The sequence below is a fragment of the Rhodnius prolixus genome, unplaced genomic scaffold, assembly GCF_049639745.1.
Source record: "Rhodnius prolixus isolate KJV_2025 unplaced genomic scaffold, Rpr scaffold_19, whole genome shotgun sequence".
Lineage (NCBI taxonomy): Eukaryota > Metazoa > Arthropoda > Insecta > Hemiptera > Reduviidae > Rhodnius > Rhodnius prolixus.
Genome location: NW_027411584.1, coordinates 1,627,192 through 1,771,370, shown reverse-complemented (window position 1 = coordinate 1,771,370; position 144,179 = coordinate 1,627,192). Strand labels below are relative to the sequence as shown.

The following is a 144,179-nucleotide window of genomic DNA, read 5'->3' as shown; positions in this document are numbered from 1 at the left end:
CCTGGCACCCACTCCAGTCGTACTTTATTGTGCCGAGCCAGTTGATCTAGAGGCCTTTATACCTTCCCAGACAAGGGAAAAGGTAGTTCTGAAAAAAGAGAGGGCTTTCAGTGCCGCTTGTCTGTCCGAAAATTGATCTGTAAGTACATATTTCTGTCTGTAAAGTGTTTGTTCAACGTACCAAAAAAAAAACAAACCCTTAGACATACATCCATACAGTACAAATCGCAGAATATTCGTATTTAGTATTTAGATTGGACCCCATAATAAGCTGTTGAAGGAAATCTGTCGATAGGAACCATCATTTACTGTTCTTTTATCGATTTTTATCTTACGATTTTATTTGAGCTTCATTTGAGCATGCATGTTAATTGAGTGAATGATTGTAGTGCGAGAGGGAAACATACCCGGAAGCCGAAATCTCTACACCAAACTGATAGATCTACCTCTGACGATGGAAAGGAAGTCCAAAACCGGATGCAATAAACATGCGAGCTATGACGGATAATATCCCCCACCACTGTCGACTTTAAGAGCACATTTTTCAATGATTTTTGCGAAGAATTATTGTACTACCATGACCGGAAACAGCGAAAAAAACTACGCGCATTTCATTTCAAATTCAGCTACTAGAAATAACATAACAGTTACATCCGCTTACGATTTTCCCTTCACATACCACTAGCATAAAACTGAAAATGTTTTCCAAAAGAAAATTTTGATCAGAGGTATTTCTGGGATAAAAGGGGGTGGAGTAGATTCCCAATAAAGTACCATGCTAGTATAATTTACGGTGCTACCTTTTTGAGGAATTTAAAAAGAGTTCTGAAAACTAAATTCGACGGAAATTACTCAACCTGAGAGCTAGAATTATTTTTAGGATTCAATTTAAATTTGCTCTGAAATTTATGTGGTGGAAAGGGAGTTTTCAAACCCAGAACTAATTTGCATATTGTAAGCAATTATTAATTTGTCGCCTCTGATCTGTAAACTTGTTATAGCTTTACACACACACACACACACACACACTCATTCACATTAATCGCGTATTGCTACGCGCATGTGTCTATGTGTACCAGTAAAAGAGAATGGATTTTAGTTTAATTATGGAATCACCCATGAAGTTTTCAACTGAACCCGTGCAGATGTGTGATGCAGAAGGGGTATGACGACTGAGTCTGTAGATTGACTAGCTTTAAAGTTCAGCCTCCAGTTAACTAGGAGGATGATGATCTCTACCTGCTGCTCCTGTATAGTTTAGCTGAACGGCAGCAGTCAGCGTACTATAGATAAGCTAGCAGCAATAGCAACTTCAACTTTGAATTTTCAATTCAAGGTCGCTATTAAAATTTCTACCTTGAAATTTACACATAGATCCTGTACTTTGAGGAGAGCTCATGTTGAGGAACTTTTACCGTAGAAGAAGTCCCCCATCTTCTTTACCTAATATTACCACACCCTTCACCCAGAATATAAACTATAATTCTAGCATGTTCTAAAAAGAACTACTCAAATAAGAGATGCACCCTAAATTCTATAAATAACGAATATGAGTATTTAAGATTTGATGTCAACCACTTTTTTACTTCCTGTTTCTAAGTACAGAGCTCGTGTCCAGCAGACCTAGAATTTCCACCATTTTAGAGATGACCCTCTGACTCTGAGTGAAAAAAGAGGTTTCTTCAAATTGGTCTATGGAATATTAGAAAATACTATCAGATCTGTCGCATTCCCTTCTCGTCGGCTAGACCGAAGATGTAAGAGGGGAGCGCGGTCTACATCCGATAGCCTAGGCTCCACCTTGCCTTGCTATGTAGGCAGCCCCCGCCGATAGGACAATAGGTACCATCTCAGCTCTAGTGGCCTTTGTATGAGAAAAGAGAAAATGTGTGGTAGGCGCTAATGGCCACAGACGTCGATGCACCGAGAAAAATAAAATAAAACATTACTATCATATCTGGGTTGTTGAAAAAAAATTTACAGATATAACTACAAAAGGATTTTCCCTATATTTTAAAGAAAATTTGGGAATTTTATCTTTTATAGAAAAAGAGGAAAAAATTGTCAAAGTTGGGTGTTTTTCAACATTACGGTTTTTCGTTTTTGACGATCAACCCCTATAGCAACTGCCCTACCGGACAGTTTTAATATACGTTACGTACTAAGTACCAATTTCATTGATTTTATCTGCCTTATCAGGTTAATTAAGTCAACGAGTGTAGTGCGAGACGGAAACATACCCAGAAGCCCGAAATCTCTACACCAAACTGATACGAGGTGTGGTTATTAAATAACGAGACTGATGCTGCTCTGTAGAGAAGGCTTTACGCTTCTTACAGAAGAACTGTGCATGCGCCAAATCTTAACGACCCACAGCTGTGCAGCGTAAAGCCTTCTCTTTCGATTGTGCAGCGTCTCACGTGTTTGTAGAGAAATCTGTCTGACCGGAACCGTCGTTTGTGTAAGAGGTGTTAATTTCCGTTTTACCGAAAACATGATACTACACATGTAGTAGAGCAACGAATTGTCGTGAAATTTCACATCAAAACTTGATAAAACCGAGCTACTGAAACTTATCTTTTATTAAAAGAAGTTTATGGCGATGAATGTTTATCACGTGCGCGAGTATTTGAGTGGTTCAAGCGTTTCCAAGATGGCCGGAGAAGACGTCGGAGATGATGACCGTCCGGGTCGCCCTTCCACGTCCAAAACGGATGAAAATATCGGATTGTAATTAATCAACATTACTACCGTGAGGTGCTTGCTCAACTCCATGAAAGTGTAAGGAAAAAAAACGCCCCCAGATTTGTGGAAGAACAAGTCACGGGGTTCTCTCCATCAAGACAACGCGCCGCCAGCTCATACTGCATTGTCTGTCAAGACGACGTTTCTAGCCAAGTACAACATCCCAGTTTTAGGCCAACCGCCTTATTCGCCTGACCTGGCCCCATGTGACTTTTATCTGTTCCCCAAAGTCAAATCTGCATTAAAAGGAACACGATTTCAGTCCGTTGAAGCTGTGAAAGAAAAAGCGGCACGCGTCATTCTCAGAAAAAGACTTCCAGCACTGTTTCGAATAATGGTAAATTCGCATGGAGCGTTGTAGGGTTAGGGGAGGGGTGTATATTGAAGGTGATAATAACTAAATATGTATAAATTTAAAATAAAATGTTTTTACAGCAATAGTCTCGTTATTTAATAGCCACGCCTCGTATATAGTACCTCTGACGATGGAAGAAAGTCCGAAACCGGATGCAACAAACATGCGAGCTATGACGAATGATATCACCGTTATTATCCCCCCCCCACTGTCGACTTTAAGCACATAATGATTTTACGAAGCACTGTTGCACTATTAGTAACGGAAACCGCAAAAAAAAAATCTGTACGCGCATTGTATTTCAAATTCAGCTACTAGAAATATGTTAACATAACAGTTACATCCGCTGACGATTTTCCCTTCACATACCACACCTTCAAATAGCCCCATTTCCTTTTTTGGAGGGGTTATTTCCGATAAATACTAAATTTGGAAAAATTTCCCTCCATCGTAATACGATAGTTCGCAAATAAACAGGAAATTCCAAAAAAAAATTTACTCGAGTATAACTCGTCAATTAGTCGTTTTAGTTTTAATTCTAATATTTAACATCAATTAACAGATGAGTTTCTTGTTACCATGACAATTAGTAGCTCATTAAAGTAATTAGTGACTGAAGTAAATTGTATTCTAAACGAACGGGCTTAAAAGCACAGTGTACAGTGTATAGCCGACTTTTTTTATCGCACATGTTGTATAATGTGAACTTTTTTATATATTTTTTTTAAACTCACCTTTTACATTTTGTAAACTTCCTTTTTAAGATAGAATATTATTTTTAGATTTTATATACATACGTACGTATGTATGTATATTTTGTTTTTTTAATTAAACATGTGTTTATTAGGCAGTACATGTAATTAAAATAAAAGGAAGTTACTGTGTAAAAAAAGAAAAGAGAAGAAAAATCTTTTTCAATTTTCCACCTAATGAGGATCGTAACTAGGGAAATTTGTTAAAAGCTACACAGCAATATATTGAAAATGAACTAGAGCCATTATATTCATATATTTTCTTCTTGGCGATTTTAAACTTGTGTTTATGTAAAGTTAATCTACCTTGATGAAAAGAAGCACAACAGGACGTATGTTTCGAACCTCTCTGTTAGAAGAGAGAGGCAGGATCAGCGGAAGAGGAAGCTAAAAAGATGGACAAAAAAAAAAAACTTCATTAACAAATATGTGTATTCATGTATGTCCAGAGCTAAACCCAAGAATTTTGGGGGGTTGTGAGGGGTAAATACCCCCTCCTTTCTTCTTCCTCTTCTTTATACCGGATTCATGTCCGGTTTTGGACTTCCATGCATCAGCAGAGGGATCAGTTTTAACAAGTTTTTGTGTGGAGATTTTGACTTCATTTTTGCTTTCATCTTTGTACTATATACTTGCTGATTTAAAGGGTCCAAAGTGTACTTAGGTCGTAATATGGCTTAATATGTCTAAAGGCAAACTCGAAGCCCAATACAAAATCTAACATTTCAATGTTAAGACCTGCAAAGCTAATATGCATTGTGATAGCCTAGCGGTTAGAGGCGAGACCTGCAAAGCTAAGATGTATTGTTGGTTAGTGGGTTCGATTCCCCCGGTCTTAGGCCTTGGATTTTATTTAATGGTTAATAAAAGAAATTTACAGTAAAGTATGTTTGCTAGTCGCCTCCGTCCACGGCACCTAATTGGTGGTTGGACGTTAAGCCCTGCCTGAAAAAAGTAGGCGATTACTTTACTTTACTTTTACTTGCTGATTTATTCCGGGACCCAATTGCTGGAGTCAGCTGGTGTAGCGGCGAGACGGTAACGGAAGTGGAAGTCGGAAATCTCTACACCGAACTTGTTTAAACTATCCCTCTGCTGATGCATGAAAGTCTGAATAAACTATATTCAGGTTAAAGCAATAAACAATGCAAATGCTACGACCGGATAAAAATGAAAACTATATTATAATTTAGTTTTCCCAGAAAAATAAAACTTTTAGGCTTTTCAGTTCCTGTATAAAGTAAGTGAAGGGGAATTGCAACTGGGTAGACTTCCTGTTTTGAGTTTTCAACTGGAAATATTCGTTTTGACGTCCTCTAAGTCCGGAAAAGAAAGGAAGCAACAAAAAAGGTGCATTTCCACATCTTTAAATAGATTTTCGTAGTAAAAGTTGATCACAAGGATCCCTAAGGATGGTTTCCAGAGAGCTTGACCGAAATCTCATGGAAATTTTATGGAAATACATAAAATGATAGAATTTTATTTATTTTTATTGAATTGATACATTTATAAATTCCATTTATAAAATTTATTTGCACGCAGAGACAACTCAAAAAGTAGACACAACTCAAGATCATATTTTCCCATTGGCTATTAAAACAATTACAAAGAAAAAATAAATATTTAAAATGAAAATGAGCTGTGGAGAGGGGGTAGAAATGAAAATATACAGAATTTTAAATTCATTATGAAATGTGATGCATATTATGAGACATAATATACCGAAGCCCATGAATAATGCATAGGGGTTTAATGGAGGGGGTCCTATTTCACGAACTTCAAGAAAAACAAGGAAAATCAATTAATAAAATAAATAAATTTTCTCTTTTTTTTGTGAAAATTTATGTTGATGTTGGTTTTTCGACAATTTTTGACATAGCAAAGCATTTACGAAAAACACAGATGGGCCCCCCCCCAAGCGCTTACTGTAATGTTTCTATTAAATTATTTATTCGTAAATTTATATTTGTAGGATTTCCGTTTAAGGATATCAGGGTGTACACGGAGGAGAGGTCGCGTAACTTCGGGAGGTGTTTCAGCAGCTCGAATGCAACAAAAAATATTCTCTTCACTATGGCCCGATTCTCAATAGTGTCCAAGATATTGCATTTTTAACTTTTCCGTCGATATTCTCGTTTTCCACCATAAAAATGGCCGTAACTTTTCTATCCTTTATCCTACAACAGATCTGTTTATTCCAAACGAAAGAGCATTAAATTCAATATAAATCTGCTCATTACAGAGCCTCAAAACGTTTCTTATAAACAATGAATTTTTACTTTAATTTCTAAAAAAATTCGTTCTCCATGATTTTTGTTCCAATTTTCCACTGCGTTTTTTTCACTGATTAATGAATCAAGGAGTCACATAATTACAGGAAAAAGTTGCGCCATTTATTGAGCTTCAAGACCATATGGATGATTTTGTTTCTAATAAAACCCTCCCCGAACAGAGGGGTGTAAATGCAGAAAACTGGGATTTTGCGTAACCGATTTTTCGATACTAATTTACTCAAATGTCAATTTTTGGAGAAGAAACAAAAAAAAAAAAGAAAAGTAACTATTTTAGGTTTTAACAATTATTATTTAATAAAACGGAAGTAAAAAAATTAAAGTAGTAATAAAACGCAGAAGTTTAGACCTCTCCTACGTGTACACCCTGTAGTGTATTATGTAATAAATAAGGAACGGATTTTTATGTATTTAAAAATGCCAAATATTTAATTAAAATATGCATTTATTTTCGTCAATTATGTGGAAAATATGTGATTTTCTTAAAATATTTTCTGGAATATTTAAGTAAAATGGACATTTTTTTTTATGAAAATGGAATTTTTTTTGGGGGGGGGACAAGTTATAATTATTTATACAAGAAAAGAACATTTTTACAATTTATAATAATTTATTAGGAACAAAATAATTTGTTTTTACAAGTTATAATGATTTATACAACAAAGAACATTTTTACTATTTATAAAAAGATGTGTTAAATTTTCAATTTTGAAAACTTCACTCTTCGAAATTGTTTGCAACCACATGAAATTTCAATTGTTGGAACGTAAAGTGACGACGATCTGGGCGTAAGATGGACTTGTAACGACTAAAAGATCGTTCAACATCTACAGATGTTATAGGTGCCTTGCTGAAAGAAGTTATCTCGTTGGTTGTAAAGGGTACACGATGTTCTGAGGTGACTTCTGTTCCACTGATAATATCAGAAATCTGGCAGATGGTCTCCCACCCTTTGTTCTTGCTCAGTACTTCTACCAGTTTTGATCTGATCAGATCTCCCTTACTCCCAGGTATTCCTTCCACCTTTTCGATTACTTTTTTAACGTTGGGCACGTTTTCTGTCAGTCGAACATTTTGGGACTCAAGTTGGGTAATGGCTTGTGCAAGAAATACGCAATTGTCAGAAATGAATGCAAGGTCGTTCCTTAAATTAGGTTTCTCGAACAAAGACTTGGCTGTATTTATCGCTACTGCTTTGTCTTCGAGATGTGAAAGGACATTCTTGATTTTATTGTAGTTTTCATAGTAAAACTGAGCTGCTTCCAGCCAAGTACCCCATCTTGTCAATATTGGTTCTGGAGGAAGGCACAAGTCTGGATAGAGATCTTTTAGCATTTTAATGCGACTTGGTGCTTTTAAGAACACTTTTTTAACCGAGGAGATTAAGGAATCTACGTCACTGAACAAAGATCGGACAGTTTCTGCTACTCGATGCAAGGCATGAGCAATACACGTCACATGAATTATCTTAGGATAAAATACCTAAATTGCCCAGCCTTGACCATGTTGGGGGCAGCATCAGAGAGAAACAAAAGAACTTTTTCGTTCTTCAAAGAACTAAGAAGTGCCCGTCACTGTTTAGCAGCATTCTGTGTAAATTACAATAACCATTGTACCCACTGTGATTCACAGCCCTACAGTCTGTGGTTCACAGTTCCTGTCAACCACCTCCCAATTATGAAAATATGTCCAAAATGAAAAATATGAAAAAATATGTACATATTTTGATTAAATATGTAGAAATATTTATTTATTTTAATCAAATATGTATAAATATGCGATAACATCCAAATATGTGGAAATATGTGAAATAAAAGTAGACTCAAACGGCTTAAAAAGTGTCAGTATGAATACTTCTAGTTGAAAAACGTCTGTAAATTGCCTAGAAAAAAATATGTAAATACATACGAATCCGTTCCCTAGTAATAAATCACAGATTGGTTGTATCTACCTCGTAACTTCCTCTAACTAGGTAAAGAAAGCATTGAAGGTGGGGGATCGTGTGAAGTTTTCCACCGGAAATGATTCCGTATTGAGGTCCCATGAACCGGAAATAGTGTGGATAAAAAGAAAAAAAAAACACCGGAAGCTGCAACCTCTCGATCGAAATTCCTCCAACCGGAAATGCCACTCTACATTTTTCAAACTTCCAACAACTCGAAAATCGTAGTGAAAGATTAAGATAATATGGGTGTTCACATTAGATGCTTTTTATCTTATAATAGTCATCACGATTAATTGAGGTTTTGCTCATATTTAGGTCGTGCGAATATTAAATAGAGGCCAGGGGGCCCCCCCCAGTACTTGCTACAAGAACCGGACCCCCCCCCGCAAGGATCTAGAAGTTCTACGCAGTTAATATTAATAACGTAGGCATGAAATTAAAAATTAATGAATAATTTAATAATCGCATTCACTACAAAAAAAGTTGTAATATAAGGAAGTTGTAATAAAATTAGCGTCTTATCGTTAATGTTCAACCTGTGATTTATTTCCTCTAAACACGCGTAATTGTAATAAAAATGGCGGCCACGAAACGAAACCTGCTTTAAATATACTTATATATATTTTTTGAGGAGGGTTTTTGGTTAATTTGATTTTAATTACAACTTTAGGGGGGACTTTTTTGGCACTTCTCATCCAGGAAGTAATGACCGTCCATTTCCTCTGCAGTTTAGGCCTATTATTTCCTCTTATTTGACCTGAATCAATGGAAAAGGCGGCTAATAGTGTGCGATTTAAGAAGAGCCTTTAAAAACGGGAAGTTAACACAAATTTGGTGCACTAATTCGGAACTATAGCTTCACTAAAACGATTTACCCGTATTTCCATATGTTTTTTAATAGACTTTGTTCACTACTCACTCCAGTATCGGGCGCCACGGTAACCAAGCGGTTGTAGGCTAAAATTGATTATCCATTGGAATTATATGCTTTAGAGGTCTTCAGAATATAAGGGAATCGAATGAATAATCGATCAATTACTTTATTTGCACAAAAGAATTATGGCAAGGAGTTGAGGTCACTATACAAGAAAATAAAACAGAAATAAATATCACATAAGATAAGAACACAAAAAATAAAAACCAAAATATAAAAAAGTGTTTGAAATTAAAATAACGACATAAATAAATAAATATGTAAAAAGCCACGGTAGCCGAGCGGTTATGATACTAGACCCGCAATTCTAGGATGTATTGTTGGTTTAGTGGGTTCCATTCCTGGTGTCTAGGCCTTAGATTTTATTTAATGGTTAATATAAGAAGTTTACAGTAAAGTATGTTTGCTAGTCGCCTCCGTCCACTACACCTAATTGGTAGTTGGACGTTAAGCCCGGCCTGAAAAAATAGGCGATTACTTTACTACTTTACTTTACTCTCAGTATTTTTTTTTTTTTTAAGGACTTCTCAGGGACCCACAACTTTGAAAAGTTCGCTAAATTGTCACTTCGGAACAGTATACAGTTCTGCCAACTACAGATTATCAAGCAGATTTAAAAGCATTGATGGAATTTCAAGTTTAAAGAGAATTCCTGTACCGGAAGTACTTGCTAATTCAATGGATAGTTCACTTCCACGAAAAAGGGCTCCTAGATTATTCTGTTAATATTTTGGTTGTTACATTCCAGTATAATGGACGGGTTTTACAAACTAATTCCCCCTTCTGAACGTAAAACATCTCATAGGATCAGTGACGTCACTGATTTCCTGCAGTAATGTTTCATTACAGCAAACATTGTTATAACGTTAAAATCAAGTATCATAATTCTAGAAAAAAAAGAAGAAGTTTTTGCTCAGAGTTGCTAAGAAATAAATAGTGGGCCAAATATTTCGAGTTTTCAAAAAATATTGAGTTCGAACTCTGAGTAAATTGAGTCAGAGAGGAAGTCGTGCGAGTCTACACATCCAAATTACTACAATTTTTAGTAATTAGGAAGAAGAGGTTTAGGTATAAGTCAATTTATTCACTTCCTTAAGGATGGGGATGGTACACTTTCCAAAGCAATGAAACCGGATATTGAAGTAACTCTGCAGGGACCTGGTGTTTCCCTATTGCTTCTCCCCTATCTTTTACCAACCACCATTTTCCATTCTAGAACTCCCTGCTCCTTTCTCCTGGCTCAGCACAGATACTTTTCCTCTCTAAATACTCACGCGCACGTCTACATTAACTCCGGGAATCAAGACGGAACTAGAGAGAACAGTGTTGTTAGTTTTAAAGCATCACTTACTCTTACTCCTCTTACTGGCAATAATCGATTGTGTGTTTCTTTTCTTTTTTTGCGCCTTCACCGAGAGCTAATTAATGATGGTTTAAAGCTTCTTGAGAGCTACATCCCTGATAACTGACCCCTCCAACCAGCCTAGAGTAGTTTTTCTTTATATAAAAAGCTCACAGTGTCTGTGAAAGCTTTCAATTAAAGTGCCCTAGTTCTTAATTTCGGTTTTTTACCCTTCTTTTTTTTAACTCTTCTACAGAAAAGCTGCCGTCTTTCTTGGTCATTTATTAGCCCTTGCCCTACACCCCAATTTGTGTTCTTATCAATTTATCTTTATTGACTAAAGCTCTAGAAGGCCACTGTAGTTTTCCCAGGTGAAATGGTAAATCCGGGTATGTATGTGAATTTATGTGGATTTTGTTGAAGGATGGTCCGTCCGTTCAAAGAAGTAAAAAACCTAAAGCTTTATGCACAATACAAGGTAAATAGGTCAAAGTGCAATTTAAATATGTAACAAAAAAAACTGTGGCTGCGTCATGGACGCGGCCGTGTGTTGCACGTGAATACGTTTACGTAACGGGTTATATTTTTTATATAAAATATTTTTATTTATGTATTTAGGATGAAATCAAAGAAATAAATAATTACTGTGTTACAATATAACTTTATTAGTTATAGGTTTGTGAGGCGAAAAGTACGTCACAAATGGCATACAAGATACAACGAGATTTCTGGTAAACGTTAAATCAATGTAGGTATTATCTAACGTTGTTGGAGAAGTTTCAATATAAGACAAATTGAACTCGCTGAGCATGAAGTCGGGGAATGAGCGGTTTTGTGAGACATCAACAATAAAATCTCTAACAACTATCATGATTGAGTACGAATTTGAAGATGTTATTGGCCTTTACGTTTAGTAGAAAGACATCACCAGCTTTTGCGTCTTGCATTTCCAAATAAATTTCCGAAATGTCAATGTTAATTCTATTACAATCAGTGAAGCTATTGATGTTACGATATATGGCGACTCTACCGGCTTTGCGACTTTTACCATTCGATTGTTCTTGAGAAGCCCTTTCCAACCGTATACGATCTCTGTATTTGGTTTTGGCTTTTCGACGCGTATAGGCCGACATTATATATTTTTTTATTCTAACACCATATTATATTAACTGTCACTGTTTTGCACTAATTTTTTATATACAATCGATAGATTGTGACGACAGGTGACGATTAAAACTTAAACGAACATCGTATCTTCTCCGAGTCAAAAGTTATACTAATTGCAAATCTCGATACGCAGCAAAATGATCTCAAAATGGCGGCGCTTCCCCCTCCACCGCGCGCGATGCGTCACAGTCCTCGCTTATCGTAATGAATTCTTTGATCCTTTAGCTATCCAGTGGTCTAATTTAATTTTGGATGTTGTAGACGATAGATTCGAAACTATAATGCCAAACTGTATCCCCCCGATTTTGTTATCATTAGATTTTTTGGATTGCCACCATATGATTCAAATTTAAAGACGTATTCACGTCAAAAAAAAAAAAAAAAAAAAATCAATGCAATAATTAAAATCTTTGTGCAATTCAATTGGACAGCCTAGGCCCTGAAGATGACCTAGTCCCTTAGCCTAAAGTAAAGGCAAAAACAAAAAAAAAAGAAAACTGAAATTGGAAACCATTTCTGTTCCCTTTCGGAATGAATCCTATCATTAACAAAAAAAAAATGCATTATCCAAAAAAAGATGCAGTAACCAAAACATGCAGTAACCAAAAATATGTAGTAACCAAAAAAGTTGCAGTAACCAAAAAAAATGCAGTAACCAAAAAAGATGACGTTGTCTATAGCTCTTGAATTGAATTCTTTTTTTTTAATTAGGAAAATACTATACCAACTGTGGACAAAGTACTCTATCTTGGACTGTACCTAGACAAACGGTTGACATGGAATCCCCATACTAGACTGAAAAGACAAGAAACTAACCAACGCTACAAACTTCTCGGCCAGACTACTTGACAAACGTTCTAAACTTAACCTACATAACAAAAGATTCTTATACGACTACTGCGACCTATTTGATCATACGGCCCTAGTGCTGCACGAGAAACGAGACAAATCTCGGTCTCGGTCTCGGTCTCGAGCAACCGAGACCGAGACCGAGATCGAGACATGATATATATCTCGTCGAGAAATCTCGGTCTCGTCTCGGTTTTTCAAATATTAATTTTTAGCTACAAAATTATAAAATTGTGTTCTTTATTAATAAATAATCATTACGGGTATTGAATTAATTATTAAAAGATACGATTTTATTATATATGCTCAATATTACTACATCTATTTGACTTCAAATTACATAAATAAAGTAAGCAAAGTAAAATAATCGCCTATTTTTTCAGGCGGGGCTTTACGTCCAACTACCAATTAGGTGTCGCGGACGGAGGCGACTAGCAAACATACTTTACTGTAAATTTCTCATATTAACCATTAAATAAAATCCAACGCCTAAGACCGGGAATCGAACCCAGTACCACAATACACATTAGCTTCGCAGGTCTCGCACCGCTCGGCTACCGTGGCGGCCCCCTTCGAATTACCTAATTTTTACATAAATTCACTTAATTTCACTATTCATATCATTCATTTATTCAATTTCATAAATTTCACTATTAATAATCTAATACTTTGAACTTTGATATTATTTGAATTATATTTTAGAATTTTAGAATTAGTGAATTTGAAAAAAAAGACTATCTATGCACCTAAAAAATATTGCCACAAATTTTCGTTTTTAAGATACACTTTGCCCAAGCATTGATACATAAAAGAGCTTTTACTGAGTCAGAAGTTAGAGAAGATCTTCTATTGGTCATTATCATCGCAGCTTGCGAAAATAATCTTTCCGATGGCACTGAAGTTGCACAGATACTAAAAATATCTTTTGCCATTCTAGACAAATTTTTGAAGGAATTCTCAAGTGTTTTCCACCATTCTAAAATGTCAACGTCTACTGGTGCTTGGTCTAATTTGGTGTAATTAATTATTTCTGTCTTCCATGCTTTGGTGATATTTGCTGATTCTTGAGCAAATGGTGCAAAAATATTGATGCAGTCGTCGTCGTCGTCAAAAGGTGAATCATCAGATTCTTTATCTTAACCAACAGCCTTAACTAATGGAGCGGGAAGTTTGTTGGGAGGTGTATTTTTTATTTCACGTAAACAAAAATTCAAAAAAACCGAGACCGAGACCGAGATATCTCGACGAGACCGAGACCGAGACCGAGACCGAGATCGAGACTGCATAAAGTCTCGCCTCGTCTCGGTCTCGTGCAGCACTATACGGCCCATCGAAGTAAGGGGGATCGACTAAGCGTTCCAACTCACTACGCCTCCAGGCATTACAGTCCAAAAAATACTTCGAAAACTTCTTAACGTTCTATGTATCTAACCTCACCATCCATAATGACCTCAAAATCCCTTGCATTACCAAGATCTTGCTAAAACTCGTTTTCTCAAATTTCATTCCTCTACCAGCAGCTCATCCTAACCCTCTCATAGAACACCTATCTTCCTCCACATTACCAGGTAATCCTCTAAGGAGATTGAAGAGAAGATGGCCTCGTGATCTTCTCTTATCTTAAGCACGTTACTGGAGTGGCACCACTGGGTGCCTTCTCAACTCATGATTTCCTTTTATTTCTTTTTTCTTTTACCATATTTGCTTGTTGCAACAACTGTTGCAGTGGTAAATTACAATAAAAGATTAAAAAAAAAAAGGAAAATACAATTAAGTTCAGCTATTTAAAATCGTTAAACTTCACTCTCACCAAACGGGAGTTCGGAATCAACGGTCCCTATTCTTGAGAATGCTAAATCATCCAGGTATCCTAAAACGGGAGTTCCACTTTACATATGAAAGGATATTTCAATTTTCCATATATTTTCTTTACAAGAAAAAAATGGCTCCCAAAATTTTCTTTAAATTGTGAGTTGTGGCAACATCAACGTCAGTATAGTGCTTTTACTGTGTTTATGACACAGCTGACTGTAATGGCAGCCAATTGCCACTGCCATCTTTATTGTGTTTAACAATATAACAGTTTTGTGGGCAACCACTAACCCTCAAAGGTAAATTACAAGCTTTTTGTCTGTATCTATTCCCATCTGTAAGTCTCCATTTTCCCTGATCAGTTTTCATCCTTCATAGGTTGTAGTGGGGAGTAGAGTTTTACATAGCTGAGATTTATGATTGGCTCTACTTTTTGAGGCGGCACCGATAGGCTTTCCCCCCCCCTTCTTTGGAACTGTGAGACAATCAAGTTTAAACTGAACTCTAGAATATTAATCATGAATAAGCACGCTACACTCTAAACCCAGTTCCCAATGAGCGACCACATTGTTTGTGAAACTTTGAATGAATAAAAAGTTTTCAAAATGAAACTTGCTTTTTATCTGTTAGCTCTTGCCAATTTACGAACTGTGCTATTCCATTTTACCTAGCTAGTAACATATGAATGTTACTTTTGTATATAAAAGTGTTTTCAAGGCGCCCACATAAATGGGTATATTGTATATATCGTTAGTGAGATATTGTTAACTATAGAGCACGTGTTACACACGTGTGTAGGTGTTACAAGTTTTGTGTGTGCGATGTTTTAAGGTTAAAACGGGCCAGGTTAGTGTAAAAGCTGGACTAAAAACCTTAGCCACCCCCGCAGCACATAGAGGCAGCACATATCTGCTTCAGCAAGTCATTATCTGTTAGTAGCACATGTTTGCTAACAACCTAACTATTGTTCAGACTAACTTTATAACTTACTGGGTTATAATAACTAGACCCATGTACCAGAAAGTCGTCCTATTTTTCCCCCCTTCTGCAAACATAACTTCTTCCCTCTATCCTTAACTGGAATAGTTAATGTTATCTGCAGAAAAATATGTGCACATTGATGGCTTATTATCGCGAAAAATCAATCGTCACTATACTTACGACTCATATTAACCATTAAATAAAATCCAAAGCCTAAAGACCGAGAATTAAACCCACTAAACCAACAATAGATCTTAGCATTGCGGGTCTAGCATATAACCGTCTAACATGCTTTACTATAAATTTCTCATAATAACCATTAAATAAAATCCAAGGACTGGAGACCAGGAATCGAACCTACTAACCAACAATACATCTTAGCTTTGCGGGTCTAGCCTGTAACCATCTAACAATAAATTCCTCATATTAACCATTAAATAAAGTACAACGCCTAGAGTCAAGGGAATCGAACCCACTAAACCAACAATTCATCTTAGCTTTGCGGGTCTCGTATCTTAACCGCTCACATTTAGAATTATGTCACTTGATTTTTAACATCGGAAATGTTCGATGTAATGAAATATTACTGCAGGAAATATAACGTCACTGATCCCCTGAGATGTTTCCAGTTCAGTTGAATCCCTATAACAATAATGGTAATTTTATTTTTCGCAGTTATATCGTAGTTTTTTGAGGTTAGGATATAGAATTTTCAGGAAAATTCAGGAGAGAAAAGCACATAAAACCTCAGTTTATGTTTCAGAGATTTCAAGATCAAGGAATGAATGAATGTTATTAATAGATAAATAATCAGTTAGATATACAGGGTGTCCCAAGCTATATGGATAACGACTTTTTCTCGGAAACTAAGATAGCTAGAAAAAAACTAAAAAATACGTGTTCCTTTAGTTTTTTGTAAGAAATCCAAATTTAATTTGTAAATTTTTTTCGGTGCTTCCAGAAGCGAGATACAGGCACCAACTTCATTTTTTCAAATGGGGAGCTGTGGTTTTTATTTCAGAAATAGATTCCTCTATTTTTTTAAGAAAAATTTACTCGAACGGTTTTTTTTCCGTGAGCGATATTTTACAAGTTATGAATGAAAACATGATTCTTATAAGAAATGTCAAAATGATAATATTATAACGGTTTTTTGATTGAATAAGAAGAAAAGTACTATTTTATTATAAATTTTACTCCTCATTAATATTAGAGATCATGCTCGAACTGGCCTCCACCATTAGAGATGCATAGACATGCTCTTTCCTGGCAATTGCCCTTACTGCCAAAGAAATAGATTCGGCTTTAACCGACTTACACGTATCTATTATTCTCTGCTTTAGTTCATCTACAGATGCCATCCCGGCTTGATTCTGATACACCTAGATTCAGAAATGCTTTTAGGTAAGCAGAAATAAGGAAAGAAAGAAAAAAGTTATGAATAACCACCTTGTTTTTCAGATATCCCCAAAGGAAATAGTCCATAGGTGTCAAGCCCGGTGAGAGAGGTGGCCACTGAATCGCCCCCCGTGTCGATATTACACCATCAGGCATGTAAAGAGATATCTCGATAGGCAATTTGATGGGCGTATTATATCGACGGGGGACGATTCAGTGGCCACCTCTCTCACCGGATTTGACACCTATGGACTATTTCCTTTGGGGATACTCGAAAAACAAAGAGATCATTCATAACTTTTTTCTTTCTTTCCTTATTTCTGCTTATCTAAAAGCATTACTAAATTTAGGTGCATCAGAATCAAGTCAGGATTGCATCTGTAGATGAACTAAAGCAAAGATGCCTGTAACTCGGTTAAAGCCGAATCTATTTCTTTGGCAGTAAGGGGCAATTGGCAGGAAAGAGCATGTCTATGCATCTCTAATGGTGGAGGCCATTTCGAGCATGATCTGTAATATTAATGAGGAGTAAAATTTATAATAAAATAGTACTTTTCTTCTTATTCTATCAAAAAACCGTTATAATATTATCTTTTTGGCATTTTTTATAAAAATCATGTTTTCATTCATAACTTGTAAAATATCGCTCACAGAAAAAAACCGTTCAAGTAAATTTTTCTTTAAAAAAATAGAGGAATCTATTTCTGAAATAAAAACCAAACCTTCCTATTTGAAAAAATGAAGTTGGTGCCTGTATCTCGCTTCTGGAAGCACCGAGTAAAAAATTTACAAAGTAAATTTGGATTCCTAACAAAAAACTAAGGGAACACGTATTTTTTAGTTTTTTTTCTAGCTATCTTAGTTTCCGAGAAAAAGTCGTTATCCATATAGCTTGGGACACCCTGTATATATATATATATATATATATATATATATATATCATGTAGCAGATAGACTTTGCAAGCACAAAGTAAGCACTCTATGGACTTTGGATCTAATCAAGTCTTTTTTTTTAAAAAAAAAAAATGCAGTAATCAAAAAGAAGATGAGGATGTCTATAACTCTTGAATTGAATTCTTTTTTATCGTGAAAATAGAATTAAGTTCAGCTGCTTAATAGTTTTAAAAAAGCTCCACAACTTAACCTTGAACTTGATATCCCCCCTTTGTACATCTACCATACACATACGCGCAATTATTTTTTCAAAACTTTTTTTTTTTGGAGAGGAGAGAGAGAGGAAAAGGAAGAGCTGGTTAACTTGATCGAGTATTTCCGGTTGGTCGAAATAAATCGAATTCTTGAACAAAATAAACTTCATTCCAACTCGAAAAAGGAAATAATGAAAAGAAATTGATAATTGTTCGGGTGTAATAAAGAAAATGAAAAGGAAAAGTATTTCGGAAAACATATTATTAACCAGCGTGATGAATCTTAAATGAATCGTGAGGCTAATCGTGATGAAAGTTTATGAGGCAAAAAAGAAAAACGGAAAAAGAAAAAAGAAAAAATGCGGGAGAAAAAAGGAGGGAAAGAAAAGTTTGGAAGTGAATTATTAGAAGATGACTCTTGAATTCGGACCCATGGTGAGTAGTGGGGATATACAGTGAGGGGTAATGGAGGGGCAGATCATTAAAAAAGTATTTAAAGTGTGTTTTTTCTTTTTCTTTTTCTTTTTTTTTTTATTGGAGCTCATTTAGATGTAGGGGCGTGGTTTGGTTTGGTAATTTGTGATGTAAGTGGTCACACTTTCCCTAACACTAAGATATCCAGGGGTGCGCTTTTCCAATCCTGTGAGCGCGCTCACCTTTACCGAGCATTGTTTTCTAAATATCTACTCACGCAAAGTGACTTCCTGTTTCCGGTATTTACGTAATTAAATCCCTTTTCTTTTTTTTTTTTTGAAAGTTAGATAGTTGGTCCTAATCTAATAGTTTAGATGCAGAAGAAGGAAGGTTGGTAATGCTGGTTCTTAGAAACCCCAGAGGCTATAAGATCTTGCCGGAACAAGATCCGTCTCCCGTGCTCTAATCTAAATCTATTTTTTTTTTTTATTTTTTTTTTGGCATTGGCTTCCGGTATACAGCCAGCATCGTCTAGGTGCTTATCACTAGAATATCACTCACGCTCCATTCTTACTTTTAAATACATTCGCTTCACACATTCATCCCTCTACTATATACAACTATTTACATACAAACTTACAACTAATGGATGGATCAGTACTCTATATTCCTGCCATCCTTATAGCTTAACCAAAATTAAAATCACCGTAATCCTTCTCTAATCATTTTCTTGCATTCATCCTAATCGGCTATAACTTTTAAATACATTCATATTTCATTGCTAGCTCTGCTATAGATTTAAGCACATAGATGTTGGTGGAGAATATTATGTCTTCGTAGCGAAATGGTGCATCTAAATACCTGTATATGACGTCAAACATTCGTTTCCTTTCTACTACATAACGTGGACATATCATTATTATATGTTTGAAATCCTCCTCTTCATTGCGATCTATGCAAAGAGGAGAGAGGACCTTTTTGTTGATCCTGTGAAGATACGATCCATACAACGCGTGGTTCGCTCTTAGCCTGCTTATTGTCGAATCTAAATCTAAGGCGGAATAATAGATCAATTTAAAAAAAAACACTATTGCGGGTACAGGTAATCTCCAAAGGTGTACTTCCGATGATAACTCCGGATATTTCCGCTCATCTCCAGAAAGAAGAGAAATGAGCGATCGCCGCGAAAATCAAAGAGAGAGACAAAGGTGGAAGGAATAAAAAGGAGATACTGAAGTTAGTAACTTGTAGAGACCTGTAACTAATAATGGGAAACAACTCGCCGGCAAATGTGTAAGACAAAGTTGGGAGAAAAAGGACTTTTGAAGGTATACATAGCTTTCAGGCTTGAGCTTTAGTAAGTAAAGAAGAGCACGAGCCGCCTCCAAGTCCAAGTTCTTTTTTGGAAAGGGTGAAGCCAGTAACTAACAGCATAAGACGGCATTCATATTTGAGTTGGTACAAGCTTTTGGTAAACATGATACACGGAGCTTTATTGGGATGGGAAGGGGCGAAGGCAAAGGGAGCCTTCTATTGAGCTATAAGGAGCCCCCCAAACAAAAACCTTCCTCCAGCATCTTTAATCATTTAGAGCTTGTTACTCGCTGGGAAAACTTTTGCAAACATTCGCCCCCTTATCTCTCCTTCCGCGCACTGCGCTTACTTTTGATCCAATATTTTACCCACTATACAAAGACTCATCAACATCATCAGCATCCTTTTCATCATCATCATCATCTAGTCAGCTCAGCAGACATAAATAAACTGTCTATCATGACCAATCCTGTCTACATATTCTTGGGGGGACAATCTGGGAAACCAATCTGTTGGGCCACAGTTTGCTCTGAAAAGAGGCTGTACATAGTCTGGATTGGAAGCCACAAGTCAACTACCATCCTTAAGAAAGTGAGTTGGGAGACAGTCAAGGCAGAAGCCTCATACGTTCTTCATCGAGTAACATCACCAATAGCTCTTCGCTTCACTGCTAAAACCACTATTATCACTTGCATTTGTTATCAATTATAAGTCCCTAACCTAGATAGCTCAGTAATTATCAACTCAGTATCAGAACGAAGCCTGGTTAGGAGGTTTTACAAATTATCCTTCATTATCCTTTTCAAATACATCATATCACCTCGTTCAATCCCACTCACTACAGCTTCATAAATGCGGTAACTCTATGAAATTAGAGGAGGGCCATGTTATATTTTTCGTGTACCAGCATCGCCAAATTCTATCTACTAAGAATAAATTACTATTAAAAAAAGTTGTTAAAAGGCTATAAAAATATGACTTGATTTATCTAAATAAAAAATAAAAATAGAATTCTATGAGGTCCTTAACAAAGTGTAATTGATCAGAACCGAAGAGTTTATCAAAGCACGAAAAATTTAGATTAGGTATAATGAAAGATAAAGAGTTTTGTTGCAATTAATTTAATTTAATATTGATATCGGTTTAAACCATTGGACTGGACTTAGGCACCACTTGTGTTCACTTTATAAACACAATTAAATGTATTAAATGACCTTATGACCTATTAATACAAACTTAATCAACACTATTTTCACTATTCCGCAGAAATAGACAAGAGACTGTTTTTAATATTCAGTAGTGGAAACTAAATTAATTTAAAATGGATATTTGAGAGGGCATTTGAATTTTTAAAAATTTAGGTCCGTTCTGAGACCGCTCCACCTGGACTACCTAGTTATCTTATATAGAAAATTCATGAAATCCATTGTTACCATAAGTGGCTCCCATAGCTTAGGTGATGACCGATAATATTGGAAACGAGATAACCCCATGAAACTAGGGGGATGGTGGATTTCCTAAGTTCTAAAAGCGGTTTCTAAATTAAAACGTTTACGCCGTTTATGTGACAGGCTAGTATCTGAACTCTGGTCACCTTCAAAAAGCTTAGAAGATTAGAAGATTATAAGAAGGTAGGGAAACGGATAGAATTGAGAGAAGCTTACAGTACAGGGAAGGGAAAATTGCAGGACCACTCAGGTTGGCACCACTCAAAGTTTCAAATCTGTAAACAAAGATTCCCCTAAACAGTGTGGGCCAAGTTTGAGGAAAATCACAAGAACCATTTTGGGGGAAATCTCCTAAAACTGGCACTTCCGGTTCAGAACTGACGATCTTGAAGTTTCAGTTAAAAAAAAAAAAAAAACAATTTGAGCAACTTCTTGAGATTTATTGGTCGTCAGATATGTTTCATAAGCACATTTAATTCAGGCTATTTCCGGTAAAAAGTACGTTCACCATTCAAACTAAAAATTTTATGGTGAGAGAGAATGAACGATTTTTCCTTATTTTATTGGTGTTTTACCTGGAGGAGATGGGGAAGTAAATGGAAAGAAAATCGTCACCACTTATATCTGAGGATCAGAGAGATGAAGGCACAAGAAATATGATAAAACTTTACCAAGAGAGAGAGAGAGGTGGCAGCAGGGAAAGTAGAAGAAAATCCGCATCTAAAATCCTGAGGGAACTCGCTCCCACTAAGCAACCTTTAAGAGGAGTTATTGCTAAAGAGTTAAAGAGAAATAGAAATACACGTAGCGTCATCATTGAAAACTACTTTTCCTGTCTATTTGTATGTGTTAGTGGTGTATAAATGAAGTGTTTGTGTGCGTATTATTTTTGAAGTATGCGTGATTTAATGAGAGCCAGCTCCATTACTATTGTATTATCCACTGTGCATAGTTTGTCTGTGCGCATGTGTATATGGAATGCTTACTTAACCGGAAACTGCTCTTTACACAAAAAAACCCACACGAAGAAACAAAACACAACTTTTCTCTCCTCAAGTAAGTCAGGTGGACTTACACAAAGTAAGTCAGTAAGTATATACGTACTATATAACTGTGCTGAATGCTGTAAATACACGAAGAAATATACACACACATAGCTAAATACCATTAAACCACAGTCTTTTAAGTGTGTACAAGAATACAGTAAAGAAGATTTGGAATGTGTGTGTGTGTGTGTGTATAGGTGAGTGACGTAAAGCAGAGGGAGAGAGAGAAAAGTCGAGATAGGAATAAATTATCACAAACAAAGTCCTAGGGGGATGTGTGCCAGTCTGTGTACGGTCTCCTCCTTAAGAACCCAACAGAACCCACGGTTTTGCCCGGAACATACAGAGTCTCACTTCCTGGCCCACAATATAATAGTTACTTCAACACACCCACTTCTACGTGAAGGCCAACTGTGGCGCATACCAAATCCAAGAAGTGCCTTCACTTTCAACAACAACCTCTCCACCCACACACCGTCACCCACTTTAACTCATTTATCTGAAACTTTATGTAAAGTAATTAACACAAAATTTTACTTACTTATATAAAAATTACCAATTTATTCCGACCTAAACCTCCCCTCCATACCTCTAATATAAACGTCTATATTCAATCAACCGTGTGTACTTTAAAAGAATAAAAACAATAAACCTGGACGGTATAAAAACAATCTTGATTTACAACACGGCCATACTTTTAGTTCCTGGAGGGTTGCTTGCAAAAATATATCATCGATCGACTGCAGATGTTATCAGTTTTTTAGAAAATTTCCGAGGTTTCGTTAAATTTAATAATATATAATAATAATAATAATAAATAATAATAATAATAATAATTTTTTTTTTTCGAGGGGTGAAATGCGTTTACGCACGCAGAGACCCTGCTGTGCCGGACTCCCAAAATAGACTACCGGCTAAAACACCCCCCCGCTTCTAGGCCTAGCCTGGATTCACTGGCGACCAGCATTACTTCAGAGCTAGGCCTCTGTCTTTACTCATTGGAGTATTTCCCTCAATGTTACCCTACTTGGCAGTCGTCCAGGTCCTGCTTCTTCTGCTGAAGAAGGTCCCTGGCGTACCTAGCTGCAGTCTGCCAGTTGGCCTCACTGGCCAGCATAGCTTCAACTATAGTGTCTGGAGTCTGTTGCCCAATCACTGCCTCGAAGTGACCTCTGAGCCGCTCCCACCGACCGCAGGAGAAAAACGTGTGGGAAGCATCGTCTTTACTGCCGGGGCAGTAAAGGCATTCCTCATCCTCTACCTTTCCCACCTTTTTCAGGTATGCCCTGAAATAGCCATGCCCACTCAGGAGTTGTGTGAGGTAATAGTCCACTTCCCCATGTGGTCTCTTCGCCCATGGCTTTACCTCCTTTATTAACCTAGCGGTCCATCGACCCCGCAGATCATCTTCCCAGGAAGCCTGCCACCTCCGGAAAGTCCCATTCCTCTCCTCCCTGGAGAGAGCCTCCTTACTCCCCTCTGCCCTCCTTTCATGGAGGATCTTGCGTTCCCTGGCAAGGAGTGCAATCGGGATCACTCCGGCAATCACGAGAACCGCTGGCTCAGACACAGTGCGATATGCAGAGGCAATCCTCAGCGCACCAAGCCGCTGCACACGAGCCATTCTCTTCCTGTAGGCCTCCTTGTTAAGAGCATCTGCCCACACCTCAGCTCCGTAAAGGAGTATCGAGTGTGTCACATTCATCAACACTCGGCGTGTGCTGCCCCGGGGGCCACCAACGTTCGCCATCAGCCTACTGAGGGACGCGACACTCTTTGCGGCCTTATCCGCTGCGCTCTGAATTTGCTTACCGAAGCTCAGCTTGCCATCAATCATCAAACCCAGATACTTGGCAGTACTTTTCGAGGTCACAACTTCTTCTCCTACACGCCATGATATGCTCGTGGGGATCCTCTTTTTGGTCAGGAGCACAATCTCTGTTTTGGACAGTGCTAACGATAGTCCATGCTCCGTCATCCATCGATTGACGATACGCATCACCCTACTCAATTTTAGTTGGGCTTTCTCGACATCACGTGCGGCAACAAGTGCTGCCGTATCCAACCAAAACTGTCTCTTCTGGCATTTCCTGTCTGAGCAGGCTATCATACGCCACATTCCAGAGATCCGGGCCCAGGATCGATCCCTGCGCTGCACCTGCCGTAACTGCGGATGCTCTTGGCCCTCTCGAGGTCTGGTAAATAACTGTTCGGTTCCGCAGGTAATCACTTATTACTCGCAGAAGGTACCTCGGGACTCGAAACGTTTCCTCCAGCGCTCTCAGCACAATTATAATAATAATAATAATAATAATAATAATAATATAAAGGGAAGGGATTAGCTATGTGGTTAGCATACTGGACTCCCACGCGGAGGTCCCGGGTTCGAATCCAGCAGCTGACCCTTAGATTTTCTCTTCCTAGGAGCTTCTTACAGCTCACTGTCCGGTGATGGACAGTGTTGTCTGTAACGAGAGAACACTGTCCGGAGGCCGGCAGTGCACTGGAAAAAGCTCCGGGCGCTAATGACCTCAGCTGTTGATGCGCAAAAAAAAATAATAATAATAATAATAATAAATAACAGAACTGTGTACCTCCTTAGCTATTTAAATATAATTTATTATTTATTCTTATTAACTGTTTAAATTTAAGCCAATAAAATTATTTGAATTTCTTGTTTCATCAGGATGACAGAATGGTTGGACAATGGGCAAAAATTCCTAGCCTACCTTTTTTTTTTATTGTTCGGAAGAATGCACAAAAGGTCCTATCCTTTTATGATCGATGAAATATAGGAGAGATGTTTGGTAGTTGTTACAATATAAACTCTCATTTATAGTTTACAATTCTAGGGTCTGAAACATTAAAAATATTTTTTGACCACAGCCTACAGTTAGTATTGTTGATTAATTCTAATATGTTACCTGTATTATTATGCGACACGCAGGTATTTCAAATTTTGGAAATTATGATTACTGTTTAATTTTATCTGTTAAATGACAACAAACTCTATCTAACACTTTGATTAGCACTTCGACTCTAGAAGCCAGAGAAAAAAATTAGATATCCGGTGTAAAATCTTTACATGACAATTTACGTAATAAAATTGCATTTCTGGCCAACAGCTTTTCTTTACCATATGCACTTATGCTTACATATTTTGTTTTTATAAATTATAAGATGATTTCAACCATATAATAATGGATATGTCCACGTTATGTGGTAGAAAGGAAACGAATGTTTGACGACATATACGAGGGTCGTTTGAAAAGTCCGTGCAAAGTCAGAGAGATAGCACTACTGGCGCGTATCGAGGTTATGTTTAGTTAGTAGCATCTCTTGGAAGAACACACACCAAGTTTCAGCCAGATCGGTCTATTTCTTTGTGTTTGGCATTCGTTTGAATCGAGGAAGTCGAGTGATTTTCAAAAAAATAGACGAAAAAGAATTTCGTGTGTTGATTAAACACTACTTTATGAAAGGCAAAACGCCTGAGGAGACTAAAGAGAAGCTTGATAAACATTATGGTGACTCTGCACCTTCGATTAGAACAGTTTATAAGTGGTTTCAAAATTTTCGGAGTGGCCATATGGGCTGAACGTTGAGGTTACTACTCCTGAAATCATTGATAAAATCCATAATATGGTGATGGATGACAGAAGAGTGAAGGTGCGTGAGATTGCTAGGTGCTGTGGGCATCTCGAATGAACGGGTACATAATATTTTGCATCAACATTTGGACATGACAAAGCTATCCGCAAGATGGGTGCCGCGATTGCTCACGCTTGGCCAAAAACGAAATCGTGTGAAGTGTTGCAAGGACGGTTTGCAGCTGTTCCAGAAGAATCCGCAGGACTTTAAGCGTCGTTTCGTCACTGTGGATGAAACATGGATACATCACTACATTCCTGAGACCAAAGAACAATCTAAACAATGGGTTACCAAGGGGGAATCTGCGCCAAAAAAAGGCGAACACCGTTCCTTCGGCCGGAAAGATTATGGCGACTGTCTTTTGGGATTCGCAAGGAATAATCCTCATCGACTATCTGGAAAAGGGTAAAACTATTACAGGTGCATATTATTCATCGTTATTGGACCGTCTGAAAACCGAGCTGCCAGAAAAACGCCCACGATTGGCCCACCAAAAAAGTCCTTTTCCATCACGACAACGCACCAGCTCACACCTCAGCAGTTGTGGTCGCAAAATTAATGGAAATAGGGTTCCAACTCGTTTCACATCCCCCCTATTCTCCAGACTTGGCTCCCTCGGACTACTATTTGTTCCCCAATATGAAGAAATGGCTGGCGGGAAAAAGATTTTATTCAAACGAGGAGGTGATTGCAGAAACGAATGGCTATTTTTCAGAGCTTGGACAAATCCTATTATTTGGAAGGGATCAACAAACTAGAGCAGCGTTGGACGAAGTGTATAAGCCTAAAAGGAGACTATGTTGAAAAATAAAAAAGGTTTACCCCAAAAAATTAAGTAGTTTTTATTTTTGCACGGACTTTTCAAACGACCCTCGTACAGGTATTTAGATGCACCATTTCGCAACGAAGACATGATATTCTCCAGCAACATATATGTGCTTAAATCTATAGCAGAGCTAGCAATGAAATATGAATGTATTTAAAAGTTATAGCCGATTAGGATGAATGCAAGAAAATGATTAGAGAGTGATTTTAATTTAGGTTAAGCTATAAGGATGGCAGGAATATAGAGTACTGATCCATCAATTAGTTGTTAGTTTGTATGTAAATAGTTGTATATAGTAGAGGGGTGAATGTGTGAAGCGAATGTATTTATAAGTAAGAATGGAGAGTGAGTGATATTCTAGTGATAAGCACCTAGACGATGCTGCCTGTATGGCGATACAGCTGTTGCACAAGAGTCAGTCGATCCTAAGCCCTAGGAGAATTTGCTACTACCACCAAGATCTGCACCAGCGACGGCTCCAGGCGGGCTCTCGCCCAGACCCTTCTGCGCTCATCGCCGCGGCCCTCTTACTCATCAAGACATAATGATGATATAGTAATAAACCTTGTAATCAACAATACTGCCAATGCCAAAAAAAGAAATTATAAGTCCTCTCATTACACGTAAATAGTACTTCAGAGGGAACCTTGCCCACCTGGAAGTAATATTCCTGAAAACTATTCCTGGTAAATGTAACAGATCTACGTGAAAACCATGTACGAACAAAATTTTTAATGAAATCATAAAAGCCATTAAAATAAAACAAGAAAAATCTAGTAATTAATGCTGTTGGTTCGATTTTGTCCAGAAATTTGTCGTTTTTGTGACATCTAGTCTGAAAACTTTGCTGCGAAATCGATATTTCTACTTGTGGCTGGCGTAATAATCTAGAAAAACATACTCTTACAATTTTCCAGAAGATTAAAAAAGAAAAATGTATATTTTTTCGGAAAAATAAAAGAAAATTGAGGCATTGGCACTTTCACTTACTTTGGAAAGTGTGAAAGTTAGCAAATTGGGAATAAAAATAAATAAATAAATAAAATAGTGAATAAAACAAAACTTGGGTGAAATAAATTTCCTTCCAGGCTACCAGGGAGCCCGGGGTTTAATAGTCTATTGGGATGACGGTGTTCTTGGTTCGGGAGGAAGAGGTTTTAGTAGGAGGGATTGGGGCTGCTCGTGTTTTTAGTGAGGTATCCCAGGGTCTATGAGTAAGTGGATGGGATTTCTAGGTCCAGGAGTAAATATTACAGTAGGGTGCATACTAGAGTGGTGGTGGTGATGGTGCAAAGAAGAAGAACGGCCCCGGAGTGATAAGCCTTCTCATGATTTATCAGGATAAACAAGGGATCGTGACGTCAGGACCGGTCGCCTCTTGGACCAACCCCCTCCATTTTACTTGGCATTTATTATGAACACTGGAGAAGCTTCTGGCCATGGTTATGGATCTATATGGCACTTGGAGTAGAGTTCGTTCTCTCTCACTTGCACGCAATCCTTCTTCCATCATGCTGTCTCTTTCTAGCCGCTCGCTGTCCTTCCTTTGTTCCCTGTCTCTCTCCCTCACCCAGTCGCTATCCATACATAATCTAGCCCAGATATCATATCTTCTACTCATTTCCTAGCGCTGGTACAATTCTATTCAACGAGCATTTACATGACTACTTATTTATGTAAAGAGTGATTTATGTAGTAGATGTAGTAGATTGATTTCAATCCTCCCAGATGAATCTAGCCAGAGGATTCTTCCAGCATCCAATAGTCTTTTTTAATCATTCACCTAGAGTTTGTTCTTGTTTTGCAAGAAAACAAAAACGTTCCCTCACGATTCTGGCATGCCACACTAAGTAATTACTTCCTCTTGCTAGCTAAGGAAAGCATTCCGATCAAGCCAAATTAACGGAAATAAAGTTGCCACCGGAAATGTTCGCTGTAAGATCCCCTGAGTCTTAGTTTAGTTTTTCACCTTTCTTTAAACTACCAATAATTATTAAATCGTAAGCAGGTGTACAAACTTTATTATTTATTGTAAATTAATTTCCCATTTAAATTCTATTAGTTAGTCGGTGATAGGCTAACCTCTAATGTGCTATTTTAGTAAAATTTGCGGTTCTAACTCTCACTCTATTAAAGGAGATAAAATGAACTGTTAATTTTCCGAGTTTCGAAGAAAATCTCTCAACTACAGGAAACCGGAAATACCATTTCACTATTTTCAGTTATTAATACTGTTTTCAGTGGGTAATAAATTTTTTACTTACATATCCAAGAACGAAATTATAAATCTTTTATACGAATGTAGAATTATATGATATAAATATTAGAAATAATATTAATATTAACCTGTTATATGAATAATATTTCTGAAAAGATTTGTTTTAGGGGGTTCTGGGGTGGAGGTGGGGAATGGAGGAAGAAGTTTTTTCTCTAACGTGTTACTTCACTGCAATGTACGATTTTACCTAGGGAATAATTTAAGAGTTAGATGCCACGGTAGCCGAGCGGTTATAGGCTAGACCCGCAAAGCTAATATGTATTGTTGGTTTAGTGGGTTCGATTCCCCTGGTGTATGCCTTGGATTTTATTTACTGGTTAATAAAAGAAAATATTAAAATATGTTAGACGGTTATAGGCTAGACCCGCAATGCTAAGATGTATTGTTGGTTTAGTAGGTTCGATTCCCGTTCTCTAGGCCTTGGATTTTATTTACTGGTTAATAAAAGAAAATATTAAAATATGTTAGACGGTTATAGGCTAGACCCGCAATGCTAAGATGTATTGTTGGTTTAGTAGGTTCGATTCCCGGTCTCTAGGCCTTGGATTTTATTTACTGGTTAATAAAAGAAAATATTAAAATATGTTAGGCGGTTATAGGCTAGACCCGCAATGCTAAGATGTATTGTTGGTTTAGTGGGTTCGATTCCCCCGGTCTAGGCCTTGGATTTTATTTAATGGTTTATATGAGGAATTTTCAGTAAAGTATGTTAGGCGGTTAAGATACTAGACCCGCAATGCTAAGATGTATTGTTGGTTTAGTGGGTTCGATTACCGGTCAATAGGCCTTGGATTTTATTTAATGGTTAATATGAGAAATAGTAAAGTATGTTTGCTAGTCGCCTTCGTCCACGACACCTAATTGGTAGTTGGACGTTAAGCCCCGCCTGAAAAATAGGCGATTACTTTTCTTTTTTTAAAAAATGCAATTTGTAACCTTTGACTTCCTTATTTTAAAAAATTGACTAATGGTCTATTTAAAAAGAGTTTTAAATGAATTAAACAACTTGATAAACTAACACTGTTGAGTACTCGTGAACACGTTTTCTTGTAAAACAAACGTAATTTCTCATACGAAGATAAAAGGAATCCTGGAAAATGATATACCGCGTTTGAAATCCCCATTAAACAAGGAATCTTTTATAAAAAGTGCCAGCACCTAGGTCTGATGATCACATAAGGGCCTAATGAGTTTTCTTAAAAATTTCAATTACTTTTATTTTACCAGCATCCAGGAGGAAGATTGAGGCTGTTTGGAGAATAACTTATGCCTCAAAATGGTATCAATTTTTAGAAAATTTATCTGTCTTTCTAACCATGTTATCAGAATCGAACTCGGACTAAAACTTTCTGAGTAATAACATTTTTATTGGAAAAAAGTAATGGTTTTTAGAAAAGCGACGTCACACAAGAACAGTGGAAAATATGAAGTTGGCCAATACTTCATTGAACTCCACTTTAGATGTACTACACACAGTAGACCTATGGACAATACTTGCTGGTTCACCCTGTATATCTTAATCCATCATTTCTTTTTCATTTTTTATGTAAAAGTTACTTCCGAAATAAGTTTTAAATTGGTGGTGTCAATTGTAAATAACAAATTCATATTAACGGCCCCTGAAAACGAGTATTTTCCTTCAAACTCTAAAGAGGAAATCTACCATTTTCACGCTCGCAATACCTTCCCTCACAACAACAACAACAACAACAAAAAAAAAAAAGGAAAAACTAGTCAAGGAAAATCCGACGATGTTGACTATAAATCCCCTTTACCTGATCTAACATGACGACAGGAGATTAGATGCTAACAGGAAGTTGGTAGCCGGAAAAGAGAGGTTAGTAAGCTGGCGGAAGAAACAGGGTGTTGTGAAAGGCTAAGCTATAGGCTTAGATAGCCTATTGTGGAAAGAAGATTCTGTTCTGGATAGTTACTCGAGTACTGAACGGGGTATTTTTTATGGAAAGAAAATCAGAATTTTGTAGCACAGTATGTTATCCAGAGTATTGTCTGCTATTCAGGTGATCGGATCTTGCGCAGAAGTTCGCACCAATACAGAAACAGATTTCATTCAAAGTGGTACGTACGATGTATTACACACTCTTACATAACTATAGGTAATACCGTGGCCACCCACCGTGTACTAATCGAACTGAATGTTCGTTCGGTCATTCATACTCTTATCTATAGTATCCCAATACTACTACATCCCATTGTCAGCACTTTAAAAATCTTTGGATTTATCCCAGACAATTGGTTCACAATACGCACGAATGCCTACATCCACATACTAACGCACAACCACTCAGCTCTCCGCCGCTTTCAATATTACCTATTGTTGATCTAACAACCAATCGCAATATTAGACATTTCGTTTCCTCTTTCGTCATACTTCTTCCACTCTTATCCATTAAATAAAAGAAGCCATCTTGTGATGATTTCTGTGTATGAAAAGGAAATTTTTAAAACTTTGTCGCTGTGTGTGTGTGTGTATGTGAGGTACATATGTACGTACTACTTCCGCTTACTATACCTTGCGCGGATCAATTTCCTTAGAACTATTTTGTGCGAACAATAGAACCAAATCTTCTAAGCTCCTGAGGAGAAGGTTCTGGAATAGGGTTTAGAGTATTATTTCTGCCCAGGTCATCGAGTAAGACCTAGACTGAACTTTGAGCCGATAATACACAAGTTGGGCGCTTTGATGGCGCAGTCTGGATATCAGAGAGAATTCCGTTCCCAATAGTACCTTTTAAGTTTAAAATAAAATAGAGTGCTTCGTCTTTATGCTTCAATATTAATTTTATATATTCCAAACCTAATTCCCAAAATCTATCTCACAAGAAGTGGACATAACACTTCCTCTCTCTCTCTCCCACCCAAACCATTTTCACCTTCTGAGGTTCAGTACGTCATAAATCATCTTTCACGTAAGAAAGCGCCTGGATTTGATCTCGTTACTCCAACCATTCTCTGCAATCTCCCCAAAAAAGCTGTGTGACTTTCATATCTTCAACCCAATTCTTGTGGAAGTACTCCAAAAATCCATCCTATCCCAAAACCTAAAAAACCTCATCAACATCCTTTGTCTTACCGTCCAATTAGTTTATTACCTGTACTAGGTAATAGGTAGCAAAAATAAATGCCACTATGGGTGCGTACCACTAAGCGTTCATGACGATCACGCTCACGACCGCGGTTTTGCCCGTTCCACTTGCTTGCGAGCGTTACAATCGAAAACTCGAAGTGGAATGGGACTATGGGGCGTTTTAACCGTTCATGTAAACATTACAAATGGCGACCTTGAAAATAAGTCAGAAGCTTGAAGAGGTTGTTTTTTAATTTTAACCCCGTTTATAAGCAGTTAAAATAAACTTTATTAATTATTGGAAAAGTTGACTTATATTAAATATATATATATAATTCAATTTTTTATATTACATTTTAGAGGAGTATTTACAAAAATTTACGATTAAATAAAATTAAAATGTCTTTTGTGGCAACAGTAAGATATTTATTAATGCAACGTAATAATGCTTTAGAAAGTTCTTCATCTAGTTCCGATAAAGAGTGGAATGCAATTTTACAAAAATCGCAATGGTGAAAATGGCGGAAACTTAGGCCACGTATTATTAACTATCAAAGTGTAATTGATCGTTATTCAGTGATTTAGTAATTAAAGGGATAAGGAATTTTTCATTTTATTATTTTTTTTAGACTTTCGAGAAACAGATTCAATTATTTACATGAGATAATATACTTTCATTTTACATGAGATAATTTTTTCGGTCGCCATCTTTACTTTTAAAAATTGCGCCAAAATTTCTGAACGCCCACTTCGACCCACGCTCTTTTAGGTGGGGGCCGTTGTGAGCTTCGCGTGAGCGAAAATAATGACGTCATTAGTGACGTTTTCGCCGCGACCACTATGACCGCGGTCGTCATGTGGAACGGCTGAAGGTATGTATATTTTGCTCGTTGTGAGCGCTTAGTGGAACGCCATCCTATATGATCATTAATCTGAGGAAAGTTTGCCAGGATCATTATTCCCAATAAATACCATATTTTCTTCACTGTATTACACAAATCTGATATATTATTTAAAATTGTATAATCATTTTTGCGTGTGATGCGTGTCACCTCTGACATTGTGTTTTGGGATATTCCTTTATTGTACCATTTCAGTGAAATTTATGGGACTAATAGCCTAATAAATGGCAGTAAGGATGAAATATAACCCAAAATTCTCAATTTGAGAAAAATTAAAACCTGATCGGAAGTGCGTTTCACTGAATAATCATTTTTTAATAGATTTTAGCTACATTTAATAGAAGTGCCACATTTTTGCTGTTAGACGAATAGATTTTAGTTTTTTAGTAAAAAAAACGCGTAAATTATATTTTGGAAAAAATTCATGACGTAAGCGGAAATGAATGGCGGTTAAGATACGAAATTGTTCATTTAACGCATCAATGTTACTTTATTATTATTATTTTTTGTTTTTTGTTTTGCAGCATAAAAACCGAAAAATCCGAACTTGTACGAACATAAGCGAAGTTTTATGAAGGCCCATTGGCGAACCTTTAGGGCAGTCCTAGCAGTACACCTTCACCCACTACCTCCACCCACCACAAAGAGAGAGAGAGAGAGAGAGAGAAGTGTTTCTAGTTGCTATAATCTCGCCCCTCTCCTTTTTCTCTGATACACTGACTGTAACCCAGCAAGGCACACTAGTGTTGCTGGCTAAGTTTATACCACTTCAGTACGGCACTGAACTATGTACAGAGTACATCGAGCGCTTATATTTTTCCGTTAACGAGTTAACTAGCTACACAATATAATAAGAAAATCTCGTTTTTTTTCAAAAATTCAGGAAAAATTCAAGTTATCCTTAATTAGTTCAAGTTTTTCTTGTGGTTTTTCATTTCATTCATTTTTATGCTGTTTTAAATTTTTTTTTTTATTGCTTGATTTTGGTTTTTGATAAAATTAAATATTTTATTTTTAATTATTCTTTATTAATTATGATTTAATTGTTGTTTTTCATCGAAATAAACGCCCGTCTATGTCACCTGCAAATGCACTGCAATTCTGCATCCTCGTATCATATCCTACTCTACACGTTGTGCCTGTTTTCTGCCATCATGTCAAATGGTAAGTTTTTACGTCTTATTTTCTTGTATATTTTATTTTATTTTCTCAAAGTCGCACGTTCAGACGTTCAAACGATTCTCCAGATTTTTTAAACCTATTTTCCTATTATGCGGAAAATTGCGGACAGTTTAAATCTGATAAAAATAGGAATTGGTCCACCCAGGGTTATGCCACTAATAAGATCTCTGAATAATCTCCTTAACAAAAACTTACAGTTTAAAAAGTTAAGTATAAGGGTTGATTAAACGCCAAAAGGTACACAAATCAGCAAGTACCCAACATTTCATTAATACTTCATTGATATTATTTAAGTAATTTTACCGCATTAATTTTCATTAATATTTTTTAAGAATTTATTAGATGTCACATACCCTTATGCTGGCCATTTTCATCTACAAAATATTTGTTCAAGTAGCACACCATTTAACTTAGATTGACTGTAATATCTATTTATCTATAATAATCAAACTATTAATTACAGGTGAAAAAGAAAACGTTATAAAAATAAAAAAATATGAGGCTTAAAAATTCAAAAAAAATTTTAAAAAATGCTTACACCAACATACATCAGTGATTTTGTTTATTTATTTTTATTTTTAAATAAAAATCGTCGGTTTAAGTTCATTCTTCGATTAAAGTAATTGTTATTTTATGTAGTAGTCAATCTGGCTTTATCGTAAATAATATAGTTGTCTTCAATTACATTCTCCATCTAGGTGTTCTTCCCACAATGTTGTGTATATGTAATATAAAGTAAATAAGATATGCATATTTTTAGGACAGCTAATTATTCCAGTATTTTACTATAAGTAAAATTAGGGGAACTAAATTAAATTACAATTGAGAAATGAATATATAATTTTGAATAATCTACTTGTTATTAACTGTGTGTCATTGTGCTCACGAATATTTCGGTAAGACGAATTCAAGACTGAAATATTGTTTTAAATCCTCCGTGATTCAAATTTAAACAGTAGCCGACTCTAAATTTGTCTTTTTCTAATTTAACATGCATGTATATGTGACAACTTCAGAATAAAGGGCACATTAAAGAGAAATCAGAAGAATAATTTGGAATAGAGTTAAAATAAAGTACCTATTTATACGAAGATATAATATACATTTTATCACAATTATAACTATTATGAATGAACTGGCCAGCATAAGGGTATGTGACATCTAATAAATTCTTAAAAAATATTAATGAAAATTAATGCGGTAAAATTACTTAAATAATATCAATGAAGTATTAATGAAATGTTGGGTACTTGCTGATTTGTGTACCTTTTGGCGTTTAATCAACCCTTATACTTAACTTTTTAAACTGTAAGTTTTTGTTAAGGAGATTTTTGTACCTTTTGGATAGATTTTCCTTTTTGTCTATTAGCAAAGTTACGCCTGCTTTACAGATTTTTTTAAAATTTGGAATAAGCTATTCTATCATTATAACCTGATAAGGTGTTAAATCGGAACCGTAATTACCACTAGAGAGATCTTTTTAAAGAATGGTTATAGTTGCGGTCCCCAAACCATCCTCAATAACCATTTTTTGGAGAAAGCGTTTTGAATAAAATAGGAAGGTATTTGTACGTAAATAGCAAAATTAAACTGCGATTTCAGTACTTCCTTTTAAGAGGAGCAAGAAAAATAAACTGCGATTACAGTACTTCTCCCTAAAAGGCAAAGATTTTGAATCGAACGACAATTCATTGATGTAAATCGGTTCACTCATTGATAATTTTAACGATTGCAGTACTTCCTCTTAGTAGGTGTAAGAGCATGATGGCACTTCACAGCCACGTAGAGGAGCTTTAATCACTTCTTCGTGCTAAATTTTATCAAAATCGGACTAAGCTTTGTAGAAATATTGGTAATAATAGTTTTAGAAAGGGACTTATTTGGGTGGGGCGAACTCCCCTCCTTATGAGGCATAGCGTCGAGACTTTTAAAGTACAAATCTGTACAAAATTTCGATTCGAATGACACTTCATTCATGAAAATCGGTTCACGTGTCGATAATTTGAAACGATTGCTATACTTCCCCTTAACAAGTGTAAGAGCAGATCGTCGCTTTATTGTTAGGTAGGGGAGCCCTAACCCTATCATCCTACCAAATTTTATCAAAATCGGGCCACGATTTACAGAGTAATTAGTAATAATAATTTTGGAGGGGGCCTTACATAAAGGGGGCTAACTCCTCTCCCATTCGATGCACAGGGCCGAGACCCCCAAAAGGCACATCTACATAAAATTCCCAATCGAATGACACCTCATTCATGAAAATCGGTTCACGCGTTTAGGCGCTACGTTGTTTACAAAAAAGGTAACAACAAGAACAACAAGAACAACAAGAACAACAAGAAGAAGAAGAACAAGAACAAGAACATTTTTTGAAAAAGCGGTTTTTGCTCATTTTCGGCAACTTTTTTCTCGAAACCTATTAGATCTGGGTGGTTGCAAAAAAATTACAGTTATGAAGGAGGGTTTGGAGTAAGATTTAAAGAAAATTTGGGAATTTTATCTTTTATAGAAAAAGAGAAAAAAATTGTCAAAGTTGGGTGTTTTTCAACGTTACGCTTTTTCGTGCAGTTTTTGATGGTCAACCCTTATACAACTGTCCTACCGGACAGTTTTAATAAGATTTACTGCAAATATCTCAAGATTTTCTTTAAATTTTATCATTTTTGAATGAATTTTTCCAAGAAAAGTTTAAAACAGTTCTTTGATCAGGGTTTTGGTTTAAAGTTATCCCCTCTAAAACTGCTATTTCAGTGTAAAGTGCTAAATGAAGTGAAAATTGATTTTTTAAAAAAAGGAATCGTCAGGAATTGTTTCAGAAAATTTAAAAAAAAAAACTGCCTAATTTACTCAACAAATTCGGTGCTTCCGGTTGGCGAAACAACAGAATTGACCCCCTCCTCAAAAAAAAAACCCTACCAAAATAAAAATTCTGCCCCCCCCAAATTTTTTTTTTTCTAAAAACATAGATAAAAAAATAATCGAATTTATTTTCCGGAGAAAATGTGGAAAAATCTACCCAGATTCGACACTTCCGGGCTTCAATTAACTGTATAATTTGAAATTATTTCTTAGAAACTTTGAAAGAAGTGTGCTTAAACTTCAGTTAAAAAGTCAGTATAAAGTATGATCTTATTATGTGTTTAATATTTTGCTAAAAAGTCCTTGTTTAAGGAGGTTAACGAAACCGGAAGTGGCGGATTTTTCTCAAGAAATTATTCTTTACTGAGGTTTTCCCCAATTTTCTCGCCTACATTTTCCCAGTTTAACTAAAAATTCGTGGAAAGCTAAAAAAAAAAAAATTTTGGACAAAAACTTTTTACCAGGAAATTTATTTTGAGTGGTTTTTCCAGCGTGGGGGAGGAAGGAGGGCCGGATTTTCCTTTAAAGTACCACTTCATGTGAACTTGATGGAAATCCATTGATCCAGTACGTCAAAACTTGATTGACAAGCTTTAAATTTTCTCCATTTAGTGGGAAAAAGCTTGGTGAATTCTTTTTTTCTTTTTCGTGAAAAGTGATTTTCGTGGCTTTGTGGCGAGTTCTAAGAAATTTGGACGACTTCTGAGATTTCACCTTTGACCGTGATCTTGCAGTGAATTTAGTGGAACTATCAAAGTTGAAAGGGCAATAATAAAGATAAAGTTTGCAAGTTGGAAGAGAAAGAATAAATGGGAAAGTAAGAGAAACTCTAGAGAGGGAGACACACAACCTAATTTTCTTTTCATTTCTCTTACCTTTGTAAGTAAAACTGCGGTGGCGTAGATTTTCTATTAAAAGCTAACCGAGAAAATGCACATTTTTTTGACCAGTTGTTTGAAGTTTATTTGTTTAAATTGATTTTTTTTTTTGGTGCTTCGTGTTTTGGAAAATCAGTACACCTGTGACGTGGACATTCAACCGGAAGTGACGCAATACAAAAAAAAAGGAATTTCCCAATATTTTCCTTACACTTTGTCTGCTCACTAATACATACTTCGGGCTTATTCTTTCTCGGGTAAAATTAAGGCAGTTCTTCAATGGGTGGAGGGGTGGAAGGGTGAGCTTAAGTAAAGCTTCCCTCTGAAAATGTCTCTAAGGAAAATAATTACTTTATTTCTGTGTAAATTTCAATAGAAATAACTTCTAAATTTGAAAACAAAAAAGTTCCTGTTAATTAATAAATAAGTACGAGTAAAGTAATCGCCCTATTTTTCAGGCGGGGCTTAACGTCCAATTAGGTGTAGAGAACGAGGGCGGAAGCTCATACTTTACTATAAACTAATTTTTTTTCTAACAAATAATAAGTAGCCATACGCGGGATTCGAACTGCGGAATCACCTCCACTTACAAAGCCCACGCTCTTGACCATTACGCTGAATATAGCTTGTCTAATCACCGTTAATAGACTGGATATCAGCCCCATCGAGGTAGTGGCGTCTGTCCAGAACGGCTTTATTCCATAACAACAAACGTTTCCACAACTTTTGAGTCAGTCTAGTACAAAGAGTTTCATTTGATCTTAATCGCATATCTCAGTGATGGCGAACCTTTTGAGCTGAGCGTGTCAAAATTTTGGAAAACCCTACCTAACCTCTGGTGCCAATAGAAATATTCATAATTTTTTGATATTTGCAATCACTGTAATAATAATAATAAAAAAAGATTTATTAAATGACCCACTTTATACCCAATTGATCTGAGGAAAGTTTGCCAAGATACTTATTCTCAATTATTACCGTAATTTCTTCAAAGTACTCGCCAAATTATTTAAAATTATCTAAAAATTTTTTTGTCCCTGTCAATGCGTGTCACCCAAAATGAGTTCCCGTGTCACCTTTGACACGTTCGTCATAGGTTTGCCATCACTGGCATATCTCCTTAACAAAAACTTACAGTTTAAAATGTTAAGTATAAGGGTTGATTAAACGCCAAAAAGGTACACAAATCAGCAAGTACCCATCATTTCATTTATACTTCATTGATATCATTTAAGTAATTTTACTGCATTCAATTTTCATTAATATTTTTTAAGAATTTATCAGTTGTAACAGACCCTTATGTTGGCCACTTCATTTATAATATTTTTTTGTTATAATAATTATAAAATGTACATATATTACATCTTCATAATTAAATAGGTACTTTATATTATGTAGATCACTTTATCGAAAAGTTTTCTCGAAAAATGTTGATTTCAATTGGACTTTAGGACAGCCGAGATGTAACACTTTCCTTTTAAACTCATAGTGAACGTGCACGATACTTATTTTCAGTAAAAATGCTAAGTTTAAAAATAATTAATTTAAAAGAACCAAAAAAAAAAAATGCGGTTAACTATTCTCACCATATTTTTTCAAATCTTTTATTAGAATTTAAAGTGAAAATGGTATAACGAGTCTTGTTCCTTCCTCTAAATTGCAGTTAGGCATTAAATTCAATATTCAAAACCTTCCCCAAATGGGCTCGTGGTGGTTTTTGGTTGCTGGAAAATTGAAACATACTGGAGAAATTAATTTGGATACAAATAAAAAAGAAACAACTTGTTTAATTAAGGCTGGGTCCAATGTTGAGGGAAATTTTTGTTTCACTTATTTCCTATGGTCACTGAGAATTGTAATTCAAATAATCAATTTAAGTGCGGGATGCCAATTAAATTTTTGTCATTAAATTTAATCGAATAAAAAACAGATTAAACTCATTATTTTTTTAAATTACGCATTAAGCAATTTTTATATCTTTCATTTTTAACGTAACAATCGTTAGCGATTATGCCCAATTTAGTAATATTTGGTCTCGATTTTTTGGATGTGTGACCCGCATAACTTAAGTAGTTAGGAGGGGGAAGGGAATAAATGGCAGGAAGTTGAAATTGGGAACTCAGTTTTCCCACTATAGGACCAAACAACTTTTTGAGAAAATTCTTCCAACTTTTTTTTTTCTTTTGGTTTCCCTTAAGAAAGGTTTTTCACCGGTTTTCTCTGCCCTTATTGCGCAATCAATCCTCAGCTCAACCCCGCTGCTTTGCAGAATTTATGGGCTCTTGTGGCCTCTAATGGGCTCCTTTAAGCGGCGGTAACTCAATGATGATGTTCTTATTTACTATGTAGTTTTGTGAAGAATATGAGTAAAGTAACCGTACTGTTAGGCGCCACGGTAGCCGATGCGGTTAAGAAACTAGACCCGCAAAGCTAAGATGTATTGTTGGTTTAGTGCAGAGGTCGGCAACCCGGGGCTCGCGAGCCGCATGCGGCTCATTTATCCAGATTTTGTGGCTCTTCAGCCTTCCCAAAATATATTATATATTTTAATTTTATTGAAACAAATGAAAATACCATTTCTTAAAGGTATTTTTTCAAAAATAATTTTAAATGTGATAGGTTAGAAATTGAATAGAATTATATTAAAATAAAGTATGTAATTATATAGGACTGCCGCCATTTTCATTCAAACTCAGGTTTAGTTATTATTTATTTGTTTATTTACTTTGCAATATGTGAAAATAAATATATAAAACATTTAAATGTTATTGAATATCATAAAATAATAATTTGTGAATACAAATGATCTACAGAGTTTGTTTACACCATCATCCTTGCGGCTCTTGGTAAGATATATTAAAATTATTTAAGAAGAAATGGCTCTCTACTTAAAATAGGTTGCCGACCCCTGGTTTAGTGGGTTCGATTCCCCCGGTCTAGGCCTTGGATTTTATTTAATGGTTAATATGAGAAATTTACAGTAAAATATGTTTGCTAGTCGCCTCCGTCCACTACACCTAATTTGGTAGTTGGAAGTAAAGCCCGTCTGGAAAAATAGGCGATTACTTTACTTTACTTCTTTACTAACCGTACTGTTTTGGTGATTGCGTATGATGACGTAATGTGGTGTGGTAACCCGTGGAGGTCAATACTACCCAAGTAATTGCATGCAACAGTTACCCACCTTACCTGTGAAGCCTCAACTGAAAACATAAGTCACTTACAGATCTTAAATGCATCATATATGCAACACGCGCAACATCTGCAGACCTTAAAAAAAAAAAAAAAAATGCCTAAAATGTAAATTGAAACGTTCGCATTTAACGATTTAATGCATTGCCGAAACGTTTAATGGACATCAAAACATTATCGATCATGAAATCTCTAACTAAAATTTCATTGTGTAACAATATCTGCCCACCGGAAGTAACGATAACACGGATATATCAAAGTTATCCAGTATATTTGTCTTAGACTGTTGCAAAAAAAGGTTTCATTTTACTTAAAGATATAGCAAATATTAGATCTACTCTCTGGTTTAATCCTCTTCAGAGAAAACAATGATCTTCAGTGGAGATCTAGAGGAAGTTACAAGGGGAACGTCCCAAGTTCTGAAGAGGCACTTTACAGGAAAAGAGAGCTTATGAAATTCTTTCCTCTAAAAAAAGTTAGGAGGAAAAGTTCCCAATAAATTCGAAGGACCTTTATTTCCTTTATTAAAAAAAAAACCCCCTAAAGGAAGTAAGTTTATTGAAAATACGTAGTCTCAACACGTATCACTTCCGGTGTGTACATTCTTGATTAAATAGAAGCGCTATTAAAATATAAACATTTAAATTACCCCCTCCAAAAAAAAAAAATGGCAAAAATGTTTGAATCGAGAAGCTAGTGGGCCAAAAAAGTCCGTTTGTCTGTCACTTGCTGCTTGAAATCTTTATTATGTGTTTCTGTGTTGAACTACGTTTAAATAAAATCGACGAAAACTAAGAAAAAAGAGAAAAATCGTGAAAACAAATTTTGTATAAAAACCAAAGTGGAAAACAAACAACTGGAAAAGATGAAACCGGATACAGCGATGCACAGTTTATTAATTCGTCTTAACCAAACTTTTAAATAAAATAAAATCTCATAAATTATATAATTAAATTTATTACGTCTTAATTAAATTTAAAATAATGTTAATAAAATTAATACATACTACAAAAAGGTTTACAATATTAATAAGCCAATACAGTACGTAGTAAAATAACTACCTCCAACAAACATAAGAAAATCTAATTAAATTTACTGAAAATTCACGAGCATGCGCAGTTAAAATAATGTAATCTCAAGCCAGTTTGTGCATGCTTGTACACTGAACACTGTTATTTCAATGAAGAAAAGTTGAGTTTAATTTAGAAAAAGCTTTTGTAGCTAGAGGCTTAGTTAAACAAAACAAACCAGCTAAAACCATTGTGCTTGTAGATTATTTGAACACAGTAAAAATTAAAACGTATCTAGAAATTTGTTATTATTCCTTTCCCCTTCTTTGACTTGTTTTGTTCTTTTTGCATTATTGAGAAGAAAAGAAGTACTGCTTTAATCAAAGTTATTCCCAATTACTTTGTTTTAAATGCAAAGTAGTGCAAAAACTACCCACCAAAACAAAGTTCCTCCTACCACGACAAGAACAACGACAAAACAAAACAACACTTGAAAAAAATTGTACTTCTTGTGAACTAATTGTTTTCCGAAACTTTTATTAAAACATTTGACCTCACAAAAATTATACTTTAATACACGCGCCGCGATAAGCGGTTATCGACTAGACCCGCAAAACTAAGATGTATTGTTGGTTTAGTGGGTTCGATTCCCCGGTCTCTAGGCCTTGGATTTTATTTAATGGTTAATATGAGAAATTTACAGTAAAGTGCGTTAGGCGGTTAATATACTTGACCCGCATTGCTAACATGTACTGTTGGTTTAGTGGGTTCGATTCCCCGGTCTCTAGGCCTTGGATTTTATTTAATGGTTAATATGAGAAATTTACAGTAAAGTGCGTTAGGCGGTTAAGATACTTGACCCGCATTGCTAAGATGCATTGTTGGTTTAGTGGGTTCGATTCCGCGGTCTCTAGGCCTTGGATTTTATTTAATGGTTAATATGAGAAATTTACAGTAAAGTATGTTTGCTAGTAGCCTCCGTCCACGACCCCTAATTGATAGTTGTACGTAAAGCCCTCCTGAAAAAAATACTACTACTACTTTAATACAAATATTTTTCATCTATGTAAACATATTTTTTTCTTTTTACTACAAAAAACAAAAAGATTCTTTATCGCAGAAAATTTAAATAGCAATTGCAAAAATAATATTAACTAATTTAAGTTAATTATTGAAATCAGCAAAATTTAATTTAAAATATTTTAAATTATAATTAGAAATAAAAAAACAGTCTGTAATTAGCCGCCTCCAAGTGGTACCAATAAAGGCACTTAAAACGTATTATTCTGCCCATTCAGATAACTAATTATTTCAGTTTTTGTTAGCGTTTTCTTATTAAACCACCGGATTCTAAATTCTTTAAGAATTGGGACATTCAGTTGCATAATGAAATAAATCTTCAACTACATTGAGATTGCACATTGAACAGAGGTGACTCTCGATTGTACGACTCCACTCTATAGTTTAAACTATTTATTATTATTTTTTATTTTTTATTTATCTGTTTATTTATTTTATTTTTTATATTCAATAATAGTCAACTTCCGGCAGTCGGTTTATTACCAATGCTGTATGTAGTTTATGTAATACGGTTATCAATGTAAGGTCTTTTTTTTCTGTAGATAAACTATTCTATTCTATTCCAGCTCTAGATTTTGAAAAGAGCTTTGAAATTAGTTAATTCTAAATATAATCCACTCTTCCGTTGATTTGTGACCTGGTAATTATATACGCGTTTGCAATAGTATAACAATGTAAGTAAAATGTATTCGGCTGGTGATCGCCTAATCTAAGGCAATATTATGAGAAATGTAACAATAGATAGATTACAATGGTTTCGAAATTGCTGGAATTGGTTTCATCCAATTGCATGTGTAAATAGGATTAATTAAATATACTTTGTAATTACAAACTTGAATTTAATACCGTCCTTGTAGGGTAGGATAAGATCTAAGGATTAAGATCAAGTCAATGTTTGGGATTAATAAGCTCTTTAGGAGGTGAGGATTTTAGACGCTCAGTGTGTGAGTGTAATAGATGTGATAACTGATTATGATAAGTCCTGATGTAACTTCTGTAATTTGTATTAGTGTGTCTGTGTGCTACTTGTACAGGGGACCCTTGGGCAGTCCGAAGAGGCTTTCTAAGACCGAACGCATTCAACTAAGTAAAAGGGCCTGACCACTTTAGACAGATTGGTACGGCCTAAAGTGGGCTACACGGACTAGAGTTGGAAGCTGTGTCTATACATAGCCTTACTCCTTTACTTGGAGTTACTTGGTCCAGCCCAATGAGATTGGCTCACCCCCTCCTTCCACCAAAGTCCCTGTCTTGGTGCTACCACTTTAGGTACGGGAATTTCGCTTGAAATAGTGTGTCCGGCCGGGTTGGTAGAGTAAAGTTTGGGCGCGACGAGGAAGGTAAGACAAGTTGGCCAATTGATTGCTTTATTGGCTGGGATAGGGGTGTGGGGTGTGGCAATTTTCTGATAGAAGGATTTTGCAAGGAACCAAGGACGGCTAAACTGTTAGGACATCTAAACGCTCCTAACTTGGAAATTGTAGACTGTTAGTGTGTTAGGGTCCCTTTGGAACCGGAATTCCGCTCGATCTTCCGTAAAAAAAAAGTAGGAGAGTTTCAACTTGTTACACTGATGAATTGCCATCTAAAATAGACTGAAGAGCAGGAACAAACTACGTAAGGGTTTCTATTTCTAAGTACGTAATATGGACTAATACCAATAACTCATCAACAACTCGTTGCTAACAATGTTGTCAAGATCACTCATTTCTTTGTTAACAAAGAAATTAGAAAAAAAAATAATCTACAGTGATCTTGACATAATTACACTTTTATGAAACTTATAATTTTTACTAAACAATCGCTAGAAACCAAAAAAACTTTTTGCAGTAAAAGATGGTGAAGTGAGCACTTCCTTTTCTGCCTACTTTCACTTTCACGTTATCAGCTCTACGTTGGCTTCTTGTTAATATTACACTGGTGGTGTAAGATAGTACAATGTACATAAATGGCACATTAAAAGAAACCGCGCAGTAGAAGCCTAAGTAGAATAGTTTTAGAAAAAAAAAAAAATCTCAACTAAAACTGTACAATCGACCCACCAAAATGGCTTTACTTTGTTCCGGCATAACAAAACCACGGGCCTCACGGTGTCAAAATAAACCAAATATTCAAATTTTAGAAATTTCTTCCTGCCATTTATATGGAGCCTTGGATTTTATTTAATGGTTAATATGAGAAATTTACAGTAAAGTATGTTAGGCGGTTAAGAGACTAGACCCGCAATGCTGAGATGTATTGTTGGTTTAGTGGGTTCGATTCCTCGGGTTTAGGCCTTGGATTTTATTTAATGGTTAATATGAGAAATTTACAGTAAAGTATGTTAGGCGGTTATAGGCTAGTCCCGCATTGATAAGATGTATTGTTGGTTTAGTGGGTTCGATTCCCCGGGTCTAGGCCTTGGATTTTATTTAATGGTTAATATGAGAAATTTACAGTAAAGTATGTTAGGCGGTTATAGGCTAGTCCCGCATTGCTAAGATATATTGTTGGTTTAGTGGGTTCTACTCCCGGTCTTTAGGCTTTGGATTTTATTTAATGGTTAATATGAGAAATTTATTGTGAAGTATGTTAGGCGATTATAGGCTAGTCCCGCATTGCTAAGATGTATTGTTGGTTTAGTGGGTTCGATTCCCGGTCTTTAGGCTTTGGATTTCATTTAATGGTTAATATGAGAAATTTATTGTGAAGTATGTTAGGCGGTTATAGGCTAGTCCCGCATTGCTAAGATGTATTGTTGGTTTAGTGGGTTCTACTCCCGGTCTTTAGGCTTTGGATTTTATTTAATTTGTAGGAAAGTATATTTTGTTAGTCGCCAATGGTGATTCCACTTCTTTTTTTTTTAGATGGAAATAACTTTTAATTATCATATTTTCATGTTTTATATAGTTCCTAATTTAAAATCTATTTTCTCAATCGATCCATTGAATCATTTTGAGCGCTTGTTTATCGTCGATAAATAATATTTCTTTAGAAGATTTTCATTGATTAAAAAGCGATTATTAAACTATTGTAAAGGTTAGCAACAAGTATTAACTTAGTAAACTTTACCAATTCCAATCATTCCAGTTTATGTTGACAAAAAGAAAACATTTTAATGGCTTTTTTTCTAAATTTAATTGGTTTTCCCCACATTAATCCCCGTGTGTGTTTTCCTTCTGGCTACCATTCGCCCGTTATCAGCAGCACTCAATTATATTACCAATGTGTGCGTTTTCAACGTAATCAAGTGAAAAACGGATTTCAGTGGAAGGAGGGAGAAAAAAGAAAGAAAGAAAAGAAGTGAAACAAAGTGAAAATGGGTTGAAAATAAAAACGAGTAAAAACCACCAACTGAAAGTGTAATCAAACAAAAAGGACCTATACCTTCCTAAAGTGAAAAACTTCTAGAAATCTAGGATTCTCCAGCCTGCAGGCTTAACTACGGCTAGGCTTTACTTTTAAATGGTTATCCTACAGGAGATAACTAAGTGCTGGAGAAATGGGGAGTATATGTTGTGGCTCGTTTAACTCCCTAAGATAAGGGTGATCAACAATAGAACCAGAAAAAGGTTTAACAGTAAATCGTTTTGGAAACAATTCGTTCTAAATTCTTCAAGGGGGGAAAAAAAGAAACTCCTTCCGCATTTCCACTATGACGTCACTAATTATCTCCCCTCCAACTCTCCACGCAAACCTCTAGCTGAGAGGTGTTTAAACGTCATACTGCTACAACTACTGCGTAGCTCTACAGCCCGGCGTGGGCCTTGGCTTCCTTAATAATGCGACTCCAGACATCTCTATTGGCTGTTTTTGTCCTCCATCCTGACACTGCAAGGACTTTCAAGTCTTACTCAACATCATCAAGCCAACGTCTTTTCTTCTTCATGCCTATGACGGGTACCACTTCGGCATCCTGTCTTCCGGGCTTCTTGCAATGTGGTGGCCTAATCATTCCAATTAAAACGTCATATTATCGTCAATTTAAATACTATCAAAATATTCATTACCGTAACGGAACACCACTTTGTTGAATAGATTTCAATCTGCTTTCCGGTAAGCTTTGTAGGCAGCCTTCTAGTATCACTGGCATCTCTTACAGCCAAAGAACAACAAAGGAACAAGCAGAGATGGTTCATCCATGAACCATCTCATAGATTTATCATTTTGAACTTCTGCCATGATCAATTAACGTAATGTGGACGGAGAAATCATGACGATCTTGTAGAATTTAATTCTGTGGCTTGGTGCAAGAAGTGCCAATGTCAAAAAAGGGGATTACGAGTGTACGTCCTCATTGGTTTACCAAATATTTATGCTAAATTTTGACATTGGCACTAGTAAGTTTTTGTGACTCAGTTACTACTTTGAAATTGACTTCGGCACACCTTGCAAGAAAAATTCTGATGGTTAATATATCAAAACAGATTTTTTACTCATTTTTACCAAAATCTGACATTCCAGGACGCTACCCAAGTCATCCTGAGCAATTAAACTCCTGGATGTTAATAAAATTATCATTTATCCTAGAAACCAGAAGACCCATTTTTCCTATGCTTTCCCATAAATTCCTAAATTCCTAAATTCCTTTCCCATATATTCCAGGAACATCTTGCAGAACGTGAGTGTCAAGAGCGTTCCGGTTTTTTTTTTTTTTTTTTTTTAGAGCTTTAAAGGTTTTGAAAAATTCTAGAAAGACGGCAACCCTTCCAAAAAGAAAAAAAGAAAGCTACAACTTTTTAGCAGGCAGAAAGCTTTAGATGTTCTCATTCACACTAAACAACAACTGTCCGATATATATCGTACTCTCTCTAGGTTACAGATTATAGATCACGTATCACTGTTTACTCAGTAATTAATATACATATGTACTTTACCAAGGGGAAAATTAACGCTTGATGTAGTTATTATATAAAACTTACTGTACATAGATTTTGCCAAGTAAATATGGTACAAGCTATATATACAATATATAAGCTGAATATATAGATTAATAATACTTTGATGAACGATTCTCCCAAAATTAAGCTCCAGGCTAGGAGCTCAACTTTGCCAATATTACCAATATGTAGCATAGAATTAATTATTGGCGACATTAGTTGTACGTGAATTTATAGGAGACGATAAGAGGGGTTGATATTAGCCTACCCTCTCTCTCCACATTAACAGCATCTCGATAATCGACTTTAACCATCCAACCAATCCTCGCGTCAAACAAGCTCATATCAGCTCCCCTCCACACTACCTGGTGTCCCCCCTCCAAGGCCTTAGTAATACAGTTCTAATGCCTTCACTTGCTCTGGATCTAGAGACACCCTCCCATCTAGGTCTAGTAAACTTTGACATGATTGTGTTGCTGACATGATTAAATACTCGTGTGTGTGTGTGTGTGTTAGTGACAAAATGTAAACACAGTTGAAAGAGTGGGGTTTGTGGTGAGAAGGACGCAACGAGAAGGTGGAAGAAGGGTAGTGGAAAATCACATCAGCAGAAATTGTTTAGTTTATATTTAACGCTGTGGTAAACGCTGGCATTTACAATCGAAATAACGCCTTCTTAAAAATGAAGAATAGAAACAATGGGACCATAACCTGCACAGCGGAATTCCCAATATCCTTAACTCTGGAAAATAAGCAAGGAGATACTCTTGAAAACCATCATGGTCGTCATTAAGTAGATCTGTCGTAAACTTTAGCGTGAATCCACGAATGAATAACTCATCTCTTTGACCAGATGGAAATTACGCTATCCGGTCACAGATGAGCAGCAAAAATCCAAGAATTGATTTCGTCAAAGCTCTATAAAGGCTATAGAAGGATTCCAGGCTCTTGGGAGCCACTTTGCAACCTTCCCGTAGGCTGGGTCGTCCTGACAACCAGGACAAAGTGAGAGAATTGAGAGCATTCGTATTTCTTGGCGAGGGATTAAATATTATCCTGTAAGCTCCAAGGTAAGAAAAGGGTGAAAGAAAGGGAATCATCCTGCAAAAAAAAAAAAAAACACTTATTAGAAGGATCCATTCCTCAAGGATTTAAGATCAAGTTGCAACAGACCTCTGAACTCTGCTCCTTCACATCAATAAGGGTTGCAGTTCCCCCAAATTCAGCACTCAGGCCGATTATATTCTACAAATAAATCTACAATATTCCATTCTTGTGGAAGAGAGAGTAGATTATCTTGGGGACTCTCCGGGTAAACTCCAGCAGTCTAGCAACACCAACCTTTTAATCCCAAAGCCAGATGATAGGGCAGAGATGAAAACGGACCAGACTTTTGTGTATAAGTGAAAGTCGTAATTTCTCTACAAAAACCTGATGATGCATGAAAATAAGAAATCGTTCGTTCCAATCATTCGTACACGTCACACAATATAGGGCCTACAGAAATGGATTGATCATATGGGTAACTATTTGGGCTTTGAGCCTATAAATTAGATTGCTTTAGACGGGCGGTTCCACCAGAAAGGGGAAGGAACTCAGGAATCCAAAATGCCCATCGTTCCCCGCCCACCCCTCATCTCATGAGAGATACTGGGGCTTTAGAACAATAAATCCAGCTAAAGGTTGCCAGATGGCAATACAATAAACTAATAAAGTAGTAACAGGGAGCATGGCAACTCAATCGCTAGAGTGCACTGGAATAAACCTAGAGAGTTCTGGTAAAGATTACCAGATGCTACAATTTCCGGTAGGGAAACATATGACCTTCCGAAGACGAGGAATCTAGTTTTAGAATATACTGGACACTCCTCTACAAAGTGCCCCACAGTCTCATTGGACTCATCACAGCCAGTACAATCCAATTTGAGCCTATATCTAGAGCATCCCCAATCCAAGGTGGACATATGACCCGTGCCGAAGATGGTATAGTGGTGGATTATTAAGCAAACGGAAGTATCATAGCAAAAATTTCAGCCCATAGAACAAAACAAAATAAAAACTTAATAAACACTAATTGAGCTTAACTTCCGTTGTACGTGAACGTTCAATCATCATTCATCAAAATCGAAACTTTCCGATTCAGTTGTCCTAGATTATATATTTTAACTGGATTCCGTTGGCCCAAAGTGTGTGGTGGGGTTTTATTTGATCATGTGACAGGTAATAGGGAATGGCCATCTTTCATATATCGGCCAATCCCTATAGAACTTTCACTCCGTTAATACAGCATCCCCTCACCTCGAGGCACACATAGCTAAGCTTCTCCCCCACCACATAACTCACTTCTCCCAATCCTAGGTTTCTCTTTCCTTCCTTCCCAATATTTATACGTTTCCAAAAGAGCCAGGTAGTTTGGAACGCGGCAAGCACACACACTAATACACACTACTTCCGGTCAGCAAGAGAAATCAAAACAAAACTTATGATTGATGATAATCTGTAGATCACAATCTATAATTGTATTTTATTTGCATCGAATAGATTTTTGTTTCTTTTTTGTTTTAACCAAAAAAAGTGAAATCTAACTCAATAAATATTTTGTTTTCAGATATATGTGCCTAGTGCGAAACGTTATTTCTTTAATCAACTTTTATTTCGATTTGTTGCAATCATCGATAGGTTAATAATCGATTTTGTTGTGAATTCTCTCAATGGAAATCACATATTCGTCAATTACCTCTTTTTCTTCAAATTTCAAATTAAAGAAACATATTTCTAATTCTTAATGAGACTAATTCTATATCTAATTAGAAAATAATCATAGAAATCAGTTTGAGGGAACCTCCCATCATCCTAAGGAGATGTTTCCAGTAAATCTATCAACATTTCCAAAAGGACGTTTGGAAAATCAGTGGCTTACACATCTCCTTGCTCAGGAGGATCAGGAGGTTACTATCTCAAAGAAGGGACTCAAAAGGACCTATTTTAGACGAAGATTTTGAGCTGGAGTTATAAGGGAGGAAGGGCTAGAATTTTAAGTACCTGAAGCTGCCCTGGGCAATAGCAATAATGATTGCTTAAAAAAATTGAAATTTAAATAAATTTTATCGCTAAAAACAAAGTCGTAATCTTTTGAATATTAATGAAAGAATAGAAAAACTAAAACAAAAAAATATCATTTCACGTGATAATAATTTTAAACAATGGGCGACACAATCAAGAAAAGGACTGTCACATTAAAGGCACATGAACAAAGCGTTATAGCCTGTTAAAGTAGTCTGCCAGCCAATAAAAAACAATTGCACTCTAGTAATAAAAGGAGAACATTATGGCTAAAGTAATAAAAACGGTAAAAAAAAAAGAAATACACTCAGCCAAATTACCTTTTATTCGATTTGAATCAAATCCGGAAATGTTTTTATTTTTATTTCGCCAGTGTTCCTTTTGTTTCATTTAAGGTTAAGGTATAAAAAAATGTTGACGATAAATAAAGAAAAAATAAATGAATGGCATTTATTAACCTGAACCATAAAAAGCTCAGCATTGTGTGCATGAGAGTGCTTTTTTGTCTAATAAAGTTAAATAATAACATCAGTCTGTTCTTTACTGTTCTATGTTATTGGGGGTTATTTATGCGCAGTCTTTGTCTTTCATTTCTTTGGTGGGGAGGGGGAATCTAGGCGTAGGTGAAGGAGAAGAAGAATGACTTTCCTCCATTCTTTTACTCTTGGAAAGGAAAGAGCTTTTAGCGTCTACGCAAAGTTTTCCCAAAAAAAAGAGTTGCTGTCGTGAAGCATGTTTCCCTAAATTGAATTTCCACCGTGAAGTACTGAAATTCAAATCGATAAAATCAGCTGTTAATACTAAACATGACTTTTCTCTCTTTGCTTACAACTTTTTTTGTAAAAAAATTTCGAACAGTCTTAGTTATACGGCGCAATTGTTTAAAAATTTAGTTAACTTTTAAATTTTCAATGAAATAACAAAAGAAACGCGGGAATGGTTAAAAAAAGAGTGGGGAGGGTAGTAGAGTAGTGGGGAGAGCAGTAGAGTAGTGGGGAGAGCTTTAGAGTAGTGGGGAGATCTGTAGAGTAGTGGGGAGAGCTGTAGAGTAGTGGGGAGAGCTGTAGTGCAGACAAGTGGGTGAATAAATCGTGCTAATGTGTTAATATAAGAACATCCCTTGGAAATAAGGGATAATTGGTTTCATCGCCTGTGGAATGAGTGTTCCAGATAAGTGTAAAACTCGATAGATTTATTTTAGCCCTCGCGCAGTATATCCCGTTAATAAGAGTCAAAAAGAATAAACTCTACTGCTCTCCCCACTATTCTACTGCTCTCCCCACTACTCTAATTCCCCCCACTACTCTACTGCTCTCCCCACTATTCTTTTGCTCTCCCTACTACTTTACTGCTCTCCCCACTCCTCTACTGCTCTCCCCACTATTCTACTTCTCTCCCCACTACTCTAATTCCCCCCACTCCTCTACTGCTCTCCCCACTATTCTACTTCTCTCCCCACTACTCTAATTCCCCCCACTACTCTACTGCTCTCCCCACTACTCTTTTGCTCTCCCTACTACTCTACTGCTCTCCCCACCCCTCTACTGCTCTCCCCACTATTCTACTGCTCTCCCCACTACTCTAATTCCCCCCACCCACTACTCTACTGCTCTCCCCACTACTCTTTTGCTCTCCCCACTGCTCTACTGCTCTCCCCACTATTCTACTGCTCTCCCCGAAAAAAACAGAGGGAATTCCAAAGCCCGGATACAATATATCTGCTCCAAATAACTAACAATAACAGCAATAATCTAAAATAAAGCACCCAAATTTTAGAGAAAAACACTTTTTCTGCAATAATAAGAAAACTTTGTGGCATGACAGACGGAATGAAGAATGGAAATTGATGTGCCACGGATTGGTGAAAAACGTAGAAGATGGATTGAGGGAAATGGGGGGGGGGATTCTAAGTCCAGACTAAGCAGGAGATAATAAAAGGAAAATTTGTCTAATGGAAAATGGGAAATACAGTAAAAGAAAAAAAAACTATGTTGATTTTGGGGCCCCCCACCATTAGTACATAATTTTAATTAAAAGCACACATCAAATGAAAGGGTTCCTTCCAGGGATAGACAGGTGCACAAAAAGGGGAGAAATTAAATTTTAATTAATTAAATCCCCCCTTGTGTGGATATTCCCTTCCACCCTCCCCTTACCACCAGAGTTATATTTAGCCACAATGAACTGGACATTTAAACGTCTGTTTAACCAATCAATTTGACTGTAACTACCAGGAATTGTAGAATATATAATGGCCCTTTTCAGAAAAAAAAAAAGGTTACATCAAACTGGTCCTTTTAAAAAGGGATACTTTGGTGACTCATTGATTTGGTTGTTGACTGACCTTAAATTGATTTTCAAGTAATATTAATGATGTCATCAAATACTGATTCATCAATCTAGACAGCTGATGTTGTTTAATTTGGATCCCAGTGAATTCTGTAGACTGGACAAATAAAGTTAATGTACATAACACAAATGGTATGTATACTCCATGGTTTATTTTGCTCAATATTGTACGGATATGGAGCTGAGCTGGAGTGTATGTAAGTTCTAACTTGCATCTAAAAGTGTCCAGTTGTTAGCTTCGAGCGGTTGCTGGAAAGAACTGTTCGTAAAGGATGGCAAGATCCTAGCAGAAATAGCTTATCACAGAGCTCTAGGTTCCAGACAGATAATCCACCCAATACATCTCTTATATTGAAACGCTAAGGCTCCAGCAGGTTCTGTTGAGAGATGGCGTAAACTGTAACACCACCTAACTAACTGCAATGCCATTATTCAAGGAAGAATGAGATTCTAAGAAGTTATTAGATATTGTGGAGGGGGACATATACATGCTCTCTTATTAGAACCCATCCAGAACTAGGCTCAGGAAGATACTGTCGGGACTTCATCTGATCCCAATAAGGAGGTGCTGAGAACACAAATAGAGTTTGAAGCCCCAAAACTAAAGCACGTAAACAAAGTCGCTCGCAATCCTTCTTATCTAGGAATATAAATGCTTCAAAATTGAAATTAGTTTTTAGGAATATTATAAGCGATACTTAAAACCAAGTTTTTAGACAAAACAGTGATGGATGACTAGTGACGTCAGAGATAGACCCCCACTCCTTGACTTTCTTCTACAACTTTATCTATGCTAATTATTCTTATTAATAGATTGTTCACTTAACTTTGATAAGCAAGAAATCTGTTTTTAACCATCTTTTCCTTTAAAGAGAACTTCTTCACTACAGATTTTCTGTATCGTAATAAACTAAAAACTTCAAATTTTAAGAAAGAACTCGTTTGTATTAAGTATAAATTAAATTTATACTTAGTGTGATATAAATCAATAAAATGAGAGAAAAGCGTGTGATATAGAGTATGTGGTTTTGAAACATCTGCCGTACTAATCGACAAGGCTTACATGACCTTGAGCAATAAGATTTGGCGGCAAACAACTCAGTGGCGGGAACAAGTTGATGTAACCTTAACTACTATAAATTAAGTTCTAAGCAAACTACATTCATCGTTCTGATCGAGTATTATTACACTGTTGGATATTGCATTACATCAGGGGGTCGCCAAAGTGGTCTTTGTAGACCCCCAGGGGGTCTATTTAACAAGAGTAGAGGGGTCGATCTGAGGCCAGGGGGTCGTAGGAAAAACAATTTCGAACCCAATATAGGCGAACCTTGCAAAGAAACACCAGGCGCACTCCTTCTCATTAATTAAGAAGCCAATACTGCAGTTATTTTACTTATTATTTAATAAATGCTAAGGTATTTAAATTTCAACATTAAGATATTTTTCACAAAAACTATTTGTTACACAATGTAAAAATGACTTTAATAAATGTTTAAAATCATAAAATAAATGTACAAACACAGTCAACCTAATAGATAGTTTATTTTAATTAACTGAAAATTACTTTTATGTGGGGGTCGATGGAGATTTCGAAAAATTATATAGGGGGGTCCATGATCAAAAATAGTTTGGCGACCCCTGCATTAGATAATCTGATCAACTTTACTAGAATACTTTCTGTAGAGTAGATAAATATATTCGCCCTGTAATTGTTAGAAAATGTATTTATTTATTTATTTATTATTTTAAAGTTTCAACTTTATTTGACCATTTTCAATCATTATTTTTATTTTTACATTAATAAAAAAAAATTATAATATTTAAAATAAAAAGCTTTAATATTTGAACTTTTATTAATAATTTATTATTATATTTTATTAATGGAATAAAAAGAGATTTTGAAGAACTGGCGTTTAATTTATTTCCAAAATAAATCGCCTCGGGATTAAAAAGTAGGATTGTTATTTTTTAATAAAGCTTTATATATTTTAATTTTGTGAATTAATACTTGCGACAAAAGCTTCTTGTTTGTTGTGGTGGGGGAGTGCTTCATGGCTTTGTTGTAGAGTTTTATAAATATTTATTTATTATACACTGCAAAGAGAGAGCGTAATAAAAGAATAAAGAACGCAATATTATGTAAAAATATAAATAACGATAAATAAAATAAATGAGTTTGAGTTACTAGAAGAGAAGAGAGGAACCTAGCTGAAGAAAAGTAAGATATGACAGTTAATGTCTTAACAGGAGTGATGGTGAACCTAGCCGCCTCCGACCAAGTGGGAGCGGAGAGAGTTTGCCACATCTAAACAGCAGCACAATGTATGGAGGCGGAATAAAAAAAAAAAAAACATGTATCATTAATAAAAATATTTTCATAACAACAGTATGCGGTGAGAAGACATCTGAAAGATGGGGGCGGGGCAAAAGAGACGGAAAAGCCCTACAGGAAACATATACCAATACTAATACCCGCCAAGAAGAGGCCGGCACGCCGAACAGCTGATATTTGTCATGTGATGGGTAGGTTTCTACAAGGTTAGCACTTCTTTAATGGACGGTGTCTGTGTGTGTGTGTGTGTATGTATTCTCTCACCTGGATACAGCATCCATTTTTTTGGACCATCTTGTCATCCCCTTCCTCTGTCTCTCACATTTTTTCCTTCATATATTGCGTCTCATTCTTCAGCAGTATGTATTACGCTTTTAAATGTGCGCAGCTTTTTAGTGGTTTTTTTTTTTTTGTGAATTACGACACCATTATGTACATATGAGAAGTGTTTAATCATCAAGACATGGACCTGAAGAGTAATCTTCCCCAGAACAATCTACTATGGGTGGCCCCTCCCCAAGAAATCTTCAAGTAGAGATACTGCACTGAGAGAGAAGGAGAAAGAAAAGCCTAACTGAAATAAGACTCACGTCATTTTTTGATTTTATTAATTTCAATTTAAGGCCTGCCAACATCTGACGTCATTGAAGCTTATTCCAGCACACTTCCGGCCGCCAAACAGTGTTCACAAAGTTACAGAGAACACTGTTCATCATCGGACAGAGTGAGCTTTAAAAATATGCTTCTAGAAAGAGAAAGAGATCTAAGAGCCAGCAGCTGGATTCGAACCCGGGATCCAGTATGCTAAGCATTGAGCTTTGAATAGAAATCTAATCTAATTATCATGATTTTTCTCAGACCCGCAAAGCTAAGATGTATTGTGATACTGGGTTCGATTCCCGGTCTCTAGGCCTTGGATTTTATTTAATGGTTAATAAAAGAAATTTTACGGTAAAGTTTGTTAGGCGGCTAGAAGCTAGACCCGCAAAGCTAAGATGTATTGTTGGTTTAGTCGGTTCGATTCCCCTGGTCTCTAGGTATTGGATTTTATTTAAAGTTTAATAAAAGAAATTACTGCAAAGTATGTTAGGCGGTTAAGATGCTAGACCCGCAAAGCTAAGATGTATTGTTGGTTTAGTCGGTTCGATTCCCCTGGTCTCTAGGTATTGGATTTTATTTAAAGTTTAATAAAAGAAATTTACTGCAAAGTATGTTAGGCGGTTAAGATGCTAGACCCGCAAAGCTAAGATGTATTGTTGGTTTAGTGGGTTCGATTCCCGGTCTCTAGGCCTTGGATTTTATTTAATGGTTAATATGAGAAATTTATAGTAAAGTATGTTAGACGGTTAGAGGCTAGACCCGCAAAGCTAATATGTATTGTGATACTGGGTTCGATTCCCGGTCTCTAGGCCTTGGATTTTATTTAATGGTTAATATGAGAAATTTATAGTAAAGTATGTTAGGCGGTTAGAGGCTGGACCCGCAAAGCTAATATGTATTGTGATACTGGGTTCGATTTCCGGTCTCTAGGCCTTGGATTTTATTTAATGGTTAATAAAAGAAATTTTACGGTAAAGTTTGTTAGACCCGCAAAGCTAAGATGTATTGTTGGTTTAGTCGGTTCGATTCCCTGTCTAGAGGCTTTGGATTTTATTTAATGGTTAATAAAAGAAATTTACTGCAAAGTTTGTTAGGCGGCTAGAGGCTAGACCCGCAAAGCTAAGATGTATCGTTGGTTTAGTAGGTTCGATTCCCTGTCTAGAGGCTTTGGATTTTATTTAATGGTTAATAAAAGAAATTTATAGTAAAGTATATTAGGCGGTTAAGATGCTGGACCCGCAATGCTAAGATGTATTGTTGGTAGTGGGTTCGATTCCCGGTCTAGAGGCCTTGGATTTTATTTAATGGTTAATATGAGGAATTTACAGTAAAGTGTGTTTACTAGTCGCCTCCGTCCGCGACACCTAATTGGTGGTTGGACGTAAAGCCCCGCCTGAAAAAATAGCTAAGTACTTTACTTTATTTACATTACTCATGATTTTTCTTTGTTTGCTACTTTTTGAATATATTAATGTACAATTTAAAAATTAGAATTAATTCGAAAACAAACTCTGGAACGGGAAGCAGATTAGCCGCTCTGGGGGAAGTGACGCCCCACACACCCCCCAGTCAGCACGTGTGCACATTGCACCTTTACCTAGAGATTATCGAGTAATTCTCCCACGTATATGCCTAGCGAGGGAAACCATATCGGCCGAAAGGAGGACCTTGGAAACTGAGACGAACGGTAAAATCTGGAGACTCCGGAAGTAAGCTACATAAATATGACTAAATCCTCGCCGAAAGAGGGAGAGAGAAAGAAAAAAAAATAGAACAAAGAAATCAGCAAAGTAAATGGTTACATATTAGTTAGTGAATTATCCTGACATCCTGAAGGAATAGAAGAAGGCAGACAGGAGGGGAGTTCAAGGAATAAGTGCAACAGTAATGTACGATGAGAAAAGTGGGGGGGGGGGGGTTGGGGGGAAAAGTAATTTAACTCGGAACAGAGGAAGAGGTCAGAGAGGAAGTGAGAGTTGTATTTCCCCCTCCACTTCCGGAAGTGCCGATATAACCCTCATCAAAAAGTAGTAAACGGAGCATTTAACGTGCCATTGGCTGGGTGGAAAACTTTGTTTCGAATCGCTTCCTAATGACACACTGTAGCCTCTCCTCTCCACCGCTCTCACCATACTCCACTTACAGTTCGCTCCTCCATGTCTTCATGGATGTCCCGCCCCCCAACAGAGAGAGAGATCACTGTTCTGCTTCATCCCACATTTCACACCCAACTAGTTGTTCATACTATGCGAAATAGTTCTTGCTACAAGAGAGAGAGAGAGAGAGAGAGAGAGAGAACAAGTTAGCTCGACTGTTTTTCTACTTAGTTTTGCCGCATCCAATGTCTCTACACTTCCTTCCTAACAGACTACTACAGCTGAACTTCCTCTCTTAGCTACCTCAACAACATTTCCCACTACTAACTCTTCATTTCTCCAGTTACTCCTGGGCAAAATAGAAACTTTACTTTTCCCACAGTTCTCTCTCTACATGTTTAGCAAATATCATTAAGCATTTTCCTGGACTCGTCTAGATTAACTTATTCACAATATTTCTAAAACTGTTCTCAAACTAACATCCCGAGATATTACTGGGAGAATATATACTTAAAGACCTGCGAAGCTACGAGGTGTGACTATTAAATAACAAGATTATTGCTGTAAAACATTTTATTTTAAATTTATACATATTTAGTTGTTATCACCTTCAATATACACCCCTACCCAATCCCTACAATGCTCCATGCGAATTTACCATTGTTCAGAAACAGTGCTGGAAGTCTTTTTCTGTGAGCTCCTGCATGACGCATGCCGCTTTTTCTTTCACAGCTTCAACGGACTGAAATCGTGTTCTTTTAATGTAGATTTAACTTTGGATAAAACAGATAAAAGTCACATGGGGCAGCTCAGGCGAATAAGGCTAGGATGGCCTAAAACTGGGATGTTGTACTTGACGGACAATGCAGTGTGAGCCGGCGCGTTGTCTTGATGGAGAGAACCCATGACTTGTTCTTCCACAAATCGGGTCGTTTTTTTCTCCTTACACTTTCACGGAGTTGAGCAAGCACATCACAGTAGTAATGGTTGATTAATTATAATCGATATTTTCATCCGTTTTGGACGTGGAAAGGCGACCCGGGCGGTCATCATCTCCGACGTCTTCTTGGCCATCTTGGAAACGCTTGAACCACTGAAAAACTTGCTCACATGATACAACATTCATCGCCATAAACTTCTTTTAATAAAAGATAAGTTTCAGTAGCGGTTTTAGTATCAAGTTTTGATCTGAAATTTCATGACAATTCGTTGCTCTACTACATGTGTAGTATCCATGTTTTCGGCAAAACGTAAACTAACACCTCTTACACAAACGACGGTTCTGGTCAGGCAGTTTACTCTACAAACACGTGAGACGCTGCAATCGAAAGAGAAGGCTAGACGCTGCACAGCTTAGTCGGTCGTTAAGATTTGGCACACGCTTAGTTTTTCTGTAGCAGCATCAGTCTCCGATATTTAATAGCCACACCTTGTAATATGTATTGTGGTACTGGGTTCGATTCCCGGTCTTAGGCCTCGGATTATATTTAATGGTTAATAAAAAGAAATTAGTTCATTTGCTAGTCGCCTCCGTCCACGACACCTAATTGGTAGTTTGTTCGTTAAACCCCGCCTGAAAAAAACTGGCGATTACTTTACTATAGTTTACATACCTTTCTTAATCCCCCAAGATTTAACGTGATTTTTTTTTTAAAAGATATTCTGGATATTCTCTGAAGGCGAGATGGCTTAGCCACTTCTTCAGGGTGCCTAGGCATAACCCAGCTTCAAACCCTATACTGACACAAAACCTCCTCCAAACACACATATTTCTTCAGTTTCGTTTTTTTTTTTTTTTTTTTTTTTTTTTTTTTTTTTTTTTTTTTTTTTTTTTTTTTTTTTTTTTTTTTTTTTTTTTTTAGTGCGAACCTCCATGCGGACTCTTAGTCGAAGTCCTCTAAGGAATCTTACCGAAAGATTATATGTCGCAGAGGTATCAACACAGCTTCCGGATTCGAGTCCCCATCATCTGGATTCAAAAACCGAGATCACCACTGAGCTTATCCTCACCCTAAATTATTATTATTATTTCTAATCTCCTTAACAAACACAGTTTAATAAGTCAAATATAATGGTTGATTAAACGCCAAAAGGTAAACAAATCAGCAAGTACCCAACATTTCAATTATACTTCTAGTATCATAATTTTTAGAATATATTAGATGTCACAGACCCTTGTGCTGGCCTTTTATCACCCATAAATATTTTTCTGTTAGAATAATAAAAGATGTATCTCATCATCATAGTTAGTATTAAAAAGGCACTTCGTTTTAACTCTATTCCAAATTAATCTTGTAATTTATCTTTATTCTGGAATAATCATCGCATTCACTCGCACATTAAGGAAGAAAAAAGGGAAAGTTAGTGTTGGTCAGTTACTGCTGTAATTTGAATTACGGAGTTAAAAAGAAATTTCAGTCTTGAATTCGTCTAACGTGAGCACAAATTACATAGTTAATAACAAATAAATAATACTTGTAATTATAATTCATTCATTTTCAAACTTTAATTAATTGTAGCCCTTTAATTGAGTATTTGTAAAGAAGTTTTATAACCAACTAAAAATATGCATATCTATTTTATATTATACATATATTACAATGTGGGGAGAACACCTAGATTAACAATGTAATTAACATTTACATTAACATTTAATATTGACAAATTAGGTTAATTATTAATTACATATTATTATTAATACTTAAATTACTGCATAAAGTAAAGCACCAATCAGTTTAATTGAACAATGAACTTAAAATGACGATTTTTACTTCCTTCTGCTGCGCTTAACTTCCAGTTAAGTCAGATGTCAAAAACAAAACACAAAAAATCGGGGTACGTTGGTGAATGCATTTTTAATATTTATTCCATCCCCAAATTATTATTGTAATTATTACTAATATTACAGATTAACTACAAATAGCTCTAATGTAATAATTAAATTGAGACATGTAATAAAATGAAAAATTATTTTTTGTTCCTCACTTCTAATTTTCTTTCTCGTTTAACCTGTTACAGCTCTGACAGAAGGCCCCAAATTCGCTGAGCCTATACCTAACGTGACAGTAGCGTTGGGTAGAGATGCCTCACTGCCTTGTGTTGTCGACAATCTGGGCAATTATAAGGTATGTTAACAACAATAGCTCTACCAATGGGGAAAGCTTTTCACATTCCGGTATTTTGATTGGCAGGAGAACTGGGTTAGGTCAAACGTCATCACTGAGTCCCACGACGGAATGAAATTCACGTATCCTAATCTAGATAAAAGCGTCAAGCGATCGATGCCGAAGGATGGAACTGAGAGTCGAGAACTGAGTCCTCTTTTACTAAGCTCCCTTTCTGACAGAACCGACATTTTCAGGGCATTTGACATCTCCAAATGACCTGCCTAGTCATGGGATAGTAGAGGATATCCCCCTCTTATTTAGGGAGTAAGTAAAGTAATCGCCTATTTTTTTTCAGGCGGGCTTTACGTCCAACTACCACAAATTAGGTGTCGTGTACTCAGGCGACTAGCAAACATACTTCACTGTAAATTTCTTTTATTAACCATTAAATAAAAACCAAGGCTTAGAACAATGGAATCGAACCCACTAAACCAACAAAACATCTTAGCAATGCGGGTCTAGTCTCTTAACCGCTCGGCTATCTTGGTGCCTTATTTAGGGAGTACTTATCCCAAAAATGCAGAGTCCCCTGTAAAAGAATAAGTGTGATTTTGTATGGGTTTGTGGTGATGCACTAGCCTGTGGATTCGTGCTACAACCAAATAGTTTTGCACATCAAACTATCTATCACTGTGGGCACCTAAGTGAGTTTGGGTTGTTGAGAGATCTCTGAAAATGTGGCCTTCTGCAAGTGTGGATTAACTCAAAGACCGGTGGCTTAATACGGAGGTAGCCCTCTTTATTGCATTCAAGAAAGCTTCTACTTCTAAAATGTTAGCCACAGAGGCGTTGTCTTAATTGGGTTCTACTCGTATTTCTAGTGGGTACCCTTTAAGGATGTAGGAATACCGGATATGACAATGTGTCAGTGTACTGTACGAGTATTGATGTCTATACCCCGAGGAATCTATCCTCCCAAGTCTTTGCAAGCACCACCATAACCCTTTATAGGGCAAAGCCATGGTTACTATATAACCATCTAGACGCCATAAAAATAAAAAGGCCAAGTTCAAGAAAATATTTAAATAAATTATGGTAAAACTTTTAGAAACATCAAAAATTAAATTTAACGTCAACACATAATTTGTATATAAACATGTTTCAACAAGTCGGCCCCGAATTGGAATTTCCATTGGCTGCAGATAGAGATGTGACGACAACACTTGTTGAACAGAGAGAGAGAGAGAGAGAGAGAGAGAGAGAGAGAGAGAGAGACCCACAGAACCCACACGGTGTATGAGGGTTGTCCTTCCTTCTCATGAATACATGATAATTTTATAGCACGCAAATGTTAACTGCCAAATAGGGAATGTCCTATCTGCATTCCCTTATTCTCTATTCCTAACGAAAAGAGGGGTTCCCTTTAACTTTCATCACTTCCATGGAATCTTGTTTTAATGTTATTTCTATTTATTTATAGCAATAACAGAAACAAATAACAGCAATAACCAAATTTGAATAAAAAAAACTAAAAAAAAGTTTACAGTGTAACCGTCAACTTATTGTGATTCTCACGGTTTTAACTTACTTAATTTTTCACTCCCTCTCACTAAAAATACCCAAAACCCAATTTTCCTGGAAAAATTATTCAAATGAAAACTGGAGATCGTTTAGGGCAAAACTTAAAACGAAAAAGCCATAGAAAAGTACCCCAAAAAAAATACATTAACTAATGTAGCACATCCGCTTGTAAAAATATTGCCCACACAATTCCCCTTTTAAGACAGGATCGTACATTATGCTGAAATGGTACTTTAGGGTGAAATAACTCGCTCCCTATTCTCGCAGAAGCGCCTCCCCTTACTCCAACTATCTCCTAGAAGAATTACTGGAAATAAAAAGTAGTAGACCAAAAGATGAGTTGGTTCCAACATCATTTGTTGGACCAATTTATGATTGAAGAAAAATATCACAAATGGACAGATCTCTTTAACCAATAGGAAATGATGAAAAGAACTGGAGTGGTGATAGTGGTGGTAGACTTCCGTGAAAAAAGTTACATCACAGTTTTAAGAACGTTCATATCTTTTGCAAAACTTAAATTTTCAGAGTTTGAGGAGAATTATGAGTTATAAATCTTAAGAATAGTATGAATATAATATATTGGTTTTGTGACCGTAAATTATGAAATTAAGGATTCAAAATCGGCGAGGAATCGTTTTCTGTAACCAATCCGCATAGCCACGCCCTGAAGATGGCAATATATTTGTCCGAAACGTTGGCAAAAAGACGAGTTATTATTTTTATTTGGACCGATTCCTCGCCAATTTTGAATCCTTAAGAATAGTAGTACAGAGTGAGTGTTCACAATAGATAGTGTATAATATAGAAAGAATATGTGGTAGGAGGAGCTATCAGGTATCCAACGAGGAGGATCTCCAATTCCCATAGGGAATCACAATTAGGAGAATTTGTTCCATAAAAATGGCTTTACAGAAAATGATACAGAATCCTATGCCCAAAGTGGACGAAAAGCCATTAGGTAGGTGAACTCCATATTGGAGAATCCACAGATCTCAGCAGTTAGTAAAAGAAGAATATGGTTATTTATATGTCCATCGTGGAGAGTATATTGCAGCATGGGAGTGATATCTGGGTCCTTGCAAAAAAAAGACCGATCAAAAAGCAAAAGAGATATCGAAATGGATTTCTGGCATAGATCGGGCACAATGCTCTCAAGAGTACAACGGATAAGATCTCGAAGAGTAAGAAGTATAACGGAAGTGAAAAGCGATGGAATAAGCTAGCCAACGACGTGGATTACCCCAGTAGATTTTTTTTTGAGGGGGGGGAAATGACAACCAACCTTTAATAGAATCAGAGGATAGACTGACCAGCAGTGTATCCAGGAGGTTAAGGCCGACTGAGGGTGAACAGAACAGTGACTAACTGGACGCGCAGGCAACCTTCGGGAGAATATCCATTGAAAATGCTGGCAAAAACAACAATTACTTAGAAAGTCTCACTTAAATTGTAGCAGGAAATGGATACGTGATTATTACGGTGCTCATTACCGGAAGATAGGTACCCATCATTTACACAGCCAACATCAACTTATAATATTTAAATGATAATAATTATATGATAACGTATAATTTATTTATATGTTATATACTTTATTTTGCAAAATAGATATGTTTATATAGGAGAACATGACGGTGTAAATTTGGCGTCGGTTTTGGTGGCGTGTAACTGGGTATGTACCAATTAATTGCCCTCATGCGTCAGCCTCATAATTAAACTACGTAAATAGCCCTCTCTCTATCCCAACTCTCTCATCCCTGGATGTTGTTGTTGTTTCGCATATACCCTGAATGAGCGAGACGAGGGTGTGGATAGATTGAGGGCAGCCATTGGTGTCAAAGCGAGGCCTTGACAATAGGAGTACGGGATTAAACCCTATATATACGCACTAATACATTAAAAAAAAAAACATGCAAATATTTACACACTTACACCTTTAATAACATCATTTCAATTAATATCATTGTCACTTCATTCAAAATACACGCACCAACATACGTACGCACTTTGTATCACTTAGTACTAGATATCACTTAGTTAATTATAATTATTTTTTTATTTTTATTTTACTTCTTCTAGTTTTTAGAAAAAAATGGGTTGACTGCTAGGTGCGTGTTACCAAATAAATTGTCCGCTAGGAGCGTGTTACCAAATAAATTGTCCGCTAGGAGCGTGTTACCAAATAAATTGTCCGCTAGGAGCGTGTTACCAAATAAATTGTCCGCTACGAGCGTGTTACCAAATAAATTGTCCGCTACGAGCGTGTTACCAAATAAATTGTCCGCTAGGAGCGTGTTACTAAATAAATTGTCCGCTAGGAGCGTGTTACCAAATAAATTGTCCGCTAGGAGCGTGTTACCAAATAAATTGTCTGCTAGGTGCGTGTTACCAAATAAATTGTCTGCTAGGTGCGTGTTACCAAATAAATTGTCCGCTAGGAGCGTGTTACTAAATAAATTGTCCGCTACGAGCGTGTTACCAAATAAATTGTCCGCTAGGTGCGTGTTACCAAATAAATTGTCCGCTAGGAGCGTGTTACCAAATAAATTGTCTGCTAGGTGCGTGTTACCAAATAAATTGTTTGCTAGGTGCGTGTTACCAAATAAATTGTCCGCTAGGAGCGTGTTACTAAATAAATTGTCCGCTAGGCGCGTGTTACCAAATAAATTGTCCGCTAGGTGCTTGTTAACAAATGGATTGTCTGCTAGGTGCGTGTTAACAAATGGATTGTCTGCTAGGTGCGTGTTACCAGATGGATTTTCTGCTAGGTGCTTGTTACCAAATGGATTGTCTGCTAGGCGCGTGTTACCAAAATACCTCCAAAACGAGTAATAATTGAAACTTCCTATTTCAACGGAATCCAACCAGAGAAACCGGAACCTAATTTAAGTTAGCGATCAAAATTCTTGAACTTGAACAGGAAATGACCACCTTTATTGACTTAATCAACTAATTAAGTTCATCTTTTTTGATTACAGGTTGCTTGGATCCATATTGACCGACAGATGATACTGACCATACACAGACACGTAATTGCCAGGGTGTCTCGGTTTAGTGTGTCGCATGATAACCATAAAACTTGGCTGTTGAACGTGAACCAGGTACAACAGGAGGATCGAGGCTACTATATGTGCCAAGTGAACACAAATCCAATGATCAGCCAAGTCGGCTATCTACAGGTGGTCGGTGAGTATTATTGAGAATCTATATGTTTAATTTATCCAGTACCAGCGTGGAATTTAGTTTTTTAAAAAAGCACCCCCCCCTTCACAGTGTGCGAAATTAAAATCAAGACAATGACGTGGCAGAACGCAGGGCAAAACAACCAAAAGGTTACAACGTCATAATAGTCACTGCAAGCGATTTATTTATTTTATAAATAAAAATAGTTTTTTTAACTCGAAAATTTTTGATACCGGGGCCCAATTTTACTAATTTTCACAACAACTGGACCCGATTGTAATATTTTCACTCAACAGGAGTAAAAAGTGTAGAACAGAAGAGAAGTTAAGGTTTTTATAAAAGATGAAAGCAGAAGCCTGATACTAAAATTGAATTTACATCTAAGATAAAATAGAATTAGTGTTGAAAATTAGTGTTCGCTTTAGATGTTGCGTGTTATTAGTTAGTAGGTGGTTGTTAGCGGAAGAGAGCTACATACATAGCTCTCCTCATGACAACAACAGACACACACATTGTGAAGGTATAGTTTATGAAATTAGGCAAACCATCTCTAGGTAGTAGTAACATGTGGGCCCCCGAATATCAACTTTGTTAGCGAGCTCCGGCTTCTACAAGAGGTTGAGGATGTGGAGGGGGGGGAGAGCTAATGGTGTTTGGGCGGGTTACATACCCCTAGGAGGCGGATGGAGCAGCAGTAGAAAACGAGAGTTCTCTTAATCTCATCGACAATCAGCCCAACAACGATGAGATGCTGTGGAGGCTGTGTACTGCTTCAAAAACACTTAACAGAGGGGGGGCGGAAAGCCTTCTTGATTTCCCTTCGCTTTTCCCCTTTTCTGGTTCATGGTGAGTTGGAATTTTCCACTGTTCACTTCTCATTTTTCCTTCCTTTTATTTTGCTTTATTCTAATTTTATTTTAAATGAATTTTATCAATAGTTATTTTTCGCTCCGTTTCTCTTTATATTTGATTAGGAGCAAGCAAAAAAATCGCTCCAATTTTTTCTTTAATTGATTCTTGAATGTTCTAAAGAAAGAAATGAAAATACGATGAGGAAAAACCGTCCTAATTGGATAACTAATCTAAAGTACATCTTCACTCCAAGGACTTAGTTCACTTTTTTTGAAATTTCCTCAAATAGGCTACAATTTCTCTTATTTTTAATCATCATTTTTTTTAAAATAAATAAATCTAATTTTAAGAACGACTCGAGCCAATCAGCTGTTTTTTCTTTTTTAATTATAACCTCGAATAACCTTTGCTTTAATTTAATGTGAAAAATCAGCTGATTTTTCCCCCCAGCCAATAAAATGATTTTTTTTTTTTTAAATAATTTAATTGTTTACTTCAATTTTTCCAGTTCCGCCAAACATATTGGACGATCAGTCAACGCCTTCTTCAGTGGCCGTCAGAGAGAACCAAAACGTCTCGTTGACGTGTAAAGCTGAAGGACTACCACAACCTAAACTCTCCTGGAGGAGAGAGGATGGCCAGCCGATCGCTCTTGACCGGAAAAGTAAAGGTAAAAGATTTTTTTTTTTTCCGCTGAACCCGAAAAAATTGATCTTTTTAAACAAAATATTTGTTTGTACGGGTGTAGGACAGTTGGATGGCGAACCTATGACCCGCGGGTCAGACACTGGTCCGCGCAAGCTTTTTCACTGACCCACAATAATTGCTAGGCAACCTATTTGATTGTTTACGCGGTTTGATTTAGATTTTTCTAATTGTGTGGATAATATTCTATCTGTATTTTTTTTTCAATCCCTTATTGACACAAAAGCAATTTAAATGCTACCTATAACCTTTAGTTTGATCATTACAGTTCTAAAACACGATAAATGACGACAAATCCAATTTGTAGTAATTGAAATAAAGCAAAAATGTTTACAAAATATCAAATAAAAAGTATAATTTTACTCATATTTTGTTTGTTAAAAAAAATTGACAACCCAAAAGCAAATAACCATTATTTAGATTTTTCCTCAAATAAAACACACTTTTTTGTAAGGGCTGTTCAATTATTTTTGGGGACTGATTCATAATTTCAATAGGATGAAAAAATAAATGCCAGTTTTCAGTCGTGATACTTTTATTCTACAGAAGACACACCAACCCTGTAATGTAAAAATATTACTTTGTAAACTAGCCCTGAAGATGACCTAGTCTCTAGTCCAGAAAACTCGGCAGAATAAATGTATCACGACTGAAAACTGGCATTTATTTTTTCATCCTATTGACACTTTTGTTCAGGTTATGTGTTCGGTCGCGATCGGGGACGTTCGGCCAGTTCGGCTGGCTATGACTTCGCGCTGGTCGGCCCATCGCCCGCGCGCGTACTGACGTTCGCCTCCGCTGGTTGGACTTTCAGCTTGTCGTATATATTTAAACTTATTTTCTATGTTATTCTATGCCATTCTCACGCTGCCCAACTACCCCCCTCTACCTTCTCTTAGACCATAGGGTCACCTCCTTATCTATTGAGGGAGTCCGCTACTGACCAGCGTCCTGTACTTTTGCTTGGTCTGCTGTATGTGCCTTTGAGCCTGCTGGTTTCACTGTGCTTCTTACCGCTTCTCTACGCTGCTACGCTTCGCTTCCGCATCAAGGGACATCACCCCAATTATTCTCCGCTTCGCAGGCCACTCCGTGGACCCGCTTCCGGTGCAAGGTTCGTCCTCTCCTTACGCCTTTCCTGAGATTTCCCTCGTCCTCCACGCTACGCTTAACCCTCAGACAAGGATATACAGTTACTATTTCCGCTTTCCTTCTAGACGCATATACATGTACTATTTCCGCTTTCCTTAGAGACGCTTATACCTCTACCATATCCGCTGTCCTGGCATTCACCCTTATACTTCTAGCACTGCGCTTCAGGAGCTTCACATCCGGCCGCAAGGGTAAGTGTTACTCATTCCTACCTCTGCTCTACTCTCTATATATATTTGCATGTATTCAAGTGTGACCTATTCACGATTATTGTGACCCGCTTCGTCACTTCCGGTTTTATCCGCTGGCGCATAGCGCCCCGATTAACGCTACGCTTTGGGGTGTCAACGTTCACGCGCTGACATTATGTTTGTAAAAAGAGACGACTTCCATAGCACCTTGTTTCGTCCCCGTTTTACCCCATTAAGCCAACTGAATTTTTAAAGATGTTGAGTTTTGAAAATATTCAGTTTAAAATTTTTTAAACTTAACTCTTGTGCAAATGGGGGGGCATTAGTGACCCAAGAGCTAGTACCAAAAAAAAAAAAAATTGTGGCCGTGTCATCGACACGGCCGTGTGCTGTACGTGAATACGTTTACGTAACGAGTTATATTTTTTATATAAAATATTTTTATTTATGTATTTAGGATGAAACAATGTGTCTTTATAATCGACGATAGAACACAATCTATGCATGTACAGTCCGTTGTCGATGTAGAAGCGATTTCATCATCCACTTGCATAATTTCAACCGCCCCAGCTCTTCTTCAAGATCAACCGTCGTTGATCCGTTCCCGGCACAGCTTGACTCGGTCGTATAGTGTTTTATTATTACCATTCCATTGTTCTTGAGAAGCCCTTTCCAACCTTATACGATCTCTGTATTTGGTTTTGGCTTTTCGACGCTTATAGGCCGACATTATATATTTTTGATAATATTTTTTTATTCTAACACCTTATTATATTCACTGTCACTATTTTACACTAATGTTTTATATACAATCGATAGATTGTGACGACAGCTGACGATTAAAACTTAAACGAACATGGTAGCTACTCCGAGTCAAAAGTTATACTCATTGCAAATCTCGATACGCAGCAAAATGATCTCAAAATGGCGGCGCTTCCCCCTCCACCGCGCGCGATGCGTCACAGTCCTCGCTTATCGTAATGAATTCTTTGATCCTTTAGCTATCCAGTGGTCTAATTTAATTTTGGATGTAGACGATAGATTCGAAACTATAATGCCAAACTGTATCCCCCGATTTTGTTATAGGTTTTTTGGATTGCCTCCATATGATAGCAAATTTAAAGACGTATTCACGTCAAAAGAAAAAAAAATGAACAAAATTTGACCCACGTCTCAAAAAGGTTCGGCTATCCCTGGTGTAGGGCAACACTTTGAACCCAAATCAGAACTTAGGTCAAAGTTACTCCAATACCCACTCCCACAGGCTGTTCTTGGACTTCTCCCTTCACTTCCATATTAGACGATTCGGCGTTAACTCTTGCACATGTTTCCGTGTATAAATTAAAACAAAAATCTATTGCGCATGTTAAGTATTGATTGAATTAACCAAACAGCTGACTTTAGTTTCCAATGGCTACAGCTGCAGCATCACCACCACCATAATCCCAGTAAACAGAAAATAAAAGCTAAACCACTAATCATCTAAAGGGTTAAACACCATGTTTCTCTCATTAATTTAGAAGAAGAAGAAGAAGAAGAAGCAGTACCAATTTTCGCCCTTCACAAACCTGTACTTTACTATGGGTGCAACCAGCAAACAATATAGGGTCGTGTATATTGTACTAAACTATGGATCGCTTTCAATTAATGATGCCGGGATTATTAGACCTTAGGTTGTTTACATGTTTACCCAACAAGGGTTATATAAACAGAGAGAGACAGAGATTCTGAGTAAGTGTGTAGGTGGAGGGGGTAGAGTAAGGAGTTATTAGTGAATGAGAGTTTTAGTAAAAACCTAAAACTATGAATGTTCACTTAACTGATTGGTAATGTATGAATGTTTAAATAGTTACAAAAATGGCAGACATTGGTAGTATACTAGTATATGGATAACGACTTTTTCTCGGAAACTAAGATAGCTAGAAAAAAAAACTAATAAATACGAGTTCCCTTAGTTTTTTGTTAGGAATCCAAATTTAATTTGCAAATTTTTTACTCGGTGCTTCCAGAAGCGAGATACAGGCACCAACTTCATTTTTTCTTTTTTGATTCTGCAGTACACTAGAAGTATGAAACTAGAAATATAATGTTCAAAACATGTTTATTTTGGATATTTTTACGATATAAATTTTTACTGCATTTTTCGATAATTTATCAAATACCTATGGGGGAAAAATTAGTAAAAAAAATTTAAATCGTATATTTCCTAGAAATAATTACCAAAAACGATTGGCTAATCTCATTGGCGAACGGGATGTGTGTAGTAGGCGGTCAGTAGCTGATGACGTATTACACCGTAAGCCACTCCCTCACCAATAAAAGCACAGCTATCTAGTACATAAAATGGTGCTCTTTCACTTTCATTCAATGATCTAGATTTTACTTTCTTTTATTTCAGGAAAAAATTACATTAACTTTTTTGATTCTGCAGTACACTAGAAGTATGAAACTAGAAATATAATGTTCAAAACATGTTTATTTTGGATATTTTTACTATATCTTTTTTTATTACATTATTCGATAATTTATCAAATACCTACGGAGGAAAAATTAGTAAAAAAAATTTAAATCGTATTTTTCCTAGAAATAATTACCAAAAACGATTGGCTAATCTCATTGGCGAACGGGATGTGTGTAGTAGGCGGTCAGTAGCTGATGACGTATTACACCGTAAGCCACTCCCTCACCAATAAAAGCACAGCTATCCAGTACATAAAATGGTGCTCTTTCACTTTCATTCAATGATCTAGACTTTACTTTCTTTTATTTCAGGAAAATATTACATTAACTTTTTTGATTCTGCAGTACACTAGAAGTATGAAACTAGAAATATAATGTTCAAAACATGTTTATTTTGGATATTTTTACTATATCTTTTTTTATTACATTATTCGATAATTTATCAAATACCTATGGGGGAAAAATTAGTAAAAAAAATTTAAATCGTATTTTTCCTAGAAATAATTACCAAAAACGATTGGCTAATCTCATTGGCGAACGGGATGTGCGTAGTAGGCGGTCAGTAGCTGATGACGTAGTACACCGTAAGCCACTCCCTCACCAGTAAAAGCACAGCTATCCAGTACATAAAATGGTGCTCTTTCACTTTCATTCAATGATCTAGATTTTACTTTCTTTTATTTCAGGAAAAAATTACATTAACTTTATTGATTCTGCAGTACACTAGAAGTATGAAACTAGAAATATAATGTTCAAAACATGTTTATTTTGGATATTTTTACTATATCTTTTTTTATTACATTATTCGATAATTTATCAAATACCTATGGGGGAAAAATTAGTAAAAAAAATTTAAATCGTATTTTTCCTAGAAATAATTACCAAAAACGATTGGCTAATCTCATTGGCGAACGGGATGTGCGTAGTAGGCGGTCAGTAGCTGATGACGTAGTACACCGTAAGCCACTCCCTCACCAGTAAAAGCACAGCTATCCAGTACATAAAATGGTGCTCTTTCACTTTCATTCAATGATCTAGATTTTACTTTCTTTTATTTCAGGAAAAAATTACATTAACTTTTTTGATTCTGCAGTACACTAGAAGTATGAAACTAGAAATATAATGTTCAAAACATGTTTATTTTGGATATTTTTACTATATCTTTTTTTATTACATTATTCGATAATTTATCAAATACCTATGGGGGAAAAATTAGTAAAAAAAATTTAAATCGTATTTTTCCTAGAAATAATTACCAAAAACGATTGGCTAATCTCATTGGCGAACGGGATGTGTGTAGTAGGCGGTCAGTAGCTGATGACGTATTACATCGTAAGCCACTCCCTCACCAATAAAAGCACAGCTATCTAGTACATAAAATGGTGCTCTTTCACTTTCATTCAATGATCTAGATTTTACTTTCTTTTATTTCAGGAAAAAATTACATTAACTTTTTTGATTCTGCAGTACACTAGAAGTATGAAACTAGAAATATAATGTTCAAAACATGTTTATTTTGGATATTTTTACTATATCTTTTTTTATTACATTATTCGATAATTTATCAAATACCTATGGGGGAAAAATTAGTAAAAAAAATTTAAATCGTATTTTTCCTAGAAATAATTACCAAAAACGATTGGCTAATCTCATTGGCGAACGGGATGTGTGTAGTAGGCGGTCAGTAGCTGATGACGTATTACACCGTAAGCCACTCCCTCACCAATAAAAACACAGCTATCCAGTACATAAAATGGTGCTCGTTCACTTTCATTCAATGATCTAGATTTTACTTTCTTTTACTTCAGGAAAATATTACATTAACTTTTTTGATTCTGCAGTACACTAGAAGTATGAAACTAGAAATATAATGTTCAAAAAATGTTTATTTTGGACATTTTTACAATATCAATTTTTATTGCATTATTCGATAATTTATCAAATACCTATGGGGGAAAAATTAGTAAAAAAAATTTAAATCGTATTTTTCCTAGAAATAATTACCAAAAACGATTGGCTAATCTCATTGGCGAACAGAATGAGTATAGTAGGCGGTCAGTAGCTGATGACGTATTACACCGTAAGCCACTCCCTCACCAATAAAACACAGCTATCCAGTACATAAAGTGGTGCTCTTTCACTTTCATTCAATGATCTAAATTTTACTTTCTTTTACTTCAGGAAAATATTACATTAACTTTTTTGATTCTGCAGTACACTAGAAGTATGAAACTAGAAATATAATGTTCAAAACATGTTTATTTTGGATATTTTTACTATATCTTTTTTTATTACATTATTCGATAATTTATCAAATACCTATGGGGGAAAAATTAGTAAAAAAAATTTAAATCGTATTTTTCCTAGAAATAATTACAAAAAACGATTGGCTAATCTCATTGGCGAACGGGATGTGTGTAGTAGGCGGTCAGTAGCTGATGACGTATTACACCGTAAGCCACTCCCTCACCAATAAAAGCACAGCTATCCAGTACATAAAATGGTGCTCTTTCACTTTCATTCAATGATCTAGATTTTACTTTCTTTTATTTCAGGAAAAAATTACATTAACTTTTTTGATTCTGCAGTACACTAGAAGTATGAAACTAGAAATATAATGTTCAAAACATGTTTATTTTGGATATTTTTACTATATCTTTTTTTATTACATTATTCGATAATTTATCAAATACCTATGGGGGAAAAATTATTAAAAAAAATTAAAATCGTATTTTTCCTAGAAATAATTACCTAAAACGATTGGCTAATCTCATTGGCGAACGGGATGTGTGTAGTAGGCGGTCAGTAGCTGATGACGTATTACACCGTAAGCCACTCCCTCACCAATAAAAGCACAGCTATCCAGTACATAAAATGGTGCTCTTTCACTTTCATTCAATGATCTAGACTTTACTTTCTTTTATTTCAGGAAAATATTACATTAACTTTTTTGATTCTGCAGTACACTAGAAGTATGAAACTAGAAATATAATGTTCAAAACATGTTTATTTTGGATATTTTTACTATATCTTTTTTTATTACATTATTCGATAATTTATCAAATACCTATGGGGGAAAAATTAGTAAAAAAAATTTAAATCGAATTTTTCCTAGAAATAATTACCAAAAACGATTGGCTAATCTCATTGGCGAACGGGATGTGCGTAGTAGGCTGTCAGTAGCTGATGACGTATTACACCGTAAGCCACTCCCTCACCAATAAAAGCACAGCTATCCAGTACATAAAATGGTGCTCATTCACTTTCATTCAATGATCTAGATTTTACTTTCTTTTATTTCAGGAAAATATTACATTATTTTTTTGATTCTGCAGTACACTAGAAGTATGAAACTAGAAATATAATGTTCAAAACGTGTTTATTTTGGATATTTTTACGATATCAATTTTTACTGCATTATTCGATAATTTATCAAATACCTATGGGGGAAAAATTAGTAAAAAAAATTTAAATCGTATTTTTCCTAGAAATAATTACCAAAAACGATTGGCTAATCTCATTGGCGAACAAAATGAGTGTAGTAGGCGGTCAGTAGCTGATGACGTATTTCACCGTAAGCCACTCCCTCACCAATAAAAGCACAGCTATCCAGTACATAAAATGGTGCTCTTTCACTTTCATTCAATGATCTAGATTTTACTTTCTTTTAGTTCAGGAAAATATTACATTAACTTTTTTGATTCTGCAGTACACTAGTATAGAAGAATTAATAAATAATTGTCTGAAAAATGGTACATTTCCGGAGGTCTTAAAAAATATAAAAATCATACCTGTTTACAAAAAAGGAGATGTAAATAATGTGACCAGTTACCGACCTATTGCAATTGTACCAGTTATTTCAAAATTACTGGAATCACTAGTTGCCAACCAGTTGTCTTCATACTTTGAAACCTTAGGCCTATTTCATAGGAATCAATATGGCTATAGGGCGAACAGTTCGACTCAGCACGCCATATGCGCCTTAGTTGAAGAAATATTTCAAGCCTTTGAAAATAAAGAAATATGTGAGGTTACGTTTTGTGATTTGAGTAAAGCTTTTGATATGGTATCACATGAAATATTGTTAAATAAACTGCAGATCTACGGTATAGAAGGAGGACAGTTGGAATTTTTTAAGCAATATCTGGTGGGTAGAATGCAATATGTGTCACATTTAGGAGAAACATCGGAATTAAAGACCGTACAGTGTGGAGTTCCTCAAGGCTCTGTTTTGGGGCCGCTCCTGTTTTTGATTTATTACAATGATGTTGGTGAGTGCTCCTCAGGAAACTTTTTGTTTTATGCGGATGACACCACACTCATTACAAAAGATAAAATCTATGATAATGTTCAAAAAAGTACTTCTAATGGTCTGATGTTTCTGGAAAACTGGTTAATACTAAATAAGTTATCTTTGAATAAAGGGAAAACCACAACAAAGGTTTTTAATCTAATTCAAGAACAAAATGACCCACCTGTCAAGTTTTTAGGCATTACTATGGATTCAAATCTTTCCTGGAAAGGTCACATTCAGATGCTGAGTGGTAAGCTGGCACGACTGATTTACTTATTTAAAAAGCTAAGAGATGTGGTGTCTCTGGATGTTCTGAAAACAGCATATTTCGGCTTGTTCCAGTCCAAGCTGAGTTATGCACTGCTACTATGGGGAGCAGCCTCAGATGCAAAAATCATTTTTAAAATGCAGAAAAAGGCCTTACGGATGATGTTTTATAGTAGAAAAATGGACAGCTGCAAACCACTATTTAAGGAGAATAGAATATTAACATTACCGTCGTTATTTATTTATGCCAATATAATGCATATAAAGAACAACGAGAAAAATGTTTTAAGAAGTGATGAACATTCCTACAATTTAAGAAGCAAAAATGACTTACATTTGCCTAGACGGAGATTGTGTAGGTCTGACAAGGCGCCGGGCATGATGGCAGCCAGGATGTTCAACAAAATTCCACAATCAATAAGAAATACAGAGAAAAAGGAATTTCAGAAAATGATTAAAGACTTCTTATTGAATAATATGTTTTATAAAATAGAGGACTTCTTGTCAAGTAGATGGACTGTTACTCACTTCAAAGTTGAGTGAACTGAAGTAAATTGTACAAAGACATTGTTTGACGGATCATTTCAAAGTTCATTATAACTAGTTTATTGTGATTATTATGACGAGTCTATTGTATGTAAAACATATGTACAGGCAAAATAAAATATATTCTATTCTATTCTATTCTATTCTATGAAACTCGAAATATAATGTTCAAAAAATGTTTATTTTGGACATTTTTACAATATCAATTTTTATTGCATTATTCGATAATTTATAAAATACCTATGGGGAAAAATTAGTAAAAAAAATTTAAATCGTATTTTTCCTAGAAATAATTACCAAAAACGATTGGCTAATCTCATTGGCGAACGGGATGTGTGTAGTAGGCGGTCAGTAGCTGATGACGTATTACACCGTAAGCCACTCCCTCACCAATAAAAGCACAGCTATCCAGTACATAAAATGTTGCTCTTTCACTTTCATTCAATGATCTAGACTTTACTTTCTTTTATTTCAGGAAAATATTACATTAACTTTTTTGATTCTGCAGTACACTAGAAGTATGAAACTAGAAATATAATGTTCAAAACATGTTTATTTTGGATATTTTTACTATATCTTTTTTTATTACATTATTCGACAATTTATCAAATACCTATGGGGGAAAAATTAGTAAAAAAAATTTAAATCGTATTTTTCCTAGAAATAATTACAAAAAACGATTGGCTAATCTCATTGGCGAACGGGATGTGTGTAGTAGGCGGTCAGTAGCTGATGACGTATTACACCGTAAGCCACTCCCTCACCAATAAAAGCACAGCTATCCAGTACATAAAATGGTGCTCTTTCACTTTCATTCAATGATCTAGACTTTACTTTCTTTTACTTCAGGAAAATATTACATTAACTTTTTTGATTCTGCAGTACACTAGAAGTATGAAACTAGAAATATAATGTTCAAAACATGTTTATTTTGGATATTTTTACTATATCTTTTTTTATTACATTATTCGATAATTTATCAAATACCTATGGGGGAAAAATTATTAAAAAAAATTAAAATCGTATTTTTCCTAGAAATAATTACCTAAAACGATTGGCTAATCTCATTGGCGAACGGGATGTGTGTAGTAGGCGGTCAGTAGCTGATGACGTATTACACCGTAAGCCACTCCCTCACCAATAAAAGCACAGCTATCCAGTACATAAAATGGTGCTCTTTCACTTTCATTCAATGATCTAGACTTTACTTTCTTTTATTTCAGGAAAATATTACATTAACTTTTTTGATTCTGCAGTACACTAGAAGTATGAAACTAGAAATATAATGTTCAAAACATGTTTATTTTGGATATTTTTACTATATCTTTTTTTATTACATTATTCGATAATTTATCAAATACCTATGGGGGAAAAATTATTAAAAAAAATTAAAATCGTATTTTTCCTAGAAATAATTACCTAAAACGATTGGCTAATCTCATTGGCGAACGGGATGTGTGTAGTAGGCGGTCAGTAGCTGATGACGTATTACACCGTAAGCCACTCCCTCACCAATAAAAGCACAGCTATCCAGTACATAAAATGGTGCTCTTTCACTTTCATTCAATGATCTAGACTTTACTTTCTTTTATTTCAGGAAAATATTACATTAACTTTTTTGATTCTGCAGTACACTAGAAGTATGAAACTAGAAATATAATGTTCAAAACATGTTTATTTTGGATATTTTTACTATATCTTTTTTTATTACATTATTCGATAATTTATCAAATACCTATGGGGGAAAAATTAGTAAAAAAAATTTAAATCGAATTTTTCCTAGAAATAATTACCAAAAACGATTGGCTAATCTCAGTGGCGAACGGGATGTGCGTAGTAGGCTGTCAGTAGCTGATGACGTATTACACCGTAAGCCACTCCCTCACCAATAAAAGCACAGCTATCCAGTACATAAAATGGTGCTCATTCACTTTCATTCAATGATCTAGATTTTACTTTCTTTTATTTCAGGAAAATATTACATTATTTTTTTGATTCTGCAGTACACTAGAAGTATGAAACTAGAAATATAATGTTCAAAACGTGTTTATTTTGGATATTTTTACGATATCAATTTTTACTGCATTATTCGATAATTTATCAAATACCTATGGGGGAAAAATTAGTAAAAAAAATTTAAATCGTATTTTTCCTAGAAATAATTACCAAAAACGATTGGCTAATCTCATTGGCGAACAAAATGAGTGTAGTAGGCGGTCAGTAGCTGATGACGTATTTCACCGTAAGCCACTCCCTCACCAATAAAAGCACAGCTATCCAGTACATAAAATGGTGCTCTTTCACTTTCATTCAATGATCTAGATTTTACTTTCTTTTACTTCAGGAAAATATTACATTAACTTTTTTGATTCTGCAGTACACTAGAAGTATGAAACTCGAAATATAATGTTCAAAAAATGTTTATTTTGGACATTTTTACAATATCAATTTTTATTGCATTATTCGATAATTTATAAAATACCTATGGGGGAAAAATTAGTAAAAAAAATTTAAATCGTATTTTTCCTAGAAATAATTACCAAAAACGATTGGCTAATCTCATTGGCGAACGGGATGTGTGTAGTAGGCGGTCAGTAGCTGATGACGTATTACACCGTAAGCCACTCCCTCACCAATAAAAGCACAGCTATCCAGTACATAAAATGTTGCTCTTTCACTTTCATTCAATGATCTAGACTTTACTTTCTTTTATTTCAGGAAAATATTACATTAACTTTTTTGATTCTGCAGTACACTAGAAGTATGAAACTAGAAATATAATGTTCAAAACATGTTTATTTTGGATATTTTTACTATATCTTTTTTTATTACATTATTCGATAATTTATCAAATACCTATGGGGGAAAAATTATTAAAAAAAATTAAAATCGTATTTTTCCTAGAAATAATTACCTAAAACGATTGGCTAATCTCATTGGCGAACGGGATGTGTGTAGTAGGCGGTCAGTAGCTGATGACGTATTACACCGTAAGCCACTCCCTCACCAATAAAAGCACAGCTATCCAGTACATAAAATGGTGCTCTTTCACTTTCATTCAATGATCTAGACTTTACTTTCTTTTATTTCAGGAAAATATTACATTAACTTTTTTGATTCTGCAGTACACTAGAAGTATGAAACTAGAAATATAATGTTCAAAACATGTTTATTTTGGATATTTTTACTATATCTTTTTTTATTACATTATTCGATAATTTATCAAATACCTATGGGGGAAAAATTAGTAAAAAAAATTTAAATCGAATTTTTCCTAGAAATAATTACCAAAAACGATTGGCTAATCTCAGTGGCGAACGGGATGTGCGTAGTAGGCTGTCAGTAGCTGATGACGTATTACACCGTAAGCCACTCCCTCACCAATAAAAGCACAGCTATCCAGTACATAAAATGGTGCTCATTCACTTTCATTCAATGATCTAGATTTTACTTTCTTTTATTTCAGGAAAATATTACATTATTTTTTTGATTCTGCAGTACACTAGAAGTATGAAACTAGAAATATAATGTTCAAAACGTGTTTATTTTGGATATTTTTACGATATCAATTTTTACTGCATTATTCGATAATTTATCAAATACCTATGGGGGAAAAATTAGTAAAAAAAATTTAAATCGTATTTTTCCTAGAAATAATTACCAAAAACGATTGGCTAAACTCATTGGCGAACAAAATGAGTGTAGTAGGCGGTCAGTAGCTGATGACGTATTTCACCGTAAGCCACTCCCTCACCAATAAAAGCACAGCTATCCAGTACATAAAATGGTGCTCTTTCACTTTCATTCAATGATCTAGATTTTACTTTCTTTTACTTCAGGAAAATATTACATTAACTTTTTTGATTCTGCAGTACACTAGAAGTATGAAACTCGAAATATAATGTTCAAAAAATGTTTATTTTGGACATTTTTACAATATCAATTTTTATTGCATTATTCGATAATTTATAAAATACCTATGGGGGAAAAATTAGTAAAAAAAATTTAAATCGTATTTTTCCTAGAAATAATTACCAAAAACGATTGGCTAATCTCATTGGCGAACGGGATGTGTGTAGTAGGCGGTCAGTAGCTGATGACGTATTACACCGTAAGCCACTCCCTCACCAATAAAAGCACAGCTATCCAGTACATAAAATGTTGCTCTTTCACTTTCATTCAATGATCTAGACTTTACTTTCTTTTATTTCAGGAAAATATTACATTAACTTTTTTGATTCTGCAGTACACTAGAAGTATGAAACTAGAAATATAATGTTCAAAACATGTTTATTTTGGATATTTTTACTATATCTTTTTTTATTACATTATTCGACAATTTATCAAATACCTATGGGGGAAAAATTAGTAAAAAAAATTTAAATCGTATTTTTCCTAGAAATAATTACCTAAAACGATTGGCTAATCTCATTGGCGAACGGGATGTGTGTAGTAGGCGGTCAGTAGCTGATGACGTATTACACCGTAAGCCACTCCCTCACCAATAAAAGCACAGCTATCCAGTACATAAAATGGTGCTCTTTCACTTTCATTCAATGATCTAGACTTTACTTTCTTTTATTTCAGGAAAATATTACATTAACTTTTTTGATTCTGCAGTACACTAGAAGTATGAAACTAGAAATATAATGTTCAAAACATGTTTATTTTGGATATTTTTACTATATCTTTTTTTATTACATTATTCGATAATTTATCAAATACCTATGGGGGAAAAATTAGTAAAAAAAATTTAAATCGAATTTTTCCTAGAAATAATTACCAAAAACGATTGGCTAATCTCAGTGGCGAACGGGATGTGCGTAGTAGGCTGTCAGTAGCTGATGACGTATTACACCGTAAGCCACTCCCTCACCAATAAAAGCACAGCTATCCAGTACATAAAATGGTGCTCATTCACTTTCATTCAATGATCTAGATTTTACTTTCTTTTATTTCAGGAAAATATTACATTATTTTTTTGATTCTGCAGTACACTAGAAGTATGAAACTAGAAATATAATGTTCAAAACGTGTTTATTTTGGATATTTTTACGATATCAATTTTTACTGCATTATTCGATAATTTATCAAATACCTATGGGGGAAAAATTAGTAAAAAAAATTTAAATCGTATTTTTCCTAGAAATAATTACCAAAAACGATTGGCTAAACTCATTGGCGAACAAAATGAGTGTAGTAGGCGGTCAGTAGCTGATGACGTATTTCACCGTAAGCCACTCCCTCACCAATAAAAGCACAGCTATCCAGTACATAAAATGGTGCTCTTTCACTTTCATTCAATGATCTAGATTTTACTTTCTTTTACTTCAGGAAAATATTACATTAACTTTTTTGATTCTGCAGTACACTAGAAGTATGAAACTCGAAATATAATGTTCAAAAAATGTTTATTTTGGACATTTTTACAATATCAATTTTTATTGCATTATTCGATAATTTATAAAATACCTATGGGGGAAAAATTAGTAAAAAAAATTTAAATCGTATTTTTCCTAGAAATAATTACCAAAAACGATTGGCTAATCTCATTGGCGAACGGGATGTGTGTAGTAGGCGGTCAGTAGCTGATGACGTATTACACCGTAAGCCACTCCCTCACCAATAAAAGCACAGCTATCCAGTACATAAAATGTTGCTCTTTCACTTTCATTCAATGATCTAGACTTTACTTTCTTTTATTTCAGGAAAATATTACATTAACTTTTTTGATTCTGCAGTACACTAGAAGTATGAAACTAGAAATATAATGTTCAAAACATGTTTATTTTGGATATTTTTACTATATCTTTTTTTATTACATTATTCGACAATTTATCAAATGCCTATGGGGGAAAAATTAGTAAAAAAAATTTAAATCGTATTTTTCCTAGAAATAATTACAAAAAACGATTGGCTAATCTCATTGGCGAACGGGATGTGTGTAGTAGGCGGTCAGTAGCTGATGACGTATTACACCGTAAGCCACTCCCTCACCAATAAAAGCACAGCTATCCAGTACATAAAATGGTGCTCTTTCACTTTCATTCAATGATCTAGACTTTACTTTCTTTTATTTCAGGAAAAAATTACATTAACTTTTTTGATTCTGCAGTACACTAGAAGTATGAAACTAGAAATATAATGTTCAAAACATGTTTATTTTGGATATTTTTACTATATCTTTTTTTATTACATTATTCGATAATTTATCAAATACCTATAGGGGAAAAATTATTAAAAAAAATTAAAATCGTATTTTTCCTAGAAATAATTACCTAAAACGATTGGCTAATCTCATTGGCGAACGGGATGTGTGTAGTAGGCGGTCAGTAGCTGATGACGTATTACACCGTAAGCCACTCCCTCACCAATAAAAGCACAGCTATCCAGTACATAAAATGGTGCTCTTTCACTTTCATTCAATGATCTAGACTTTACTTTCTTTTATTTCAGGAAAATATTACATTAACTTTTTTGATTCTGCAGTACACTAGAAGTATGAAACTAGAAATATAATGTTCAAAACATGTTTATTTTGGATATTTTTACTATATCTTTTTTTATTACATTATTCGATAATTTATCAAATACCTATGGGGGAAAAATTAGTAAAAAAAATTTAAATCGAATTTTTCCTAGAAATAATTACCAAAAACGATTGGCTAATCTCATTGGCGAACGGGATGTGCGTAGTAGGCTGTCAGTAGCTGATGACGTATTACACCGTAAGCCACTCCCTCACCAATAAAAGCACAGCTATCCAGTACATAAAATGGTGCTCTTTCACTTTCATTCAATGATCTAGACTTTACTTTCTTTTATTTCAGGAAAAAATTACATTATCTTTTTTGATTCTGCAGTACACTAGAAGTATGAAACTAGAAATATAATGTTCAAAACATGTTTATTTTGGATATTTTTACTATATCTTTTTTTATTACATTATTCGATAATTTATCAAATACCTATGGGGGAAAAATTAGTAAAAAAAATTTAAATCGAATTTTTCCTAGAAATAATTACCAAAAACGATTGGCTAATCTCATTGGCGAACTGGATGTGCGTAGTAGGCGGTCAGTAGCTGATGACGTATAACACCGTAAGCCACTCCCTCACCAATAAAAGCACAGCTATCCAGTACATAAAATGGTGCTCATTCACTTTCATTCAATGATCTAGATTTTACTTTCTTTTATTTCAGGAAAATATTACATTATTTTTTTGATTCTGCAGTACACTAGAAGTATGAAACTAGAAATATAATGTTCAAAACATGTTTATTTTGGATATTTTTACTATATCTTTTTTTATTACATTATTCGATAATTTATCAAATACCTATGGGGGAAAAATTAGTAAAAAAAATTTAAATCGTATTTTTCCTAGAAATAATTACAAAAAACGATTGGCTAATCTCATTGGCGAACGGGATGTGTGTAGTAGGCGGTCAGTAGCTGATGACGTATTACACCGTAAGCCACTCCCTCACCAATAAAAGCACAGCTATCCAGTACATAAAATGTTGCTCTTTCACTTTCATTCAATGATCTAGACTTTACTTTCTTTTATTTCAGGAAAATATTACATTAACTTTTTTGATTCTGCAGTACACTAGAAGTATGAAACTAGAAATATAATGTTCAAAACATGTTTATTTTGGATATTTTTACTATATCTTTTTTTATTACATTATTCGACAATTTATCATATACCTATGGGGGAAAAATTAGTAAAAAAAATTTAAATCGTATTTTTCCTAGAAATAATTAGAAAAAACGATTGGCTAATCTCATTGGCGAACGGGATGTGTGTAGTAGGCGGTCAGTAGCTGATGACGTATTACACCGTAAGCCACTCCCTCACCAATAAAAGCACAGCTATCCAGTACATAAAATGGTGCTCTTTCACTTTCATTCAATGATCTAGACTTTACTTTCTTTTATTTCAGGAAAAAATTACATTATCTTTTTTGATTCTGCAGTACAATAGAAGTATGAAACTAGAAATATAATGTTCAAAACATGTTTATTTTGGATATTTTTACTATATCTTTTTTTATTACATTATTCGATAATTTATCAAATACCTATGGGGGAAAAATTATTAAAAAAAATTAAAATCGTATTTTTCCTAGAAATAATTACCTAAAACGATTGGCTAATCTCATTGGCGAACGGGATGTGTGTAGTAGGCGGTCAGTAGCTGATGACGTATTACACCGTAAGCCACTCCCTCACCAATAAAAGCACAGCTATCCAGTACATAAAATGGTGCTCTTTCACTTTCATTCAATGATCTAGACTTTACTTTCTTTTATTTCAGGAAAATATTACATTAACTTTTTTGATTCTGCAGTACACTAGAAGTATGAAACTAGAAATATAATGTTCAAAACATGTTTATTTTGGATATTTTTACTATATCTTTTTTTATTACATTATTCGACAATTTATCAAATACCTATGGGGGAAAAATTAGTAAAAAAAATTTAAATCGTATTTTTCCTAGAAATAATTACAAAAAACGATTGGCTAATCTCATTGGCGAACGGGATGTGTGTAGTAGGCGGTCAGTAGCTGATGACGTATTACACCGTAAGCCACTCCCTCACCAATAAAAGCACAGCTATCCAGTACATAAAATGGTGCTCTTTCACTTTCATTCAATGATCTAGACTTTAATTTCTTTTATTTCAGGAAAAAATTACATTATCTTTTTTGATTCTGCAGTACACTAGAAGTATGAAACTAGAAATATAATGTTCAAAACATGTTTATTTTGGATATTTTTACTATATCTTTTTTTATTACATTATTCGATAATTTATCAAATACCTATGGGGGAAAAATTATTAAAAAAAATTAAAATCGTATTTTTCCTAGAAATAATTACCTAAAACGATTGGCTAATCTCATTGGCGAACGGGATGTGTGTAGTAGGCGGTCAGTAGCTGATGACGTATTACACCGTAAGCCACTCCCTCACCAATAAAAGCACAGCTATCCAGTACATAAAATGGTGCTCTTTCACTTTCATTCAATGATCTAGACTTTACTTTCTTTTATTTCAGGAAAATATTACATTAACTTTTTTGATTCTGCAGTACACTAGAAGTATGAAACTAGAAATATAATGTTCAAAACATGTTTATTTTGGATATTTTTACTATATCTTTTTTTATTACATTATTCGATAATTTATCAAATACCTATGGGGGAAAAATTAGTAAAAAAAATTTAAATCGAATTTTTCCTAGAAATAATTACCAAAAACGATTGGCTAATCTCATTGGCGAACTGGATGTGCGTAGTAGGCGGTCAGTAGCTGATGACGTATAACACCGTAAGCCACTCCCTCACCAATAAAAGCACAGCTATCCAGTACATAAAATGGTGCTCATTCACTTTCATTCAATGATCTAGATTTTACTTTCTTTTATTTCAGGAAAATATTACATTATTTTTTTGATTCTGCAGTACACTAGAAGTATGAAACTAGAAATATAATGTTCAAAACATGTTTATTTTGGATATTTTTACTATATCTTTTTTTATTACATTATTCGATAATTTATCAAATACCTATGGGGGAAAAATTAGTAAAAAAAATTTAAATCGTATTTTTCCTAGAAATAATTACAAAAAACGATTGGCTAATCTCATTGGCGAATGGGATGTGTGTAGTAGGCGGTCAGTAGCTGATGACGTATTACACCGTAAGCCACTCCCTCACCAATAAAAGCACAGCTATCCAGTACATAAAATGTTGCTCTTTCACTTTCATTCAATGATCTAGACTTTACTTTCTTTTATTTCAGGAAAATATTACATTAACTTTTTTGATTCTGCAGTACACTAGAAGTATGAAACTAGAAATATAATGTTCAAAACATGTTTATTTTGGATATTTTTACTATATCTTTTTTTATTACATTATTCGACAATTTATCATATACCTATGGGGGAAAAATTAGTAAAAAAAATTTAAATCGTATTTTTCCTAGAAATAATTACAAAAAACGATTGGCTAATCTCATTGGCGAACGGGATGTGTGTAGTAGGCGGTCAGTAGCTGATGACGTATTACACCGTAAGCCACTCCCTCACCAATAAAAGCACAGCTATCCAGTACATAAAATGGTGCTCTTTCACTTTCATTCAATGATCTAGACTTTACTTTCTTTTATTTCAGGAAAAAATTACATTATCTTTTTTGATTCTGCAGTACACTAGAAGTATGAAACTAGAAATATAATGTTCAAAACATGTTTATTTTGGATATTTTTACTATATCTTTTTTTATTACATTATTCGATAATTTATCAAATACCTATGGGGGAAAAATTATTAAAAAAAATTAAAATCGTATTTTTCCTAGAAATAATTACCTAAAACGATTGGCTAATCTCATTGGCGAACGGGATGTGTGTAGTAGGCGGTCAGTAGCTGATGACGTATTACACCGTAAGCCACTCCCTCTCCAATAAAAGCACAGCTATCCAGTACATAAAATGGTGCTCTTTCACTTTCATTCAATGATCTAGACTTTAATTTCTTTTATTTCAGGAAAAAATTACATTATCTTTTTTGATTCTGCAGTACACTAGAAGTATGAAACTAGAAATATAATGTTCAAAACATGTTTATTTTGGATATTTTTACTATATCTTTTTTTATTACATTATTCGATAATTTATCAAATACCTATGGGGGAAAAATTATTAAAAAAAATTAAAATCGTATTTTTCCTAGAAATAATTACCTAAAACGATTGGCTAATCTCATTGGCGAACGGGATGTGTGTAGTAGGCGGTCAGTAGCTGATGACGCATTACACCGTAAGCCACTCCCTCACCAATAAAAGCACAGCTATCCAGTACATAAAATGGTGCTCTTTCACTTTCATTCAATGATCTAGACTTTACTTTCTTTTATTTCAGGAAAATATTACATTAACTTTTTTGATTCTGCTGTACACTAGAAGTATGAAACTAGAAATATAATGTTCAAAACATGTTTATTTTGGATATTTTTTTCTATATCTTTTTTTATTACATTATTCGATAATTTATCAAATACCTATGGGGGAAAAATTAGTAAAAAAAATTTAAATCGAATTTTTCCTAGAAATAATTACCAAAAACGATTGGCTAATCTCATTGGCGAACTGGATGTGCGTAGTAGGCGGTCAGTAGCTGATGACGTATAACACCGTAAGCCACTCCCTCACCAATAAAAGCACAGCTATCCAGTACATAAAATGGTGCTCATTCACTTTCATTCAATGATCTAGATTTTACTTTCTTTTATTTCAGGAAAATATTACATTATTTTTTTGATTCTGCAGTACACTAGAAGTATGAAACTAGAAATATAATGTTCAAAACATGTTTATTTTGGATATTTTTACTATATCTTTTTTTATTACATTATTCGATAATTTATCAAATACCTATGGGGGAAAAATTAGTAAAAAAAATTTAAATCGTATTTTTCCTAGAAATAATTACAAAAAACGATTGGCTAATCTCATTGGCGAACGGGATGTGTGTAGTAGGCGGTCAGTAGCTGATGACGTATTACACCGTAAGCCACTCCCTCACCAATAAAAGCACAGCTATCCAGTACATAAAATGTTGCTCTTTCACTTTCATTCAATGATCTAGACTTTACTTTCTTTTATTTCAGGAAAATATTACATTAACTTTTTTGATTCTGCAGTACACTAGAAGTATGAAACTAGAAATATAATGTTCAAAACATGTTTATTTTGGATATTTTTACTATATCTTTTTTTATTACATTATTCGATAATTTATCAAATACCTATGGGGGAAAAATTAGTAAAAAAAATTTAAATCGAATTTTTCCTAGAAATAATTACCAAAAACGATTGGCTAATCTCATTGGCGAACGGGATGTGCGTAGTAGGCGGTCAGTAGCTGATGACGTATTTCACCGTAAGCCACTCCCTCACCAGTAAAAGCACAGCTATCCAGTACATAAAATGGTGCTCTTTCACTTTCATTCAATGATCTAGATTTAACTTTCTTTTACTTCAGGAAAATATTACATTAACTTTTTTGATTCTGCAGTACACTAGAAGTATGAAACTAGAAATATAATGTTCAAAAAATGTTTATTTTGGACATTTTTACAATATCAATTTTTATTGCATTATTCGATAATTTATCAAATACCTATGGGGGAAAAATTAGTAAAAAAAATTTAAATCGTATTTTTCCTAGAAATAATTACCAAAAACGATTGGCTAATCTCATTGGCGAACAGAATGAGTATAGTAGGCGGTCAGTAGCTGATGACGTATTACACCGTAAGCCACTCCCTCACCAATAAAACACAGCTATCCAGTACATAAAGTGGTGCTCTTTCACTTTCATTCAATGATCTAAATTTTACTTTCTTTTACTTCAGGAAAATATTACATTAACTTTTTTGATTCTGCAGTACACTAGAAGTATGAAACTAGAAATATAATGTTCAAAACATGTTTATTTTGGATATTTTTACTATATCTTTTTTTATTACATTATTCGATAATTTATCAAATACCTATGGGGGAAAAATTAGTAAAAAAAATTTAAATCGTATTTTTCCTAGAAATAATTACAAAAAACGATTGGCTAATCTCATTGGCGAACGGGATGTGTGTAGTAGGCGGTCAGTAGCTGATGACGTATTACACCGTAAGCCACTCCCTCACCAATAAAAGCACAGCTATCCAGTACATAAAATGTTGCTCTTTCACTTTCATTCAATGATCTAGACTTTACTTTCTTTTATTTCAGGAAAATATTACATTAACTTTTTTGATTCTGCAGTACACTAGAAGTATGAAACTAGAAATATAATGTTCAAAACATGTTTATTTTGGATATTTTTACTATATCTTTTTTTATTACATTATTCGACAATTTATCATATACCTATGGGGGAAAAATTAGTAAAAAAAATTTAAATCGTATTTTTCCTAGAAATAATTACAAAAAACGATTGGCTAATCTCATTGGCGAACGGGATGTGTGTAGTAGGCGGTCAGTAGCTGATGACGTATTACACCGTAAGCCACTCCCTCACCAATAAAAGCACAGCTATCCAGTACATAAAATGGTGCTCTTTCACTTTCATTCAATGATCTAGACTTTACTTTCTTTTATTTCAGGAAAAAATTACATTATCTTTTTTGATTCTGCAGTACACTAGAAGTATGAAACTAGAAATATAATGTTCAAAACATGTTTATTTTGGATATTTTTACTATATCTTTTTTTATTACATTATTCGATAATTTATCAAATACCTATGGGGGAAAAATTATTAAAAAAAATTAAAATCGTATTTTTCCTAGAAATAATTACCTAAAACGATTGGCTAATCTCATTGGCGAACGGGATGTGTGTAGTAGGCGGTCAGTAGCTGATGACGTATTACACCGTAAGCCACTCCCTCACCAATAAAAGCACAGCTATCCAGTACATAAAATGGTGCTCTTTCACTTTCATTCAATGATCTAGACTTTACTTTCTTTTATTTCAGGAAAATATTACATTAACTTTTTTGATTCTGCAGTACACTAGAAGTATGAAACTAGAAATATAATGTTCAAAACATGTTTATTTTGGATATTTTTACTATATCTTTTTTTATTACATTATTCGATAATTTATCAAATACCTATGGGGGAAAAATTAGTAAAAAAAATTTAAATTGAATTTTTCCTAGAAATAATTACCAAAAACGATTGGCTAATCTCATTGGCGAACTGGATGTGCGTAGTAGGCGGTCAGTAGCTGATGACGTATAACACCGTAAGCCACTCCCTCACCAATAAAAGCACAGCTATCCAGTACATAAAATGGTGCTCATTCACTTTCATTCAATGATCTAGATTTTACTTTCTTTTATTTCAGGAAAATATTACATTATTTTTTTGATTCTGCAGTACACTAGAAGTATGAAACTAGAAATATAATGTTCAAAACATGTTTATTTTGGATATTTTTACGATATCAATTTTTACTGCATTATTCGATAATTTATCAAATACCTATGGGGGAAAAATTAGTAAAAAAAATTTAAATCGTATTTTTCCTAGAAATAATTACCAAAAACGATTGGCTAATCTCATTGGCGAACAAAATGAGTGTAGTAGGCGGTCAGTAGCTGATGACGTATTTCACCGTAAGCCACTCCCTCACCAATAAAAGCACAGCTATCCAGTACATAAAGTGGTGCTCTTTCACTTTCATTCAATGATCTAGATTTTACTTTCTTTTACTTCAGGAAAAAATTACATTAACTTTTTTGATTCTGCAGTACACTAGAAGTATGAAACTAGAAATATAATGTTCAAAACATGTTTATTTTGGATATTTTTACTATATCTTTTTTTATTACATTATTCGATAATTTATCAAATACCTATAGGGGAAAAATTAGTAAAAAAAATTTAAATCGAATTTTTCCTAGAAATAATTACCAAAAACGATTGGCTAATCTCATTGGCGAACGGGATGTGTGTAGTAGGCGGTCAGTAGCTGATGACGTATTACATCGTAAGCCACTCCCTCACCAATAAAAGCACAGCTATCTAGTACATAAAATGGTGCTCTTTCACTTTCATTCAATGATCTAGATTTTACTTTCTTTTATTTCAGGAAAAAATTACATTAACTTTTTTGATTCTGCAGTACACTAGAAGTATGAAACTAGAAATATAATGTTCAAAACATGTTTATTTTGGATATTTTTACTATATCTTTTTTTATTACATTATTCGATAATTTATCAAATACCTATTGGGAAAAATTAGTAAAAAAAATTTAAATCGTATTTTTCCTAGAAATAATTACCAAAAACGATTGGCTAATCTCATTGGCGAACGGGATGTGTGTAGTAGGCGGTCAGTAGCTGATGACGTATTACACCGTAAGCCACTCCCTCACCAATAAAAGCACAGCTATCCAGTACATAAAATGTTGCTCTTTCACTTTCATTCAATGATCTAGACTTTACTTTCTTTTATTTCAGGAAAATATTACATTAACTTTTTTGATTCTGCAGTACACTAGAAGTATGAAACTAGAAATATAATGTTCAAAACATGTTTATTTTGGATATTTTTACTATATCTTTTTTTATTACATTATTCGACAATTTATCAAATACCTATGGGGGAAAAATTAGTAAAAAAAATTTAAATCGTATTTTTCCTAGAAATAATTACAAAAAACGATTGGCTAATCTCATTGGCGAACGGGATGTGTGTAGTAGGCGGTCAGTAGCTGATGACGTATTACACCGTAAGCCACTCCCTCACCAATAAAAGCACAGCTATCCAGTACATAAAATGGTGCTCTTTCACTTTCATTCAATGATCTAGACTTTAATTTCTTTTATTTCAGGAAAAAATTACATTATCTTTTTTGATTCTGCAGTACAATAGAAGTATGAAACTAGAAATATAATGTTCAAAACATGTTTATTTTGGATATTTTTACTATATCTTTTTTTATTACATTATTCGATAATTTATCAAATACCTATGGGGGAAAAATTATTAAAAAAAATTAAAATCGTATTTTTCCTAGAAATAATTACCTAAAACGATTGGCTAATCTCATTGGCGAACGGGATGTGTGTAGTAGGCGGTCAGTAGCTGATGACGTATTACACCGTAAGCCACTCCCTCACCAATAAAAGCACAGCTATCCAGTACATAAAATGGTGCTCTTTCACTTTCATTCAATGATCTAGACTTTACTTTCTTTTATTTCAGGAAAATATTACATTAACTTTTTTGATTCTGCAGTACACTAGAAGTATGAAACTAGAAATATAATGTTCAAAACATGTTTATTTTGGATATTTTTACTATATCTTTTTTTATTACATTATTCGATAATTTATCAAATACCTATGGGGGAAAAATTAGTAAAAAAAATTTAAATCGAATTTTTCCTAGAAATAATTACCAAAAACGATTGGCTAATCTCATTGGCGAACTGGATGTGCGTAGTAGGCGGTCAGTAGCTGATGACGTATAACACCGTAAGCCACTCCCTCACCAATAAAAGCACAGCTATCCAGTACATAAAATGGTGCTCATTCACTTTCATTCAATGATCTAGATTTTACTTTCTTTTATTTCAGGAAAATATTACATTATTTTTTTGATTCTGCAGTACACTAGAAGTATGAAACTAGAAATATAATGTTCAAAACATGTTTATTTTGGATATTTTTACGATATCAATTTTTACTGCATTATTCGATAATTTATCAAATACCTATGGGGGAAAAATTAGTAAAAAAAATTTAAATCGTATTTTTCCTAGAAATAATTACCAAAAACGATTGGCTAATCTCATTGGCGAACAAAATGAGTGTAGTAGGCGGTCAGTAGCTGATGACGTATTTCACCGTAAGCCACTCCCTCACCAATAAAAGCACAGCTATCCAGTACATAAAGTGGTGCTCTTTCACTTTCATTCAATGATCTAGATTTTACTTTCTTTTACTTCAGGAAAAAATTACATTAACTTTTTTGATTCTGCAGTACACTAGAAGTATGAAACTAGAAATATAATGTTCAAAACATGTTTATTTTGGATATTTTTACTATATTTTTTTTTATTACATTATTCGATAATTTATCAAATACCTATAGGGGAAAAATTAGTAAAAAAAATTTAAATCGAATTTTTCCTAGAAATAATTACCAAAAACGATTGGCTAATCTCATTGGCGAACGGGATGTGTGTAGTAGGCGGTCAGTAGCTGATGACGTATTACATCGTAAGCCACTCCCTCACCAATAAAAGCACAGCTATCTAGTACATAAAATGGTGCTCTTTCACTTTCATTCAATGATCTAGATTTTACTTTCTTTTATTTCAGGAAAAAATTACATTAACTTTTTTGATTCTGCAGTACACTAGAAGTATGAAACTAGAAATATAATGTTCAAAACATGTTTATTTTGGATATTTTTACTATATCTTTTTTTATTACATTATTCGATAATTTATCAAATACCTATGGGGGAAAAATTAGTAAAAAAAATTTAAATCGTATTTTTCCTAGAAATAATTACCAAAAACGATTGGCTAATCTCATTGGCGAACAAAATGAGTGTAGTAGGCGGTCAGTAGCTGATGACGTATTACACCGTAAGCCACTCCCTCACCAATAAAAGCACAGCTATCCAGTACATAAAATGGTGCTCTTTCACTTTCATTCAATGATCTAGACTTTACTTTCTTTTATTTCAGGAAAAAATTACATTAACTTTTTTGATTCTGCAGTACACTAAAAGTATGAAACTAGAAATATAATGTTCAAAACATGTTTATTTTGGATATTTTTACTATATCTTTTTTTATTACATTATTCGATAATTTATCAAATACCTATGGGGGAAAAATTATTAAAAAAAATTAAAATCGTATTTTTCCTAGAAATAATTACCTAAAACGATTGGCTAATCTCATTGGCGAACGGGATGTGTGCAGTAGGCGGTCAGTAGCTGATGACGTATTACACCGTAAGCCACTCCCTCACCAATAAAAGCACAGCTATCCAGTACATAAAATGGTGCTCTTTCACTTTCATTCAATGATCTAGACTTTACTTTCTTTTATTTCAGGAAAATATTACATTAACTTTTTTGATTCTGCAGTACACTAGAAGTATGAAACTAGAAATATAATGTTCAAAACATGTTTATTTTGGATATTTTTACTATATCTTTTTTTATTACATTATTCGATAATTTATCAAATACCTATGGGGGAAAAATTAGTAAAAAAAATTTAAATCGAATTTTTCCTAGAAATAATTACCAAAAACGATTGGCTAATCTCATTGGCGAACGGGATGTGCGTAGTAGGCGGTCAGTAGCTGATGACGTATTACACCGTAAGCCACTCCCTCACCAATAAAAGCACAGCTATCCAGTACATAAAATGGTGCTCATTCACTTTCATTCAATGATCTAGATTTTACTTTCTTTTATTTCAGGAAAATATTACATTATTTTTTTGATTCTGCAGTACACTAGAAGTATGAAACTAGAAATATAATGTTCAAAACATGTTTATTTTGGATATTTTTACGATATCAATTTTTACTGCATTATTCGATAATTTATCAAATACCTATGGGGGAAAAATTAGTAAAAAAAATTTAAATCGTATTTTTCCTAGAAATAATTACCAAAAACGATTGGCTAATCTCATTGGCGAACAAAATGAGTGTAGTAGGCGGTCAGTAGCTGATGACGTATTTCACCGTAAGCCACTCCCTCACCAATAAAAGCACAGCTATCCAGTACATAAAGTAGTGCTCTTTCACTTTCATTCAATGATCTAGATTTTACTTTCTTTTACTTCAGGAAAATATTACATTAACTTTTTTGATTCTGCAGTACACTAGAAGTATGAAACTCGAAATATAATGTTCAAAACATGTTTATTTTGGATATTTTTACTATATCTTTTTTTATTACATTATTCGATAATTTATCAAATACCTATGGGGGAAAAATTAGTAAAAAAAATTTAAATCGAATTTTTCCTAGAAATAATTACCAAAAACGATTGGCTAATCTCATTGGCGAACGGGATGTGCGTAGTAGGCGGTCAGTAGCTGATGACGTATTACACCGTAAGCCACTCCCTCACCAATAAAAGCACAGCTATCCAGTACATAAAATGGTGCTCATTCACTTTCATTCAATGATCTAGATTTTACTTTCTTTTATTTCAGGAAAATATTACATTATTTTTTTGATTCTGCAGTACACTAGAAGTATGAAACTAGAAATATAATGTTCAAAACATGTTTATTTTGGATATTTTTACGATATCAATTTTTACTGCATTATTCGATAATTTATCAAATACCTATGGGGGAAAAATTAGTAAAAAAAATTTAAATCGTATTTTTCCTAGAAATAATTACCAAAAACGATTGGCTAATCTCATTGGCGAACAAAATGAGTGTAGTAGGCGGTCAGTAGCTGATGACGTATTTCACCGTAAGCCACTCCCTCACCAATAAAAGCACAGCTATCCAGTACATAAAGTAGTGCTCTTTCACTTTCATTCAATGATCTAGATTTTACTTTCTTTTACTTCAGGAAAATATTACATTAACTTTTTTGATTCTGCAGTACACTAGAAGTATGAAACTCGAAATATAATGTTCAAAAAATGTTTATTTTGGACATTTTTACAATATCAATTTTTATTGCATTATTCGATAATTTATAAAATACCTATGGGGGAAAAATTAGTAAAAAAAATTTAAATCGTATTTTTCCTAGAAATAATTACCAAAAACGATTGGCTAATCTAATTGGCGAACAGGATGAGTATAGTAGGCGGTCAGTAGCTGATGACGTATTACACCGTAAGCCACTCCCTCACCAATAAAAGCACAGCTATCCAGTACATAAAGTGGTGCTCTTTCACTTTCATTCAATGATCTAGATTTTACTTTCTTTTACTTCAGGAAAATATTACATTAACTTTTTTGATTCTGCAGTACACTAGAAGTATGAAACTAGAAATATAATGTTCAAAACATGTTTATTTTGGACATTTTTACAATATCAATTTTTATTGCATTATTCGATAATTTATCAAATACCTATGGGGGAAAAATTAGTAAAAAAAATTTAAATCGTATTTTTCCTAGAAATAATTACCAAAAACGATTGGCTAATCTCATTGGCGAACAGGATGAGTGTAGTAGGCGGTCAGTAGCTGATGACGTATTACACCGTAAGCCACTCCCTCACCAATAAAAACACAGCTATCCAGTACATAAAGTGGTGCTCTTTCACTTTCATTCAATGATCTAGATTTTACTTTCTTTTACTTCAGGAAAATATTACATTAACTTTTTTGATTCTGCAGTACACTAGAAGTATGAAACTCGAAATATAATGTTCAAAAAATGTTTATTTTGGACATTTTTACAATATCAATTTTTATTGCATTATTCGATAATTTATAAAATACCTATGGGGGAAAAATTAGTAAAAAAAATTTAAATCGTATTTTTCCTAGAAATAATTACCAAAAACGATTGGCTAATCTCATTGGCGAACGGGATGTGTGTAGTAGGCGGTCAGTAGCTGACGACGTATTACACCGTAAGCCACTCCCTCACCAATAAAAGCACAGCTATCCAGTATATAAAATGGTGCTCTTTCACTTTCATTCAATGATCTAGATTTTACTTTCTTTTACTTCAGGAAATTATTTCATTAACTTTGTTGATTCTACATTACATTAGAAGTATGAATACGGAAATACGGGATTGCATCTGTAGATGTACTAAAGCAGAGAATAATAGATGCCTGTAACACGGCTAAAGCCAAATCTATTTCTTTGGCAGTAAGGGACAATTGGCGGGAAAGAGCATGTCTATGCATCTCTAATGGTGGAGGCCAATTCGAGCATGATCTGTAATATTAATGAGGAGTAAAATTTATAATAAAATAGTACTTTTCTTCTTATTCAATCAAAAAACCGTTATAATATTATCATTTTGAAATTTCTTATAAGAATCATGTTTTCATTCATAACTTCTAAAATATCGCTCACAGAAAAAAACAGTTCAAATAAATTTTTCTGTAAAAAAAATAGAGGAATCTATTTCTGAAATAAAAACCGCACCTTCTCATTTGAAAAAATGAAGTTGGTGCCTGTATCTCGCTTCTGGAAGCATCGAAAGAAATTTACAAATTAAATTTGGATTTCTAACAAAAAACTAAGGGGACAAAGAGTAAATTTTAATTTTATTTTCTCTTTGAAATTTTCCAAGAGATAGATAAGGGAAAACAAAAAAACTTCCTGTCAAAAGTTCCTTAAAAAGTTTACTAAAGTTGAGCCTTATTTTTATTTTTTGCCTTTACCAGTAACACTTATTTTCAGTTTTTAAAGCCTCTTAAGGTGTAATTGCTTTTACGAGTGGTTAATTATTCAGGTAATGATAGCTGAATATTAATTACCGTATTTTTTAGGTTTTTTTTTCTAGCTATCTCAGTTTCCGAGAAAAAGTCGTTATCCATATAGCTTGGGACACCCTGTATACGATATTCTAATACATTTTTGAAATAAAATATTTATTTTATAGAAGATCCTTTTAAATACTAATCTTTAAAACTTTATGAATATTTCAAAAAGGGAGTAAAGATAACGTAAAAAAACTCTCAATATACAGCGAGTAGAAAACCGTATTTTAGTATAGCTGGACATATTCCCGGGGGATGATCCTCTGTCAGGGGATGTTGATCCGGTCCGCAACGGAGGATTCTCTCTCTCTCACTCCCACACACACTGTGCCTACATCCGGTTTAAGAAACTCCAGTCACATGGGAAAGCAGTAAATTGAAGCAATGTTGGGGTTTTTCCTTTTTCTTTTTTTGCGAGAAAAGGTTTTTTTTTTATCTTAGGATGGTAACCATTCTCCAGATTGAACGATGACCATAGAAAAAGACGAGAGAGGAAATGCTAAGCCCCTAAACTTTATGAGGCATCTACAAAAAGGTTACTGCAAGTGTTAAGGCGATCAAAACTTTGGTATTACTTAAGGAATATTACTTCAGCCGGCCAGTAAAATGCTTTCACACATCTTCAGAGAGAGAGTGAGAGAGACTCCGTATGGTGTAATCGTAAAAATTGACTTTAATATTCTCTACCACACACCCCCCACAAAGATATATATATATATATACGACCAAAAACCACATAGACTTGAACAGAACGGTGCCCAGCGTTACGATTTATCTACTAAATCTATTGTTAGAACTTTGTTCAGTACCACAAAATAATGGTACACTTTTCCTGACTAAATATCGGTTGATTAGCTCTCTCTCCACTGAGATCTTGACTTCGCTACAGTTATTTCATAATAATATAAACTGTGTTCACAAATATAGGCGCCACGGTAGCCGAGCGATTAAGAGACTAGACCCGCAAAGCTAAGATGTATTGTTGGTTTAGTGGGTTCGATTACCGGTATAGGCCTTGGATTTTATTTAATTTTTAATAAAAGAAATTTACAGTAAATCATGTTAGGCGGTTATAGGCTGGACCCGCAAAGCTAAGATGTATTGTTGGTTTAGTGAGTTCGATTCCCCGGTCTCTAGGCCTTTGTTTTTATTTAATGTTTAATAAAAGAAATTTACAGTAAATTATGTTAGGCGGTTATAGGCTGGACCCGCAATGCTAAGATGTATTGTTGGTTTAGTGGGTTCGATTCCCGGTCTAGGCCTTGGATTTTATTTAATGTTTAATAAAAGAAATTTACAGTAAATTATGTTAGGAGGTTATAGGCTAGACCTGCAAAGCTAATATGTATTGTTGGTTAGTAGGTTCGATTCCCCGTGTCTAGGCCTTGGATTTTATTTAATTTTTAATAAAAGAAATTTATAGTAAAGTATGTTAGGAGGTTATAGGCTAGACCTGCAAAGCTAAGATGTATTGTTGGTTTAGTGGGTTCGATTCCCGGTCTAAGCCTTGGATTTTATTTAATGTTTAATAAAAGAAATTTATAGTAAAGTATGTTAGGCGGTTATAGGCTGAACCCGCTGGATTTTATTTAATGTGAGAAATTTATAGTGAAGTATGTTAGGCGTATAAGTATGTATGTTAAGTATTGTTGGATTAGTGGGTTCTACTCCTGGTCTCTAGGCCTTAGATTTTATTTAATGGTTAATATGAGGAATTTATAGTAAAGTATGCTCGCTAGTTTGCCTCCGTCCACGACACCTAATTTGGTAGTTGGACGTAAAGCCCTGCCTGAAAAAATAGGCATTAACTTTACTCTCTTTTCATTTTACAGGCCCCACTAACTAGATCAGGAGGCCAGATTTATTTTATTTTAATTAATTAATATTCAGCTATCATTTTCTGTATAATTAACCACTTGATCACTTTACCCAGAAGAAGAAGAAGAAGATTATAATGATAAAGGAGCCGGGAAAAGCCCGTAAAAGCAATTACACTTTAAGAAGCTTTAAAAACTGAAAATAAGTGTTACTGGTAAAGGCAAAAAAATAAAGCTCAACTTTAGTAAACTTTTTAAGGAACTTTTGACAGGATTTTTTTTTTGCTTTCCCTTTTCTATCCCTTGGAAAATTTCAAAGAGAAAATAAAATTAAAATTTACTCTTTGTACGGCTCCCCCCCCCAAAAAAAAAAGAAAAGCAGGAAATAAGGTGTTAAAACAGAATGGAGAGTAGGAAGTTAAAAAATAAAAATAAAAATAAATAATAATAAAAAAAACGGGGATCTTGGATGGTGTTAATTTATTTATATAGTTTACAGGAAATGGTTCCCATGGTTACCATAAAGATTATGTAATCTACACAAGGCTTTACTATATAATTTCCCAAAGATCTCTCCAGAGTCTCTCTTTAAGCTGCAGCTACCGCACTCTCCTTCATCTTCTTTACGAGTAAATTATTAACGTATCATTAACAAAGTTTCTCACTTTTTCCCCGCGTTTTTTTGTGTGTTTTTCTCAAAGAATTTTCTCTCTCAACCCTCTCACAGCAAATTAAACTTTACCCACTTTTCACTGAGCGTCTCTCTATCACTCTCTCTTTCTCTCTCTCTCTCTTTAGTGGCATCAGGATGTGCACCTTCCGGGGGGGGGGGTTACTTATAACAACCCCCTTTATGGTGACGTAGTTTTTTTTGGAACGGGAGCAGTAATGCTTGGATTATTTTAGGAAGGAAGAAGGTGATCGCTCCAAAACACTTTAAAGTTTTGTTTTTTTTTAATTGCGCTCTACCGCCAGCCACCATTCTCTTAGTCTTCTTTATAAACAGGAAGTAAGGTGAACAAATGCAGTTTTAAACCGGAAGTATATTATCTTACTCACACACACTGACACTCCAATATTTATACATTCACTACTGAGCCTGCAGAAATAGTATATGGAATTTACTAACCTAATACTATACAGCCAACTCTAGCAAGCCTAAGGAGTCACGCGACCCGTGCCAAATGAATGGTTGGTACAGAATGTGAGTGTCTCGAAAATGGAGCCTCCTTTAGAGTAATTAACCATGACTGACTTAACATTCACAGGCTTGGAAGTGCCGCTAACTTTCCTAGAAAGACTACATCTTACCCGGCTGTTCCAGTAGCTGGGAAGATGATGGGTGTAAAAAAAAAAAAGTGGATTTTGACATCTAGGCGTGGTTCTTTGAGTGTTTGAAGAGAGTCGAGAAGAGAAAGAGTATGAAATCTACACAAAAAGAAATGAAATGGAGGTTAAAGAGACTGGTGGAAGAGAGAGAATAGTAAAAAGAAAACTAGAGTTGGAATGGACTCCTGGAAAATGGTCATGAATTGTGAGGAAATAAACCCCCCCCCCCCCTCAAAATAGCAGTCGAGAAAGTCTAGCCCAAATATGGAAGGAGCAGATGACTGGGAGAGAATTCCAAAAGTGTGACTGACAAAGTAGCAACGAATTTCGGAAGGTATCCGAAGCAGAAGGGAAACGCAGGTGGAATGAAATCAAACAGGAATTGACATCTCTCCTATTTGTCGTCTCCTGGACTTTCTTAGATAACCAGAGTGTTCACCAGGCTATTAGATAAGGTTGCACTCTAGAACCCTTCAAAAAAATTTAATTTAGAGCAGCATTTCCCAACCTTTTGTTGGCTCACCGTACCACTTGGTAGTAGGTACATCATGCTAAATTCTACCACTTCGTAAAAATGATTGTATTTCGTGAAATTTGTTATTCCGAGTGTGTTATTTTACTATTATCATCTTTATTTGTATAGGGATACAATGTATCTCTTACAAAGCAGTTCAAGTTCATCTTCACTTTATAAACTTTGTAAAGTGTAAGATCTTAGCTTTAAAACGTTTTTTAAATTAAATTTAATGTTGCTTGGATAGAGCTTACTCATTACAATCAGTCTCTTTAAAGCAGATCTTTAAGTTCTGTCACATGATAATTCTCTCAAGTTTTCTTTATCATTTATTGATAATGATGCAGCTTTTCCTAAATTTTCTTTATAGAAGGGGCTTGAAATTCAATTATCATTTGTGTTTTCGAGTTTTGGAAAATACTTCATGAAAGACAATTTTAATCCTTGATAAATGTGCTATTATATTTCCTCGTATATCTTGAGACTGACTGTACATATTAACAACTTTACTGTATAATATTATTAATTAAAATAATTTTTATGAATTATAGGAAAAAACGTATCTATGCTATTTTTATGATTTAATTTTTTATGTCCGCCATTATTGGTTATTTTTCGCGTACCACCAACCAGCAACTCGCGTTGGGACTGGTTGGGAAACGCTGATTTAGAGTATCATCTACGCAATCACTTAGTACAGTAGTTGCGGTTTTTGGCACAAGGATATGTGATCCCGTACTGTCCATGTTCCTCTCTCTCTCTTCCTAGAACGATCTTAAGGGATGCCTAGCACCCTTAATTTGAGAGAATCATGCTCAGTACTGCTGGGAAGCATTGAAGATCGGAATGAGTTATCACTAACTTCTTGGGACTTTCGTAAAATCTTGACTGGCTTTCAATATTTAGAAGAAAATCTACTCTTTTTAGAATCTGCTCCCTTTTTTTTTTTTACAATTAGGGTACCATCTTTGTCAGAATATTAGAAGAAGACTTTAACGCAGACAGGTGATGAGCTGCGAATTGACTGAGGGGGTTCGTAAAAACCAAAAGAAGTTGCTTACATGAACTGTCCACGACAAACCCTTGGGTGTCCTATGGCCAGTCTTAGGAAAGTGTTGCCCTTTACCTTCAGATTCCTTCAGATAATTAAGGATGGCACCTCACGGAAAGGAAGTTAAAGAAATCGTGTTCTCTAAATTCTAAAAGTCACCGTGAAAAAGGAAATAGAAACAGTTCCTGATTTTTTCCCCCCAAAATTAGATTCAGTTCTAGAGTTACCAGTCCACTAATGTCAGTTTCTTTTTCTTTTGTTTTTATTTCTTTAAATTTTTTCAGTCAGCATCCAAGAAGGTGAACAACTTAATCTGACGAGGATAACTAGGAACGAGATGGGCGCGTATCTGTGTATCGCCTCCAACAGTGTCCCGCCATCCGTCAGCAAGAGGATCATACTGGAGGTGGAATGTAAGTCAAAGCCAATTATATATTTGTATTCCGTTGCCTTTTTCTTAGATTGCAACTCAAACATGAATTCCATCGAAGTTTGCCAATGGATTCGGACTTATTTTTTATAATTCACCTACTGTAATCGTGAGAAATAATTTAATATTAGCCAACTGCGTTAATGCCTTGGACTTCCAAGCGGAGATTCTGTTTTCGAGAACAGCCTGCTTTAAAAATTTTCTCTACGGCTAAAGCCTCTTTCAGTTCACTGCCTGTTGATGGACAGTGTTGTCTTCTGTAATGGAGGAAGACACTCTCTGAAGAATGTGAGCGTAAAAAGAACTGATGACGTCCGATGTAGATACGTCATAAATTAAAATGAAAAAGTTCGCTTAATATTTAATTTCTATGTAAGCATAATCAGGACCATGTAAACTGATATTAGCTTCCGGCATAGGAGGGCGCCCCTACACGGTTAAAATAATCACCACAACATGAAAAAATTCATTTACTTTAAAATTAAAAGAAAGAAGACTTTGATATTCACAGACTCCAGGAAGAAAGCCAGAGATACACGCTTTCCCCGGAAATGACGTACGAATTTCCTTACAGGACTTAGCCATTTTCATCTCAAATTGAAATATGATTAAAGTAAGCCTTATTTTTCCGAAAATGTCCCCCAAAAATAACGGAAAGAGGCTAATCAAGCTTGCTTGGCGCGAAAAGCAACAGCCTTTAGGTTATAATTATACATATGTATATTTAAAACAATGCAATGTTATATTTTGTAGTGAAATATTTTGGGTAGGCTAACGGAAGCTACGTCACAGCTCATTATTTTTGATACTGGGGATAACAGGAAGTTGATAAAAAAAAAATACGTGACCTTAAAACTCTGAATGTAATAATGGCTTGTCAAATGTTAAACTAACGTTTTTAATTATAAATTTTAAATTGTAATAATATTTTCATATATATTTATGGGCGAGTAATTTATAAATATAAGTCTGTTATACAAACAACAGTAGCTATATTCAGGGGATGCTGGTACATGATAATAATAGTATCGTAATACACATTAATATAGTGACGTTTCAAAGCAAGTAATTATTCTCCATGTTTTTGTGAGTGTGTGTGTATGCGCGAATGATAGGTGGGGGCGGGGGAGAGCTACCATGGTGCAACTAATGTACACATGTTTATAATGTAATTATTGTCGTTAGAAATTTGATTACTATTTGCAGCTTCAATTGAGTTGTCATATTCAAGATTATTGTTTCATTATTACAGTCACAAACATTTTGGTTTTAACATTTTGGATTACAATAATAAATAATGGATGTAGAATTTTATGGAAAAACTATATTCCTATAATTAAAAATGGTAAAGAGAATATGCTGAAATATGAAATAATAGCACTGGACGTATCCTAGCACGCACAATTTCACAATATGGACACAATTTCTGCCAGAAACTAGAATTGTGTAAAGAAGAATCAAATTGTTTTTAACCAAATCAAGAAAAAGTTTCGTTTTGTGTTTTAACCAAGTAAAAAATCTGGTTGAACAATCAGATGACTTTTTTTTTTACGTACCACAGTTTACGTAATTAAGTTTTCTTTATTATAACTTAGAATTGCTACTAAAAAGTAGCTGATGTCTAAATTACACAAGTCCGCATTAAAAGTACCATTTTTGAAAAAATAAAATAAAATGACAAAAACTACGTAAATATTATCAATAAATGCACTTCCGGGTAAGACATTTTTCTACAAAATTTGGGATTTTACGTAATTAATCCTTAATCCTTACTGTATAGAAGATTTGTCTTAGTATTTCATTGAAGAAGGATTTATTTAGAGGAAATTACACCCCTCCACCCCAAAAAAGGGCCCTTAATTGAATTTTCTCGGGAAAAATGTTCGTAATAAAAGTTGTAGAACTGATAGCAAGAAAATTTGTGGAAGCTAAAAAAAAAAAAGGAAATATGGAAAAACGATTTCGTAAAGAGATATATCCGGTTGGCTGAGTTTTTCCAAAAGCCGTCTCCAATAGGAGCAGCTAAATACTGCTTCTGAACTCCAGATTTCGGCTTCAACGAAGCATCCTGCATACTTGTCTTTATAACCCTCTCAGTCATTATTAACAAGAAAAATTACCTACGCCCAGTTTTATGCATCCAAACTTAATCCTTCCTCGTTCACACCTATTTTTACACCTAATTAATAATTAGCTAATCAAGAAAAAAAAATCCTTGATTCCACGACCAACAATCCCAAGCGGCTCATTCGCAGGCTTCTATTCCGTAATCTTTAGCTGCTGGCTGGCTACCATCTTCTTTCAAGCACCAGCAATATGGAAGTTTTAAAGAAGGTCCTTGATTGGGAGCCCTCTTGCCGCCATGTTTTTTATGACATGAATATTCTACGAATGACATCACCACGCACTCATAATACTTTTTGGTCTAATTGTGAACGTCTAAAGTTGTATAGACCCACTTATTACCCCATCTGGTTTTAATTTCCTCGATTAATATTTTTTTTTTAGACAATATACAATCAATTCAAATGGGAAAGAGATGATCTGCATATTGACATTAAATCTATTGTCATCAATGTGTCAGAAACATTGTACTGAGACTGATTGACATCAAATATTTTCTAGGCCCGGGGTCAAACAATCTATGTTACATTTCCAGGACACTATATCTGGAAAACTCAGACGTTTTCCGATCGATAAAAAAAAAGAAAATGCAACAAAACAAAAAAGAAATAAATTCTTAGGGTTTATAAATCGGAAAATTGGTGCAAGCAAGGCTTAGAGAAGGAACCAATTAGTTTATCTCCTACGAACACCTTTAAAAGAAGGCATTCCTTACCCAATAGAAAAGTCTATTTTAGGTGGCCTAGTACGACACATCATTACAAGTTGATCGCTATAGTTTAGTTATTTGATTTTAATCTTTCTTATTTTTTCTTTTTTTCTGCGATTATTTGTGCTACAAATAATTGGTAAAATAGTTGGCGATATAAGTAACAACGATAGAAGTGAATGGTGGATACAAACGAATGGAGAAGTTACCGCAGTGGTAACACTCCAAAACATTAGACTATTAGTCACTCTCTTCACTAGAGAGGAGATCACGAGGCCACTGACTCTTAAGACATCTTGTCCAGGTTATTAGGAAGAGTTCTAGAAGAAAGAATTTGAGCTAGAGGATTTATATGAGATTGCAGGTTAAAATGAAATTTTCTCTATCGTGTTTTCAGCGACTTGTAAGGTGATAAAAGGAACGTTAAGGTCAGTTGTATAGTCCAGGTTGGGAGACATAAAATGGTGCGTTTAGAATAGTTCGAAGTATTTTAGATTGAAGAGATTGAATCCTTTGGAGATTGGAGCGTTTGGTTGTACCTAAACAGCTCTATTCCATACGCCCAAATAGGTTTTAAAACAGTAGTATAAATTAGTCAAATTTTAATCTCAGTTATTGTAAACTGTCTCTCATTTTTAAGTAGCTTAAGTAGTTCCGGCAATGTAGATTGTGCATAGAAAGCAGCAACTACCAGGATAGCAGTAGAACTTGAGGAACTTGATAAAATTCCAAAACGTTTCCACCAAAACTAAGAACAGGATTTGGCCACAAAGCAAAGCAAGTCTAATAAAGATTACCCAAATGACGCGTCACGCACATACACTTGGCTTAAGCCAATAAAATTCACCACCCCTAAACATTGCCTGTAAAAAAATGAGCCTGTTTTTGTAGGCACTTACTACCAGGCTATCAGGATAGGTTATTTGTACATACTGGTTTTTCCATGTTTAATTCATTTATCTTATTTTCATTGAAGAGTTTTCGTTTCCCTCTTTTTCCCTAAAGCTCGTGCTTAATAAAAGCAGGTTATATTAGGTTAGGAAGAATAATGACGCTATTGATTCCCAATTTAAGACGCAGCAGATTTTTTACAGGAAATACGAGCTGTGAGCTACTCTGTGTATACAGGGTGACCAAAGTTATATGCTCCACCCACTTTTTTTTTTAAACGGCGGGAAATTTCGAAAAAATAAAAAACACGTATTTAATCATTTTTAGTCTAGTTTATTTTCAGTGATTGACCCACTTTTTTAAACCCATGTATCTCAAGATACAGCATCCAACTTTTATTTTTCAAATGGAACGTTATATTTTTTTTTTTGCATATTTTTATAGTATTTGAGCTCCTAAAATAAACAAAAAAAATTTTTTGAGATCGGGTAGGTTTTTCAAAAGTTATGGTAATTTCAAATATGAAAAATAAATTTCACTTTATTGTCAAAATTACGTTATTTTTTTTAAAGAATCTGTTCAAACTGGGCACAATCAACGGATAGGCAAGCCAAAACTCTGGGACACGCTTTGCTTGTAGCAGCACTTATGGTGGCGAAGTCATGATCCGGGCAGGCTAGAGTTATTCGACGTTCAGGTTGTTTTTTCTACAAACGTTTGGTGTGGAGTTTTAGGAAATCACCTAATCGGCCCATACTTCTACAGAGAGAACTTAGCTGGTGCAAGGTATCTAACTTTTTTTAAGAGACATTTTGTTACTTCTGCTTGAAGATGTTCCGCTACAACGTCGGCTAGATATGTATTTTCAACAAGTTGGTTGCCCGGCACATAATGCGAGAGTTGTTCGAGGTTACCTGGGCAGAAATTTCCATGAAAAGTGCTTAGGGACTCATTGTCCCATTAAATGGCCACCTCGATCTCCGGACTTAACCCAAATGGACTATTTTTTGTGGGGATACCTAAAAAATAAAGTGTACAGTATCCTTAATCCCGTGGCTTTAGTCGATGGTCTGAAACATCGAATAACTCTAGTCTGCCTAGATCTTGACTTCGCCACCATAAGTGCTGCTACAAGCAAAGCGTGGGAGTCCAGAGTTTTGGCTTGCCTATCCGTTGATTGTGCCCAGTTTGAACAGATCCTTTAAAAAAATAACGTAATTTTGACAATAAAGTGAAATTTATTTTTCATATTTTAAATTACCATAACTTTTGAAAAACCTAACCGATTTCAAAAAATTTTTTTTTGTTTACTTTAGGAGCTCAAATACTATAAAAATATGTAAAAAAAAATATAACGTTCCACTTGAAAAACAAAAGTTGGATGCTGTATCTCGAGATACAGGGGTTTAAAAAAGTGGTTCAATCACTGAAAATAAACTAGACCAAAAATGATTAAATACGTGTTTTTTATTTTTTCGAAATTTCCCGCCGTTAAAAAAAAAAGTGGGTGGAGCATATAACTTTGGTCACCCTGTATATGGAGGGAATCGTGACCTATCTACTATCACCTATTCTAATTTTGGGTTGTTTTGATCCAGAAAGTGTTATCTTTGTTTACATTTGTCTCGATCCATGGTGACTTGACTCGATCCTTGGTGACTTGACTCGATCCTTGGTGACTTGAGTTTGAATTTCAGATATTACATAGAGAGTTTATGGTTTGTTTGTCTCGAGAAAGATGTGGCTCACTGTTGCTATGGCCACATAAGATTGAAAATTATTTATTTATTTTTTAATGAAATTTACACCTGCACCTACAGGGTAAGTGTAAGTGTGTGTACTACAATAAGTAAATGTGATGATTGTATATAAATAAATAGCGTGGCAGACGTGAATGACGGTCATCCAGTAATGGCCGTCATTAGTCACCCAGTTGGTCACGGGGCCAACGGTGCCTCAGCCGTCTTCGAGGATTTGAGGGTAGTGTAGTTGAAGACAAGTTTGCAGCTAAAGAGGTTGGAATGAAATGAGAGTTTTTAATGAAAATTTTTATATCGGATTTTGGCTAGTTCGGAGATGAGTGGAATTTGGAGATCTGTATGGATTGTGTGGTTGCTAACATAGAATGGAGCGGAGCATTTTGGATTGGAGTGTTGGCAGTCTATCGATGTTGGATTTTTTAGCTATACGTAAGTCCATATTGGTGTGAGAAGAGCTGTATACAGTCGTCGTTTTTATTATTATAACAAATTATTATAACAGAAAATTATTATAACAAAAAAAATAGCATTTATTGTTTGTAATTATTTGTTGTGTAATTTTCTTTCCATAGAATTATTTCTCGTTAATCAATATTGCTCCTGTCTTTATATATTTAATTAGAATGAAAATCCGAAGAGAATTAGGGATGTATAAGGGAAAGAGAAAATATAAAGGAGACAGTGTAATTTTACCCCATGTTAGATTTAACAGGATGAAAAGTGAATAAAAAAAAAAAAACTTGAATACGATTCAGAAATGGGACAATAAACCGGGAAATACAGGCAAGGGAGAAAAAAAAAGAAAAATCAGGATAAAAATGGGGGGGGGGGGAGCACGATCATGTCAGACCACAAAAAAAAAAAAATTGAAAGGAAATGAGACGGTTATGAAACCTTTTTAGTTTATTTTCCGCCACGCCCCCATCCGCCACCAATGTCGAGCCCAAAAAGGGTTTGTGGTTATTCTAGCAAACTAACGCCTGTCACTTGCAGATGATCCAGGGGAATATTCTGCCTTTAAACCTTGTTGTTGTGTAGTTTAAATTCAAACTTCGTCCACTTATTTACTGGCTGATATTCCACTTGGTGATTTAATGGTCGCTAGCTAGTAGGAAATATTCGGGACAGTGGGATTGGTTGGAATCATTCATGGAATTCATATACAATCTATAAATCACAATCAATCAATAAAATTTTTTGTATCAGCGTAACCAAAATGGCACGACTTGAACATAAAGAGCAATTTGAATTTTTTTCTTTATTTCACGCCTTGCTTATAATTTTTTTTTTTTCTTAGCGTTATTTTCATTATTTACAAATTTAAGGCGCAACAAACATCTAAGGTTATTGGCGCCCAGAGCTTTTTTTTTTCAGGGCACTGACGGCCTTCAGACCAATCTTTAAGGCAACATTGTTCATCACTGGACGGTGAGCTGTAAGTTAGAGAAAATCTAAACGCCAAACAGTTGGATTCGAACCTGTGATCTCCGCGTGGGAATCCAGTAGGGGAGAGGGGGCACAGAGTTTACATTTTCTGTTCACAGAGTGCACCAGAATCGTATTATTGTATTATTATCGTATTATTAATAAAAACCTTTTTATTTTGTTTTCTACAACTTTCAAGTCTTCTGTAACAGATCTATATCAATAAACAATTGATATTTTACATACATATCTATATTTTTTTAATTAAAAATGTTATGTCAAATGTTAATATCTGCCCCACTGTTGGGGTTACCTTTGAACACAATATAAAATAGAAAGAAAAGATATTGTCTTGTCAGTCCATGAACAAACAGAAGACACACCAACCCTGAAATGTAAAAGTATTACTTTCTAAATTAGCCCTGAAGATGTCCTAGTCCCTAGGTCGAAAGCTCGGCAGAATAAATTGTAGCACGACTGAAATGGCAATTATTTTTTCATCCTATTGAAACTATAAATCAGTCACCAAAAAGAATGAACAACAAATGATATTACTTTGTTCTGAATCTACCTTCTATCAGTTATTTCTCTCACTACTACATTACTTTCTCTTTTAAACTACTGAAATCTAGTTCAAAAAAATCAAGAATGACTCAGTTCGGGGGATGTTGTAAACGAAGTGATGGGTTTAGGGAAGTTTGAACAAAATATTCGGTTTGTTGCGCTTCTTAATTGCGTAGGTTTGGACCACTTTCCCCCTTCTCTGCGATTAAACCAAAAAAAAAAGTCACAAACTTGCAGGTCGGTAGGGCGGCACATTTTAAATGAGGATGTTGAAATGTGCCCCCTCTTCTTCCATTAAAGAAAATATAATATCCAACACTTTTTGCAAGCAAATAGACTTTTGTAAATACTAGATTTAAAAATAAGAATTCCAAATGTTAAATATGGACTAACAATACTTACACCTTGTCCAATACAAATCTTCACAATACACTTCCAAAGCTGCAACAAAAAATTTTACTTCCACCTTACAAAATATAACATTCCTCAATCCTGGACTTTACCAAACAATGAAAACGAAGGGAAACTCTGTTAATTATAAAACAGGTCTACCACAACATATGGAGAAAATTACCAATCATAAATGTATTAAATATTTGGCCGAAAATTAAAACTGTTCAAAGGTGCCCCCTCACCCCTATACGCTAACCTCTTAGCTCATTCTTTTACTTATTTATAGTTCCCTTGAGTCCGACTATTCTTTTGGTTCTAACTTATTGCTTTGTTTTTGAAAAGTGCATATTGTTTACATCTTTATTCATATTAAACAAAGGAAAAACAACACTACTACAGCAATAGAAATAAATAGCTATGGGTTAAACCTACCACCAAAATGTATTTACAACTTTTATGAAAGTAGGTTGGCAGCCCTAGTGTTGGTTGTATTACGTATACATGGTATGAAACTTGAATAAACTTATTAAAGCTACAAAACAAGTAGCGCGGTAGTATTGTTTTGTTTGTGTTGTACCGGTGTTGTTGGTTTTAACCAAAACAACAACAACGACGTCGACGTCGACGACAGCAGTAAGCTGTGGAAAGAGAGATAGAAGGAAAAAGCGGACGAACGTTTTCCCTCTTCTGTTTTCCTTCCAAATTCCCCTTTTTGCCCGGTTCTTTGTTTTCCTTTAGCTTTGCCCCCCCCACATTCGCCAAGGTCTGGTATAACGGCAGAGAGATAGGAAACCACAAGAAGACAGCCAGCCAGTGTACTATGTGGGTTGAGATGAGGGGTCAATCTTTTATGAGCTTTTACACATGTCGCACCAATATACACTCATTTTATAACCTCCCTAAACCTTGGGCACTAAGAATTGTTTAGCCAGAGACAGAGAGAAAGGCAAGCATTGTAGTAGCTTGCGTAGACGCACACAGAAAACAAGTGTACAGCTTTATTTATTTAAAAAAAAAAAAAAAAACTACTACCACAGAGAGAAACAGCTGGAGAAAATGAACAATGCCTGTGTGAACACTCATCAGACTTTCTCTTACGTAAGCAATACAGGAAGTTGACCGCATTTAGGGTCCTTTTTTGAGACAATCTCGAAATTGTTGAAAAATAAATTCAGTGATGGCTTCCGTTCAGCTGATATTCCACAAATTTAGAAAATAAGTCTCACATTTGATTATTATTAATATTATATTTATGTGGTAAAACCGAAAAATATACAGAATTGGCACTTTAGAGGTAAGCTTAAACAGCTGTTTCTCCCAAAAGTGCCTCAATTGAACTTTTTTGGAAAAACGATCCTAATAAATGTTGTAAAACTACATTTACACAATTAGTGTAGCTTAAAGAAAATTAAGGCTTTCCAATCCTCTGGAAATGTGAAAATAAATAATGTCTAGTTTTCCAGGCGAGCTTTATGTCCAATTACCAAATTAGGTGTCTCAGATGGAGAGACGACTAGTAAACATATTTCTACAATTAAATAATCTTATTAACCATTAAATAAAATCCAAGGCCTAAGACCGGGAATTGAACCCACTAAACCAACAATACATCTTAGCAATGCGGGTCTAGCCTATAGCCGCTCGCTCATGGCGCATTGAAAAGGTTCTTGAACCTATAAAGTGTCCTCATAAAAAGGCTTAGGACCACTTCTAACCTGCTTGTACACTCTTAAGGTGGAATCATGACTTCAGATGCAAGTTGTTAGCGGGCCCCTAGGAGACCTTAAACAGGACGTGTTTCTGGTTACGGACTTGCCAATAAGCCAGCACCCCGATAAACCCCGGTACCAATTGGCCTGGTCCTCGCTCGTGTCTCACCCTGTGGCAGCGCTGGTGATTCGGCTTGCCTCCGTAGCTGGTGAACTAAGGCGTGAGCTACAGTACTTGCATTTTCACCGGATATATGAGTCTTTGATCATGAAGAGAAACACGAAGAGAAACTGTGAGGGATCACAGCATCCAAAAAAAAAAACGAAAAATGACAGAAATCCCAAACTTCGTACTCAGTTTTAGTTCTACTGTTGCTTCCGGTACTATGGGTTAATAACCGTTAACAGGAAGTGCGGTTTTAATACAATGGTGCCACGATTTGTCCACCCAGTATGTGGTTCTGGGTTCGATTCCCGGTCTAATTCTTGGATTTTGTATTAATGGCTAATAGTAAACAAGGTTTGCTAGACGTCTTCGTCCCCGATATATAATTTGGTAGATGAATATCAAGCCTCCTAGAAAAAAGTAGGAATTACTTTACTTCCTTTTACTTAATAATAATTATCAATTACTGTGTATTAATTATCCCATTTTCTCCCCTCACAGTTTCACCAATGATCTGGATACCGAACCAATTGGTGGGTGCTCCAATTGGTACTGATGTCACCATTGAGTGTAACACCGAAGCATATCCAAAAGCGATCAGCTATTGGGTATACGATGGCACAATGTTGTTGCCAACGAAAAAATATCTGACCAAATCACAAGATAACTCTTATAGAACGCACATGAAACTGACTGTACGTAATTTAACGTCTAGAGATTTTGGCAGCTATCGATGTATATCGAAGAATTCTTTAGGCGAAACTGAAGGATCGATACGACTTTATGGTGAGTTTATTTTTATTTTTTGTTCTTAGATTTTAAATTTATTTTAATAATTTTGATTTGGTCAACTATTTTTCTAAATTAACAGAAATACCTTTACCAACCCAAGTTCCTCGCACGACGGAAATGGAAAGCCGTGCCGGAAAGGAAGGTATGCTTTTGATGTTAATCCTAGTATTAAAAAAAAAAGAAGTTTTTAAACTACTTTTAATCAGGGGAACATAAATTTTAAACTTAATTTTTTTTAAAGACTCAATTTTGTCTCTGAACCCGTGAAAATAGGGCGCCCCTAACGGCCACTTTCGGCATCTAGAAAAGCTTGGATTTCCAAGATTAAAGCCAAAGATTCGCTCAACACCGTGAAAAGCTGGAAAAGTTTTGAAAGATTTTTCGTTCTAGCCATATCCACTCAACGGAAGCCTAGGCAACAAGCCACACATGCAAAAACAAAACCCATTAACGTTAAAACACTTTTAAGTTCATGTTTTCTAAGCCTTAAATCTAGGACGGAAGACCTTCTCTTCTGTCCACTAAGCTCCTGGTTAAGGAGGTCTGACGAAAACATTTTTTTTCGAAGAATCCTGATGCACTTGTGTACCTTCAAAAAAAATCAGCTCAATTAGGAGCTCAGACTTTATAAAACTCGAATTTAAAAACCGGATTAGAATGGATTTAAGTACATAAAACATTTATTTGAATGCCTTCTGTTAACTAAGCTCCTGGTTAAGGAGGTCTGACGAAAACATTTTTTTTCGAAGAATCCTGATGCACTTGTGTATCTTAAAAAAAATCAGCTCAATTAGGAGCTCAGACTTTATAAAACTCGAATTTAAAAACCGGATTAGAATGGATTTAAGTACATAAAACATTTATTTGAATGCGGTAAGTTCGTGTGGCTTTGTTAAACGTCTTGAACGCTTAAAAGTAAATTTTCTATTTCCTTGGGCATTTTGATTTTTATTTCCGGCTTTACCGGAGTTATGGTACAAATCGGGAAATGAAGAAGGGTTAGTTTTAACACACTTTTATTGCCGGATTTAATTAGTGACGTTAATTTTCCAAATTCGCTGACATCCTCTGCGAAAACAGAAACGTAGATCTAGGAACTATTCCAACTTATCATTTTGTGTCCGCAAAATTCTTTGAACGGAAGAACCTTCGCTCCAGTTCGTAAAAGCAATTGTTCTCTACTTTCAGATTTCTTTAGTTGAATACCATTAAAAAAAAAAAAAAAGGAAAAACAATATCGACCAATCAAATCAAAGTATTCAAACTAAGTGGGGGGAGATTAAGACTCTTTGACCTTTGAACTACACTTAACCTTAATTCTAAATTTATTATTTGCAAAACTCCAATCACCACGTCAAAAATTAACACAAAAACCGTAAAAGGAAAAAAAAAACAAAAACAAAATATCCGACGGGTGTTTCAGTCAAGAAGTCGACAACAATAGTAATTAGAAGATCGACGACAAAACGTCCAACAATTCAAACGACAACGGTTCGTCCGACGAGGACCACTCAAGTCAATACTTACATGACCACATATTCCTCAGGTATTGAGAGCTGACAAACCAAAAAAAAGCAAAAAAAAAAAGTTGTTTTTCTATTAAAAAGAAAAGCCAAAAATTGAAGATTTTTCACAATTTTTTTTCTCTCTCTCTCTCTTTAAATACATCTTTCTCCCCTCCGATTTACAAAGAAAATAAATTTTTGGTGCAAAAAGTCGTGCAAATCATCAAATATATGAACAGATAGATTATGTATGCATATTGCACAAAATGTGCAAATCATTTATTCCATGAAAACTAGAATTTATAAAAAAGCCCCCTCGCAAAAACTGGTGTTTTTTAGTCTTGAACATTTTATATCACAAGTGAGATTATAGAACGTTAAACATGCGATGAAAATTGTGTAACAATTTTAAACTAATTTCAGCCCCTGATTTGAATAACTTGATTTTGATAAAAATCTCCCCAGAATTTGAATAACACAATATCATTTTTCATAATAACACTATAAATAACAAAAGAACACTAGAATAACATTTAATAAATACTCATAAGCTCTATTAGTTCACTTTGATTTAGAACTTAAAGCTTATTATTAAAGGTAGGCTAGACCCGCAAAGCTAATATGTATTGTTGGTTTAGTGGGTTCGATTCCCCTCGTCTCTAGGTCTTAGATTTTATTTAATGGTTTATATGAGAAATTTTCAGTAAAGTATGTTAGGCGGTTAAGATACTAGACCCGCAATACTAAGATGTATTGTTGGTTTAGTGGGTTCGATTCCCCCGGTCTAGGCCTTGGATTTTATTTAATGGTTTATATGAGGAATTTTCAGTAAAGTATGTTAGGCGGTTATAGGCTAGACCCGCAATACTAAGATGTATTGTTGGTTTAGTGGGTTCGATTACCGGTCAGTAGGCCTTGGATTTTATTTAATGTTTAATATGAGCAATTTATAGTAAAGTATGTTAGGCGGTTACAGGCTAGACCCGCAATACTAAGATGTATTGTTGGTTTAGTGGGTTCGATTCCCCTGGTCTAGGCCTTGGATTTTATTTAATGTTTAATATGAGCAATTTATAGTAAAGTATGTTAGGCGGTTATAGACTAGACCCGCAATGCTAAGATGTATTGTTGGTTTAGTGGGTTCGATTACCGGTCAGTAGGCCTTGGATTTTATTTAATGGTTAATAAAAGAAATTTACAGTAAAGTATGTTAGGCGGTTATAGACTAGACCCGCAATGCTAAGATGTATTGTTGGTTTAGTGGGTTCGATTATCGGTCAGTAGGCCTTGGATTTTATTTAATGGTTAATAAAAGAAATTTACAGTAAAGTATGTTAGGCGGTTATAGACTAGACCCGCAAAGCTAAGATGTATTGTTGGTTTAGTGGGTTCGATTCTCCTAGTCTAGAGGTCTTGGATTTTATTTAATGGTTTATATGAGGAATTTACAGTAAAGTATGTTAGGCGGTTAAGATACTAGACCCGCAATGCTAAGATGTATTGTTGGTTTAGTGGGTTCGATTACCGGTCAATAGGCCTTGGATTTTATTTAATGGTTAATAAAAGAAATTTACAGTAAAATTGTTTGCTAGCCGCCTCCGTCCACGACACCTAATTGGTAGTTGGACGTTAAGCCCTGTCTGAATAAATAGGCTATTATTTTACTTTACTTAAAGGTAGGCTTTACAATAATGCCCTCGTCCCATAAACTCATATACCATGTAAATCGGCGGGTTAAGATGTATTAATTTCTGTTTTTCTCTTTTCACCGCATAGACATTTCTAAAAGAATCTTCGGCACTGATACAGTTAGTTTTTTGTCTTTTTTTAATTGATCAAAACTATCAGATTTACGCACTATCTGGAATGTATTGTCTTTTTGATAATCACACTGTCTTGCATATTTTTTTTTTATTTTTATGCAACTAACTGCGTTTCTCACGTTTTAGTCTATAAATGCAATTTTCATTTCTAGCACAAAATATAATATTCTTTTTTTATTATTATTATTAAATGTAGTGCACAGATGTAATGCGCACGCACAATTGATCTATAATAATCATATTCTTTTGTATTTAAATGAATAAAGAATCAGCTGTTTTTTTGTTTTTACAATTTGTTTTTTTTTAAATTAAAGCATATGATTTGATTGCAGGCAGGACAGTAGAAGCCAGCTGGGGTGGGCCTTGCATTCTAGCTATGGCCATTTTATTGGTACATTCTACGTCATATCCGGGCTAATGTGTAGCTTATCTATTAGACAATTTATTTATTTATTATTAATATTTATTTTGTAAATTAAAAAAAAAAATATTATAAAAAATAAAAGATCGCGTCTATTTCAAAATAATAAAAAAAAGCCATGAAAACCCTAAAAGCTCTGCTTTCTTGAACGATATATCGCGATTATTCTGGAATTGTTACCGGAAATGAAAACAGGTTGGAGGCAAGAAAAAACATATATGTATAAGAGCCACTCAAGATAGGAAACAAATTTAACTAAATGAACACTACGGAAGATAAAAAAAAAAAAGCCCGAAAAATCGAATCTACGATAATCTTTTTCCCCTAGAATCCTTGTTTTGTATGCCTAAATATTTCTGTATTTTTTTTTTTTTAAATTGTATACAATTTTCCTCTCCTTGGAAGCTACATTAGTCCTGGCTGGACTTTCCTATCAAGTTCCAGGATATTTTTTCTAAAAAAAAAGAACCTATTTAGCCTTAACTCAGAAATTTCTCCCTTGTAAGACTTCACGTAAAGAGGGTAAAGAGCACTGCTTTTCTTTTAGCGGTGGGGAGAAATAGCGAATTAAGGACATCATTTTCATCCTTGATATTTTTAAGCAAGCTTATATTTATTTAGGCCATGAAAAGTCATAGATCAATTCATCAAGCATTACCCACAAGATAGCGGCCAGGCCTAGCTAGCCTAGATAATAGCCTAGCAAAGATAAAACGGGTCACATACAGATGGAACAGGATACAGAAAAAGGCGGGCCCAACCCCATTTTGTCGTTTGTTTTTTTTTTGTATAAAGATTTTTGTACTTTATTTATTCATTTTTCTGTTGAAAGAACAAGATTAAATACATTTTTTAACTTTAAAAGCTTAAAAATTAAAATAAAATCAAAAAGAGAATACATAAATAAATAAATAAAAAAAATATTTTTGAAAATTAAAAAAAATAAATATATTTCCTTTCCCCCCTCTCTTAACAAAAATCTAATTTAAATTTTAGAATAATGTAAAATAAAAAAAAATTCAAAAATTTAATGTTCCATGCATTGTAAATATTCTGCATTAAAAGAAGCGTCATCTATTTAGGGGATAAATGTATGTTTTAAGAGCACTTTAAATAATATATAATATAAAATTGTTTATTATAAAATTTGCAAAAATACAAAAAAATAAATAATGTGTATTATGACTTTAAGAGCAAAAAAAAAATATTAAAATAAATTCCTACTTTATTTCTGGTTTTATTTTTTAAATTATTAATTAGAACAGATGTCTTTTATGTAAAAGAGTTGTAACATTTTAATTTCGGGTGGGTGAAGTTACTGATTTTCTTAAAAAAAATTAATTACAGTAAAAATTACTTGTGAAGACACATAACAGTAACCAAAAGATATATTTAAGAATATGTTAGAGATATATGTTTACTTCCTTGTTACTCCCTTAAAAAGGAAGAATCGCGGTCCTGTCAAATTTCAAGAAAAAATTTGAATTTCCACCGTATTTACCCTGGATTATAAGAGAATGACTAGCAGAAGAAAGCTCCCATAGTAGTCTTAACTAACTTCCGCCCTCGTGACCCATCTTCGGGAATAACAGTATAATAAAAGGGAAGGGATTAGCTTTGCGGTTAGCGTATTGAAGGTCCTGGAGGTTCGAATCCAGTTGCTGACCCTTAGATTTTTTTTTCTCTTCCTAGGAGCTTCTTACAGCTCACACTGTCCGGTGATGGACAGTGTTGTCTGTAACGAGAGAACACTGTCCGGAGGCCGGCAGTGCACTGAAAAAAAAAAACTCCGGGCGCCAATAACCTTAGATGTTGACGCGCCTTAAATCATTAAAAAAAAAGAAAAAGTATAATAATAATTAGACAGGGGGCGTTATCTGACTAAGCATAAGATTTCCTATATATAAAACCCTCTTCTAAAACTCGGATATGTAATGGTGTTTCAGGAGATGTTGGTTGTAGATGTTGATGGGTAAATAACACCTTGTATTGGTATAAGATATTATATATGTATTTGACTGACTGCCAAGGACTGTATACTTTACACTACAAGAACAGAACAGACTGACTGACGTGGCTAAAACGATGTGTACAATTAAAGTGCAAGACTTTGAACAGAATCTCAGAATCTCCTTTTTGACTTTCCTCTCGTTCTTATATACATTCGCCGAGCCTCCCTTCTCTGTGTGCCGAGGGGGCTGTCTCTTTCTCTCTGACTAGAGTGGGTGAGTGGTGGGGTTTCACTACCCCTACGCTAGAGTGGTTGAGTGGTGGGGTTTCACTACTCTTACAGATATTATCACAAAAGAGAAGAATTTGGTCGCTTCTTTGTAAACCCTGTGTGGAAACTCAAGGTAAATTTTTATTGGTCTATTGTGTTACATTGTTTGGAAGCCGCCGGAAATGTAGATTGTACGGTAGCGGAAACGTGCGAACCCAAGGGTCTACGCGTGGGAATCCCAGTACACGCTAATCCCTTCCCTTTTTTATTGTTTATGCTATTTTTAGAGATTTAAATTTAGAAAACCAAAACCAAAATAGATGACTAACTACAGTAAAAATAAATATCTAATAATAAATTGTTTATCTACAGGTAAATCATTCATGAATAGAACTATTCTTAGTTTTCTTGCAACTCCAAAAAAAGCTTTACCACAAAACTAAGTGGGTGTTGGGTTGGCAAATAGTTCAACAAGTTGTAGGTCAAGGTTGGCCCACGATTTTGAAGGCATTTCCCTTATTTTGTATTGCGACAGGAAAAACCGGAAGATATAAAAATATCTCACACAGCTTTTTTTTATTGACTCTGCAACTTCTCAAGCTTCTAGCAAATATCCCAATGATGGTGTTGGCAGATTAGAGGGATGTAATGCTGTACATCTCCACGCTCCCCCCCAAGTCTGCTTTTTCCGGAAAAATTTGTTCGAAAAAGTTGTGATTTCCTCACAAATTTGGAAATTTAGCTCCACATTTAATTGGCAACAATATTATACAGGTGGGCAAGACTGTACAGCTTATGGAAATAGTCTAATCACTCCCACTCTCTTAGAACTGTCCTTCGCGGGATTCGAACTGGGGATCTCCCACTTACAAAGCCACGCTCATAATCACTAGACCAACACCCGCTCCCTCTACTTACACAATCAAGCCTAACGAACATCGTTAGAGTTGTTCTCCAAAAAAAAAAAAGCTTAAACTACTGACTCTCTGTCCGGCTTCTTCGCGAAATACCAAACTAGAACTTCCTGTGACTTTCTGTTTTCCGGTTACAGTGGACACACACACAAACCGACATTTAAAAACCACTTATTCGAACTCCAGGTACCTCAAAATAGATATTTCCAGTGAAATAGGGAGAAATTAAAAAAACAAAAAAAATAGCATTAGCGCTACTAATCGAACTACCAAATCAATCCGTGCTCTTTTCAAAATACACTGCTTTAAATATCTATGCCATAAATAGATATGGGTATATCTGTATAATGTTCACAGAGGAGTCGGGGGGAAGAAGCTTTATATAAAGAAAATATACGATGCTTTATTCATGAGCGAATTCTTAGCGTGAGTTTGGAAAAGCTCAGTGAGCGGATGATCAGCTTTAACTCGGATTTATTTATGAATTTATTTATATTTGGGTCTACATTATTACAGCATGTAAAATCTAACGTAGACTCACTCGATACTACTTTTCTAAACCTGCTTTTGTTGTTATAAGTGAAAATTTATTTTTAGGTCTTACGCAACTATGGATTATTAGCAACATATAATAATTAGGAGTCGAGGTTCTACGATAGCCGAGTGGTTAAGATACTAGACCCGCAATGCTAAGATGTATTGTTGGTTTAGTGGGTTTGATTCCCTTGACTCTAGGCTTTGGATTTTATTTAATGGTTAATATGAGAAATTTACAGTAAAGTATGTTAGGCGGTTAAGATGCTAGACCCGCAAAGCTAAGATGTATTGTTGGTTTAGTGGGTTCGATTCCCGGTCTCTATGCTTTGGATTTTATTTAATGGTTAATACGAGAAATTTACAGTAAAGTATGTTAGGCGGTTATAGGCTAGACCCGCAAAGCTAAGATGTATTGTTGGTTTAGTGAGTTCGATTTCCGGTCTCTAGGCCTTGGATTTTTGTTTAATGGTTAATATGAGAATTTAATAGTAAAGTATGTTTGCTAGTCGCCTCCGTTCACGACACCTTATTCGATATTGGAACGTAAAGCCCGGATGACAATATAGCCCCATTACAGTCTGTTAGGAAGTGTATTAAAGTGTTCTCTTTTCCCTATATGAGGGGCTATCAAATTTTACGTGCAAAGTGTAATCCGGGTCGATATTGACCTCGGATGTAGTTAAGAGATTAATACAGACGAAAATAAACTAAAGAAAATTTTCTAAGCTTGCTAAGTTAACATTCTTTTCAAATTCAGAGCACATATTTCCGGTGGAAACTCAATTTGATCCAATCGCAATACGACCTGGTTATCTAAAAAGTAACAGGAAGTGAACGGTGAAGAGAAGTAGAAGAGTGAAGGAGCTCTAAACTGGAGAGTTAGATAATTCTCTTACAGATTATTGTAAAACCAAAATTTTGTATTAATTGTGCCAAACATTTATGCCAAAAAATAAAAATAAAAACAGAAATGTTTTACTAATTGTCCCCCCTTTTTTTTTTTTTTTTTTAAAAAAAATAAATTCTACGGTAGCTTTATTTAAAAAATAAATTAATTATTATTAAGCATTATACTATTAATTATTGTGATGGACAAAGAAAAATTTGGAAAAACTAAATATTATATTAAAAATATGTTAAATTTGTTTAATATATTATATTAAAATGAAAAGAAAAAGAAAACAAAAATGTTAAATGTTTTTTGAAATAAATAATATTTTTCTAAAAAAAAGAAAAGTTTTATAATTCCAATTCCTAAAAAACAAAAAACTTAAAATTTCAGAAAGAGTATTAGGATCACAGACAAATTTTGGAATGTTTCCAAATAATGTGTGCGTGTGCATTCGACAATGGAAGTTCACCTTTCTGTTTCTGAAATCGGTGACAGTTATCAGGATTTCAGAAGAAAAAGAATTGGTATCAGGAGTTCAGAAATTTTTTTAAAATTCAAATTAAAATATTCACTGCCACCTTTTTTTTTTTTTATAATTTATTGGGATGAACTCCTGTTTTTCTATTTTCTGAAGAATAAATTCTTCATCAGGGTACCTACGTGTTTCTACCCTTAGACCAGCAACTGGGAAACTCAACTCAGTGACGTATATTAAAAAGAAGATTAGCAGTTAAGTATAAGCATTATACAAAAATAAAGTATGTATTCTATTTTTATTTGTTTGAATTTTTAAGGGGGGCTAAAGGCTAAAGCAAGTATACGCTTCCTATAAAGACAGGAGATACAGGTGAAAAGGAAGTGCCTTGGGCAACTCAGGAAGTGAATGAAAATTCCGGAAGTGCCACTTTTACTACATGCAATCACATTTAACGAGAATAAAATGTATAAATAAAATTTAGGATTAATGGAAACTGAAGTGAAAATTATTAGCCAATTTCTTGAATAGGTTTTTCACATTTCAGTTTTTAGTGATTTTCTGGGGAAAAAAAACATTTAAGAAAAACTCTAAAACTACTCTTTTTTTCGTGAAAATGGGATCTTTGAAGTGGAAGGAATTAAGGCATCCCTCTAACGCGCCAATTTCTAAGTACATTGTACGGTTTTACACGTATTACTTTAATGGAAATTAAATACATTGTTAAAACTAGGAGTTTTTAGAATGTTCGATGAATATTCTTCTTACAACGGTGAGAATTGATTTTTTTTTTTGTTTTAAAGATTTAATTAAAAAAAAATTAATTAAAAGCTAAATCTACATATATATATATATATATACAGGAAGTAATCTACTAATCTACAGCAGAAGCTGTTTTGTTGTTGTTAGATTTCTAATTGATAGTTCCAGCTTGGGTACAACAACCGCACTCCAGTAATCTAACTTTGCACCAAGATACCCAAACTCTTCTATAGTTGTTACATCAGTTTGGTCAATCTTGGGTTTCGCTCATCTGTCCAGAGTGTTCCTTCCACCACCCACAACCAAACACACACAGGGAGAGAGAGACAGCAACCTCCTAAAACCTCCTAGCATCTTCTCGCAGCTTCCACAACCCCAAGTTCTATTTAGTGGCAGGAAAGAGCTTAAACACAAGCCAGTTGGAAATACTTTGTGGGATGGTAGAACAGGAGGAAGCAGTCCAGTGACTTGACTTCCTGAATCGGATAGACTTTCTTCCGCTTGCTCTTCTTCATCACTTCGCCTAATTCGTCTTCTCTTATCTAACTTTTTTTTTCTTTTTTTTTGGTATAATGGAAAAGTTTAGAAATCTCTGTCAGACCACAATTTGAAATTAAGAAAAAAATTTAGGTACTTACGTAAGTTAATGCAAGAATTTTAAGCAAGCAAAGAAAAACCACACGATATTTTCTTGATGCTAATTCTCAAAGTTTCAATTTACACATATATAATTAGGAGTCGAGGTGCTACCGATAGCCGAGCGGTTAAGATACTATACCCGCAATGCTAAGATGTATTGTTGGTTTAGTGGGTTCGATTCCCGGGGTCTAGGTTTTGGATTTTATTTAATGTTTAATATGAGAAATTTACAGTAAAGTATGTTTGGCGGTTATAGGCTAGACCCGCAAAGCTAAGATGCATTGTTGGTTTAGTAGGTTCAATTCCCGGTGTCCTTGGATTTTATTTAATGGTTAATAATAGAAAGTTACAGTAACAATAATTGGTTGACCACAATGAGTGCAATATTTGTACAAAAGTAAAAATAAATGACTGGAAGCCGTTTTCAAAGATAAATTCAAAAAATGAAAAAGATCCATCCAGTTAAGTGTCACTTCCGGTAATGGAATTTTTGCTCGCCATGAGACAGGAAATCATAATGAAAGGTTTCAGCTTCATGCAATGTTTTATTCACACAAACAAACCCATTGTCCTAAAAACTGGGATTGCTGTGCCAAGATGGACATTAAGATTCGCCATGTCACCCCCATCCCCATCCACAGAAGAAAGAATTAAGAATTATAAATGGGCTTAAGACTTTAGTTATTGGCAAACTTTCATTCTATTTATATTTTCTCCTGGAAGGCCGGAAGAGAGAGAGAAAGATTCAGAGACTCGAGCGAATTATTTACTCGGAACTCTGGCAGGTGAAAGATTGAATTTTGTTTATTCAAGAAGAAGCCTCCAGCATCCGGTCTTTACCTTTCCACCAATAGACTTACTCTCCCCCCCCTTTTCTGGGGCATCAGGGTTCAATGTCTAGGCGCCTCACTCTGTCTCAGATTCTCTCATTCTGAGGTAAGGTTTCACTCTATCGAGGTTATACTAGCACCTGGTTACCAGTCTTACCAACATAACCTGAGAATTTAAATAATAAAAACCATTCCCACCATTTCCTCAAAGCCCAGTTTACGTAAAAAACTTTTCTTAAAACTAATAATCTAACCTAAAAAGTAGTTCACTTCCATATTATAAAAGTTCATTTACAAAAGTATCATTTTCTGGAAAAATCGATGAAAACTAACAAAAACCTTTTCATTGAAACAACACTTCCGGTTAGCCTATGTTCATTAGATTATGAATTTTGGGTGGTAGGTCCAAACATTCCCTGAAAGAGCACTTTAGAGTCAAAGAATCGCAAATTTAAAGGAAAATTATAAAAGCCATTTCTGAAAAAATATCGGGGGAGGAAATGGTTAATTTATTTAGTAAAGTGATACTTCCGGTTTTTTCCGGAAGCCTATTGACAGGTTTGATGTTAATACCTAATAATGCTCAACACACACACGCACAGCCACCTATTGATGGACTTGGAGGACTTCAAGAATGGTTACTTCCGGCAAAAACACCCAAAACAGGAAGTTTGGCATGATTCAAATACTTTCTGAACTCACAAGAGTATCTCTTCTCTAAACCTAAGACTTCTGAATCCTGAGTACAAAAACACGAAATGCTCCGCTATAATGTCTTCAACAGGCCTAGATTCTACAAGGATTGGACAGGAATTCTATACTACTGTCATCCAGATTATCTATTGTAGCAATGGCCGGAAATAAGTAAAGTATAAGTGCTTTCGCAAATAAATTGTAAAATTGAAAAACAATGTTGGGATTATAAATATAATATATTTTATTATTATTATTTTTTATGATTTAAGGCGCGTCAACATTTAAGGTTATTGGCGCCCGGAGCTTTTTTCAGTGCACTGCCGGCCTCCGGACAGTGTTCTCTCGTTACAGACAACACTGTCCATCACCGGACAGTGAGCTGTAAGAAGCTCCTAGGAAGAGAAAATCTAAGGGTCAGCTGCTGGATTCGAACCCGGGACCTCCGCGTGGGAGTCCAGTATGCTAACCTCATAGCTAATCCCTTCCCTTATTATTATTTCTATTATTATTGTTATTATTATTTCTATTATTATTATTTCTATTATTATTATTATTATTATTATTACATGGAACGATGTATTTGTCCGTAAGAATGCTATTTATGGCAGAGTTCTCATGTAAATATTACGCTATTTTTTACATCATGTAAAAACTTACTTTATATAAATATAATAGAAGCAAGGGATTATAATATATACTGGTTGTAATCCGTGTATATATACTCGTATACTTGTATAAGAAGACAGGAAGTAAAGGCTACATAAGCCGGAAAGCAGGAGGAATCATGTACACACATAATGAGATAGGCTAAATGCAGAAAAGCAATTTAGCCAGGTAATGGATTCCCGGCAGGTACGGGAGCAATGCTCCCGTCTTGTTTACAACTGTCAGGAACTAGCCTTTCCAATTTTTTTTTTTTCTTCCCTTTATATATCTATATATAAAGGGAGGAAAATGAAACAATTTCTTTTGTTTTAACTGCAATTTTTCTTCTAGAACTATTTTGTGTTAATTTCCCTAATTCATGGAAGTACCAACTATTAGAAAGAAAAATGTTTTCCCTTATTAATTTGATCTATTATTAGCTACAATTTTCTTTATTAAAAAAAAAAAAGAAAATCCAGTGAAAATAGCATGACCGGAAGTGCCAACTTACCGAATAGGATTTTCCGTACTTTAAGATTTCCCACACAGACCCTCTACGATTTTAATTTAAACTTTCTGGAGTGATTACGAACACATAAACCCTACCACTTCCCTAGAAAAATTTTTCCACAAAAAAGATTTCGATTACGGTAAATTGTGGGGAGAAAACTAAAGTTTGGGGGGTCTTTTTGGCGAATAGTAGTAGAAAAGGAAGTCGTGTGGGTGTTTTTTTTACGCTAGATTTTTTTTTTTTTGTATTTGTTGTACAATATGGTTTTTTGAATTACCCAAATTCCCATGAAGAGGTTTCGAATCTATGTAGAATTATTAGTCAGTGTGTTAGAGAGAGACAGAGAGGGTGTAATGACTTTTTTTTTTGGAGGGGGGAGGTTTACGAACCGGAAAGACCCAACCGCCAGCAAAGATATCACGATATCTGCGGGAAGTATAAATTAATTAAATGTTTGCCATGGTTTCCACTGGCAGAGTGCGTATATATACATAGAATTTATATATAGAAAGGAGGGGTGGGGGAGAAACAACGGCGAAGTAGCTGAGAAAACTGGCAGGTGAATAAAGAGTAGAAAATTGGATGAAAGAGCCCCAGGAAAACGTAGAAGGAAAACGCTCATTTTGTATGTTTTAGTAAAAGATCAGCGAATGGGAGATTTCAGTTATGTGTAAATTAGAAAACCATGCTCACACAAATACACACAGACATACAGAAACCCTCTCTTATAACCAACCCTTCACTAAATCTCTGAGCCAATCCTGAACATAAAATAACCTCCACCAGCTGAAAGGTTATGTTTTCATAATGAAACACAATATTTATGGAGGGAATCAAGCCATGCCCTTGCAGTTGGGCGCTCATTAGGGCGCCAAACCAAAGAGAAATCTCTACGTCTGAACTGCCACATATCACGTAGTGAACAGAATATAATTAATACTTTAACCAAAAAAACTAAATAATTACAGTTTAAAAAGTTAAGTATAAGTAGGGTTACCAAATATTTCTTACGCCAAACCGGGACAGTCAGGTAAAAATAATTAAACAGCTTAATTTGTTAGATTTTTTCATTGTTAATAAAGTGAAAGTTACACTTTTATGAATATTTTGCTATTACAAATTATTAATATTATTGAGTGTCACAAAACTAAACGTATATCGTAAAAAATCACAAAAAAAATGTAGGTATTAAATATAAAAATATAATAAAATGCACTTACATATTAATAGTAGTAATATATGTGTATTATTTACTTGTACAAGAGTATTTCTCAGAAGATTGTACTTTTTTTAGAAAGTTTTCATTTCTAATGAAATCATAAAATTTACTACATTTCAAATTTATATTAGTTTTACAAAATAATTAGGCACCAACGTTACATTCAAGCAAACGATTTCTTTATATTTAACAAATATTCATTTTTTTTTAACCTTTAAAAACCGGGGACACATTTAACAACCTGTTGGGACGCTGGGACAAGTGCTTAAAATCGAGACAGTCCCGGCCAAACCGGGACGTATAGGTAACCTTAAGTATAAGGGTTGAATTCACGTCAAAAGGTAATATTTTATTATTACTTTATTGATATCATTTGAGTAATTTTACTGCATTAACTTTTCATTTATATTTGTTTAGAGTTTATTAGATGCTATAAAATGCTGTCTATTTTCATATACAAATATGTCTGTAGCTTAGACAGACTGTAATATCTACTAATCTATAATAATCCAAATGACAGATTAAAAAGAAAAACGCTATAAAAAATTATGAGGATAACGATTTCAAAAACATTTTTTAAAAAAATGCTCACCCCAACATAAATCCAATGATTTTGTTTATTTTATTTGTTTATATATTTATTTATTTTTTCTTAAATCGTCGATTTAAGAACATTCATCGATTACAGTGATTGTTACTTAATATAGTATTTAAGCGTTACTAATAATAGTTAATATCTGGCTTAATATTAAATAATATAGTTTATATTGTTAATCTAGGTGCTCTACCCACAATGTATAGTAAATAATATCTAGCTTAATATTAAATAATACAGTTTTCTCCAACCTGCTTTCTTAATCTACGTGCTCTACCCACAATGTGTGTAATATAAATTACATAAAGATATGCATCTTTTTAGGACAGCCAATAACATGTTAAAGTATTTTTATTTCAAGTGCAAAATTAAGGCTGAATGTTGCACAATTGCAACAATTCCCTTCATTATCTGTAAGAATAGGATGGCACTGAAATGCAAAGCAGTAAAGCGCCGAACCAATTCTTAATGACAAATTTAATCAAAATCGGGTGAAGACTATTAATAATATTTTAAATAGGGCCTTAGTTAGCCGAGGCAAACTCCATTTCTAAAGTTGTAGACATCCAGATCTACAAAAGCTATAATTCCGAAAGAAATCACAAATCACTCATGTAACTCCACCGCCCACAGGACAACAATTATATACCAGCTATAGAGCTTACTTTTCTCTACAATTAGATAAAGAAATCATTGAATTCTGATCAATAGAAAGAGAGATATAAAGATTTAAAATTTGAAGCAAATTAAAAACCTCCAAAATTTAACCTTCTATATCTCATTACACATTACTAAGAAAACATAGCGATTTATGCTATTTATAGAGTTTACTTTTCTCTACAATTAGATAAAGAAATCATTGAATTCTGATCAATAGAAAGAGAGATATAAAGGTTTGAAATATGAAGCAAAATAAAAACCTCCAAAATTTAACCTTCTATATCTCATTACACATTACTAAGAAAACATAGCGATTTATGCTATTTATAGAGTTTACTTTTCTCTACAATTAGATAAAGAAATCATTGAATTCTGATCAACAGAAAGAGAGATATAAAGGTTTGAAATTTGAAGCAAAATGAAAACCACCACATTTTAACCTTCTATATCTCATTACACATTACTAAGAAAACATAGCGATTTATGCTATTTATAGAGTTTACTTTTCACTACAATTAGATAAAGAAATCATTGAATTCTGATCAATAGAAAGAGAGATATAAAGATTTAAAAGTTGAAGCAATTTAAAAACCTCCAAAATTTAACCTTCTATATCTCATTACACATTACTAAGAAAACATAGCGATTTATGCTATTTATAGAGTTTACTTTTCTCTACAATTAGATAAAGAAATCATTGAATTCTGATCAATAGAAAGAGAGATATAAAGGTTTGAAATATGAAGCAAATTAAAAACCTCCAAAATTTAACCTTCTATATCTCATTACACATTACTAAGAAAACATAGCGATTTATGCTATTTATAGAGTTTACTTTTCTCTACAATTAGATAAAGAAATCATTGAATTCTGATCAATAGAAAGAGAGATATAAAGGTTTGAAATATGAAGCAAAATAAAAACCTCCAAAATTTAACCTTCTATATCTCATTACACATTACTAAGAAAACATAGCGATTTATGCTATTTATAGAGTTTACTTTTCTCTACAATTAGATAAAGAAATCATTGAATTCTGATCAACAGAAAGAGAGATATAAAGGTTTGAAATTTGAAGCAAAATGAAAACCACCACATTTTAACCTTCTATATCTCACTACCTGTTATCAGTAATACATTGTCATTTAAGCTAGTTATAGAGCTATCTATTCTCTACAATTGGGTAAAGAAATCATTGAATTCTGAACAATAGGAAGGGAGTTATAAAGGATTGAAATTTGAAGCATATTGAAAACCTCCAAAATTTAACCTTCTATATCTCAATGCACATTACTAGGAAAACATTGCGATTTTAGCAATATATAGAGCTTACTTTTCTCTACAATTAGATAAAGAAATCATTGAATTCTGAACAATAGGAAGAGAGTTATAAAGGATTGAAATTTGAAGCTAATAGAAAACCACTATAATTTAACCTTCTATATCTCATTCCACATTACTAGGTAAACATAGTGATTTATGTTATTTATAGAGCTTACTTTTCTCTATAATTGGGTAAAGAAATCAAAGAATTCTGATCAATAGAAAGAGAATTATACAATTTTGAAATTGGAAGCTAATAGAAAACCACCAAAATATAACCTTCTATACTTCATTACCTATTGCCAGTAAATCATTGCGGTTTATGCTAGTTATAGAGCTAAAATTTCTCTATAATTGGATAAATAAATGATTGTATTCTGATAAATAAGAATAGAGATATAAAGGTTTGAAATTTGAAGAAAAATGAAAACCTCCAAAATTTAACCTTTTATATCTCATTACACGTCACTAGGAAAACATTACGATTTTTGCTATTTATAGAGCTTTCTTTTCTCTACAATTAGTTAAAGAAATCATTGAATTCTGATTAATAGAAAGGGAGATATAAAGGTTTGAATTTTGAAGGATATTGAAAACCTCCAAAATTTAACCTTCTATACCTCATTACCTACAGCCAGGAAAACATTGCGATTTATGATATTTATAGAGCTTAATTTTCTCTACAGTTAGGTAAAGAAATCAATGATTTCTGTTCAATAGGAAGGGACATATAATAATGTAGTTTCTCTAATACACGTAATTCAGTGTATCATCCTGCTCTACCTCTAATCAGGAAGTATACCGAATATTTATGTATCATTAGGTGTTAAGATACGAAAATCACCTTTACAAAATTTTTTTTGTCCACATCTATACTCAAACCATTGTCTGACTTGCTTTCACTTGCCGCGGAAGTCCTGTTACGTGTAAGTGTCATCTTGTGCGAGTAGTTCCGTGGTCATAAATTACAATCTTCATGGATTTCATGTACTAAAAATAAACTTAAGACGACTGAAATCTGAATAGCAACTTTATTCGATTATTTTTAAATGGTTTGTGGACAAATTCAGTAAATTGGTTTGACAAAAAGAGTTGCTTTTGCTAAATTAAACTTTTTACAATCGGTTCAGGTGTCTTCTTACCTTTTTCTTGTAGACATGTTGTTCATTATTTAGAATATATTTCTAACGGATACAGATGTGTGTGACAGGCTGCGAATGTTTTCAATATTTTGTTATCTTTTTTTTTTGGTTCAGAGTTCATATTTGGCACTTTTCGCTTCTAACCTGGACGAAGTTATTTACATTATTGGCATGTGTGATTTTATATATTTATACATATATTTATTTTAATGTTCTCGTACGAGGGTAAATCACATATAAACGGTAATTTTGCTATTCTTCTCAGAGTGCAGGCCCTTCCTAGATAATGTTGTGTGGAGTAGATGTTTGGTTTATGAGGAGTGGGGGAACCGGTCTGGTTAGCGTTCAAGGTCGCCATTGCCGTCCATAACCATAGCAAGAGGTCCCGTTCGTCTGTTGCGCAGCGGATTATCATAAAGTTTTTTAATCAATGAAGGCGTTAAACTGTCGGAAATTTTAACTCATTTGCGGGCACAGTTTTTGGAGACAGTACACTGTCTCAGAATCGTGTGTGTTTGTGTGGGCGAGAGAGAATTTTTAAGGGCGGACGAGAACGGGTTGAAAACGAAATTCATGATCGACGCCCAAGATTCAAGCCTTACAGATGACAATATTCGTGCCGTGCGAGAGCTTATTGAACGTGATCGCTCTAGCAAACAATCGACCTTGTCAAAAAATCAACTCGTTACAATCGACCACAAGAATCTCAGCCAGAATTCAATTTCGACTTTGAAGAGATGATCGAATGAATTTAAACACCATTATCCAAGGGATGGTACTATAAGCGTCTTGGCCGCGGTGCCTTAGGGAATCTCTTCACCAATTATGATAGTTACTATTCTTGAAAATGTTGATGATAAGAACAGATAAAGAAAGAATTGCATTTATAGTAACTTGAATATATATTTTCATATTATATACAGTTTTTTTTTTTGTTGCTGCAAGTTAATAAAGTTATATTTATTACTATTTGTGTAGGGCAACTCGCTGGAGTTGTGGTGAGAATCCTTAGTTCCAGTAAGGGAAGCTTTCCAGCATCTAGTTTGGAGCTTTCCTATTCAAAAATAACAACATGAAAATAAATAAATAAAATGCTTGTTAGTGTACGCTGAAAAGCATAAAGGTACTTGTGTATACAAAGAGAAGGCCCGTTCTAGGCTAGGGTTGGTAGTAGTTCTTCTTACTTGGTACAGTTGGTACCATTGGGTTTAGTAATTCACCCCTCGGTGAGCTCGCCCTTCGCAACATACCCCTCTATACATTCTTCTACCCCCTTGAACAAGTGTGTACAAAAAAAAAAAACCTCCCAAACAATTCCAGGGAGCGTAAGAGCAGCGTACTTTTACGCTCTCTCCCTCGTGCGTCCCCATCTCCCCGCTCTTAACTCTACAACGCTTCACCAACACAACAATTCACAAGTCTCAATTAACGATTCAACAACGTACCACTTCTCACATCTTTAACAACCTCTTTTGGGGTGCTCCTTCGACGTTCTTCTTCTTCTTTCTTATCCAGAGAACCTCGCCTATATCTTCCCTCCTCTCGTCCTCTCCATCCCCCCAAAAACCGTATGGTTTCCTTTTTTTTCCACTACCATCGTGTCTTATTGTTAACCTCTTCTATAACTTCCTCTCATTGCAGTGTGACAAGAGGAAGTGATAGAAGTTTCAGCTCTGAGTTTGCGCTGGTAATATCCGTTTTGTGGCTTTATCCAAATGGTTCTGTCTGACTATGGAATGGGTGGCGAGCGTGTCTAAAAAAACAGGAAGTTCAAATTAAAAATCTGATCTGGTTGCGTCATTGGGCTCAGCTTTTAGACAATATCAGCCAACGGAAAGACCTTTTTTACGCAATCGATTGTTTTGAAAATCGTTCATGCAATTTTCTTTAAACTTGAAATGCTTACCGGATGTGTCCCTAGTTCAACCAGCTTTCACTCGAAACATTTATTCGGCTAAATTCTATTAAGGGTTTTTTTTTTAAAAAAAAATAGAATTAAGAAGTGGTAGTAAAGTTTAGGGTCGTGCGAGACGGAAACATAACGGAAGTCCGAAATCTCTACACCAATCTTATTTATCTACCTCTGTTTAATGCATGAAAGACCGAAACCGGATGCAATAAACATGCAAATCAATGTTACTATCCCAGCAATATGGTACTAACCACCTTTTTAATGCACTCGCTTTACCTGATGTGTCAATGTTGCCAAGGCTGTACTGTTATTAGGATAATTGTAGGCCTATTGGATTGGCCACTGCAGGCTCAGGAAGCATATGCACATCGCCTGGCAGAAGATAGCATTTGTAGGTTCCGTCAAGGAGGAGGAAGAAACGGTACTGAACGTGTTGTGTTAGGGTGAGGGGCTCGTCTGGGCTAAGGATGTTACTTCTCAGGGGAGTGAAAAACCAACGCCTATGAGTCGTTCTCCAGAATTAAAAGTCTTATTAAACGGATGGGTCTGAAGCCACAATAGATCCAAAAGGGTCGCAGTGACATAGGCCTTAAGGGCCGCCCTATTAGAATTTTATCCATCAATATTGATATGAACACCAACTGCCTGTTAGCCCCAGAATTTCGCTTAATTCACAGTACTACTTAGAAAAAGATTCAAAACCCAAAATGGCTCGCATAGGCCCTAAAAATTTGACCTTATATAGGATGAAATTCCCAAAGAAAACTATAAAATCTACTTTCGTCCATTCGACGTCCTTAAAATATTTTTTTTTTTTTTTTTGTTTTTTTTTTTTCTCACATGCATGTTCGTACATGTCTCAAATTCAAAGCACATGTAAATCATGCTATATATATATATATGTGGAAGAGTTAAGGCGTGACCGTGAACTGCCTGCCATATATGTCTGATGTTCAGTACGTGTATGGCTTGCCATGCCATATACACCTGCCCTCCTTCCAACCATATTGACAAATTGACGTCAAACCACGCACTCTCCACCAATACGGTGCCTTACCTACATTATATTGGCGTACACACTGTTATGATATATTGCTTTATAGAATAAATATATAAATATTTACACAAAGCCCATATTTCTTTATTTATTTATTAGTTCCTCTCTCCTTCACTGTCTCTCTCTTTCCTGTTTTGCTTTTAATTGAATCTCTTCCTGAACTTTCCACTTCTTATTTCCGCAATTTACGTAAAAAAAAAAATTTTAGTAAATTTATTTATTAAAATAAAAAAGGAAGCAAAGAAATAGTCGTGAAATTTATGCTGTAAAATGGGCACTTCCGCTCGGCAGACTTCCTTTAAATTGGGAATTTGATTTAGTTGTTTAATTCCTGTTAATATTAAACAGGAAATCGGTGCACATATTGCACTTAAGAGACTCTACAAAGGGGCAGCTTAACCTCACATTTCCTCTTTAATAGGCTCCTAACTGAAAATTACGAATCGAACGAAACCTCATTCATGAAAATCGGTCTGCGCGTTTAGGCGCTACGTTGTTTACAAAAAAAAAGGTAACAACAAGAATATTTTTTGAAAAAGCCGTTTTTACACATTTTCAGCAACTTCTTTCTCGAAATCTATTAGATCTGGGTTGTTGCAAAAAAAAAAAATTTCAGTCATAAATGAAGACTTTTTGCTTTATATTATAAAGAAAATTTGGGAATTTTCTCTTTTATAGAAAAAGAGAAAAAAAAAAGTGTCAAAGTTGGGTGTTTTTCAGCGTGACGCTTTTTCGTGCAGTTTCTGACGATCAACCCTTTTATACAACTGTTCTACCGGAAACAGTTTTAATTCGATTTGTGGGAACTTCTGAAAGTGGGGAAGCTTCCATTTTTCTTTCGCTATTTTGTTATAAAGCTATATATACGTGTGGTTAGCGTATAGCGGAGGCTGACTGCAGAATTAATCTGTCAAGGCTGTGTGGGGGCTATATGGATAATTGTAGGCCTATTAACTGGGTCACTGCAGGCCCCAGAAAACACATGCATCTCATGGGCCTGACAGATGGCTAGCCTTTGCAGGTTTTGCCAGGAAGAGGAGGAAACGGCACTCGACACGTGTTGTGTCAGTGCGAGGGGCTCTTATGGCTAAGGATGTTTACTTCTCGGGGAGTAGAAAAACCAAGGCCTGAAGAGTTTTACGCAAGAGCCGCTCTCCGGCTTCAAGAGTCTGAATAAAAGGACAGGTCTGGAGGATGAGCTTTAGAGTGAGGGGGGGCCACATTAGATCCCAAAAGGAGTCGCAGTGGCGTAGCCCTTGAGGCCGCCCTAGTTTAATCTAATCTAACCTAATCTAGCGTATAGCGGAGATCCCTCCAAGAGATTTTCCCTTTCTTGAAGCTTTTCAACAGCTCCGGCGATGGGACAGTGTTGACTATGAAGATGCACCCTAAATAAACAAACAAACAAAAATAGTATAAATGGAAAAATCGGTGATTCGGCTCACAACAGATTCTTGCATTTTCTTTTTACCCAGCTCTACTAACTGATTATTTTATATTAATTTTCCGGCTCCGTGTTCTCTTTCAGATTCTTTGCCCCCTCTGTTTTTCCCCTTTGTCCGAATATGTACAGGGTAGTAGGGTGATTTAGACGCGCCCAGATAGAAGATCTTCCGCATCCTTAATTGCCAGTCTTCCTCCTCGCCCGCTGTTTAACTTGACAAAGTTGATATAATTTATATTTTCTCTTCTCTCTCTCTCTCCAGGTTTACCCTTCTTCCAGGAAGCGACTCCTTCAGTGTGTGTGTGTGTGTGTGTTTTCATGAGCTAAGGTTTCCCCACCCTGCTGCCCCCCAAAGCTTTCCTCAGAAAACTCCATGTACAACTTTAATGACGAGCTTTTATGATTTCCCTCCAGAGCTTTCCTGGTGTTAAACTTCTTCTTTTATTTTTTTCTTTTTACCTTACAAAAAAAGGGAGGAGATGAAGTTTGTGTCCCTAAAGTTGGACTTCACACAGCCCTAGTTCAGTTTTCTTTTCTCTCCTCCTTAGGCTCTCTCTCTTTGTCTCTACACCAGTAACATTCCTCAGGACTCCTTCTCTTCCTGGTAGGAGAGAATACGACAAGGAACATCCCTGTACTCTGCTCTTCATTTCCTTCCCATTCCTCCAAGTTCCTCCAGTTTCAAACAAGAAGCTTCTAAATAATTAGATATTTACATTTGGTGACAAGAACACAGGAAAAGTTAGACTAGGTGTGGCACGAGGGGAGTAGGGGTGAATTTAAAGGGAAATTTTGCAAAAGTAACTATTGCCACTCCCTTTCCCCTTGTTCTTCCTTGGGAAAATACTTTTCACTAATTATTTACTTTATCCCTTTCCCCGAATTATGGGATTTTTTTTTTTCTTTTAACGTTTATTTCTTTCAAATGTATTATCGGCACACGGGACCAAACCAAACTAATGCCATCAATGTGGACGAAATGAAAATGAAATAAAATAAGAAATAACAGTAAACGTTAGGTAAATATAAAAAAAAACAATCGCATTGAAGTAAAACTGTTAAAACTGCCTCTTGCTATTGGTTAGTGAAAATATAGCGATCATGGAGATTTTCCTTCATTTGGAATTTCCACCGGAAAAATAATTCCTCAGGTTCTCTGACTAACACAAAAAAAAAAACAGTACGTATCTGGACAGTGTTCTCTCGTTACAAGACGAATCTAACCATTACTCTTCTTCTGGAAGAGAAAATCTAAGAGCCAATTAGCTGGATTCAAACCTGGGTTCTCTCCGCGCTGGAATCCAGTATTCACTAACCCACTCTGTTAATCTCTTAATTGAAATCTCGTTATTTTGATTTAATCTTTAATCATATTTAATGGATGGTAAATCCATTAATTACACGGAAGTGGTTCTTTGGAGAAGAATCCAACCAAAGCTCTTTCCGCTAGAGGGTTTTTCTTTATCGATTTTTTGTTTTTATTCGGAAAAATGGTTTCAACTAAAAAAAAAATTAATGTGTGGCTTTGTTAAGGACACGGCCGCGTGTTGAACGTGAATACGTTTAAGTAACGGGTTATATTTTTTATATAAAATATTTTTATTAATGTGTTTAGGATGAAATCAAGGAAACAAATCGACGATCGATCACAATCTATGCCTATACAGTCCGTTGTCGATGTAGAAGCGATTTCATCATCCACTTCCATAATTTCAACCGCCCCAGCTGCAGATGTACTGAGACACCGTCGTTGATCCGCTCGGCCGCATTCATTCTTTTACGTTCCCGGCACAGCTTGACTCGGTCATATGGTGTTTTATTATTACCATTCGATTGTTCTTGAGAAGCCCTTTCCAACCGTATATGATCTCTGTAATTCGTTTTGGCTTTTCGACGCGTTTAGGCGACATTATATATTTTTGATAATATATTTTTAGTCTAACACCTTATTATATTCACTGTCACTATTTTACACTAATGTTTTATATGCAATCGGTAGATTGTGACTACAGCTGACGATTAAAACTTAAACGAACATCGTACCTTCTCCGAGTCAAAAGTTATACTCATTGCAAATCTCGATACTCAGCAAAATGATCTCAAAATGGCGGCGCTTCCCCCTCCACCGCGTCACAGTTCTCGCTTATCGTAATGAATTCTTTGATCCTTTGGCTATCCAGTGGTCTAATTTAATTTTTGATGTAGACCATAGATTCGAAACTATAATGCCAAACTGTACCCCCTCGATTTTGTTATCATTATGTTTTTTGGATTGCCACCATATGATAGCAAATTTAAAGACGTATTCACGTCAAAAGAAAAACTTGAAGGAAAACTATTTATGCGCAATAAGTAAGCCAAGTTAAGAGAAAATTGTTGGAACCTATCTGGTGAAAATCTCGGAAAAACCGCGACAAACCAAACTGTGAAACTCAAATATTTCCGGTGAAAACCGGATATAATAAAAATTGTCACGCTCGTTATTCTTCCTGTTAACTATTGTGGTAAATAAAGTGAGCACAAAAAGGGTTAAGGGCGTCCCAAATAATAATTTGAGGGATGAAACCTGGTAGTAACATGAGCTTAAATGAACCTCCCCAGATATGGCTTCCCCTCAACAACACCGATATGAATATGAATATAAGGCTAGAAATCTAGCTTGCGTAACTCATATTTAATAACTGGATTTTAAGTAGAATAAAGCGTCCGTGTCGGGAATCCTTAGAAAAAAAACAACAAAAAACATCGAACTGAAGAATCGATATGCCCACTCTAGAATAAAAAAAATAACTATCTCTCTTTTATGACATATTGGAGACGCATCTATCACGTAAATGTTTTGTAAAAGGAACAACCTAATTTCCTACTCAGTCTGTAACGGAAATTATATTCGATTTATCAAGATTACGGAAACTGGAAATAGGGGAAAAAATGCTCCCCCCCAAAACCGGAAATTTATTCTATTTAAACGGAAGTATCATTAATGAATAATTACATAAGAAAATTAAGAAATAAGAAAAAGGGATTAGAACGAGTACCAAAAGTTGATCTCTATCCCAAGAGATACGAGTATTTAGGTAAAAATATCGAGTTGGCCAATAACTTCGTTCGGTTTTTATTTTGGTACAGATTCATTCCGATTTTCTTGTTTTATTTTCGGCGCAAGCGCACAACTCGACTGTTCATTTGAAAGATTATGTTAAGCTTAACCTTTCTATGGATTTCGGTTTAACAAACATTACTATTGCGCTTGCTGCGTAGCTGTAAAGATGGAAGAAAATAAAGTGCTTTTTCGACATATTTTGCTCTATTATTTTAAAAAGGGCAAACGAGCTGCAGAGGCTCATAAAAAGATATGTTGTGTTTATGGTGACGATGCCTTAACAGAACGCGTGTGCCAAAAGTGGTTTATCAATTTCTGTTCTGGAGATTTTGATATTAATGATGCGCCCCGCTCCGGTCCGCCCGACCGAGATTAATTCAGATGATGTCAAGAGCGTAATCGATAAAGATCCATGCGAATCAGAGAGAGAAATAGCAATAACTCTTAACATATCATATACGAGCTCCAAAAAATCATTTGCGCCGGCTGGGATACGTTTCTCGGCTCAATGTTTGGGTACTGCATGAATTAACTGAAGCCAACTTAGCCACTCGCATATCCAGTTGCGATTCGTTGCGGAAACCTCAAGAAAACGACCCATTTTTAAAGCGGATGGTAACGGGAGATGAAAAATGGATCGTCTACGATAATGTAGCGCGTGAAAGATCATGGAAGCACTGCAGTGAACCGCCGCCAACAAGCTCGAAGGCGGCGGAATTGCATCCGAAGAAGATTATGCTCTCCGTATGGTGGGACTATAAAAATATCATCTACGAGCTGTTACCGTCAGGCAAAACAATTGATTCAACCGCATACTGCTTGCAGTTAACCAAAATTGGACCATGCAACACGCACAAATCGTCCAGAATTGGCAAATCGCAAAGGTGTCGTCTCCCACCACGACAACGCCAGACCAGCGCATACGTCATTGACCACTCGGAATAAACTGCTGAGATATTTTGCCTCATCCTCCGTATTCACCGAACCTGGCTAACTCCTGATTATCATTTATTCTGATAGTTGCAGAACTCCATGAACGGAAAAACTTTCGATAATGAGAAGACTGTCAAAAAACATTTTGATTGGTTTTTCGACCAATAAGCAACAGACGTTCTACGAACACGGTATGATGAAGTTGGTAGAAAGATGGCAAGAAGTTATCAATAAGAATGGTCAATATATAATTGATTAAAATATATTCTGTGTATCAAAAAAATTGTTATTTATTCCACCCTCAAAAACCGAACGAACTTATTTGCCAACCCATTAATTTGTAAGAAATAAGAATTACCTATAACTTAATAATGTAATTAAATTAATGGCATTGGCAGAAGTGGTGAATTGGAAATTGGCAGTGCACAGCTGATTTAAAAGGATAGTTCAGGTGGAATGAACAACAATTGATGATTGGCTAAATGAATAGTAATGAACACGAATGGAAATGTGTCCACTATTGAATACTGGGTAATATCTTTTTATTGCAAAGGTATCAGCTGTAATTGGATGGGTTTCATTTGAATAGATGTTACATGTTATTGTGAGTATTTATTAGTGTGTTCTGGTTTGATCAGGATCTGGATACTGTGATCAGGTTTTCGAAAAAGTGTACTATTAAACACTGGAAACGGGAATATCTAAGCTGAGATTTTAAATCGCATTGAAAGTTCGCTAATTGAATCCTGAATAAGTAATAAGACGCTTAAAGATTCCAGTAAAGATTTAGATGAGAAGAAATGACTAGATCCGGGAAATGAGATACGCTGTTTGAATCTGGCACCGTGGTATGTAGGAGGATGCGTATACGATTTAATAAGGAAGGATGTGATCCTGTTATGTACGCAAAACACTACCCCCAGAAGAGCCCATGAAGAGGATGATACATCCAGGTGGCTTCTCTACTTATCCCGGTTTATGTGAACACAAAGTGGGAACCTTACCGCCCACAAATGTTTGGCGACCAAATGCTTCTCCACATATATATACTTTACCACATATATACTAGTTTGCACACTTCTATAACCAATTTACACACTAACACAGTTACAACTTACACACACACATGAACATTCACCTTTTCTCCTAAGCCGTAAGGCAACACCTCTAAATGTACGTATTAACTACAGTCGAGCCTCCCATAAAGGGGCACCTTCACTAGCGACCACCTCCATTTACGTGTAGTTTTTTGGATTTCCTCGTTTTACCCCTAAAACAATTTCTATATAAAAGAATCTCCGTCTAACGGACACTCTACATAGCGACCGCGGACATTGATTTTGGGGAACAGATTAAATGTTTCACCTCCCACCAACGACCACCTTATTCTTAAAAGTTCGGTTGACGCGATAATCAAAATAATTATCCCCTCTCAAGTTTTTTTTTTTTTTTTGGTTTTTCCTAAAGTTTCCTATATAAGCTCCATATATCTTGTACCATTTTAATCATTTTTCAATATTACTTTAGTCGAACAATATTATTTTCCCAAAACGAAAGTGGTTAACTCTAGAAGAAAAAATAAATGTGTTAGAAGATTTTGCAAAAACCAAATCGAGCCATCGTCAACTTGCCGAAAGGTTTGTTCTATTTTTCTAATAACAGATGATAGTATGATGATAATTTTACCATAAATTATTATAGTTATGAATAAATATGATGATTATTATAAAAATTATTAACCAAGTCAATAATATGTAGTTTTTTGATAAATTTTTTGGATAATTAAGAAACGATGCATATCATATAGCTGCAATAATTATGCAATTATGTACGTTTTTAAATCTATTAATAATAAACAATATGAATATATATAGGTTTCGTGACCGTAAATTATTAAACTAAGGATTCAAGATTGGCAAGGAATCGGTCAAATAAAAAACAAACTCGTCTTCTTGCCAACGTTTCGACAAATATATTGTCCTCTTCAGGGTGTGGCTATGTGGATTGGTTGAGTTACAGAAACTGTATAGCCACGCCCAGAAGAGGACAATATATTTGTCGAAACGTTGGCAAGAAGACGAGTTTGTTTTTTATTTGACCGATTCCTCGCCAATCTTGAATCCTAAGTCTTAATAATAAACAATTTTTAAATAGATGTTTGGAAAAAAAAAACAAAAAACATATTTATTCATTATGAAACTTGCCTATACTCCTTCTAACGACCACCTCCAAACAGCGGCCACTTTGCTTTACCCCGCCAGTGTCCGTTATTGTAAAGGTTCGACTGTATTTAGTTTCCTTCCATTCAACTTCATCTTTATATCTTGCAAAGGGTTTTAACTGGAAAACCATTTCCGTAAAAGGGGCACTTCCGGGCAGCCGAACGTCTTAAAAGATAATGGAGCAGGAAATAATTAATACGAAAGAGAGAGGGAGTGAGAGGAAAAGGAAGCGAGTTAGGGAGCGATCCCAGGCTCTCTTTTTCGGGCTCAGCGGAACAGGAAATACAAAAGTAAAATATCAGAACGATCACAAAACATAGAAGAGTAAAAGTGAGTAAAACCCTAATTTGAATTTCTGTAAAAATTGGAAAAAAATAATGATTAATCTAGAGAATAATCATATTTTATTTTATTTATTGATTTATTTCAAAGATTATTATTAATAATTTAATAATAACAATAATAATAATCACATTATCTTATTACGTCAACAAGCTTTGTCTCATTTTTCCAAAAAATTAAGTAAAAAAATATATATATACAGGGTAACCATGGTTACATGCTCCACCCACTTTTTTTTTAACGGCGGGAAATTTCGAAAAAATAAAAAACACGTATTTAATCATTTTTAGTCTAGTTTATTTTCAGTGATTGACCCATTTTTTTAAACCCCTGTATCTCGAGATACAGCATCCAACTTTTGTTTTTCAAATGGAACGTTATATTTTTTGATGCATATTTTTATAGTATTTGAGCTTCTAAAAAAAACAAAAAAAAATTTTTGAAATCGGTTAGGTTTTTCAAAAGTTATGGGTATTGAAAATATGAAAAACAAATTTCAGTTTATTGTCAAAATTACGTTATTTTTTTTTTAAAGAATCTGTTCAAACTGTGCACAATCAATGGATAGGCAAGCCAAAACTCTGGACTCCCACGCTTTACTTGTAGCAGCACTTATGGTAGCGAAGTCAAGATCTAGGCAGGCTAGAGTAATTTGACGTTTCAGATCATCGACTGAAGCCACGGGATTAAGGATACTTTACACTTTATTTTTTTAGGTATCCCCACAAAATATAGTCCACTTGGGTCAAGTCCGGAGATCGAGGTGGCCATTGGATGGGACAATGAGTCCTTACGCACTTTTAAGGAAATTTCTGCCTAGCTAACCTCGAACCACTCTCGCCGGGTAACCATCTTGTTGAAAATACATATCTATCCGACGTTGTAGATGAACATCTTCAAGCGGAACTGGCAAAATCTCTCTTAAAAAAAAGTTAGATACCTTGCACCAGCTAAGTTCTCTCTGTAGAAGTATGGGCCGATTGGTGGATTTCCTAAAACTCCACACCAAACGTTTGTAGAAAAAACAACCTGAACGTCAAATAACTCTAGCCTGCCTAGATCTTGACTTCGCCATCATAAGTGCTGCTACAAGCAAAGCATGGGAGTCCGGAGTTTTGGCTTGCCTTTCCGTTGATTGTGCCCAGTTTGAATAGATTCTTTAAAAAAAACAAAACGTAATTTTGACAATAAACTGAAATTTGATTTTCATATTTTCAATTACCATAACTTTTGAAAAACCTAACCGATTTCAAATTTTTTTTTTGTTTTTCTTAGGAGATCAAATACTACAAAAATATGCAACAAAAAATATAACGTTCCATTTGAAAAACAAAAGTTGGATGCTGTATCTCAAGATACAAGGGTTTAAAAAAATGGGTCAATCACTGAAAATAAACTGGACTAAAAATGATTAAATATGTGTTTTTTATTTTTTCGAAATTTCCCGCCGTTAAAAAAAAAAGTGGGTGGAGGATATAACTCTGGTCACCCGGTATATAAGGTTATTATTACTTAAGTTTTGCCCAGAAGTGGAATAAAGTATAAAAAGTGGGTATAGGCAGGTAAAGGATGAAGTAGAAGGATATAATAATGTATAAGTGGTGTTAAAAACTTTCTACAAGGTTATATAGACGGTGGTGGGGAGTAAATTAGGTTAACATCCTGGCTGTTAGGGGCGCTAGCGGCGGGGGATATCAGATTGAGTTAGCTCTTAGTGTAATCATATCACAGGGGTTTTTGATCTTCACTTCTTCTTCTTCTACTTCAAACTAAGTCTTTGCCCCCCTTCTTTCCATCAAAAAAAAAAAAAACCTCAAACTACAAGAACAGCAGTTCTTCTTCTTCAACTTCTTCAGAAAGGTAAGTGATGGCTGGGCTGCTCACTTTTCTTAGGAACATAGTTCAAGTTTTCATCCTGATATAAGGGAAGAGTAAATTTTATAAGACAGTAAAGCAAGGTGAATTTTTTTTTTTTGAAGCGAAGTAATATGTTGCAATAAAGATCGCTCCCTAACTCGCTTCCTTTATCTCTCTCACTTTGTTCCTGGCTCTTATTGTTCACATACTTCAAAGTTCCTTGTTACAACGTGCGTTAGGATAT

At 34.9% G+C, this 144,179-nt stretch overlaps 1 protein-coding gene across 2 annotated transcripts; it reads left to right on the top strand.

The window, feature by feature from the left end:
• The first annotated feature begins 33,366 nt into the window (after positions 1–33,366).
• Positions 33,367–118,221, top strand: LOC141448330 (lachesin-like). Of its 2 annotated transcripts, XM_074116661.1 has the most exons (9): positions 33,367–33,850; positions 61,211–61,317; positions 65,862–66,069; positions 67,427–67,588; positions 102,577–102,705; positions 112,965–113,249; positions 113,335–113,397; positions 114,679–114,801; positions 116,916–118,221. In XM_074116661.1, exons 1-9 carry the CDS (start codon positions 33,775–33,777, stop codon positions 116,999–117,001), a joined length of 1,239 nt encoding a protein of 412 aa, XP_073972762.1. In that variant the 5' UTR covers positions 33,367–33,774; the 3' UTR covers positions 117,002–118,221. The 2 variants fall into 2 exon arrangements, with proteins under 2 accessions (XP_073972762.1, XP_073972763.1); XM_074116662.1 differs by lacking the exon at positions 114,679–114,801 and having other exon boundaries at positions 33,369–33,850.
• The last annotated feature ends 25,958 nt before the right edge of the window (positions 118,222–144,179 follow it).

What these genes read in the sequence shown, in the direction of transcription:
- LOC141448330 (XM_074116661.1), top strand. Translation starts at nt 33,775, where the DNA reads ATGCACTGCAATTCTGCATCCTCGTATCATATCCTACTCTACACGTTG. An exon ending in ACAATCTGGGCAATTATAAG is followed by an intron (nt 61,318 to 65,861) that starts GTATGTTAACAA and finishes TTTTGATTACAG; the next exon opens with GTTGCTTGGATCCATATTGA. An exon ending in GATCATACTGGAGGTGGAAT is followed by an intron (nt 102,706 to 112,964) that starts GTAAGTCAAAGC and finishes CTCCCCTCACAG; the next exon opens with TTTCACCAATGATCTGGATA.